Here is a 144,179-nt window from a genome sequence, read left to right on the forward strand (position 1 = left end):
CACACTCGTATTCGATACGAACTAGCGAATCGTCAATAAATTATTGAAGTGACACTCGCTCTGTATAAGAAAGTCGAGCATCCTCGACGCCTTATCGCAAATTTTGTCAATGCATATAAAATCTTCGTCTCTCTTTGAACGTCACTCCCAAGTCATTGACGGAAGTACTATATTATACTGTATAACATTTGTTATCACAAAGAATATAAATAAGCTGATTTCAATAGTATCAGTAGTTTGTTTTTATAATGCTTAATGTATCATCAGTTTAATTTCTGCAGTTCAATATATGATATAATATATAATAATATCATAGACTAAGACGCGAAGTACATTTTAAATTGATCTAAAACTGATTTAAAAAGAATTCATCGGAATCATTATATTTTTCGGCCATTGCTATACATATTATTACAACTAGTTAATTTATATCAAAATTATTTCCCGAAATAAATTTTTTAAATATACTTGTTAAGTCGAAAAACAATTAAGAAGCGCAGAAATATTCTTCCGACAACCTCCAAACAAATACTGACACACGATTGAAACACTGTCTAATGCGTGCGTCAGAGTGTGAGGCACCTTTCTCTAGCTCTCTCGCTCTGTTACACGCGCTTGTGCATCTCGCTCCTATACGTACAAGTGAATCCATACGAGAGAAGAGGATATACTTACCGTCCGATATACTCACCCATTTATCTCTTGTGAAATTCTCTGACAAAGCAATACCGCATGGTAAGTAAATGTTAAATATAATCATGTGGCGCCCTCATTCGGAATAAATGGCGCCTCCACTTAGACTGCCCCAGGCGACCGCCCATATAGCCCGCCCTTCGGCAGGACCTGTGTAGGAATATTTTTAAATTTTACCAAAATATTTATGTGTGGAATATTGTCTACTTTCAGAACCTATGGTTTACAGGGTGTTGTAGCTACGAGCTGCTAATGGGCCGGTAAATATGGGCCTATGCTCGATCATAAGAATCGGATGGGAACATCCAGAGTACCTTTACTTCTATTCTTGCAATGCTGAGGAACGCAAACGCTAGTATTTATATGGCACATAATATCAAATGGAAGTTTCACTACCGTTATAGCAAAGTTATATTTTTAATAATATGAATGTAATTTTACTAACTAGCCCAGTTAAAATGGTACAATTGATTTATAAATCCACTGGTCAATATCAGTGAAACCGTATTTATTCACTGCACGAAAGATCCGGTACCCGTACGTTTGAAACATTTATTGCTTCTATCGTTTGTAGGCTATAAATTGTTTATTAAATCAATTGACGTGGCGGTAAACTGTAAGCGATTAATTGCTAGTGGTAAATTGCTGACGGTAAATTGCTGGCGGTGAATTGCGGACGATAAATTTTCCTAGACTCGTTTTCTAAATGCTGATGAAACTTGTAATCCATATGAAATATAACAAGAATTTGGTTCCGAGTAGCGGTTTGGGGTGGCACATGGTCATCACAGAACCAATAAGGATTTCCTTAAAGACACTTCTACAACATCACCGCTGCATTTATAATCACTGCTACTTTTGCTACTGCTATATGTTTTCTTTTTCGTTTCTTGAGGCATATAGAAAAAATTCACTTATTGGTATCTGACTTTTGTTTAAAAGTATGAGTTTTGAAGTATGCCAGTGAATCTTTAGTATGCGATTTATTATTATGTTAAAATCCAAAACTTAGCAGCCGATAAGCACTTTTTAATTTTTACTTGACTTGATGTCCGTTGATTTTTCTTTGTGATCAAATGTTACCTCATATGGCATTAGTAGACAGGAACAGGAAATCTGATGGCGAATAACTAGGGTACTTATAAAATTAAAGCCTTTCTATCCATCCACGCTACCGATTTTAGTTTATGCAACCCTCGTTGACTACATGTCGCCTGTCCTCTACTTCTATTCATTTGTGCGGCCAACTACAGGTCATATATAATCAAATAAATTATTTATTATTATAAAACCAGTTAGATGCTTATAAAAATAAAACGGTTTGTTAGGTAATATAATATAATTTCAATTCATTGCTGCAATTTATTAAACAAAATACATTCTATTGTATTGGTAATGATCCTAGTATTATATCTAAAGAGCTTACATCAAACGAATCATACATACACTGACCGCAAAAATGACCAGTTTGTTAAAATATTTTACTTTATTTTATATTGGTGTTGCATTTGCTAAAGAAGTTAGTCATTTAATTTTTCGTTATTATATATTGCATTTTAAAATTATTTGTAAAATACTAAAATTTCAGAAATCATTTACTATTAAATTACAAAGATCAACTATCAAATGCAATGAAAATTATGTTATAAATTGCACTACAAACGTCGGCAAATTTAATAGAACTTCCCCATATATGTTAAATATTAGTCTAACAATTATTAAACCATGGGCTAATAATGTTTCGGTAAATATATAGATATATGTTTTATTAAATACTTAAAAAAATATGTTTAAACTATTTTAAATTTCAGTTTTCTCTTAAGTCATATCAGAAAATGGGAAATGAATATAAAGAAAGTATAATATCTTTAAAAAATAACATATGTGCGTTGCTCAATGATCGTTATACTTGGCTTTCAAATGGAATAAAGAAATATACTAATATACCAAAATCATGTCCATTTGTAAGAAATAGATTTATTTAATATAGTATTATAAATAATTTAAGAAAATCATATGTAATAAAGACAGGTGAACTTCATATTAAGAATGGAGGAACAGATGAGGAATTATTTCCACAGGATTACTTTCCTTATGGAGATTGGAGACTCATTATTACTGTCTACACAAACAAGGAGTCTAACATATTAAAGATTAATTTGGACATGAGATCTAAAGAAAAAATCATGACAGTAAAAAAGAAAAAAAATTAATAAAGTATTTTTATTATAAAAAAAAATTATAAATTTACTGTAATTCTCTTAATTCAATGCTATATTTAAATGTATTTGCTTTTTATTAAAATATAATTAAAATACTAAATTTTATATTTAAATACTTTATAATTATTACAATCATTTATATGTCTTGACCTAAGTGTCAGCTGCGTTTAATTGTGTTTATGTGTACGTAAAATATTCGTAGCCCCTTGTCTGCGTTCGAAGTATCCAGTCGTCTCCGAAGGAGGCTAGTATATTAACTCCAGACGTCTTAGCTAAACAAGATTTGCTGTGAAGAGGGAAGTGGCTGCTTTCTTGATCTTTTCTGCCTTGATGGGTATGCCCAATTTTAGGAACTCATGTCAATTGTCTTGATGTGTTGTCATAAGTGAGCTCCAAATGAAATTTGTAGAATTATACACTTGACAACCCTGATAAAAGTTTCGTGCTCGCTTACATTTCGCTACAATGTCAAATTTTTAATTAAAAATTTAGTTTCACTTGACTTAAAATTTAAATACGTTTATTATCTGTTTACCTAGTGCCCTGCTATCCTTACATTAATACTTGCGTTATGCATTTATATAGCTATAGTAATCGTCGCTTCGATGAATATTTCGCTCGAATGAGTGAAATATTCTTCGAAGCGATACTCCAGAATTGGAGTACCACAGGATCCATTCTTAGCCTCTGCTTTCTTTGCTCTTTTCAACGACATACATTCGACAATTTATTAAATGCTAATGACCTCAAAGTATTTTAGACTATTCGCACAAATTCAGATTCACTCTTTTTACAGAAGATCCGGAGTCTGTGGTTAATGGATAATTGCATCGCTAAGTGTAACGTTGTCACGTTTTTTGTAATTATCTGGGGGAATACTCTTACAATTAAAGCGGAAGTGTTTTAAGCAATACTACCGTTGATGACTTCAGAGTGACGCTCGAGTAGGTATGGAGATTTTGTATGTATGTACACCGCAAAAGCTTGCGATGAGAACGACTGTGTCAGTTACTTTCAGCTGCAAGCTTCAGTGTCCTAATCGCGATCGCATCTTATATTCTAAGCCGTTGCGACCAGAAAGTCAGGGCTTGAAAACGCTTCTCTTGCACAAGTCGTCCAGCATCTCAACGAGCTTGCAAAACATAAGGATGTTTTCAGCGCTAGCTGCGAGGAGCTGGAAAAAATTATATGGGATGGTGTTTATCTACCTAAGGTAAACAATGTGATTTTATAATGGCCATCATAACACATTTGGAAAATCGATCAAGTCATAATGGTCACATTTGTATTAAAAAAAACAAATATAGGTGTAACTATCAATAACTCTTACTTTATCTTATGTGAATTATTAACTGTCTCAATTATTTACTTTTTCTTAATTTAAAAATAAAAAAACTACAAAAAATAATATAACACAACCATTAATTTAAAAGAATAATAAATAATCGAGCATTTCAGAAAGCAATACACGAGGAGTGTAAAAAGAATGAGACATGGTGGTAATTTTCAGTATATTGGCTGTAATGGTACATTGGGGAAACCTGTCGAAGGTATGATAGTCAGATTTGTATTAAAATAAAATTATCTTAATCCTTGAAAAAAATATGACCGCTGGTCAAAAAAGGAACAATGACACAGTAACTTGCTCATAAAAAACTATTGGATTGTTTTATGGCGCTTTTAACGCGAAAAAAGTTATGATCCCACGGTTGTATTTTCTTTAATTTAAAATACAATTTACAGTTTAAATGTATTTTATTACGTATTTTTTTTTACCTTACAATAAGCCATAAGATAACAATAAAATTTTATACAATCGTTTGATTATTTTTATTTATTACATATTTTTTAGGTTTTTTTTTAACAAGAATGCTTTTTACTGTAAAAAACACATGTAATGATATCAAAAATACTTTTGATTTATTTATAAACGACAATACAAATTTCCACTTAGAAACTGGAAACGACTTTGTAAAAAATTTCGCATCCATCAACATATTTTCAATTTTAGCAGTAAATCCATTCTGTAATAATAAACACATCATGTTTAAATTAATCAATCTGTATTATTTTATTATTAAAAGAAATCTTACTGGTATAGGACATTTTTTTGGGTAGTTGGTGTATTGTTCGATTACACGATAGAAAAAATTGTCACCTTGAATAACCCAGCAAAGTGGTTTTTCATATTCGATAATACTTTTTTTGTATTGATTGTCCTTCCATTCATATGATTTCACTACAAACTAAAAAATTAAACATTTTCATACTTACACTATAACATATTTAATGGTAGAATATATAAAATATATACCATCACGCTCTCGTCCAATATTAGATTAAAAGTAGCTTGGAAATTAAACATATAAGGTGACGTTCTATTATACTTAATAACAGATGTTGAACAATTACTGGAATATTTTTCAAAACAATTTACCACGGATCTTTCAAATGTTAGCTCAATTTCCTAAAAAAATATTAACCGTTATTATATTATTTTGTTAATGAATTGTGCTTTTCACATACCATTCCGTTAACTTTGAATATTAAACTTAACATAAAAAACAACCACAGCTCCATATTTATGAATAAAATGTTTTGTAACCAGTATGTCACAATGATGTGTCAAAAGCTTGTGTAATATAAAAATAATGTATTCAATTCTTCTTATTTAAAATTATATATATATTTATTTATCCGGCAAATGAAAAACCCTCACATCACCAAAACTGTTTATATAAATTGAGTTCTTTTAAATAAACTCTTGCTTTGAAAAAAAAAAGCTAAAAATTGTAGTTAACATAAAATTATGTTAATAATATGCCAAATATATAAATTTTGTAATGTTTTTGTAAAAAAGTTATTTTATTATTTATACTTTCTATGTTTTTCACTCTTATTGGATAAAAGTGTTATTTTATTTACAATATTTGGATTGATGAGACTGTTAAATTAGTTTATTAAATAAAATTGCTTAAGAAGTCTAGCTCTAATGGTAAATTTTATTTTAATAAAATAAAAAATATGGACAACGATGGGTTATCATCAAACATGTCTAAAAACACATAAATATTTTTTTCAAAGTGATCATTATAATATAATCATGTTTAAATTTCACTAAGTAATTTATTTGAATGTAACATTACTAGAAAATAAATTCAAAATAAACCTCACATTTAATTTAGATGGCAATTAAACATATATCATCATTACATCAACTTTTTATTTGGAATTATAAATATAAGAAGCATTTTTGAATGTTATTTTAACCACTGTAAAATGACTTTCAGAGTTCAATACTTTTTGCTAACTTGTTTTACATTAATAATTGGAATTATCTGCAATGACAATAAAGTATGTTTTCTTAAGTGTTTTAAATATGTTTTATAAGTAATATTAAATAACAAACTGTTTTCAGAGAAGTTTTACAATTTTACTTTTAAGATCAGAAGTTACTTGTGTAAACAAATATATAACAAAATGCCATTCAAGCGTCGCAAAAGCTAACAGAACATCTCCGTACATGTTTAACATCACTGGAACGATTTTATTACCTTGGGATAAAAATTTAACTGTATGTATAGCATATTAGATCATAATTGTATTTTCTTATTTTTTGTAATGCATTTATTTAAGGTGTTTGTTAAATCTTATGAATGGATGGACAATCAATATAAAATTAGCTTTATGTCTACGAAGGATTTGGTGTGCGCGTTGGTGGGAGAAAATAGTTGGATATATCCAGCTATTTATGAGTACACAAACGTTCCAAATAAGTGTCCATTGGTATTAAGTAATAAAGTATTTATTTAATTTACTTATGTAATGATATACAATTATTTCAGACGGGAACGATGTATATAAGAAACGCCATTGCAAAATCAGAATATTTTCCTAAGCAATTTCCAATAGGAAAATGGATGTTTCAATTTTTATTTTTACTTGACGACATCAAAGAAATTGCTAAAGTATCTATTCATGTAAAAGTAAACCGAATATTACAATTAAAGAAAAATAAATTTTAAAAATTGAAATACAATAACTTAAAGGCACACATTCAATAAAACTTTAGTATTTGGTTTAACTTTTTTTTGGTAACTAACTTTTAGCGTAATTAATATAAATGAAGTTTGAATTTCAATAAAATGTTTTTTGTACAATTTATTTGACAAACCATAGCATAATAAACATTTTAATTCTATTTAAGTTTTTTAAAATCGTATATAACATTATTTACAGTGGGTCAGTTCTTCTCAAAAAAAATGTCCTTTATTTGTCTTTATTTTCCTTCCCTGAACAAATCCCACAGCATCCCTAAATAAAACTAATTGATTCTTTAGTGTCCTCATATGAATTTTTCAAAATCTGGTCTACTCATGAAAACCCATTTGTTAATAGATTTTGAATAAATGAAGAGCGTCAGCGCTCGAGAACGCTCCTCTTGCACGAGCGATCCAGCTTCTTAATGAGCTTGTCAAACACAATGATGTTTTCGTCGATAGCTATGAGGAGCTAGAAAATAAATATGCGATGTGTCTCATTTATTTTAGGGTGTACCATCACTATTTTTTTTAAAAATATTTTATGATATAATTATTGTTTGTATATTGGTCGTTATGACGCATTGGGGTAATCTGTTAAGTAATGATGGTAAGATTTGTAATAAAAAATAACAATAATAAAGTTCAATTAAATAATAGTAACAGTTTTTTTTTAATTATTGCTACTAGCAGCTTTGCCAAATCATGAATGGGATTGTTTTGAATGATATATAGAACCTTGAATAAAAATTTACACGTCCAGATTTTGAGCGCATGGTCAAAATATTATAACCAAAATATATAAATGGCTCAATAAATTTTACAATGACTTTTTGTAATCTAACAATTCTATTTTAAATGGTTGTAATTACTGAATCTTATTACCGTAATATATTGATAGATGTATCTATGAGTAACTAATGAAATAAAATACTGGAAATTTTATTATCAAGTCATTTAAAATGGCTTGAAAAAATAGAAAATGTATTGGGCATGACTTGGATGCCTTTGGACTGTAATGGTAAAACCATTTTGGGCATGACATACATGCCTTTGGACTTCTAAAGGTTAATGGAGATAAATTAGTACTCATAAAAACCTTATTATACTAAACTTAGTACTCCGAATTAATAAAGGGCTAGCCAGTAAAGTCTCAGTTAGTGAAATCCATGTTCCGGTCCATTAACATATAATCATGTTATTCATATGTGATTTGTTTTTCATTTTTGAAATTGAATAGATTACTAAAATTCATATTAAGTAAATTGAGTTTAAAACGCAGCTACACATTTTATATAGATAGCAATCAGTTGCGTATCATAATAACACAATTCTGCGGTATAGAAATAACGAACATTATCTAATGTAGTGTTGATCATGAAAGGCCCGATGGCTTTAAAGTTTTTATTATTTTTACTTGCTAGTTTTATGATGATAATTGGAATAATCAGTGATAACAATGAAGTAAATTTATATTATTAATAATACTTTATTATTTACTGGTTGAAATGCATATGTAAAAAACTGTTAATAGAGATATTTTTCCGTCCTACTCTTGAGATCAGAAGTGACTTGCGTTGATAAATATATGACAGCGTGTGAAACGAGCATTGGAAAGTTCAATAGAACATCTCCGTATATGTTTAACATCACTGGAACAATTTTAATAACATGGGACAAAAATGTAACTGTACGTACTGCATTTTTTTGTGTTAATGATTAGTTTTTATATATATTTTTTATTTTAGGTTTTATTAAAATCATATGAATGGATGGGTAATCAGTATAAAGCGAGCTTTATGTATTCAAAAGATTTAGTTTGTAATATGTTGGAAGAAAACAGCTGGACGTATGCAGCTATTCATCAATACACAAACATCTCAAAAGCTTGTCCATTGGTATTAAATAATGCAGTATAAAAAATATTTTTGCTTATAAAATGATTTTAATTTATTTTAGACCGGAGTCTTAAATATAAGTAATGCTATAGCAAAACCAGAATTCTTTCCAAAGCAATTTCCACCAGGAAAATGGATGTTTCAGTTTCTGTTTGTTGTTGATGACATCATAGAAATTGCTAAAATAAGTATTCATGTACAAGTTAACAGATTGTTGAAATTCAAGAAAATATAAATCTTATTGGATCAGTTTGTGTCAGGTTCTGTTATTGTAATACAGATGACGTATTTAAATAAATATTGCAAATTATTATTTTTACGATTAAGAATATAATATAACTTATTATAGATTTAATACAATGTACAAATAATTAATTGTATATTGTAAAAAAAAATATTTAGCTAAGTTACAAACCATTTCAATAAAAAGATTTTGAAGTTTAGTTTTAAACCAATTTTTACTATTGTTTTAAAATAAATATAATAATCCCAAATAAAGATTATGGATTTGATTAATAACGTTGTAATTTGCGGGTAAATTACCTTTACAATATTATACTTGAATATTTAATTTTCGAATAGTAAAACGCTAAGGTATATAAATATTAAAACAGTCTATATAAAAAAATTTAGATAATTTTACAAGTGCACATTCATGAGCGAATAAGATTGCAAAAACGCTGCCAAAATAATCCTATTACTTAAAAAGTTTTCTAGAGAAGCCATATGTCTTCAAATTACAACGTAAAACATACAAATTAAATAGGTTTTAGCGGCTTACAGAAACTTATTTTTATTAAAAATATGTACCCACAAAATTTTTATGATATAAAACCGTAAATCACAATGAAGCTTTGACTGCCAAAAACCACTTCAGCTTCTTTCTTTAGATCCAATTTAGTGCCAGCTAGGACCTCATTTAATAATGATTACTACTATCGACTCTAAGTAGTAGTTTACCCATAGCAACGGTGCCGAGAAGATCTACAAGAATCTCATAAATCCAGTTATATAAATAATAATATTAGGCTTTATTATGCTGAATTAATTTTAGTATTATACATAACCACATTAAAATCTTAACTTAAAATATTATTTTTGTATCACTGGTCATATTTTTAATAAAAATATGACCAGCATGATTGACAGTGGAATAAGATGGTTCTTGGGGCTATTTATTCTATCGTGTCTAAAATATTAGAATCAGTAATAATAATGTAATTATAAATTAAATTGATTATTACAGATTTGGTTTTCCTAGATTTTCCTTATCTCACGGGTGAATATCGGCATGAATTATTATAATAAAATCTAGTAAGGTCGTGCATATTCACATCTATTGGTAGTAAAAATGATTCTTAATTAATAAAATAAACATTACTGCTCCACAGACTTCGATTTTAGTCCGATTATGTTTACATCGTTTTAACGCTTTGAGTTAACGCCTGTCTTGTTGAAATGGAACATTTACAATAAATAAATAATTAATAATAAAAATGGCAACAAGTTACTAAGTAGTTGTTAATTGTGTAGAGGATTGGCCTAGCTCTTGTTATGTATCTTGTGATTAAAATTGCCACGAAAAATTTATAGTATTACTACAATTGTTGACAGTACAAAAATGAAAAATTTCACGAGTGTAAACGTCTGAATATTTTTGATATATTATAGTGAAATCGTAACGGTATTGATTTAAAATTCTGTGAATTTAATAAAAAAGATTTTTCGGGTATCGGTTAGATTTCGTGGATATGTATCTGGTTCATATTTTCGTAAATTCCACGAATGTTGTGTTCCGATCTGCTCTTTGTCTCTTTTTTGTGAATATTTATTTCTATTATCTTATTTTCCTGTCTTATATCTGTTTTGCAATGTCAATAAGCTTAAAAGATAAACTTTATATTACAAAATTATATTCTGTAGATTCATAGACTCTATTTGACTGTTTGAAAGTTACCGAAAATTACATAGTTTAAGGATTTCTGCCGGAGAATATATTTACATGCTTCACAAACGTAACTAACTATGTATCTAAGTTGTTTATGGTCACTAATTTCGGGTTCAGAATAGAAAATTAATACTCGGGTTATCTTAGAGCTTACGGCAAACGCAACATTTGTACCAAGTTTATACTTACGGTTGATCTTTCATAAAAGCTCCTCTATCTGGCCAAAGTAAATACCGATTAAAGATTTTGCGTAGGATTGTTTACGATAGATGTTAAATAAATTTAGCGATGCATTTTGCGCATCCTTACTCTATATTAAAGTAAGACAAACACGACAACATAATAAGATTTTATGCGAAGCTTTAAAATACGTATTTTACAGTTATTAGTTATATTGTAAGTTGCAACGTTGTCTTAAAAAAGATAAACGATACAGTTATTAGGTTTTAGCGTATATTGTTATGTTGCAGTTTTATTTGTGTCTAGGGAAGAATGTATAACATAAGTATAATAATGATTCATTATATAATAATATTTTTGACATATAGATAAGATAAAAAATAAATAATTGAAAATTTACACGCTGATTTCAGATATAACACTATTTAAAAAAAAACATCTGGATTTTATTGGTATATGATACATAGTAAATAATTAATTAATGTTGAGCTGAATTATAAATTATAATCATAAATTATTAAGGGGAAAAAAGTGAACAAATCTGACGCGTTATATTTTATATTTTTATATATATACAATCTTTTAAGTTTATGATTCTAATTTTAGTTATAATATTATTACTTTAATCTCTTTTCTCTTCCACGGATTTTCCAGTTCTCGTTGGCGTTAAAAACGGGTCAAGCGTTCGATTATTTATTTTCTTAGCCGTTTGAGACACATCACAAGTGATTTTAACGACCGGACATCAATCTTTCGAGCTTTTAGATAAAATTTTAGTTTTTGATACACGTGGGTGATAGTGACACACTGACAATTGTCAAACATGTCAATCAGCTAGTGTCACTTGTAAGAATATGAGCGTTTATAAATAAACAGGATATCAAGACTCATATTCATATTTTTGAACGGACAACGAGAATTATTGTACTTTTATTTTTGTACAGCACCAACGTGTATTTATAAGTGGTTGAAACCATTCACTTTAGAATCGTACTTGTAAAAATATTATCGGATAGCTAACCAAACTAACAACAATTGATAATACATTACTTAGATAAGCTATTTATTTTCATTGAATAAACAGTTGACCAACTGATAATTTACTACTCACTACAAAGTTAAAATATTTATTAAAATTGGCAAATTTATTTATTTTATTAAATATACAATATTTAGCAGTAATTGTTTTATTTTATATTTAAAAAAAATATCAGAGGAATAAGAATCTCAGGATACATTAGAGCTTATAAGAAATTGCGGACAGTATCTAAAATTAAAATTAAATTAAAATAACTGTTTAACAATAAATTTTCTGTTTTTCAAATTTAATACATTTATTGAAAAATATACATATTTTATACAGAATGTTATTTTTCATTTTACTGAAATGAAAATAAATATGTCATGTCTTATATTATATCTATATGCTACATGTATTTGATATAACAACCGGTGAAAGCCTTTCAGGTATCGTGCCCAGATGGCATTTTGATATATTTATTGTGGTATGTATGTTTATCTGTACCTATGTCACAAAAAATTGTGCGCTCTATTTTGTACTATTACTCAATAAATTTTAACAAAACTTTGTAGTGAGGTATACAGTTAAATTAAAAAGACAATGTTAAATAAACCTAAAATTATAATGTGAATACACGGCATATCTAAATTTGTTTTCAATAAACATTTTGTTAAAATTAAACTAATCGTTTTACAACTTTTTTTATTAAGTCAAGCAAAGTATTTCATTTTGGAAAGAATTCAAATATAATTTCTAAGATATCTCTACAAGAATAAATACGGATTGTATCCATATTTGTATTTTTGTGTTTTTTTCTAGGAGCGTTAGAAAACAATTCTTTGCATGCTCGGCGTAACGTCTACTCAATGAAGCAATTTTTTCGTGTATGCAAAACTTGCTTTGTTTTCACTTCGCCAGCTATCCTTATCATAAAAAATGCTGGGAATTTCTGGGTACTGTTAGATTTATCTGAGTGCATATGTATTTATTTTATATGAACGCGTTGCGCATATACAAAAATATAAAAATGTCGAACATGTTAAATTACATTTTTAAAATTTATCCCGAAATATCAGCCGGTGGGATTTTTTGCAAAGGTAGAGTGGACCAATATTTCGGCCCTCTTAGACTGAAAGGGATATTATTATTCTACTTTAATGTCCTACCCCGATAAAACTATGGGGGCCAATATAGATTTGTTATGGCCAAAACTGGTCGGCGCAGAAATAGCGGTGTTGTGACGGCTCCCTCTCTTCCGGCAAGCTTGTAAGGGTTCGGACGCGTGCCGTCGCGCGTCCGCCCCATTCTAACCATGTAAACACCGTAAACCGTTAAATAAATATTACTGCAGCGGCTCAATCTGTGTCTCATTGCCACCCGCCATCATCACCACCCCAAAACTGGTGACCCCGACGTGATCCTGAGCACACATATGGAGTCAGACGAAAAATGGCAGACACAGACGCCGCTGCAGTACAAAAAGCCGAGCCGCTGCAAACCCACTTGCTGCCACCCCGCCAGAGCTTCCCTGGATCCGGACTCGAGCTGGCGGACCACCAAGACGATGGGCCTGCGCCTCCGACCATGAGCCGCCATCGTCAGCCGCCGCCGCCGACCACGTGACCCAAGAAGCATCCGGCGCCGCCACGCGCCTCCAGCGGGAAGCCACCGAAGTGCTGTCGTAGACCAGGCTCGAGTGGACCACGCGTGGCCCGTCACGCACCCGTAGGGCTACGCCCCCGCGACTCCGAGCTCGAACCACATGTTCGGGGCCCGTCACGCGCGCGCCCTGTGTAGCTGCACCGACGCACCACAGGGCCCCGAAAGGTGCTCCCGGACATGCCCGTTCTTCTCGCGCCCCCTGGAGCCCTACGCGCCGCCCGGGTCTACGCGTGTTCCACTCGGCTTGGAGCGAAGCACGCCGCGCGTCACTGGAGGCCGCGCCGCCACACCATACGTCACGACTTTGCTACTTTTGCGCCGCCAGCATTTAATCAACAGCAGCGCCAAGGCCCCCATACCTCCCCCTGGTTATAGTTCGCAATTGTAAATTGCTAGGGCCGGAGCCGTATGGGGGCCAATATAGATTTGTTATGGCCAAAACTGGTCGGCGCAGAAATAGCGGTGTTGTGACGGCTCCCTCTCTTCCGGCAAGCTTGTAAGGGTTCGGACGCGTGCCGTCGCGCGTCCGCCCCATTCTAACCATGTAAACACCGTAAACCGTTAAATAAATATTACTGCAGCGGCTCAATCTGTGTCTCATTGCCACCCGCCATCATCACCACCCCAAAAAAACTATTTAGATTAAACCCTTACAACAAACGCTTTTGCTTTCAAGCATTATGGGCATCGTCGTTTTCGTAGTTCTAAGCCAAGGAGATTTTGTTTGGAACAAATAAGATGTATAGATTTTAAAAAAATATTAATAATATCTATATTTTATTTTGTAATACCGGTAGTACCGAATGTTAATTTTAGGTATTGCAATCCCTAGACAGAAAATCTGATAACAGTTAATTGTACAACATATATAATTTATCAAAACGTATACAAAGAAATGTCAGTATCGGACGGCAGTGTTAAATGATTTATCTTATGTTTGCAAATTGCCAAGCGAGTATCATTAGTAAGCGAGTTCGGAAGTGATTTGCATTGTGACCAAGCGTCACATATTTTTTAATGGTATTTGAAAGAAGCGTCGAAAAATAAAGATTAATTAAGATAAATTAAGAGCCAATCGTGTTGATGTTTAGCTGCAACGATAAATCTGAACTTTTTTTGGGATAGTTCATACAAAGCTTATGCGAGATAGTTTTCATCCTAAACTTTTTTTCTTTAATTTTTTTCACTATTGAGGTATAAAGAAGCTTTTATTTTGGATCTTAGATAATGAATCTGAGGTAGTCTATTTTACTATCATAAAGATATTTCGTTATTCTATCATAAATATATTTAATGATATCGTAAATATATTTCGGTTATTTTTCACATCTTAAACACTTGCAGTCTATTGATTAATTTATTTTTTAAAGATAATCTCCTACATCTAACTACTAACCAAATGTAGTACTTGACGAATTTAATTATTTAAATATTAATTGTCCATTTCGTTGGGGTTCATCTCGTCGTTTATCCAACTACTCTAATTTTAAGCTTAATGGACATAAGGTAAGCTTGACTATTACAATAAATTTTGTTGTATTAATGTATATATTAACAGTCCTCATGTACATATTTTTTATTAATCCAAGGATCTTTGAAGGTCGTGAACGGTCTTAGAAAATATTGCGGTGTCATCAGCATAACGAATGTTATCAGTTGTCTCCTCGGCCTTAATTTATTTTACGTACCCGAAATTCTTCTTTAAATATAGATTTGGAGTATATATAGAAAAGAGTAGGAGAAAGAACTCATCCATGTCAGACGCTTTGCTCTATTGGAATATTTTCTAATGGAGTAGATAATCAATATTATTTTTTTTACCTAGAATCACAACATAAAATTGATTACAATTTGTAAGAAAAATATTGAGATATAATTTATTTTAGATGCTTTAAAACATATCATTATATTCCGCGTACAAAGATATACATTATTTTAGGGTCGCACTGTATCATTATGGGTGAAATAGTAAGCGCTTTTCCCGTGTCCTTACTAACAGTTTATTTGTGGTCACCCTACTTTTACATCGGATGCTGAGTCGGGAGTTTGGCTCAGTACAAAACTTCAGTCACTCTGTTGCGCTTGAAGCGTCGCGATGTGCGCTCCGAGTTTTTTGACGCGCGAAAACGTAATCGTAGCACAGTCCAATTAACCCAGTCGGTTATTACGAAGAAGTTATGACTTTGACCTTTGCGAGTGATACATTCAAGTTCAATGTAGAAATTCTAAATTAGAAACTCCTCCCCATGATGATGATTATAATTCGAACGCATGTGAAGAAATGACATGTGCTTATGTCGTTTGTCACGTGTCTCGGCTATTTATTTTAAATTATCACGATGAATGGATTACAACTTGGCGAATGATCGTGACACAATAATAAAGTATTTTAATATAAAAAAACAAAAGATAAAATATTTTTAAATCGATGATCGCCTAAAAATTGTTTAGGATCAAAATTTTATAGGGACTCGATCACATCGACTGAATAAAATATGATGGAAGGTAAGTTTTTTATTTTTATTAACAGAGACGCCTTTAAGTTCTAGTTTATTTCTGTAATAAAATGGTCGATTGTTTATTTATATATATACACTCATATATGTATGTACATATATGTAAATATAATAAAGAAGTTCATATAAATGCGGAAGATGCATACCATTTTTAATTAAACTTCCAAATGAACAATTTTATGATAAATACCTTCGTAAGGAAATTATATTACGAAAAAGCTGAGCTAAATTATACAATAATTTTATTTTTGCTCTCAAATGACAACCATTTGTCTTTTTTGAGATAACGGTAATATAATGCAGAAACATTTTGTGTAATTATTATACGGTATTCTTAATTTATTTATGAAAAAATACGTAGAACGAGAAATCATGTCGCTTATTATTATTATATAAATGTAAAATGTATTACATATAAATTGTATTCAACCGAAGTTCAGTTCACGGTACTATAATACTAGGTCAGGGGTCGCAAACTTTGGAGACTGAAGAGTTAAATTGTATAAGTATCACAACGATCTTGAATTTCTTAAAGAGCCATAAATATATGTGTTTAAGTCATTGTTATCAAGTGATTTAAAGCAGTAGTTGGCAACATTTACTTTTACGACTTTTAATGAAGGTTATTTATTTCTACAATTTAATTTTAAAGAATTTTAAGATTGTATGGAATATTTTTTGAAAAAAAAATATATTTAATTTTAAAAGCAGTTTTTTTAAATCATATTTTTTTAAATGATCTTTGCTTCTTTTTAAATCTAATTGCATTCTTGATTTGATCTTATCAGATTTAAAAACTATAATACCATTTTATATGAAGTTTAAACTATGTTGCAAATAGGTTTGAAGATAAAAATAAAGTTTTATGAAATGTTTTTGATCGGTTCATAATTATTTTAGCATCAGTAATAATAGTATGCTATTAGATTTATTGTGAGTGATAAAAATATACAGTAAGAATGATACTGCTTATGTTTTAAATACTAAGATACTGTAAAATTCCTATAAATAATTATAGTCTATGCTAAAAAATATAGAATTGCAATAATATAATTTTAAATAAAAATCTTATGTCTTTAATTTTTCAGTGTCTTCCATTTCTTTAGAAATAAAAGGGAAAAAACATAGTAGTAGTTTTTAGAATTACTCTGGTTGTAAATCATTTAAAACTATTTGTTTAAATTCAACTTTTAACTGACAAACATTTCATGAAAGTTATTGAAAAAAAATCATCATTTTGTATTTTTTTCTGGAAGAAATAGTACTTATATATAAAAAGCGCTATTTTTAAATGCGAAGTGCATTTTTTAAATATTTGCTCTTGTACTGTTTTTTTATCCATTGATTTTCTGAAATATTTTAATAAAATTCAGTCTCAAATCTCAAAAAATATTTTTAAATTAATTCGATTAAGTATTTACGAAGAGGTCTCTTTTTAATATTTAATAAATGATTATTATATTTCGACCGAATATTGATATTTTAATATGCGTCCCTAGAAATAAAATGAAATGGCTTCGTAAAAATAAAAAATAAAATATTTATATACCAATATCACATTTACACCTTCGAATAGTATTGTAAAAAAGTGTAGGCAATGAAAAAATATATTACTTTTAAAGTTTAGATATTTATTTTCATTCAAGAATAAAAATCGACTTTGTTAAAGTTATTTACGATGTATAAATATAATACAAACACATATATATATATACAATATCTCAGACTATAAGTTATTGAAACAATAATGAGAAAACCATTTGATTAATTATTTTTAAATGATTTTTTTTCTTCATAAAACTTTTTTTAGGATTATTTCTGTAGCAATATGATTTATTATCAATTTATCCAACAATTTCAGTGTTATGGTTTAAACGATATATTGCAAACCTTAGCAAAAATAGGATTTTTTGTGCTTTAATAAACAATATGATTTCTTATCTTTGATAGTGATATACGTATATATTATATTTACGTATATTCCAAAACTTGAAACATTATGATGAAAATAACGTGAGAAAGTCTATATAAAAAAACGTCTATTGGCTTTTATTTATATACTCAATATATAAGTTATGGTCAGAATTTTAATTGCCCCAGTCTAATTGCTATAATATAAACTGATAATTGAATTAGTACTTAGACTACATACAATGATATTCAATATAAAACCTCATCTTTGTAGATGGATTATGATGAAATATGAGCTAAAAATATTTTATCTCAATTATAAATACCAGGGATAAGCTATGCAAATTCCATGACACTAGAGTTCACTGTGTGAGAGATTTTGCTGCTTAAGCAAGCAGCTTTTATGCACATAGACTGCCAATATCAATACCAGAGTTTTAAACAGAATTTGTTAAAAAGGATTTCTAAAAATATTTATAAATTCTATGTAATTTAAAAGGGATATTTTTATTATTATAGTATCGCACGTAGCGGAAGTATAAAATACATTATCCATTTATTTATCGGTTTGTTTAAGATATCGATTTATTAAAAAAATATTATTTGTAATTGAAATAATAAATACTATGCTCATTAAAAATGTATCAGATTATTTTTTTATGGATTGCGTAAAATCTGCCAACTCTCACCAAAGTAACAAAATATAAACTAGCTTTCGGCATCCATAGGATTTAAGTTTCTCATATGTAATAGGGCCTAATACTTATAGGATTTAAGGATGCGATGTAAGTTTCTCATATGTAATAATGGCCTAATATCCTTACGTAGATATTTATTGACAAAATTCTTGAAACGAAATTTTTAGATTCACATTTTACACTTTCTAAATTTGATGGCATCCCTTAGAGTTCTTAATCGAATATTCGAATAATTTGCCCGATTTTCAACTATATGAATATTCGTTAAATACTAATTTATACTATGTCAAATGCAATTTAAAAAATTAAATTTGCTTCATTGCTTTCCGAGGCACCGGTAATGCATTCTGTTGTTTCGACCAATGAAAAATAAGCATACAAATATAAAACAAGATGGCCGACAGACCCATGATCGGATTGCAAACTAACTACGTGTGTTATAACTATGAAAATTAAATATATACATAATGTGTTAAGGATAAGAAAAATACATGGATTAAACTAGATAAACAATCATAAAACAATCTTCGTAATAAAATCTTCAAATTTTGAATTCGTGGCGACGGGCTCCGATGCCGAAAAGTAAGATTTTCCTTTTATAAATTGATTGCAAATTAACTAGGTGTGTTATAACTATGAAAATTAAATATAAACCTAATGTGTTTAGGATAAGAAGAATCCATTGATTAAATCAGATAAACAATCATCAAACAATCTTCATAATGAAATATTCAAATTTTGAATTCGCGGCGACGGGCTCCGAGGCCAAAAAGTGAGTTTTTCCTTTTACAATACATAAAAATTATCGTTGTTTCTGATTAAATGCATATATTCGTTAGATTTTAAGAATTGCAAATATACCGGGTACATTTTAAACGTGAACGTGTAATATATACTTAGTATGTATGAGGATTGAAAGTTAATGTCGATCAAATCGGCGCTGTCGCAGTGGGAACGCTATGTATATCAGCCAAGGGACAGCTTATAAATGTGTAGTTTCTTGAATGCTATCTAATAAACGACATTTTGCAATGATTATAAATATGTGATTGCATACCTGGAATAATCGATAGCCAAAATATCTAAGAGTGGGTTATTTTTAATTCCGATTTGGCAAAATATGTATACGTCATGGTTTTTATTCAATTTTTGTTCTGTGCCATCATTCCTCTTTTGGAATAGCCAAATTCAAGTTATTCAGTTACATCAAACTTATGTAGTATGTTCTTTATAAAAAGACAATACTTGCTGATAGTGACTTCAACATAAGAAGATTCACTCTTTGTTTATATATACCAATTCTACGTTGTAGCCATATAGGTCATCAAATTGTTCCATCATTGTTTCTGAAAAATAATTAAAAAATAAGCCATTTTTTCAAGTAAACATAAAACACATTATTACTACTAATATAATCCATAAATTAAATTTAAACGACAACCGAAGAACAAAATTGACGTAAGGTACCGTAGAGGATTAAACACGTAGATTGCCATCACTTCTTAAACTTTAAAGTTGTACGTCGTATTTTAATTGTTTGCTATACGTAAATGTTATAAGATCTCTCATTGCTTCTAAAAATTAACTGTAAACGATACTATATAGTGGGTAAAATGTAACTTTTTGTTTACACTAATATGAGATTTTTCATTATTACTACCATTGTAATATGTTTAATCAACTTTGGCATGTATATCTTTAATTGCCAAATCACTGCTGTTTGTAGTTTAATATTAAATCCTAAAAAGTTGTTAGTAATTTTATTAGAAAAGCCGTGATATATTATTCACATAACCAAACACTTTCTGGCACACAAATAATTTAAACTTTTGTTTATATTGTTTATAATTACATGTGCTTCACCATTTTGAATCATCTTTAACTAACACTTTGTAAGAAAAATGCTATTATTATAACATATTTCACTGTTTATTTAATCGCACTAAGCTGTATCCCGGCGCGCGCTTGACAGATCACAAAAGTGTCATATGTGAGCAAATCAGACGGTGGGGAATCCCGGGTATTGGCGCGCTTAAAAACTAGCGACGCAATTGATTTTATGGATTCAAATTGTAAATATGTATAAAAATCATCAAATTCTAAAAAAAAATATTTTTTAAATATGTTTAGTTTATACGAGATTTAAAATATAATATAAATAATGTAGATTTGTATTAGATTCTCTATACAAAAAAAAATATGTACTTACATTTTGGCGAACGTTAATAATTTAAAGCTATAGTTCTTAGAGAATTTTTAAAATTTCGCTTGAAAAAACATTTTCAACAAAATGCAAAGTTTCAAAATAAGTACTATTCATTACCAACTAAGTACTAAACACATAATGTTGCAAAAACCCTTCTTACTGATGTCTTTAAAAGGAAACTACACAAAATTGTATAACACTAATTTAAATATTTTTTAAATTATAAAGTTTCAGAATAAAATTTCAATATTTATTCAAAATATTTTTTTCAACCTTAAAACTAATTTTTATTTTAATATGGATTTAAATAATTCTTACTAAAGAAAAGACGAATATATTAGGATACTTCTTTTATTTTTTATTTATTATTCGAATGATTGAGAATCCTAATCCCTGCTCATTGCATTATATATGTTTTAAACTGCTGTTATCGCATTATGACTGATTTGAAATTCATAAAGCATAATATGGTTTAACTGAGATTATTTTATCTCTACTGCTATTGTTGATTTCGGGTTGAAAGCATCGAAACAAAAAATATCCCGTTACTTTGTAGCATCATTTATACGACTACTGTTAACAAACACTGATAGAATAGTAAAATAATCGTTAATTCATAACAAGTTATAAATTTTTGCAATATAAGAAAAAAAGCGCACTTATGGGACAAACTGATTTTTAAACAAAATTATGTATAGATAATTAAAAAATATGTATCATTTCTCTTGACTAACTTTATGCGTTACACACGGATCTGTGTGTTTTTTTTTAATATTATATGTGATATTACTAAATATATCTATCATGATATTGACATTACTATAAATAGGAATCGTACCAAAAAAACAATAATTAATTATGAATATAATCAAGTTAAGGCAAATATTATTGTCGGTAAAGGTCAAATATAAATTGCATTACTATTTCTTTTAATTTTCTTTAATTAAGCCGTTGGCACTGCGTAGTGTAAAAGATAAAATTATCAAAATACATATTTATTTTTCATTATTATTTTACGGTTCTTTTTCAAATCCAATTTATTTAACCTTTTTTCATTTAATACGATAATAAAATTCATTGAACATCGAATATTAAAATATGTATGCGTATGTATATAATTTATTTAATTCTACCAACGTATATTTCAAAATGTCATTATTCACTAAAACCGCATGGCTTATTTTAGAGTGTAATATCTCTTAAATTTAATTATAAATGAATGACCACGAAACCGCACGTTCATTAAATGCTTAGGCTTTGAAAAGTTACAAGCTATAACAGAATAAAAGCGAACATGTTAAATGTATGTATATGTCAAAAATTAAAACAAATAAAAATATGAACATTTAATATCCTGTTTTTTGTTATGTTCCACGTCTTCTCCCTTTTGCAAGTAAATAACACGACAATCTTTATAATTAAGAAAATATTCGCACGTTATTTACTACGAGATATAAACTCGGGCGCAATATTACTTTTCGTGGTAAATCGTAAATAATGTATATTTTTACGTCTTTTGAACGCGTTCGTTATCAACCTGAACTTAACGTCTTTCACAAAACTTACAGTTTTGCTTCAAGGTTCAAAACATTAATTTATAAAACACGTTAATTTGAGTGAAAATTCGACAAAACATGTAGCACAAGGTAGAAATGTAATTTAATTTATTTGAGCGGAATTATAAATTTCAACTTGGCATAAAAGCTCTGCGAATGAAAGGAAATGCACTAAACGAGTTCTTACCGCGACAAAATGTAATAATCTTGCCGCTCTTAAATATGAAATTACGCTCGGGTTATTCTCTCACTCGTGCATATCTTTTATATAGATAATGTGACATATATCTTAAGCCGAGAGAGAAGAGATATAAGAGCTATTGATCCGTTCACGTACCACTGAACTGAAACTTCATGCACGAATTGGCTATGGAGCCTTCCTCAACACATTTGGAATCGAGCTTCTTGCGTCTTCGACGAACCATGAACTAACCTCAACTTTCTAAAATTGCCAAAGTAAAATTTTGATCCTACCCTTATTGGCTTAGATGTCAAAGGGAATGCTCGATCAGCCTTTCAAAGAAATGTATTACATACATCTCAACAAGACGAATGATCGATGGATGGCAGTGCTTTTATCGCATTGCTGTTCGTTTACTCGAATCATGGCAAAACAAAATCTAAGCGTATCATATTGTCGATTTTTATCTTTCCCCTTGTATTTCTGATTTCTTGAAAAAATGCATTTTTAGAATAATATTAGAGGCTGTATGCATATCTAACAATAGGAATAACAATATTGACCGTTGCACCAGAGGTGTTTCTTTTTTAGTATTTTGTGCGAGAATTGAGATCGTCACGTATTAGTATATGTTTCAATGCAGGTTTAAATCTAAACTCCGGAAGTCGAGCTGGATCAGGAGATACAAAGAGAGAAGCGGAGGCTTCTCTCTTTATATCCCATGAAGAGAGTAACGGAGGCTTCTATGATATTCGATTATCTGAGGTTGTGTCAGTTTTTTTTTTATTTGTAAGAACTAGGTATTTTAACATCGGTGGTATCGATACCGGTATTACCGGTGTTACTTTTAACATGAGCCGAAATATATAAACATACAAGAGATACATCTTTCGAAAATAATTAAAAAAATAGCGTTCTAATTAAAAAAATGTAATTAAATATATCGAAACAATAGTTACTGGGGTATTTGAATGTTTTGGTTTTGATTATCAATAAACATGGTAAATAATATTTATTATGTCAATATTAATAATACCGGTATTGACTGTTTTTCTCTTGGTAATACCAGTATTCAAAATTCCGGTATTATTGAAATCCCCAGTAAGAACTTAGTGAGTACCATCCTATAATCTCCTCTATAGTTGAGAGATTTCGTTTATTGCCTCTTTCGGTAGAACGGCCAGTTACAAAAGGGTGGCCGTTAAATTATTTTTTTCAAAACTGATCTAACATAGATAGTGTTGCCGGGAGATCATCAATACTAATCGTGAACGATATCGTCGATCGTGGCAGATTAGGTCGAGAACAGAGGTGGAGCACTTCGGTAGCGCATAACTGACTATGTAAAGCAACTTGTTGCTAATAGGCTGGGAACGGTTGGGAACATCTGTTATTTATTTAGATATTGAATATCTTATGCATTTAAGTAGATGTTTAAGTGTAAATGTCTGTAGAAGTGTCTGATTAAAAAATCGTTAGTTACCAGCGTTTCCTTATTTATACCTATGACTCCCTCCGTGGTTAAGAAATTTTGATTTTTTACCCTTTCGGTGGGATGGCTAATTACAAAGTTTATGTAATTTATTTTAAACAGATTTTCATTGGCCGCTAAAACAGATTAAGAATGGCTGTTTGGATGGCAATTCTGAATGCACATGTTATGTATTCTTTAGACATTTTCGATGGTTATTATTGTCGTATACTTAGATTTATTTTTCACGGTGGTGTTTTTTTATAAATAAAGAAAATCGTTTTTGTATATAATATACCGAAACTGTCTTTTTCACCGAAGCTTATGATTAGTACTATTCTCACGCCTTGATTTTTCTACCTTTTTTAGAGCTGCCGATTTATTCCGTTAATTAGCTAGTTCAATTTTTTTATTAAAAGGGTGGTTGAATTAATAAGCCCTACATATCTAAGCCATAGTATAAATAGTAAAATAAAAGGGTTCTCTTTTGTTGTCTAAAGCTTTTTGATTTTTGCCACGCAAAGGGAATATTGATGTGGATACGGTCAAAACATAACAGGATTTGGTACATCAACTGAGGATTACGCTTCAATACACAGATCAGCAGTTGTAATGGCTGAGATTCGTGGATGTGGCTTTGAATTGATACTTAATCCTTCTAATTCGCTGGATCAGACAGCAATCTATTTTCATTAGACTTTAATTTATTTCCGAAGCCCAAAAAACAAAGTGAGTGCAACGATTTTTGCTTAGCGAATTAGTTGTAGCAGCTGAAATATAATATTTTTTGGACTTATATTTTCAAACAGTGTTTTTAGTGTTAATAGAAAATCTTCGTCTCTTTTCGTACTACCTGCTCTAAATAGAGTTTTTAATTTAGCGAATTTAAAACAATAATTACATTTAAAAGTGCAGCGATTATAAACCATCAATATTTTTAACAAAAAAAAACATTTAATGATATCAACAATTTTTTTCTCAAATATTATCGATAAAATAATTTTTGCGAAGTAATAGTCGCATCAGAAAAATAAAGTGGTTCAAAATTACCTAAACCCACTTTTTTTTGGGTGGCAGCATTGTCTTACTCTATTTCAGACTACTAACCCCATGATCTACCACACTACTACAAGTAATCTGGATTTATCTGCATTGGACACCGACGTCCGACACTAAAACCTGATCTATATTTATAAATCAGCATATTACATTCGGGAAACAAAAATAAATACCAAACTGATTTATTTCTGGCTGATTATGTCCCATAACTAATTAGCTTCTTAATAAAACCTAAAACATTAAGTATGTATTTCAGAAGGTATATAATTTTTATAAAATATTTAAGTTCAAAAACACTTTATTTACACAAACGTATGTATTTCTATCAGTCGAATTCAACTTGATTAGAAGATTAAATAAAAGACGTGAAACTTGAGACACCAGATTTATTCTTGTATTGTGTATAATGTATTTTAATGGATGTCAAAAATAACAGGATATAAGTAGTATAATTATTAAATTATCTATTTCAAGTAGTATGAAAATTTTATGAACAAATTTTAAATAATATAAAATTTATGCTAATTTCTACGTCAAATCCATTACAAATGACAGAATAAATACAATCCAGCTGTCAGTTATGACTTTGGGGTATGATTGACATCGTTATTAAAATGTTTTAAAAATGTATCATTTGAAATAATCGAAAAACGAAATAATACATTTTTTGTATTGTCTGTATTAAAAATTTATTTAAAATAATAGTTGACAGGGGTCACATCTACATCCGATTTATTAATATTTAATATCACACTAGAGTAAATACACGTCACGCTAAACTTAGAGTAACTCACTACAAATACGTATGTACATATTTATATACTAAAATACATTACTGGCGCTACTCTGGAATGAGATTTTTTGTTGTGTAAAAATATGCATTTATTTTCGAAACGAATGTATAACCTATTAATATTTATTGCTTTTTAAAATAACTGAGTACAATCTCAATAGTAGGTATATGATACAATGTTTTAGTATAAATATTTAATATAAATATTTTTTACGATTAAATAAGATATGTAAACTAATAGGTTTTTTGTCATATTCACGTAAAGATAATTTGTGTTTTAGTGGTGTGGTTTACAATAATATTAAATAAATTAATAGCGAAATAAATGGACTATTATAACCAGCAAAAGAATTTTGCCCATTAAAAAATATTTGACCTAAATACAAAAAAGGACTAGTAATCGTTCTTTAAGCGATCGGATTTATGCAATACAATAAAAACTAAACATATAAATATTTTGATAGTATAGTATCAAACAAAACTATGCTTTTAGTTTTGCTTCCGATCATCAAAAATTGTTGATTTCCTTCCATTTCTTTGATGATATATAAACTGTAATGCTTATGCGAGCACATATGGTAGCAGCGCTACAGCAAACGCTAAAAAGTATGCTTTATTAAGTGACATAAAATTATATTATAACACGGATTACGGAGCATATTATCTGAGGGCACAGATTCTCGTCGATGTACCATCTATGTGTTGTTAATTGGCAAGGCGTACTGATAGGCATTAGACAAAATTAAATCACTAAGTAACGTTAATCTGCTTCTATTTATTTGATCATAGTGCATTGGCGTGGCGCTGTTATGCTCTGCACGTGTACTAAAATAAATACATATATAAATATGAAGGCCATAATGCTGTTTAATTTTTTTAAATTTATATTTTAGCATGGTTACAAATTTTTGGGGATGTGACACTTAAGGTCTGTTAATTGACGAGGCGCGCTAATAAGATCCTGCTTGGATTAGACTCCTGACTGATTTTTTAAGGAGGGTCTTTTTCTGTAGATGCAGCGTGGAGGCTGCAGTCTCGAAATGTTTCTCCCGGATTATACCTTAATGGTGAATGACCGAAAAAAGTCGAAAGCCTGCCGTCAGGTCTTAAATGGAGGCGGTCGGTCAAGGACGAAAGCTTGGTAATTGTCGCTCTGCTGCCCGCTTAACGTAAAGCCCGACCAGAAACAATAAGTGCACGGTCCTTTCTGCTCTGCTCTACTGTCTGGAGTGGATTGAAGCTTTTCAATATCACTTGCATCTGGCAAAAAAATTTATTTTTAGAAGTTCTCAGAAAAATATGACTAATCAAAATGAGCCAACGCTTTCTTTATTTCTTCGATTTTAATCGCATTTTTTTTTAAGCCAGTTTAAAAATGGTTATGAGAATTATTAAACCAATAAAAATCAGTTTCAAATTTGCTTGGCGAACAGTAACCACACTGCCATTGAACATTCAGAGCTTTTACTGGTATTTTTAAACTTATTTTTGACTTAGAATACATGAGTTAAGCTCTGAGTTTGATCCAGTGAATCTTATGAAATAAATAACTATTTCTATTTCGATCATAATATTTGGTCTAGTCCACCAGCTATTTTGAAGCGTCACGAGCTTTAACATAATTTTTACTATACGTCCGAATTTAAATTGTTAAACCTTAAAAGCAACTATAAGCCTTTGCAATTTGAACATAAAAATAAACGTGTGTACCAAGAACCAGTATCGCACATTATCATAAAAATCAAAGAGATAGAATTACGATGAAACCTAAATATATTTTGCCATATAAGAAAAGGTCAAAAAAATATGTACATGTTTCCCTTGCATGATTTTATTTTAACATGTAAGATTTAAAGTAAATAAATCTGATTCAAAAACACGACGTGGCGTCATAGTTAAGCTCGATAAAAAGTTTAAATATAAATTTATTTGCGCAATATAAGATAGATTTTTAAATATTTATGAAAAAAATTAATCTGTCTTCATAACGTGTTACAACAGTTTAGTTAAAATATAATTATTATAAAATATTACTAGGAAAAAAAAGTAAATGTTTATGCTTATAAAAATAATCATGATTTCCATTTTAAAATTCATTGTAGTTATTTTATATTGTGTATATAAAAAAGTTGCAAATTATAATTTTTGTTCATATTTAATATTAACAAATATTTTGTTCTATATAAAATGCATTATGGCAAGTAGTTCGTGACCTATTAGTGTGTAATCGTGGTGGAAGTTCTCAATGCGAATCGTAAACTATCGTCAACAGGTGTTTGGCTCACTTCCAAAAGCTTTTTGTTTTCATTCTGTCTTAACCGGTAACAACAAACTAGTACTGAAAGTATCTATAAGATACTTAAACGCCTCCTATGTAAGAGATGCTTTTAAGTATTATAGTTTTATCCATTATAAAAATAATAAAATAAATACTATTCTTTTCTTAATTTTAACAGTAAATATATACATGTATTGCCTATTTAAAATATATATATTATATATATATATATATAGTTTATGTAATATTTTTATTAAACCGCAAATCCCCGATTGCAGTAACTTTTGTGTATCCTTTATCCATATATACGTAACTTTGTACACAAACGTGCGACCTTCGCAACGAACAAACTTAGTAACATGCTACTCCCGTAGGGTATACGGGGTTATGTTCGTTAGGTGATGTATGTGTATAAAACACATTGAATTGTTGCTTTTAATTAATACATTGAACCATTAATTAACGGTTCAATTTAACCAAGGCGATAAATATCGTCTATTATTAATTGTTACGTAGACGTCGTCGACTGGCTTAATCCGGATTTAGCTGACTTTATTTTGTGTGATTGTTTCTTCGTAAATAATTAACTACGAGTATATACAAAGACAGATGATATTATCTAACAAATATCAAGTAATTATATTTTGTGTTTTATAAAGCAATTAACATAATAATCATTTAAATTATATAAATTAGTTTAATTAAAGATAACAATAAAATGTTTGATACGATATTTATTCAAGTTCCAATTACAAATATTAAAAGTAGATATTCTGAACTAAATCTAAATATTAATTAATATATAAATTTATATAATTAATAGTAATTCGCGGGTCGTAAGATATTCTAATATTATTAAAGCTTAAGTAAACTTCTAGTGACTTAATGTGGCGACCTGACTGTACCAAATTTTATGATCGAAGTAAAATAGCTGCTTTGGTAACAAGCTCAGGGTTGAATTCGTGTTTTGTTAGTTCTAGCTTTTTATAATTCATTATAAAATATTTGCGTAAATCATGGCAAAATGACTTGTGTTTTGGATATCATTGATCATATTTTTAAAATGCTCTGGTAAAATAGTTTATTACTTTTGCTAAAATAATATATAAAAAAATATTAGAATTTTGTGTGAATAAGATGTGTGATTGAATTGGCTTATACTCAAATATTTATTATAACAGAAAAATAAAAGTAAAAGATAATAATCGATCGCCTGTATATAAACGTAACTTAGAGATATTTTTTTGATTTTTTAATCAAGAGAGAATGCTTAGCATCGCAGGGGTTTTCAATTAAGATTATTTTAGAAGATTGCCAAAAGTTTTATAAAGAACGCGAATCCCTGATTATTAAAGTAAAACGCGTTTAGTGAAAATTGCTTTAGTCAGCTAATAACAAACTTCACACTCCAAAGGACACGACATGGTATTTTACAGTGTTGAAAGGTGAATGATTTTCACCAGCTCATCTCCACAATGAATCCAGATCGGTCTGCAAAGACAAGTTAAAAATAGTTTAGAACACTTTCAAGTCATCGGCTTGTAAGAAAAAAGTTTTTAATAGTCATGTATATGTTGTTTATGAATAATATAGACAACAATAATCCCACGTTGGAACCCAGCGTAACTATATACGGAATGCAATATTCCTTTAGCAGGTAGCCACCATCATCACTTAAAAATCTTCTGAATAACGAAATGAGGTTGTCAAGAAATCTGATTTTTGCAACAAAATTCCATTACATATCTTGTCAAAGGTTTTTTAAAAATCTGTACAAAAAACCTATTCACGTAAACTCGCATATTAATTAAGTCACCATCGTTGAGAATGATAAATGATTGGTGAGCGTAAGACGATATCATGTAGGATGAAAACCATGCTGTTGGTTCACTAAGATTTTAAACAGATATGAAGGAAAATATTTAATACAATTTAACTGGCGCATGAAGCACCGCAATTTTTAATATTTGCAATATCATTCTTTTTATAATTTAAAAATTTTTCACAGATAAGGAAATGACGACGCTTAGAAAATAAAATTAATATATTTTTTTTTTAAATATTAATATAAATAATTTGGTAAATTAAACACTTGATATTTAAATCACGTAACAGCAGTTATTTTATCACATGCTTGACATTGTTTAAATATACATTACGCCGTGCGTATATGGTTAAAATTAGTTGATGTAGCGTTTTCAGTGTCGCATTATGCAGTAATTTATATGCATTTGGCGTCGGAGTGGAAATATTTTTGATTGCATCCATTTGTACTGAGATGGTCCATTTAAAATAATCGTCATAAATAATTATCTTTGCGTGCTGCACATTTAGCAAAGATCATATTTTGTGATTTATAACAATGTATCGTATGAAATAATCTCGTTCATTTTTTGTTAGGTGTGTGATGTATCTATGTATATAAATCATTCTGGCGTGACTATGAATGATAAATTAGTTCACACACCCGTTGGAATGACGTGTCGTGAATGATATTCCGGAAAATTATTTCCTTATTACATTTAGTCTCTGAATAAAATAGTATGTATAATAAAATTGTGCTAGCCTGGGTATTTATTTTTATGTAATTCAAAGTTAGTTTATTAGAAATTATTATTATTGCGTAACAACTCGAGTTTATACAGTTTTCGTAGCCATTTCTGGGTCTGAAAAATCCAGTCGTCTCTGGAGCTTAATTTGAACTCTAAATTTCGGACTTTGTATGGAGCTGGACCAAGGTTGACGTGAAATGGGAAGCGGCGGATTTTAAGTCTTAGACGATGCTTGACGTTACTCTGCTTGGTGCGAGTTTCTTCTTGATGAAGTGCTGATGAAGAATAATTCCACATTGAAGTACTCAAATGGAAGTACTTAACGCATAAAAAACGATTGTTTTAGCTGCTGTGATTTATGTTTATAGTGGTCATTGCTTACGTTTGGTTTTTGGTGTTTTAATATGATGATTAATCGTCTATGTAATTACCAATTAGTCTGTACCGTTAAATTTTACCTTTGTAATGTGTATGAGTGATTCTTCTGGGTGGTCTATACAAATCAAAACCATTGCGGTTGCTTTTCGATGACCACAAAAAAATCACGAATATAAATAATGTTTTGTTTATCAAAACAATTCCTATTGTTTAGACACGTGTTTTGTGTATTACTATCAATAATGATACAAGCGGTTGTATATGTTTTAGTTAAGTGATTCATGTTTATACAGGTCATTGTATATGTCTGTCTCTTGTGTGTTCTTATAAGATAATTTCGCTTATAAAAACAATAACGTGAAGCGCTTTGTTTAAGTAACACTTGATAATGGAAAGGTATGTAGAATATCCTACAATAAATAATTTACCCTCTTGAGTTTTTATTAAATAAAAGTTACTGTGTCATGCTCGAAAGCAAAAAGAATAGGTTCTTTCTGTTATTTTGTAATAATGGTAAAATATGTGACATGCACGTATAACAAAAGTACTCTTTTACAACACGTCTTTAATGTCTTCATCTACCAGTAGATATATATTATTGTTTACTGGCAAACTATCTATTCATATAAAATAATAACACATTATCCAGGGTGTAGCCTCTTGGCGATTCTGTGGATGCCTTAAATAAAAACTCGTGTCAGGCGGATCATAAAGTATTTAAAAAGAGAGCGCCGGCTAAGGACAAAATAGTTAAAGAAATTTCGGCGCCAAAGTGCATGATCTCTCGGGTTTGTTCCACGACCAAATATCAATTATCCGGCTTGGCTCAAAATTTTTATAAATCCTGACACCTAGAAAAAGAAGAGGGTTGTCTAGAAGCACTTAGAAATGTGTGATTAATTCATTTTTTTGAGAGAAAGGTTGAAATAGCGTTGTCCATATGTCTTGTCTGGTAACCAAAAGGCCGCGGGTTCGAACTAGGAAGGGCATGAAAAATATTTTTTTGTATTTTCAAATTTACAATGTAATGTATAAAAAGGTCTTAGTGAAAATAAATTAAAAATGCCTTCAGAAACACGCTATAAATTATTGTACATTGCAATGTGCATTGGGTCTGAAAAGGTTAAGCTGCCACTAAATTTAATTTGTTTTTTTTTATATCTAAGACTTGGTATAAATGTTTATATACAAAGTTGTAAACAATTTAATTTTATATTTTTTTAATTGCGTTTTTATCTATATATAGAATTAAATCTTTTAAGGTTTTATATACAATGGATTTTATAAATCAGATTCTTGTGACAAATCCTTAGGTCGTGAATAATAGAAAGGATTATTATTTGCCTCGTTTATTAGCTACATTATATAAATCAGAATGATAGCAATTTATGGAGGATTATTATTATCATCGCATTGTCCGTTTGATCGTTCATATTAACGCATAATAGAGAGTTACACCGAGATAGCATTAGATATATCTTGAATGAAGTAGGATGCTCTTATAAATTGGCATTCATTGAATGCGCATTTGGTCATTGAATTGTTGAGCATCTATTTAAATCAAAGAGGTCAACACGTTACGTCTATAAGCAGAATAGAATTGACGTGTGTACAGTTCGTTTTCTTGGTTTATAATAAATTATAATAAATGCATGTATAATTTAACAACAAGTTAAACCTTGTATCTATCATATAGAATAGAATAATTTGATATTGTACTTGCCAAAGTTTTTATTGGATTTGTGGTTATTGCTTATATTTTTTTGTGAAAGCTTGTAATTTTAATCACCATTTGGTTGAGGAAATAAATTTTCGTCTAATGCGTTCAAAATTGAATGATATCAGTGTCAGTCAACGCGCTCGTTATTTTTATATTGCTAAAATGTGACAGGAATAACATAAACACAATGAAATTAATAAGGTTAAATTAATGTATAAGTAATTTTACACCGAGGGACTGAAACACGAGTCAACAGCTAAGATGTAAGCTTGCAAAATAAATTAAATACCGAGTAGGCGTCAAAATCGCACGAAAACAATAACAGAGCCATAGCTTGGAAAACTTTCTTATAATTTAAATATAATATAATGTATGTACCATTAGGTAATTTTAGATTATATTATTAGGTATAGTAAAATTAAAATAAATTTGAATTAAATGTTTATTATTTATTAAAGCTTGTGTTACTGTTATAAAAATTGATAATATAATGAAACTCACATAATACAAAAATTAATATTTAAATAAATATATATAATATGCAATTTTTCTAGAAGTACATATTTCTCTAAACACATAAATTTGTCTTTAATCAATTTCGTCGAAACGTTTTAAAAATATATTTATATATTTATGTAAGACTTGAATAAATCAATTTCTCGGTTCTATAGATGCTGCCAGCTTCAGATCGTTCATTAAACTCAATTAATAATATAATGGACAATCGGAAGCTATCTAGTTGAGTTCTCGAATCTTACCAACACGATAGATGAGTGCTATAATTTGGTGACGATTACCTGAAAGACCTTGTTTCGAATCCCACATCGATCCTAGTATTATTTTATTTTTTAGCGTAGCTGGGAGAATAGATTTACTGATCAATTATTATCAATATGGTTTCCTTATGTTTTCTTAATCTCTGGGATAAATATTGTGATGAAACATCTAAATCGAGCCTGGCTACATTAGATCATATATAATAGTATACATATGTATGTAATATATACATTTATATAAAAAAAATAGATTATTACTGAAAAAACTAATCTTGAAAGCTAGTAATATGGTCAAAGTGAACAGTGTGAAGCAAATTATGAAGCTCAAATTTAGATTTACTAACCGTCGGTCCCTCACTTACGTGAGGTACCGCAGCTAGCTAGTGTTTTTATTTAAAACTCTTTGCGATTTAAATTTTATATTGCTTCGTTTAAATTATTTTCAATATATTTTTAGTATGTAATTGTTAAGATTCAAACTATTATGTTGCTGTTATCAATATGGTAAAATTGAAATGAGATGTAAAGATATTTCTCCATATTTTTACTGATATTTACTAGTTAGATTAGCTTGATTACAATTTAAAAAAAATACTTTTAATAAAATACAAGATATTCTACAAAATAATACATAATTATACAAAAGATATAATTTTTGTAGTATTAAAAATAAATAAATTATACTTTTTTATGTATCAGTCATTGTCTTTTATATTAATAATATCGATAGTTTTACACCCAATTCAGGTTATCTTATCTTTGCTGGAAAAAGTTGAAAATAATCGTATAGTTACAATATTTTTTTTATAAACGAATCACGTACAAGTACCTTTAAGATTTTATGTATAAAAGAAAATTTATAACTGTCTAATAGCCAAGTCTGAACTTTTCCATCTCATATTAAACATGAGCTTTCACCGTGAGCGCGAGCTTTTAGCGTGTGCGGAAAGCATAAAAGTGATTTTTTTCTTGTTTATTTACACATGGCGAAATATAATGGAAAACCCTGGGTAGTAAACCAGAATAGTGTTTGTTTTGCATCCCGCTTAGGTTGTATGTACACGGTAAACTTCAAATTGTGAATTAAATCTGATCCGATTTTAAAAATAATACATGCCAACACACGTGTGTGTCTTACGGGAAAAGGGTAAAATAACGCGTAAGCCTTCGTATATACTGCGGTGTTAAGGCATGCTAACAAAGGTTTTGAATATCAACTTGAAACGTCTCGTATTCTTTTACAACAAGAGTATGTTCGTATAGATCGAATTTATACATGTGTGGAAACATAATATATTATTTATTTTGTGTCGCATAGAAGTAATAAAATATATTAGATGTAAGAGAGACTTTATATGGTATATTTATATGTTTGAGAATGTGAAATTGCATATATCTTATAATTTGTACCATTGTTGATAATAAATTCTGATAATATATTTTTATTTCTATGTATATATCAATTGTGGTTTGAACATCAACCGTAAAGCCATTTTATGTAGCCCGCCGGAGCACATAAAGATGGATTTAGAATTTAAAATATAAACTATTCGAACTAAAATAACGCATGCAACTGTAAATCAGATATAAATATTGCTTCAAAGTGATGTAAATTGTTTCGGAAAATGTTGAAGCAATGAGTATTGCGTATAAGTAGAATATCAGAACAACATTTGAAGACGAGATAAGATAATTTAAAAATGTAATAATGTAACAAGTTTAAGGATAATTATGGTTTAAAAAATAGTTTAAATTACTACCGTGTAAATGTTGACAGTTAAGGTAAAACAAAATCGATGAAGTTAAACGCGTTTAATATCTCATTAATTTTAAATATCTATTTAATTTTATTGACTTTGATTTAAGTTGGCAAAAAGATTAAAAAAGTAGCGCGAATAAAACATCACAAATGATAATAAAAATAGCATAAAAACTAAAAATTGTTATAATTGATATCTTATGCACGTACATCGATAAAAAATGTATTAGTTTTTATGGCTTCCTTGACTAGCTAGTCATTGTTACGTAAATATTTGATTTGTCTTATATTAGTCGTTGTATATTTTTTTCTGATTTTTCTGAATATTATTTATCGGCTTTCAATTTAATACCTATAAAGTTTTCTATTTTGTTAAATTTGTCTTCTATTATAAGTACATTAAATCGTGTTGAAATGTTTCTTTTATAAATAAATTTTCAATTTACAAAAATTTAGCGTTAAGCTTTGTTTTTTCTTTAGTGAAACTTTGACTACAACTCACGAGTCTCAAAACGTACTAGGTGTATAAATAAAATATGTAAATACTTATGTTTGCATATTTACTTAAGTATTTCTTATTTTTAACTTTGTTCTAAATTATATTATTTATATCATGTTTTTTAAAAATAATTTTCATATTCAATCACTGTTCTTTACCTAATAAATTCAAATAATATAATTATTTTATGTATTTTTTCAGTTGTTTATTTCACTTGTTTAATAAATAAATTCTCTTTTTTTCTCATAATTTTATATACGGTTTTATAAATCAGTGTCAAGATATATAATATTAAATACTTAACCTAAGTTGTAACCTTAAATTATTCTTATAAAATTAAGGAACACTTAGTTGACTGTTCGTGTAGAAGAATTGATTCAATGCGAAAAGAACATTTGGTAAAAACCTCTCTTTAATAATTTTTATTTGGTTTTGTACATTAAATACATAACTCAGATGTCGCTTATTATGACGAAAATTATTCTAATTTTTAGGGCATCGTATTGATTACATTATCATGTTTTTGGATGTCATTAATTTTATTTTCACATTAAGAAACATCGATGGTTTCAAGTAACCTGTAAATAAATAAGAAGCCATTTAATTCTTATTTAATAAATACATAGAAATATTTCGCGTATTTTTGGGTTGAGTAATTTATATATTCAAATATTATTACTATAATAAATATATATTTCTATATACATAAATAAATTATTTATTTAGAATTTTCCGTAAATACTTTTTTATTACATAAATCAATGGTAATGTAACTTGATAAGAATATTATAAATAATTGCATGTGAGTCATGACTTTTAACTATTGTATGGTGGAGCAGGATATTTGGCCTTTATATAATATATGAAAATCATGGAATTAAGTTTACTCCTGATACAACTGATTCAATAAACCATAATTAATAAAGCTGTTTCTTACAAATTACATGTTAATGAATAATCAAAGTTTTTGAATACCTTGCATTTTCCCAAGCATCATATTTTTGTAATCTAAGTCTTATCCTGTTCCGCGTGTATTTTTATCATCATCGTGTGTGACACGTGTATATTTAATTTTACTTCAGAATATATTTTATTAATGTTTACTCAACTTCATTAAAAATATTTTTGTCTGTAGTTGTTCCATGCAAACTATTCATTATAGCTAATTCTATAGCCACTTAAAACATTGCATTGACTCCTGTAATACACATTGGGATGAAAACCAGTAACTCACTTAATTACTAACTGCTTGCAGAAGCCTATAAAGATAAATATTTAACGTCACTATTTCACCCAACCCTTTGATTATACAAAATGTTCGCTATTTTGCTAAGTGCACTTGTTATAATTTAACATAGGGCGCCTTGAAAAAATCTGAACTTTTTTAAGGGCGTCGAGAGTCGTAAAAATTTGAACCGTATGTGTCCGAAAAAACATTTGCTAAACAATTGGCTATTGGTGTTACTCACAATGTGCTCAATCTTTATAGAAACTGTTCGAAATAAATATATTTTCTCGGCACATCTTTTCGGCTGCAAAAGTAAAAAATGACTAAATCAATTCACCGTCGGTTAATGGCTTTTCTTAATAAAGAAAAAAACCATTGAAAAATAAATAAAATATGCGCCTCCTAAAATCGGATTTTCCCTCTGATTGTTTTCACTTTATACATTTTTTATTAATATTTAAAATATTGAGGCATATGCTGGTATTTAATACCTGAAATACCTAAATTTAAATCCTGTTTTTCAATTTCTATCGTAATTTGGAGGTCAAAATTAGTGATTATTTTATAAATTAATTTCAATTGAACTTAACAAATTTTCCTTATCTCACGAATTAATTTTGTGATAGATAATTGTAAATAAAATCGAACTAGGTCTTACATTTAACTATTATATTATAAGCTGTTATAATAGTTTATTTGACTAATCTAGACTTGGAATTGAGTCTTAGGTCTCATTACATCAGTGGTGTCAAACTCACACACGAAGTGGGACCACCAAATTTATTTTAAGAGAGTCTGTGTGCCGCAGACCAAAGAACTCCCACCCCATCCCCTCAAAACTAAAGCGAGCATTAAAATGTATTTTATCTTTATATGAAAATCAAGTTTTATGAGTCTTTTTACAAAAATAAAGTAACAATACATTTATTTTACAGCAAGGTATTAAAATCCGAAAAATATGTGAAGAAAATTAATATTTTACTCGAAACTTATTTCGTCTTTGGCTTATTTATATACAGCCTTGTAAAAATTGAAAAATTGTAAAATTAATTTTATTTATCTGAACCCATTAATTAATAAATAGTTTTTTCATGCGATTACAAAATTTTTGAAACAATAAAATATCTTCTTATTTTTATTTTAAGTTATATTTTAAGATCTTCCTGATTAATCAACTGAAATTTGAAACACAATTATTTTAACATTTATCTATCTTCTCAACCCGCGGAATATGTTTATTATAAAGGAAAAACTCATGCTCTAAATAAAAATAAGAAAATCAAAATATACTGAAACATTAATTTATTTACCTTAAAACTATGACTTATTGGCTTTTATTTTAATTATAGTTTTCTATAGTAAAATGGTATAAATGGCGAATATTTATATACCAATGACCGAAAATGATGTACGAAATAAAATATACAAAAATATTATTTACTTTAAAAATAGTATTTTAGTAAAAGTAGTTGAGAAACCTGGTTGGTTGTGTTTATATCGTTATAACGCTTTTGACTAACGCTCGTCTTTTTTATATGACATTTATTTCAATATGATAATTTATTTAACAAACATATCATTATATTCAATACATGTTACTTGTACATATCCATATTATGTTTACAATTTGGTTTTTATTATAATAAAAAATAAAAATGTATAATAAAACGATACAGGTTACAATTTCATAAAAAAAGTATATTTGTTTTACAATTAAACCCTTTATGTCTGCTTTGTATAAATGGAATGTTTACAATAAAAACATAGTTAATATTAAAAATATCTTCTTAGTAATGTTAGCATATTTTAAAAATACATATATTTAATGATATTAAAAAACGAGACATTATTGGAAAAAATTGAAAGTATAGAAAAAATAGCTTATAATAAAATGTATAAGTACATTAATCTGAAATTTGTGACATACATTCTATGCAGTATTATTAAAATTATAATTTAGCTCACCAGATCACATGGAGTATTAATATAAAAAAATCTATTTTTGTCATTTGATACAAAAATAACCAAAGCCAACCGATTTTCGATCTAGTATCCCAAACCACAACGCAGCCATGAATCTTGTTTAATGAAGTGACTAGGGGACCGAGGTGCCCAAAACCGAAACACGACTGTGCCTGATTCAAGGGGAGAGCATCCTAAAACGTTAACTGACGCAGTTATTTGCCCATGAAATTCGGTTAGGCAAAGTTCACCTCTAATTGTGTTGCGTTCACCTGTACGATGTGTTATATGCGAGCGAGCTTTTTAATTAAGCTCGAGCCTATCGATCTGTACCTTCGTGGTTTAATTTTAACCCTAACTAATTTTTATTTGTATTTATTTTTACAGAAGAAGACGGAATGGAGTTGGAAGATTTGTACAGGAGGTATTGCGTACGGTTGAAACACGCACTGTTCGTGTCGGCACTTTACGTCGCTTTAGCCACGAGTACCTGTGTTCTAGTGGCACTTTTCATATTCAATAACAAAGTGAGTACAATTTGTTTATTAATAGCAAAATAAAATTTGCAAGCAATCAGATTTTTTTTGCCCGCGCGTATCCGGAATAAAAAAGCTCCCTGAGGCAATCAATCGCGAGCTTTCACCAATAAGCTTCTGCACAATTTATCATCTAACGAAACTCTTGCTCAACGCTTATATTAGATAGATTTACATATGTAAATCTCAGATCGTGCTAGCTTGAAAATTAATTTAAATAAACTGGATATTGATAGCATTGAAGTTTAACGTCTCACATGTGTTTTTGATCAACTTGTAAAATTAAATTATATTATATTATTTATATGAGAACTATCATTTTTATACTTGTCTTAAACAGATGCGTAAATATCCTTTATAGAATGTGGATATGTATGTTATAAAAGGGTTTGTGTATGAACGTATATAGTATATTTATATTGACCTAAAAGACAATAGCTTCCAGCGAAATTTGCAATAAAAGAGAGTCTTTCGCTTCATAAACAGATGCCATATATACTTATTCATTTTATAGATCCACGTGAATATTGAAGCTTGTTTAATTACTAGCTAGGCTATAAGTCGCTAAGTAGTAGTTTATTTAATAAACTCACATTATAGAATAATTGCAATGAACTAAGTATGATAAAAACTTGTTATGATGTTTGGTATATTTTATGCTGGAACTGAATAGCGTTTTTTGAAAATCAATATTTTTTTATCATTATTCATGCTATTCTACATCTTATGAAATTCATATCAGGAAATGGTGTTTGATTGAAATGTAAATTTGGAAGGGAAATGAGAAATTCGTTTTAAACGCAAATAAATATTGTACGTTCTATATATGTTCTATTCTTGTGAATACATGCGATAATAATTCATACTTATAGCAGATAACTTAGCAAGAAAGTTAAAGCTTTTTATAAATCCATTGAAGTGTTTTTAAATATATTGTGTACCTTTTTTAATAATAAATCTATTCCGCATATAAGCCAAAAAAAATATTAACAAAATCATGAAGTAAATGGAAAATGCTTAACATTGTTTCCGACTAATAAAGGGCTTATCTAAGCATCTATCGTCATATATAAATTGTAGATAAACTTTCTAGACGTTAAATTAGTAAAGTTTGCACACAAGCATAGTCAATAAGTTACTGTTATCGATCTTAATTATTTTGGATGCTCTAAAACTGCACATACCACTCACTGTTACGTAACAATCTCTCAATACAGTTATTCTATTAATAAAGCGTTCTTAATGGAGCTCAATTAACTTATTAAATAAAGGTCCGATGGCTGGTCAGTCTTTCAGAGCCTTTTAAATATACACACAAACGAGTTGTGTTTTTAGAAGAGGAAATTGATTCTTTGAAAGGTTGATCATATTAACGTACAAGGTGACTGTAATGAAAGTCCGTCAGGTTTTAATTGCATTTACTTTATTAAGTGTATATATATCGAATATAGTTTGCGGTAGTTAAATATTAAGCAGTTTCACATGCTAAAGGACACGACCGAGGAAAGCCCTTAATTGAAATAACACGATTTTATATCTGCCTCAAGGGTATCGATACGCCAATACCGACACATCTTAATCGGATTAAAGAGGTTCGACCGTCTAAGATCGAGCTTATAAAGCGTTATTTTAAATGTAAATATGTACATACGTAGTAGCTCAAATTAAACATTATTATTTATAAAAAAATATTTTAAATTCTTATTTCTTACATTTATGAGTTGCACCTTTGTTTACCACAATTTTCTGAATTTTTACTGGCCGCCTTAAGGCATATTAAATTAGCTTCTAGAATATTGTCTCTTTATGTCACTTTGGACTGGCAATCTGTTATTAACATTATTTTTCTTTTAAATTGTTTTTTTTCGCTGATTGTTGGTTAGGGATTTTCTGAGATATTTTTATTTTAATTTTTCCATATTTTGACGAGAAATATATTTTTATGTATTTACTTAAGTATCATTAACAACAAGATAAACATGTTCTTATTTTTTAATTGCGAGCCAGTCTATTTTTTTTTATTAAAATTACAAATATGACCATCATGGCGTCATTTTGGTTATTATATTATATAATAAGCATTTAATAAAATATATAAAAAACAGTTATGGCGCACACTTAAAATACTATGTACATGAGGATCATCCCATTTATTTTTTTTACAGTATTTATTATTATTTTTATTTTAATAGTTTATTTGGCTAATATAGCTAATTGTTTATACTAAACAAATTTAATCAAAAAATACATATAAAGATTTCTTTCTTAATGCACGAAGGTGTATATATATATATTTTATCAATCTCTTTATTTATAATGCCGCTTCTCTGAATAGGATTAAATTATTATTTATTGCTTTCCACATCTTATTTGGGTCTTTTATTGTAACATTGATCGACTTTTCATACCATTTTTTTTGCTATTCCTAATGCTTTGACTGCCATATTTTTACATTGTTGCTATGTTTTATATTTTTTTACTCTTTTGTCATTATTTGTGCTGAAAATATATTAGCTTTCATTTTATTTAACCTATTAATTTATCGTTGATACTTGCAATAATACAATATATTTTTAGTTTTTGTAATGAACAAAACTTCAATGAGAATTGTTAAAATAAATATGCTCTTTCATTGTAGTTTCATTTTACCTTTCACTTTTTAAATTAATTTTCAATTATTGATTATGTTTATGTAAAAGTCTGGAAAATCCTATTTATATAATATTGTTGCTTACGATGTTTCTAGAGTTTGTGTTTAATTTAAGCAATTATTAAAATTTTCAACAGTGGAAATAATACTGTTTATATTTTTTATGTTCGAACGATTACAAAGGTTTATGTACATTGCTTAAAAAATAAAACAATAAACAGCGAAGATTTAAAAATATATACTGCAAATAATAAAGACAAAAAATCAAGATTATAAGTAGTATAAATTGTTAACTACCGACATGAAAGACCTAGGTTCGAATCTCATATGTATCTCAAAAGGACAAATTAGTAATAATTATGTAATTATAATTTCGATCGATTATTACAGACCAGGTTTACCTATATTACTTATAAAAAATAATTAATATCAAACTTAATAAGTATGTAAAATTCTTTAGTAATGAGTTACTTTAGCTTATGAATATTGTATTATGTGAATTTAACAATATAAATAAACTATTTTTTATATTCTACAAATTCGTATTGTAAGGTATAATATAAAGTACTATCATGACACAATCTTATACTGAATATTTTATGTTTTTGTATGTAAGAACAACAATAGCAAAATATCTTAAAATTTTTAATATTAATTTGTTATAAATAAAATATTAAATTAAAAAAATAACATGAAATAAAATACGTAAAACATAATTAAATAAAAAAAATAAGAAAATACGAATAAATATATTTGTTTAAATGTCATATAATTATGCTTCTAAAGAATCATCACATATAAGATTTTCTCAGATTTTCTAAGACTTACGGATGAATATCGTAAGACTACAGGACAATTTTTTTGTCATACCAACTAATGACAGCGTTATTTATAATAAGTTTCATGTGTCATAATTAGTGCTCAAATTAATTATTTATGTTGATTTGTACAATTAATCATACAGGGTCACTTTCTTTCCGGTAAAGTAATTGTTTTATATATGTTTTTAAAGTAGATCAACATACTAATAAAAAATACTATTTTAATAGATGGTAGCTATATTAGTTAGAAATTTTAATTGCATTGAAAATTTTGAGTGGTTGAATGGCCGTGCTTGTGCTAACGTAATATATAGTGAGGTTGTAGTGCCCAGTAAGGTTCATCAGTAAACTTAACAGCGTTAAATCCACTTAACATTCCCTTTGACCTGGCTTAGCAGGATTTAATACAACCCGGGTAATTAACTTTGTCCATTTGCCATAGTTTTAATTCATCTACGGCACCCGCTCTGTTATTAAATTAAACATTCGCAAAGTTTAAACAATACATTACAAGTATCGTGTGTGAATATTACATAACCGGCGATTTAACTGCTTATCTTTAATATTTTGGACACAATAATATATAGTCTTTTTGCAAGTTGAACAATACAATTATGTTGTATTTATGTACATATTTTTTTCGTTTATATCAATGTGTTAATATATTTTAAGAATTCATAAAAAAATATTGTGTACGTCTGGAATTGTAATATGTGGAAAGAATTTCGTATGAATTCCCAACTTTATTGCCATAGAAATATAAAAAGCGTTTGAAAAAACACAGTTATTTATTTTTCTTTGGAATTTTGTATATATGTATATATATATTAAATATAAAACATTATGAAATGTGTAAAAAAATATTAGATGCTATATTGTATATTATTAAAAAAAAGGATTTACGCGGTGAATATAAAATTACCCTTAAAAATTAATATTATTACTTTTGTCATTTCGTCACTTTTTCACATGTCTCATAGCAGCAGATATTTTTAACCATAGTAATAATATAATATTATGTGCGAATACACTCTCGCGTTTTATACATATAGCTATGCTTATTTATGTACATACGTTTTTATGTACATATACAACAGAATATATGTTCTGTACTACAAATATCGTAAAAATATTCGTTTTTCGTATGTAAACACGAAGAATATTAATTAACCTACTTTTATTTGATATTAAAAATTAAATGATAAACATTTATAATGGGTGGCTTAAAAAAATTCAGTGATACTTTCAAAAAAGCTGAAGCACACGTATTTCAGTTATAATTTATATCACTAAAAATATATATTATTTATAAGAAATTCATAATGATAGTACAATTATAGCCTAAAATAATTCTATATAGTAAAATGTATATTTATAACAAATAGAAGCAGAAGTAACAAGCCAATTAGTTTTAATTAATTTATGGTTAAAAAGTTAAAAGTTAGTTTTCACCCGAGAACGACTATGATTATGATTGACCCTCGGTATCAAAAGACTTTGATGACTCATTAGGTGACTTCCCAGTTTCATTAATAAGTCATCTCTTATCTCGTTCGCTAGCCATTCATAGTGTGCCATATATTATATATTAAAAATAATTATTTAATAATGCTTCTTAGCTGTTGTAACTGGTATTTGTATTTATCCTTCTCTTTAGAATTTAAATTTTCCTTCAACTATAAAATAATTTTAAACAAAAAACATACGTATTTTTTTAATGGTTAATAATAGATTTTTAAACAATATTTTTTTTCTAGGAGCCATTCACCTTAGCTACTCCAGCAACCGTTTTGATCACAGTCACCGGAATAGTGGCAGCCATGCTGTGTCTAGCAAAAATGCCAGCGTGGTTTGACAGCGACGTAGCAGGCCTAATGACAGCTTTGACAGCAGCTTTCGCTTTGGCCGGAGCTGCCCTAATGCTCGCCGACAGACATGCGCCTTTGCCACTGTTTTCCCTAATTCTGGTAAATATCAAAATTATTTATAGCGATAACATATTCTAATTTATTCACGGATTCACGGCCGCCACTTCGAAACTTACCTTGTCGATTCGTTTTCGAATATCAATAAATATTAATGAGTGTATATTTTTCAACTTCTCCTCCTCCGCTTAAACCTGAATAAATTTTATTTTTCTCTGTGTATACACATATATATTTTTTTATTGGGTAAATATAAAATAAATAACCCGACACGATTATGAATTTCGAGAGACTCGGTACATTAGCAAAGTGCGCGGGCTTTTGATCAAATTTTCACGAAACGAAAGCAGCGAAGCTAAAAATTTAACTGTGTATTATTAAAAAAAACATTTGAATAATGCCTGTTACGTTAAGTGTGTTTATTCGCTTACTGAGAGAATATATTTTACATTTGTAACGCTGTTATTTTTAACATTGACGTTAATGATATTATTATTGAACCAGCAATAAATGCTTATGTTATTGTACCAGAAATCTGATAAATAGTTAAAAGATTTTTTTTTTATTTTAAAATTGTTTTGTAATTTTAATTGTATTTTTTAATAGGTATTATTACTGACTTATGATATATATATATATATATATATGGAATTTAGTTTAGTTTTGTTTTCATATGAGTATGTATATAATTATTTAGTAAGTCCGAAATAAATGTGTTTTTGTTAATAAAACAAAAAAAATACTTTTAAAGGTTTACTTTTATTTTAATGTTTCAAATCATAATTTTCTTTTGAAGATATAACATTCTCTCTACTCTTAGTCGTTTTTTAAATTTCATTAGCATACAATGTTAGAGGCTTTGATGAGGACTATTGGACTATTTTCATGTTTTCTGCATTCTTATTTTGTTTTAATATAAGAAGTAATGCATCAATTATAATAAATGGTAATAAAAAAGTTGGAGAAAGATCTGCAAATAAGGTAGATAAAATAAAACCTTCCAGTCAAGTTTTTTTATTTCAATACACAAAATATAAGTATGACGTTTATTATAGTAAGCCTAGGCTTTGAGGTAGATTTTGCTACTTGACCATTGGATAACCACCGTCTTCTACGACGATTGTTGTCGTACTCTTTCTCATCTCTGGTTATAAAATTATCGAGAAAAAAATACCATCTTATAGATCCAGAAGCTTTTGGGATATGCGGATAGGCCTTGACTTATTTTTTTTTTGCTCAAATCGTGTGGCCTCAAGCCTCCCTAATTTTCTTATTGCGTCTATGCACTGCTGTTTAGTTTTTCAGACAGCTTATAAAGTTTGAGTAGGATTTTCTTTCATTTTTACAGTCAGGACATCATCGTCTATCTTTGCAGGTCTCTCACAACCGAACTTTTTCTTGTTGGCTGTTCATTTCATTTACTTTAACAATCATACTTACAACTTTGTAACAATTACTTGGTGGCTATTCGTTGATCTACATTAACAATAAAAAAAATTATTTAAAAAAAAATCTTACAAAAAACATACGTTTTTTTTGTATATATATATTTCTGCTCGATTTAAGTGCTATAATTTTTAATTTATTGTTTAATAAAAAGCTTGATAAAAACATTAAGAAACATGCTTAAAAAATAATTGTAAATATTTTCACATATCAAATAAATAATATATTAAAGCATTTTTGTAAATCAAACTTTGAAAAAATTCGATTTTTTATAATATTAAATGAATATTCACTGAATCTTTTATATTTTAATACAAAATATCTTAGTTTTTGTACTTGAAAAAATATTTAATTAAAGCCCAAAACTAAGCTAAAAATATATAGAAGTTTGTACTATACATCACATTTTATTTTAGTTTATGATTTAGGTTATTAAATTACACTTTCCTTATAAATAGAGATTTAATAAAAACAAATAAAATTTTATATTATTATAAAAGTATAGACTAATAAATAATTAACGAATTGATTATTGCACAGCATTTATTTTGTTACCATTTTTACAGAATTCTTCCCTTTTTCCATTTAAAAATAATTCATTAAGCTATAAATGTAATAAATATATACAACATAACATTTTACTATAGTTAATAATTTAAATTCAATGGAAATATTTAATAAATAATATTAAAAAAAAAATCGAATCTTTATCTTAAAATCGAACCTTTATTGGAAAAATACTTGATAATAAAAAATTAATGATGCAAACGAAATTAAAATTTACCTTTCTATATAAATTGAGTTGATTTTTTTATTAATTTATGGTGATTACTATTGTATTACATTTTATATAGAGAAATATAAAGTAGAAGCATTAAAATATACACTTAACAATAATTACTAAATCATTTATAAGACAATAAAATCTAAGCATTATTGGATAAATACAAATCCTGCAAATTCAGTTATTGTTTGACTTTCTGTATAAATTGGGTTTATTTTTTTATTAAAAAATATCATTAACATGCTACTACATATTCTATAGACACAAATAAAATTAAAACATTAAAATATATACTTCTTTTTTAACACAGAATTTATTTTGAAAACTATTTTAATTATATTAAGCCATACACTGAGCTTAAAATGCAATAAATATTCACTAGATGTGAATCTCATTTTACTTTAGTTAATAATTGGAATAGTAAAAAAATGACAGTATGTCTACACTCTACAATCTCACCAGATTTAATTAGAGTGTTGTCTTGCCGGACGAGTCCTTTCTACCCGAGAATTGATGACAATTCTCTAAGTTGAGCTCTGTTTATTTTAGAGCAACGGCGCTTATTCGCCGCTGTCCTGAACTTTTTATAGCGATGTTAAATTTTATAAATAAAGCTTTGATATGAGCTTACCCGTCACCACTCTGGTCCGTCACGATAGCTGACTCCTAAGAGTTTTCCCCCATTTGCAACCCGGGGACCCATGTAATCGTATAGAGCTCTACGTACTACAAGAATATAGTAATACAAGAATATAGACATGTACATTCATAACAATAAATACTACTACACATATTTTTTTGTATCTGCTGACAGTTTAAAAATCGCTAGTTGATTTTATGTCATATAAAATTCATTATATTTATACATTACTATCTTATAAGTAATGAAGAGCTTAATATTTTTTGCAAATTTTTGTATTTTTAATTGTTATTTATGTAGATGTCACTAACCAGTCACTGAGTTTAAGGATTGCCTAATAATCAGTGCTTCAATTGCCCATCCTAATATAAAATATGTTTATTAAAATTTACTATATTTAAAAAATAAAACATTATTGGAAAGATACTAACGATGCGAATTAAATTACCTTTTAATTTTTACATATAAATTGGGTTATATTCTTTTTTTTAGTAACATCTTGTCGTAAGTTGAATTGTTATTATGATTATAATAATAAATCTTCTCTAGACACAACTAAAACATCAACATAGCAACATACGATAAAACATAATTACTGGATCGTTTATCTTTTATAAGACAGCGTTATAACATAGTTGACTAATAACGTAAAATACGTAATAAAATGCTTTATATAAAAGCTAACTACAATATTATATTTGTTTTAATTTAATATAAATAGTAGGGATGCGCTGAATTTATTAAACATCCAGTCTAAACTATTCTTTGAACTTATAAAACACAAATGAATTAGTAATTTAAATTTTTTATTTCATATTAACTTTAAAATGTTTATTTTTGTGGCAAAAAATGCTTAATTGTGTTAGTGGTACTGTATAATAAAAATTACTTAAAAATGCATGTTTGATATATTTATTGTTAAATCGCGCGTGATGTTTTGATTTAGGTGTTTTGGTTTTGAATAAAAAAGGAACGTTAAATCATATAGTAAATATTACACGCAGTCATGTAAATTGCTGCCACGTCATAGTTTACGTTAAATTTTAAATTGTATCGCAATGTGTGCTCGTAATCTCTATTAATGACCTGCAAAGTGTAAATGTTTACCGCAAATCCGAAATAAACTCGCAGGTTTGTTGTTGTAACCGTTTTGTGAATTATCACTTCCGAAAGCAGTCAGTCAGTTTATACAAATTAATTAACCGCAATCGTTAAATTTCACACTGTGGCACGAAATAGTATATGTAATAAATATTGATGTGTCATGACTGTGAATGGCCTCTATGACAGCCTCGTACAATGGTGATGCGCTCTAATAAATTTTCATTACTCGATCAACACAGTACGTACTGCTTTCCCTGGTAGCTGATTGACTCGCTAAACCAGAAGGGATTCTAAATAGGTCTATGTAATTTATGACCTTAAACACAATGAACGGTTTTCGTATCGTACACAGAAAATATATGACGCGACTTAATAATTAAAGTAATTAACAATCGAGCGTTATTGTTCGAACGACAATGACGCGAGTCTTATATTATATTTTTGTTTATGGATGAAATCAGAATTAAACAGGTTTTTATATGTAGCTAATGCATGTTTAACGTACAGGAATAATTCAATAAAAAATAAATGTTTTTGCTTCTTGATATTCAAATTGACTATCTCTGCGTACATAAAGCAGAATTAATTTTACAATTCAATTTTATAAATATGTATACAGGGATTGCCAGAGAAACGGACGTTTAATAAAACAAGGTTTTAATTAAATAATTTATTGCTCTGCCATTAATGTTTTTAATCAAACGATATAGAAGAAGAAAAGTGACAATTATCTATTCCGAATATTCTACGGTATACAATACCCCTAATTTATTTTTTTCATAACGCCAAAAAAATCTTACATTATATTTTTTAATTATGTATTTAGCATTTTATTGTATGATTGTTTAATATATGCAAAACATGTTAATTCATAAATGACGATCGGAGATTGAGATGAATTGAAATTGAACAAATAGACAGTTGGTGTCGTATTAATATTAATAACAGATTTTTATTTATTTATTAAATAAAATTAAATTTAGTGTATTACAAAATCTCGATAAAAAATATAATACAAATCATGCGCATAAGTGAAGTAATGAATATATAAAATATTATTTAGGACACCCAAACAACAAACATATTAATGGTGTTGCTATTAATTTAGCAGAAACCTTCAACAAATATGTTATGATGATACAACTGATATAAAATCTGATTAATATTTATATATTTCAGGTATATGCTCTTACAGCTGATAAAGACAATGAGGAAATGGAAAAATTCTATCGATAAATTAAATATTATTGAAATATACTAAAAAACACGACAATAATATGATTATAGGTGATTTCAATGCAAAAGTCGGAAATAAAGAAACTCCGGATATAACAGGACGCTTCAGACTAGATGGTCTAAATGAAAGAGAAGAGCGCCCAATTCAATTTTGCCAAGAAGAAGATTTGGTCATCTCAAATACCTTATTCGAATTGCCAAAAAGAAATCTATATACATACATGAACGTCATCGTTAAATTGCAAGACTAATTTAATACTTACCCAATTTGGTTTTATGATAATTATTAAAAAAATGAAAAACAGTATTAAATCAACAAAAATCTTTTTCGGTGCAGCTTGTTGAAGCTTGTTGCCAATATAAAAATATGGCTTAAAAGTATACGAAAATCATCAATTAAAACAAAACTAAACTTACAATATTTAAAGGACGAAAAAATACTAATTTAATTTGTATATTATTAAATCGAAATTAAAATTTTTAGCCAAATTGCAATCATCAACAAAAAGGGAAAGAATTAAAAATACATTCTAAATGGGAAAATGTGAGAAGGACAATGATTCAATTAAGAAAGAAGTTCCTAGAGAATCAGAAGCCAGTTAAAAAGCAACAATGAATGATGGAAGAAATAATAAAACTAATGAATAATTATAGAAAATTAAAAAATAGAATACAATAATATTTATTGTCTTAAAAAACTTAAAAGTGAAAGAAGATTGAATAATTAAAAAATGCAAAGAAATAAATACGATGAATATAATTGATATTAAAAATTTTAAAATATGTTGGAACTAATTGAAGCAGTAATAAGCCTTGAAGAAAATCAAACTAAAAATCTTCCAATACAGAGAGGTATCAGACAAGGATGTGTTCTTTCTCCTACTATTTTAAATTTATTGTTTGAAACCATATTTAAAAATACACTTGAGTGATACAAAGTAATGAAAATGAACTGGGAGACAATTAACAATATTCGTTATGCTGATGACAAGGAAATATTTACTGATCTTCAAAGATTCTTAAAAAATGTTAAGAAGAAATAAAAAAGGCTCTTTGAAAATGGATAAATGTCTGAAAAAAGCAGCTTCAGACCAAAATTAAATTCGTTAAGTGTTATTTTTAGTCGGTCTATTATACGGATACTTAGATTATCATAATCTTATAGATACATTGTGACATATATTTATGGTAAGTTGTAATAAAATAGTTTATAATAAATCAAAAAGATTTAAATTACTACTTACTTAGTAGTAATTAATTGTGTTTACCAGACTGTATCGTATTAAAGCCTGTAATTAAAAATAAATAAATATATTTGTGTTTATGTTTGGTCGTATAGGTGGTATGAGTATGTTAGTGTCTATCCTATCCGCGCGCGCTAGTTGACCGTTGATCTCCTTTCTTGGTCTTAACAATCATACTTTTAACTTGGTCTTAACATCATTTACGGAACATTTAAAAGCTGTTAAATTATTTCATATATTACTACAGCCTTTTTATAGTCTAATGTTTTGCTTTAATTTGTCTTAAATACTCTTGTCGTGTTTTTCAAATTCATGGTAGCGAGTATCTATATTGAAAAATAGTATTTATTTAATTATTATATAATATCTTTGATTTAAGTTTCTGTTGTAACATTTTACGATAGAAAATAATATAATATATGACAGAAATTTCGCGTATATATGACAAAAGAAAACCACATTAAAGTTTAACAGCGGAGTAACGCTCGAGCGAGCTTTTGCTAATTAAAATCTGTTTGATATAGTATTAGCGAATTAAGCCGTTTAATTTGGTCGAATAATTATTTATATAATCCATCTGCGTAATATTGGTATTTTATTTGTATTTATAGGCAGTGCACACTATGCTGCCAGTGTCGAGAAGTGTCGCTCTGATTGTAGCAGCAATATTTTCCGCCGCACATTTGATAATTGCTTTCGCCGTTGGATTCAACAGAAACGAACCACTATTTTATCAGCAGGTAAATATTACATTATAATATTATATACATATTTCATAAGAAGAGTGTAAAGTTTGTTATGCAAACGCCCGTTAAATGCAGTTGCATTGCGAATATTTTTCACTTTAATCTAAGTTCAACGCGAGGCGAGAGCTTTTGAGCTTTAAGCGTTTAATCTGGCACCGTAACTAAGTTTGAAAATTATAATTTTGAATACAAATTAAGTGACTTTTTAGAATATTTTTTAATTATTGTATTAAAAACTAAGGCAATTTTAAATTTAAATAACAAAGCAATATTTTTAAACAGCTGATAATTTATAAACTGCATTATATTATTCGAAAATTCACAAAAAAATAAAAATTTTCAATAATCATATTATTATTTTCTAGTCTTAAGTAATAGATAGAATGCCTCGTTTGTGTTTAATTAAATTAGCTCAGGATGTCTTGGACTCATAATTTATTATTATAGAATTATCGAAGTTTCGTCGCGATTAATATCGGCAAATTGTTCAACTTTTGCGTCATCCTCTCGAGTGTGGATAATTGAACGATTTTAATTAAAAAGTTCACGATTGCGGTGAAAAATATTTCGCAATTTCAAAACATACTTCGAATATAACTCTATAGTGTATTAAAAATCGCTGTTTACTTAGGTGCGATATATTTTTCTCTCTCCTATTCTTTCGATTGATTAAAGTGGACCTTTCATCGACAGCTATGCGCCGAGCTTATTCTTCTGAGCTGCGCTTCTGGGGTCGGGGTCTATTATCGCTCTTTGACGGAAGCTGCCCACCGGAAGACCTTTGCTGGCACTCGAACTTGTATCGAGTCTAGGGTGAAGCTCGAGTGCGAGAGGGAACAACAGGAGCAATTGTTGCTGAGCGTCATACCGGCTTATATAGCAGCTGAGGTGAGCTTTTATCGATATACATAATATATAATCGGCCGGCTGTGTTTATTTATGCATTTAATTATAACAAGCTGCTTATTGTAACCACGAAGGTAAACATTGTTACTCATCTAAACATATTGATGATCCAGCTGATGCCAATAACATATAGTTTATAAAATAGATACTTGTGAAAATTTGTTATTTTTAATAATTTTTCATTATATATTAAATTTTAAATTAAACATAATTTTTTACACGCTTTTCTGACGGGAAGTCAAAGCTAATTAACAACATTTATCTACAAAAGATGATTATAAACTCGAATGGTTTAAATACATCTGTTTTATGCGACTGCTCTGGCGAATCGCAGATTAGGACGTTTGCGAGCCAATTGCATTGCTTTTTAGACACATGTACAAAATGTGTTAACACTTTAAAATAAAACCGTTTAGATAGTAGAAAGAATGGAAAAAAACTATTATTATGTCCAAAGTAGAATTTAGTCTAGCACACGTCCTTTCGAAACAAAGAGTAGTTTTTAGCAAAGGTAATAAAACTTAATCTTAACAAAAAATTTTAAAATATAGTTAGTTTTAGAAATTTTATTGGATCAAGTTGGATTTAATTAATTCGTTTAAGTTAAGTTTTATGATATAATTTCATTAAATTTTAAAACATAGTTGTAGGGTGACACATTACCTGTTAATTAAGGTTAAAATGTTCCGAACTTACGTGTACCAGATTTTCCGCACATTGAATTAATTTAACTGAATTTAAAATTATAAATAAACTCTTTGATCTTTTTTAAAAAATATACATTCACAGTAACATAAACACTAAGTTTGTTTGTAAGACCAAATCAGATGTATGAACCAACTATTTTTCCTTTGGAATCGATATCTCCTTTTTTCAACCGCCTAATACATATCAACCGATAATTTCTAGCTAAAATATAACTCGCTAAAAATACATATTCACTGAATCATATATAATACTACTAGGTTTTGATGTGCGGTGTAAAATAAGAATAAAACGTAATTAAAGTATTTAATTGCATACGTAATAATTTTAATGTTACTTTTTATGAATATATTTATATAAAAAATAATGCTTATATGTTAAAAAAAACACTCAATTTGAGAGGCGTTATAATGACGTAGCATGTATTCTCCGTGGCGCAGCTCAAAGACTGCAGTCTTTGGAATTTCTGATGGATACCCATCTGCGAAGTTAAGGCCTTCTAAACAGACAAGGGAGAAACCTGCCACATTGTGATATCTACATGCGTTCTTGGTCACTATACCTCTTTTCTTTTAGATGTCCAACCAGATAAATGCAAGCCCTAGTGGTGGTCCTGATTTTTAAATTTTAACTTATAAAATGCTATATTTATTAGAGCGGTATCTACTAAAAATTAAGGGTGATTTTTTAACATATATATTTATTTCGTAAAATATTGTTAACATTGTTAATAAAAATAAATGGTACATTTTTCTAAATGTAAATAATTATTAAGTATTAAATTAAAGTTTATGAATTTGATCCTTTGAAATATATGAATAGATGTGTGTATAAATTAGAGAATAAACTTATTTTAATTTGCAAGTTAGCACATTTTATAGAAGCACTTTGACAGAATTGACTGTGTAATTGAAAAAATAAAACATAAATAAAAAAGGCAACGAACCCCAAGTAATTAGGGACTTACAAATGTTGATTGAAATCTGCTTTGTATTTTTATTTTATTCGGACAAATTTATTATTTGAATATTCAGGACTTGACGAGAAGTTTGATAATTCAATTAAATTTTAATGTAAAATTGCTTCTACATCTGGATTCGTATATCTTCAATGCACTGTTAAATCAATTTAAAAACTATATCTGATTAATAAAAATCCGTTTCTTAATTCATAGATATTTTATTTGTTTATAAATATACATTATTTAAAAACTATTCAATTTCAAATGAATTAAATTTATATTTCGTCAATGTAATTGAAGTTAAGCAACGCCTCGCTGCTAACGTCACCTTAGAAATTTATCTAATTTTCCAGTCAGACAGTTTGTTGTTGCTAGTTTTCAAACATTACGGACAAGTAAGGTTTCTCAAGGGAATCCCTCTCGCCGCTAGAGCTTCCATCTGCATAAATAAGGAAAAGCTCCAGCGTTACCGAATCGTATATACGTAGATATACCGCAAAGAATTTTTATTTATCTCACATATGTATTTTTTTATACAAATATTTGAAGAACGCGTGTAAGTTACTCGGGTAGTTTAAATGCTAAAATACACACGCATATTTATTCATAAGTTATTTATTTCATAGTATCATACATTAATTATTTACATTCACCGGACAGGGTATTACTTTCACATGAATAAGAAACTTATTACCGGCCGGCATTTTCACCCACAAATCGGGAGCGAGCAATATGGTAGTTTTCGTATAGTCCTTATTACCTATGGGCATATTTATCTTGCATTTTTGATGGGCATTATTAAAAATTATTTTAGCCTCATAACTCGACATTTCTCTGCTAACGTTCGGTTCGAACGTGAGATATTTCTGGATCGTGTAAAAGTTCATTTTGCAGTCACGAAGGACGATTCTGATAAAAAATACCGTATTGTATTTTATCAAGCAAAGGTTAAATGTGTAAGCTGCGTTACGCATTTTAGTCAAAAGCAATCCAAAGTTATTCATTGTCAAGTTTGCGTATTCTGTTTCAAACGCTTTCATATTGTGGGCGTATTCTATGTGATGCTTCAAACAGTTGAACGTCACAATTTCACTGCACTTTTTGGTTACAGGACAAAGTGTGTTTCTATATGGACATGCAACTTCGTGTGAAAATCTGACAGAGCCATCAACAGTTTTGTCGCAACCCATTCTGTATACAAAAAAAAAACAAATATAAAAATATTTATGATTAATAATAGCGCTTAATAAATACACACCTGTAGTTTCTGCATGGTAAAACTAAGGTATTAACAAATTCGGTAAATGCTTCAGCATATGTTTTCCTGATGGGAGTTCGACAAAAAGGACACGTATATATTATATGTCGGCACAATCCACACCAAAATTCATCACATCTTGGGCATTTAGTGATTTTTGTGTTCTGTAAAATTAAAATTAGAATAATTTATGATTGCCATAGATTTGTTTTATTACAGTAGCGCGTGTATTATCATAGAACAAAAATATTATGTGTATTTAAAAATACATAAAACTCGTGCTAAAAAATGTAGTATAAATTTTATGAGTCATTATACATTAAAGTGTCTTTTGAGTCCGATTTAAAAATATTAGAGGTAATTTCAGCTACAAAAAATATATATTTTTTATTTCTACTTTTTGACAGGTTTTACCAATGCAGCAATATGGCTAATATGATTAGTTTAAGTATAGCTGTGAAAAGTTACTTAAATTACTATTTGTCGATATATTATAACTAGTTTTTAAACCAGTTCATCAATACAGGTGGTTAATCTAATAGTTTAAAAATTAATTTGGGACCAAATAATTTAGATAACATCCTTTAATTTATTTATATGACATCAATATTATAATATAATATTTAAAAAATAAACTTGTTGAGATAGACCCTTAAATTTATTGTTAAATTAATTTATCATCTAGGCCATTTATTTTTAAATAATATTAATAAAAACTTATATTTATACAAAAATATATTTTAGAATAGTCCAATTTAACCGAAATTTAAACTATGAAATAATAAATTGATATATGGTGTAAGTAAAAATTATCTAATTTCACTAAATAGAAATTAAAATGAAATATTTAATATTTTTCTTCTCATTAATTTATGACATAAACAAAATTTGAGGACACAATAATTGCAATAGTTTTAACCCTTGAATGCATAATTTTTCCAAATTCAAAAATAAAAATATTTTTTTACTAAAATTGTGCTGAAAATGACGGCAAAAATAATTAAAAAAATATGTAGCCTTATTTATGGATTATATTTATAAAAAAATGCTTGTTGTAAAAATGCAACATCATGCAGATCGCGAACTAAATATATTAAAATTAAAATCATGCAAAAATATTTACAAGTAGAAAACTCTTAAAGAAATTTTTCTTATTATTAAAACATAAGCCCACACCACATTTTTTTGTGAAATTCCATTGCATTTCAGCATTTTGCATATGTTTCTCTTGGTCAATATCAGCCAACTGCATATTTTGTTTATTTTATGCAACTATTACAATAAATAGAAATCAAAAATTAATAAACAATATTAGACTAACCTTTTTGGAGTGTATAAATTAATTTTATTTCGTTTTATATCCACTAGCGCCAATGAAAACAAATTTTTAAATTCCCAAAAATGTGACACATCTGCACCCAACGATTTTATTTTAAAATGGCATTATCACGCGTACAGCGAAATCTATCGGAATAATTTGAAAACACAATGGCTCGGCGTTTGTTACACATATGTAACACTATGCAATAGTGTTTCTTTATTGAACGTTATAAGCGCTTAAATACATTGTTGCAGATTTGCAACACCATGCATTTAAGAGTTTATGATATCTAAACATCTCAGTTAATCGTTAGTCAATCTAATCTGCTTTCTTCTTTCAAAATAGCGGCTATTTCAAAGTTAAAAAATCAATACTTTATTAAAAAAAATTTAATTCAATTTAGGATAATATATTTTTTTAATAGTCTATAAAAAAATGTAAATGCTTTTAAAAAAAATTAGATGGTAAAAATGTTTATTAATACTGTAGATATTAAAATATTATTTAGCTATTAAAATATAAATAAAATTTACCTTATTATTGCTTTTTGATTTGTTTGTATTAGATTGTTTAGATCGATTAATAATTTTAATTGCGTGATAAACAATAATTTAATAAATAATGCGTAGTATATTATATATTCTACGTATTTAAATATACTCTATAGTTTGACCTTTACATTATAATATGATTACGAAGATTTAAAGTAGAATTACTGAACTTTAATATTATAATTACTTAGAATTTTTTTACATTTATAATATTTTTATACGTATATTTATGCATTGATTATTATTAAAAAAAATTAACAATGTATTTTGTGTGAATACTTAACTTTTATATATGATATTGTATTATAAAATATTGAAAGAAGAAAGTCATCTTCAAGTATTAAGTTAATAATGGAATGCTTTTAATTTGATTATGCATATTGCATTCTGTATCGTTTTAGTAAAAATATTTTAAGCGCTAATAATATTTATAGCAATAATAAAATTATACGATATGTATCATGGAAGGTAGTCGCTTCGAAAAATTTCGATATTGATGAGATTACATACTTTAGTCCTCGGGCTAAAAGATACACATACAGTTTCATATTTTGACGAAGGGTTTTACCTTATATCGATCGATTTATTCTGTATGTATGAAAAAATCGTTGTTTTCATCAGCTTTTCACAACAACATTTTTTTTGTATTTATGTGTATTCGACTACGTGAAGCGTAAAATTAAATTTTAATCAGATGTTTTTCGTTGTATCGATGCCACTGAAAGATTTACTATGGAAAACTACGCCCTATTTTCTTCTCGCCTCTCCGCAACACGTAAGGAATTTCCCGGCCCGTTTGACAACGAAAATTTTTATCTTCCTGAAAGCTATATTAGCTTGACTTTTTCGTTGAGAAGGGAATTTTTGAAACAGTAGCGAAACTGCGATAAATTTTTAAGATTACTTCGTAACCAGTTTCTTCGTGACAAATTAAAAATATAATTTATATATTATTAGAGCAAAAGAGAAACACAAATTTAATATAAAATATTCGCGTTGAGAAATTTCACTTAAACAAAAAATAGGACTCGGTTTAAGTCGTAAAATTTTCATAACAGGCGTCTCCCGTGTAATAACTTGATTCTTCTTACCTGTAATGGATTTATACATATTTTACACTCTGAAAACACAGCACTCAGGTCCAAACAGCTATTGCAATAGTGGCCAGGGTTCTTCAAAATTATTTCTGAAATAAATACGTATTAAATCTTATAATGAATCACAATTAAACAGATTTATTAGTGAAATTTTTCATTAATATAACAAACACGCTTAATAACATTACCTTTGAAAGTTAACGAAGAATGGCTGGGATCTTGACATTTTATCAAAAATTGCTGGCGAATATTATCTTTATTTTTCTATAATATAATAAAATAACATTAGCAATTTAATGTTTATTTATTAAAAAAATAATAATTACACTGTAGACTTACACATCGATTAGCAAAAAGTAGTCTCGTGATAGAGAACGCCATTTTTACAACTGCTTTCGATGCAGTGTCAATAATAAATGAATTAATTATTGTATTATGATATTATTTATCATGTTTATTATGTTAATAGGATATCGTCATTAAACGAGATAACGTTCGGTGTCACATCATGCTCTTGAATTATCTACCTAAACATAAACGAATATAATTATTTACACATTTTCGTGAAAGTGTGTACGTGCACACTATGAACAACGAAGGTAAATGTTGCTATAAAGAACGAAACAAAAATATAAGGTTAATGTAAGTAGCACGTAGCTCTTGGCGCATGTTAACCTATATTCTGTGGCATAACAGGTTATTGGGGCAGTTAAGGTGTAAACACGGAAAAAGCTCACTGGGTAACAAAATGAGATCAAGATTAAATGTTCAGTATAAAAAGTGAATGTAGGGATACGCTTTCCAATAAACCCTTGCTTGAAACTGGTCGTAAACAACGAAACAGGCAATGCAAAGAGTGTCTTCTTGTTGAATTTTAAATTAGGCAGTAATTTACAAACAAATTGCTGAGGAACAAATACAATATGCATGGAAAAAAATACATAATGTATTGTACCTTGCTATTTGAGAAATATACAAAATAACCAAAACATGGAATATAGAATAAAGGAATAATTCGGAACACGTTTATGTTATATAGTTTGTTTTACGCAACATTTATACATATTGATAATAATACAGATTTTATCAGCTAGTGAGTAAATATGTACCAATATGCATATGTGATTCAGGTGTCAGTTAGAATATGGAAGAGTCCATATTAAAGAAAAAGCCAGGAATAGATAAATAAAAGTATTTTCCTGACTTTCAGATCAGATGGTTTGTTTTGTTAAACAATGTTTGCTGTAATTTATTATTATTTTATTTGTTGTAAAATAATTGAGAAATGTTTTCCGTGGAGTTTGCTCTGAATTCCAGACGTCGAACTAGACCAGTAAACGCGAAGAGAGAAGCGGCAGCTTCTGCGATCTTTGCTAGCCTAAATAAAAAAAATGTTATATCTAATAATCTAGTAATAAAAATTCGTAGTAAAATAAACTTATATAAGCTAGAAAAATAGTAGGGTGATTTTTGACATTCGTTCAAACTTGACGTGCATTTTTTTTTTTGTTTAGACCTTTAATTTGCTGGAATAAATATACACACATGATTCAGAATTTGTTATAAGTCGTCCAATACGTCTTAAGTCATTTATTCACGATGCTGCTTTTAAACATATTTCCATACCCAAAATTTCAGATAAAGTTGCTTCGCGTGGTATGAGATACATGCCATATATCTTAAGCAATCTTCTTAGTGGTTAGGCGATTACTAAGCATAATGTCTATAATATGTTTCTATTTTACCATGTGGTTTATGTGCTAGACTGCCAATAATGACAAGAATATATTTGCCTGTTTTTAACTATTTTTAATTCGAATATTTTATTATGTATCCGTAAAGAATTTATGTATATATAAAGTGAATTTTTTTAATAAGTAAGCTATTGTTTATCTTCTTATCTTATATGTTAATCAAAACAGACATAGTTGCAACAATGGTGATAAACAAGTCAGTATTACAATTATTATAAATATTATATAAGTAAATTTTCGATTACCACTATTTATTTGATTAACGTTCCGTAAAGCTTTGCTTTCGACGTGAAAATAACAAAATATGGATAACCATTTAATTACATAAAAACCGTCAGTATTATACATAATTTATGGCCAAATAATAATCATTATTGGTATGTGAAATTGTCATTAACAGTGTTTTTTTTGACGAACGGTCAGATAAGCTTTATTCCCGGCTATAAACTTTCACAGCGACAATTACAAAATATAAATGACCATTTTGTTTAAAAATTAAAAGGTCAGTTTTAAAGTTAAAATATGGTTATTTAATAAATATAAATAAGCCATTCACAGTATTTTTTAATTAACATTTTTGTCCTTTTACCAGTCATAGCGACAATCACAAAAGTAATTTATGTATCATTTATATATATGTATATTAAATATATAACTTTTTAATTGACAAGGATAAAAATCATCAAATTCGATTAAATTATATTAATAAATCATTTATTATATCGTTGCGTCATTAGAATTTTATTATTTTTTTTACCCTGTGTCACAAATTAGCCGCCACTTGCCACATCATATTTCATGCTTTTCTTATAATATATATTTACCGATTTTATTTATTTTTTTTGATGTGGTAAATATAATAAATATGATAAATTATTAAAATTAAATGATATTATAGATTATTATGTATTTACAAAAAAATAACATTTTCATGCTGATATTGTTATTGTTGGATAAAATAACATATTTATATACACCCTAAACTTTAATAATAATTATGCAAATTACATATATTATTTCACATAAAACAACAATTATATATTTGCATGAAAAGGTGCGGCTCAGTGACCTCATCCACGCCTAAAATTAGTCGTGTGGGATATTTAATAAAAATAAATTACCTATCCTTGGGGAATCAATAAACGCGTCTTATATTAGTGCGGCATTTATTTATTTATTTTATTCAATAATATACATACGTTTGTTACTAAATATTTATCTTTATATTGTTTGTTTGCACAGGCATTCAGCGCCGTTGAATTTGTAAACAAACCCGATTACAATCCCAAAGAATATTGTTTTCCTAGTTAATCTTCTTATATTGCAATAAAGTAGAATGGTTTACTTGACCAATAAGCTGTTTTATTATTGAATTGCCCAATTCGTACAACGTTCTTGAATACACATATTTTAATTAAACTGTCGCAACAATTGCTCATATCGCCGAAGGCAATATATAGACTTTTTAATTACGATTCTCGGTTTTATTCGCCTGAGGCTCAGCGTTCCGGAACAATGCGATCTCACAATCAGGACGACTTAAGTTCTTATCGCTTCATCGGACTTTGTACATCTAATTAAATAACACTTAACCCTTTATCAGACCCAACTCGGACCCCACACAAAGACCGAAAAGGAAATAGGTCTACGCGACTGATTTGCCGCGGTTAACCCTTCGAGGATGTGCCTCTAGGGCAGGACGCGATATGCTAATATATACTGATTGATATGAATTTACATAATTTAAAGTCGAATTTATTATTCGCGAGATAAACTTTATAGGAACTCGAAGTTTTTACAAGATTTGAATGAAGTTTTTAATCTCGAAAGTTAACGCAGCTTTATTTATTAATAATTTAATTCAACAAATCCGTCGCGGTGGATATAAAAATATCTAGAAATCGCCCACAATATTAGTAATATTATACAAAACTTAAATATACATTTCAGGTTAGGTTTTTATTAATACATCTCTCGCGAGATACTGCCAGTGATTCTTAGACATCTAAGTTAATAAAATCACGCTGACAAGTTAGAATTTGCAATGGAATATTTTAAGATACATAGATATACGCAATCTGTTGAATCGCGTGTGGAAATGTTCTTCAGAATATAAACATTGCAGTTGAAATATCTGTAAACTTCTCTTGTCGAGGTTCAAAGTGAGATGTCAAAATAGAAATGTATTAATTACAATTTGATTGTTTATAAACGTTCGTCTGACGCCGACGAAATCCAGGTAAACGTTAGCGTAAATCCGCAATTTAAATCGTTTATCTAAGCTCGTTTCTTAAGATTTTCAATCTTACGAATGTATTGCTAAATAATTATTCGTAGGATTGGCTCGCTTGTTATTATATGAGCAAAATTTTAATTAATTTTTAGCATAAACAACAGATGCCTTTTTTCTTTAATTATCCATTATGTATTTATACAAAATGATTAAGAAACGAATTGATTTTGCGTTGAAATGCTTTTAATAAAATAAATTATATCTAAGGTCTAAAATATACATAGAAATTCATTATATATTAAAAAAAAAAATACAAAATAAAGCGTTACTTGGCCTAAAAAGTATTTTACTCTAACTTTAATATCAAAATTCTTACTATAGATTTATGAATAGTAATTTTTTAAATATCGCTACATATTTTTTGGTGTATGTTTGATTTTTTTTATATTAAACGGTATTTTTCGATACTTTAAAGTAGAGCTATTTTCACATTATTTTAAGCTCTTGAACTGACAACCTAATTAATAGTGTATTGCAAACTTAAAGTTGTGTTTGAGCTTTAAATTAAATTTTAAACTTTCAAGTAGTAATGATGTTATTAATGAAATCGTTATATAATAAAAATAATATTTCTTTTCAAAATCAATATTATTATGTATTTAAGTTTTCTATATATATATATTGTATATAATTATGTATACATTTTTTTCACTGAGATTAATTTTCTTTTGCACGGTGATATAATAATTAAATATACATGTAAAATTTTGTGCTTAAAAATAATCATAAGATAATTTTAGTAAAATACAAAAAAAGTTTATTTTTCGATACTTAAAGGCAGAGCTTTTTGTACATTTTTTAAAGCTTTTGAATTAACAACCAACTATTAGTGTATTTTAAACCAACTTAAACTGTGTTTGAATTTAAGATTAAATTCTAAACTTTAAAGTAGTAATTTTATTTTCATAAAATCGCTACACAATTAAAATATTTTTTTTTTAATCAATATTAAGGTTTAAGTTATCTATTCTTGTTTTATCTTTTTCGCACGGTGATATAATAACTTTTGTGTTATATTATACTATTATGATTTATACATTTATTTAATGCTTCCTATTTTTTTAAGTGAAAAAAATAATGACTTACTGTACGTAATATATATTAGTAAAAATCTATAACTAAAAACCTTTATAAAGTTTATTTAACAAGTAAATATTAAAATACACTTTAGAACAACTATTTTTTTTATCGAAAACATAACATTTTGGGTCATATTTATTGGTCTCAATGTTTTTAAAAGCATTTGAAAAAAAGTTGGGTTTACTTGTGTCATTATTACATATTATTAATACATATTTCTAGTAACTCGGGAATTTCTGTCTTAAAAAATCCTAGTTATTTATAGAAAATAATTAATCTAAGTACTTAATGTTCAAATCTGGCTAATTTATTCTATTAACAAAGATCTTAAACGCTTTATACAAGTGATACTATTTATATGGTGTGTATGTTACAGTGCATGTGTATTTTTCAGTGAAGATCTATTTTCACTAGTAAAAAAATAATTTTTCTAAATATGACAGTTAAAATACTTAGATTTATTTTATTTATTTTTTATTACTAATCTGAATATCATGACTTGGTAGGTTTTCTTAATGCGTCATGCTAGATAGTATACAAATAATAATTATATAATACAACATTAAAAATAAAAAGATTTATGGCGCGCGTCGATAAACTAACTATTGTTTTAGAACTTTTATTAGGTAAAGTTTGATTTAGTTAATTCGGTGAGAGTAGGGTTAAATTTAATTGGAAGCGGGTGGGAACGCCCAAAAAAAAAAAAAAGCAAATGGACGTTTCGCAACTGTCAAATTGCATTTTAATAATATTTTAGAGCAGCAAATAATTCGAATTTAATTTTCACTAGTATAAATATTTATCTACTAGTGAAAACGTGTTTGCATATTATTTTATTAAAATGCCAGTAAAAATGTTATTGTATTTTCACCACATAATCAATAATTAGCTTTACATTGTAAATCAACTATCTCCATTCAAAATTTTTCAGGCGTTTTTTCAACATCTAATTCGAAAGTGACGATAATATTATATATCAAAATATGTATTATTTTCTTGTAACATTTTAAACCGAGAATTAAATTCTCAGCTAAGCTTTTGTATTTCTTCCGCTTATTTATTTTTCCCACGGGGCTCGTGTTACTCATCACTGGACTATACTGTCTCAACCCACTGCGATCATAATATTTTTCGACTCACATTCTATTAAACCCACTTTAATCGCCAGTAATGAGTTATTTAAAGTGGAAAAAAATAGTTAATATATTTTTTTAATTTATTTGATGCGGCACCTGAATATAAAGCTTTTTAAGCATTTTAGGCTTTTATAAATGTCTTAAACAGTAGTGGTTGTAATTTTTAGTTGCCGATTAATATTAAGCGTTGTAAAATGTCTTGTACATCTGTTAAATGCTTGTATTGGCCAGCGCAATAACCAAATTTTTTAACTTAAATCCCTAAAACCATATACATATAGCAAATTTAAAAATATTTTTAAAACATATTTTGTGTTCTTATATTTTCGGCTGTTCAAAAACAATACATAACAAAAATATGCTTTATTTTGTAACGTGTTTGAAATTTTATAAAACGGTAATAAAAGTCAGTCAGCATGTGCTCTATAAAGATAGGTTTTAAACATCAATTTAAACAAAAAAAATTTTCTTTGTTAAAATTGAACACCACCGTGAAAAAACTTTTTGCAAATTATTTTAAAGTACCCGCCATAAATCAGAAACAGTAAAAATATCCATCACAAACGTTTTGAGAAACAATAAATAACTTTTTTTCTAATTGCCATTGTGTTAGAATTAGTATATACCTAGTAGAATTGTAATAGTATGCTATGAATAAAAAAGATGTTTGAATGCTATTGTCGGGTTTTTCCAGTTCACAATAGGGAGAATAAATCGGCAGGTCTTAAACGGTTTAAAACCTTTTAGACAAATTTACATGCGTAAGAGTCTAAATTTTATGCTAATAAATCACTAGTGAAAAATTCAGTTGTATTTGATAAATAAAGACGAGCATTAAAAGTCTAAGACAAAAATGTCTTTTTTTATTAAAACGGAACACCACCGCGAGAAACGTTTTTAGATTAAATAAAAAACGTCCCATAAACAAAAAAAATGTTTCGAGAAAGGATAACACGTGCATATAGAAATGCCATGCAAACAGCAATTTGTTAAAAAAATTACCCAATGATTACAAATTTTGTAATTGGCCATACCACCGAAAGAGGTGATAAATAAAATCTTTTATAAAGTGTATAATGAATTTAAATACAATTATAATAATTTCCTCAGTCACACTTAAACACCCTGTAGGCTTCGCATCGGCTGTGGCCGAGTTCTCAGTTATGATATTCTCAGTATTGATAGTCTCTCGGAATATTTATGTTGGAGACTATAAACAATAAAATCTCCAATTTAGACTCCATAAGTTTATACGAACTGAAGCCGATCCAACTCCAGACAATCGACCACCGCTTCTCTCTTCGCATCTTCTGGTCTAATAATAGAATCCAGTGTTAAGCCTACAGATGCACTCATAGAAAGCTTCTCGTATAAAACATATACAGACTGTAAATTAAATCTAAAGTTGTTGTACAAAAATTAAATAGCAACAAGCACCCCTGTATGTTGATGGTTTTTTTTTAATATTTGTTATTATAAGATATGTTAATGTATATAGTGAACATATATGTATGTGTATTTAAGGCCTCTCTCATAATATACGATTTACTCTTCAAAATCAATAAAAATATACTGTATTTCATAAATAAAACATTTTTTTATAATAACCCACTCCTGCTAGTAAAATTGGGCAAATTTAATGTCACCTGTCGAGTATGACTATGACGAAAATCCGCCCTCTAATAAGTCAGATGTGAATGTAATCGAAGAAGCTTTTGTAGGAATGTCAATTGAAGTTATCTGATCTTGACAGGGTAATTCATAAGAATATAATATGAAAATTTGGGAAGTAAATATTTTATTCCTCGACCGGTAGGGGTTATTATTACTATCTCGTTTGACTTTGCTTTGCAAATAAAGTCACTCCTGATTTGGTTTTTATTGCTTATGATTGTAAAAACAAACTTGTATATTTTAACGCGTCTAAATTTATTTTATTTTTCAGGTTAAAAGATCCATTATGCTGAAGATGGCAGACGCGTGCCAGGAGCTCTCTTCGAAGCAGACTCGCTTTCACGAAATGTATGTCCAACGTCATAACAACGTTAGTATACTGTATGCCGATATTGTCAACTTTACACCTCTATCCGAGCAACTCAGCGCTTCAGACTTGGTTAAGACTCTCAACGAACTCTTCGGAAGATTTGATCAAATTGCGCAGGTAAATTACATTCATTATAATCTGATGAGGGTGTTATATTATAACTTGCTTGCAAGTGCATTTTTTATGATTAGAACAGATCTCAGAGAGTACTTAAAAGACTCCTATAAATACTCCATAAAAAATACATAAATTAAATCTGAAGATTGTCGGAAAGGCAAATTTCACGCTTAAGCAATTTTTGATCATCGTTATACTTAAAGAGCACTTATTTTCAAATTAATTTTCATAAGCGATAAAAAACTTCATTAAAAATAATTGGTGATTATCACTTTTTAAAATGATAGATATTACGTTAGGCATATTATCGTCTTAATATTGGCGAATATCACGCTTTGTGATTTGTAAATTAAATCATCGATGAATACGATAAATTCTATACCATAACATCTCACGCGTATGAAGGTATTAATCCTGTTATGTAATTCAGGCAGACGAATTATATAATATATTAATATAAATACATTCAAACACAATTCCATTGTAGTATTGATGAGTTTCGTTTTGATAATTATTCGAATTTCAATATTGACATTTCTCTCTACATTATTATATACTGAATATATGCACACATAAAATACATTTAGTGTATTAACTAAAAACCATTATAATGTTATAATAACACCATAGTTAAAATGGCAAAAAATTATGTTTGCATGAGAGATAAAGGACGCTCTAAAAAATTCCAGCCAGCGACTTAAGCTTATTAAATACTACATGCAAATGAGACGCTAAAATTTACATATTAATACTTGAACATTTACTGAGCTAAAACGTAAAACGTTTTTCATTCTCTGAAGTTAAACTGTGCAATATCGATTATGAATTCATTACCACTTTATCTGGAATTTGCGAACGGAAATCTTCCAAATTCCTACAAATTTAATTTTTCGACGTGTTAGTATATGAATAAAATATTTGCGTCTTACTTGATAATATTTCGACAGCTCAATCTTGTAAATATTGAACGATGCTGCAGCGTTTGTAAATATAGACGTTGCATAAGTATTATAAATAAATGTATTCGTCTCGATGGAGATCATTAAAATATATTGACTCGACGTTAAACTCTTTATACGCTCTATTACTTAACTTTATTTATGTGTTTGAGTTGATATATGATATTATACTCTTTCGGTGATAATAAAAACATGTCAGTAAATAAATTTACAGATCTCTCGTTTTAGTTTTCAACTCATCTTCAAACTTTATTATTCATAACGAACACTCTTCTGAGCGAGGTATTTCAGGATTCTTTTATTTATTCCACTCTGTGCTTGACTTCTCCCGATTGCTTTTTAACAAACTAGGATTTCTTAGAAACTTGAAAATGCCTTAGATATATTTTTGCTTGTGAATTAAAATGAATACCCATCTCTATATTTAATTACAAAGCGAACATAAATAGAACGCATATGAAGTTAAATTAGATTATTTATGCAACACTGGTTTTTGAGTCTTGTTTATGCAAAGAAATAACATATTATTTTTTTTTTAATAATTATATTTACTCCATATCTATTTATAAAAAAAAATTAATAAAATGGCAGTAAAAAAATTAAGCAATTAACATATTCATAATATAAAAAATATTAACGATGTATTTTGTCACGCTTTGCAATATTTTTATAATAATATTAACGTAACAAAAAAGCTGCATTACTTTTTCTGTTAAAATATAATACAGTTCCTAAAGGATCGTCGGTTAAATTATATTTACATATATCGAGCAAAATTCATGTTTACGGAGCATATTATTCGGGGGCGCAAATCCTTAACTACTGTCGATCTGATATCGCAGTCATTAGAAAGGCGAGGTGCAATGACTTCTGGCTAAAACTTTGATGAGGATCTCACTCCGTGAAGTTAACTTGAAAGGCTGTAGTTTTGTATGAAAACGCTGTTGGAGGCCCTCTTCTAAAATGCCTTAAATAAGGACTAGTCAAAGTCGATGGCAATTCGCTGCTATTTCTGGTGTATAACGAAGGTTTCTTGGACTCATTTATCTATTTTTTTTTATAAAGATCTTATCAGCTCTAAAAAAATGCCTTGTTTTAATTTAGGTACTCACATTTGATTGACACATTGTTGTCTAGCTTTTATTGTATATATACTCTTGTGTTTTTTTTATTCATATATACATGGCCTAAAGATGTTATATCCTGCATATATATTAAAATAAATAAATTCATCTTTGTACAATGAAGCAATCATGCACATTTTTTTAGCTAGAAATAGATTTTAAGTTATTTTTTAAACAATAGAGTTGATTAAAGTAATAAAAATAATAACATTCAGTAGAATGAAAACTAACATAGCTTCTTTTGCTATATGCATTTTTCACCAGGTATTCTGTAAAAAAGTTACAGTTATTGATATTTTAAACTCAACTGCGTTTAATTATTTGCTTAATGAACATATACTAATGCTAATATAAATATAGTATGCTGTGAAAGCACAAATGTCTCTGTGGATTAGACCCGTTCGCCTAAAATTCCTATTACACATTCCATTGGCGTCTGCTGCATACATATATAAATATAATATTCTACATACCTATATCTTACCTTGATATTCGTCCACCGTACCTAGGGATCACATTATGACCTGGTGATGTATTATAAGCAACACGCAAGGGCTTATCACGTAGTTGCAGGTTGCAGCACGTATCGAGTTTCGCACTCTGAACGTAAACTGAGTTAATTGCTTCAAATTGAATTATAAAATAATAGTGCTAGGAAAATTGGCACAATTGTTGCACTAACAATCAAATTAAATCGGATTACGAATACAGCGCAGTGTTTTTAATTTGCTTAGTTGGAGTTTTAGCGTTATTTAAAAGCGAGCATTTCATAATTTGATTTTGTTATAAAATGTATGTAACTAGAAGTGCTTTCCTGCACTCATCTTTCCCAAATTATTTACATACATATATCATCTATATAAAATTTAAATATGACTGCCTTTAAAAGATCTTTTGGTAGTTTAAATGCTACTGAAATGATCTGCAGATTACTAGGTAAAATTAAATAAAATGTATAATAAATAAAAAGCATTATGAAAAGAGTTGTATGTAAAGATAAGCTCTATGATGCAGATATTGATCAATAGGTAATATTTTGAAGTGTAACTTTGCTTGAGCAAAGCTAAAAACATAATTCATAGTGAAAAAAAAAAATTGTGCTTAAAACATAATTTTTATCTCCCTTGATGTATCTTTGTAAAAAAATTTTTTTTACTATAAATTCAATTGGAACGAAATGTATGAACATCTAGTTTTAAGAAAAAGAGCCTAATATATATATTAGCAAAATAAAGAGCAATAAATATATTTAATAATGAAAATAGTTTAAGCAATCGTGAAGTCATATGTAAAGTAAAAAAAATGGCAAAATTCTATTTCTCGTGTCAAAAAATTTAGTTTAAATAAACAGCAATATCTAACATAATTGGTAGAGAAGATGAGAAAATTCTTATGATTCCAGATTTAAATCAAAAGTAATAAGGTTTTATTTTAAGCTTATAAAAAATAAAATATTTGTATGTGTTCTATTGAAATTAAAATAATTCAATCATTTACAATTTTCATAATCATCGATTCAGTTGACCTATTTGATTCTCGCGTTTATTTTCAGGTATGGTTTGTATAAAAGCAATGGATCATTAATCGACCGTAATTAGAGTGGGTAAAAGCTCGCTTCACTGAGTTACAGACTTGTTACACACGTACACACATACATAAAAGTCTGGAAAGCAATAAATTAGTATGCGACAAGCGCGCTTTTCGAACGTCGTAATTGTTGAGTGAAGTTTGGCTAATTGAACAGTATTCGAGTAAAAGTTTTGAATGAGAAATTAACGTAAACGTTGGCTGACCTATTCATTACATGCACATAGGTTATATTATATTCTACATGTTTTAAAGCACGAGTATATCTATTCATTGCCGCATAAAAAAAACGAGATTTAATCTTGGTAGTCCCAAGACTGCACTCTTGTTTCTTCTTTGTCACCTTGCATTTGCATAATGTAGTTCAACGTGTACGGTTCACTTTGCGAAAGCCCTTTCAGACGTTATAGTAGACGTTGAATTAAACAGGACAAAGACCCTTTATCTAATCAATATATTCGTTTCAATACTTATTCAGGATAATCAATGTATGCGGATCAAAATTTTGGGAGACTGCTATTACTGCGTATCTGGACTGCCTGTTTCGAGACCTAATCATGCTTACAACTGCGTCAAAATGGGATTGCAGATGATAGAAGCAATAAGGTATGCTGTATTTACGACTATATCCTATTAAAAATAAAATATTAACCTCTACTTTATTTTTATTAACTCTAACGTAATTATAATGTGGATCCAAAATATTATTAATTTAGATCTTCTAAATATGTAATATCCAATTACCGTATCAATTTATTATACAGTATAAATTTGACAAGTTTATTAAAATATTTATGAAGATAAATAATAATATATTAACTAGGCATGAATTATTATTACCTAGAATATATTATTTTATTATCAAACATTTCGATAAGTAATTAAAAGTAACAGTTTATTTAATTATAAATAATCTAATTATTTAATATAAATGAATATTCTTATCAAATTTATTAATTTATTACTATAATATATTAAAGATATATAATACTACATTTTATACCCTGAATTTTATATTAGAAAAAAATCAATCGGTAAGTAAATACTATGTGAAAATATGTGCTTAACCAATACATATAAATAAGGATTTGGCAAACCCTTACTACAAGATACATTTTATCCATTTTTTGCAAGGATTACGTATGTGTTCCACGAACGGACCGAAATCAAATTTCATTCCTCATTTTCAGGAAAAAGGAAACGTCACTATTTGAGTGACGAGACAGAATTTTTCAGAGTGAAACTTAGATGAAAGGTCTAAACGAATTTCAGTCGAAATCCGCATCGTCTTATTACTGAGACAATATTATCTATTAAATTGTTTTTGCTGATATATCCTTAATAAGTTAAAAAATACAATTAATTGTAAATGAGTATTTCATTTGCTCATTAGCAATTCTTGTGCTCATATTGTATGAATACGTGCTCAGTAAATTTTCAATGCACGAATTGGAAATAAATTTTCAATGGAAGTTGATTAGGGCAGTTTATATCTATGTTCTTAATTGCATATATTTTATATATTTTTTGAAGTTTCCTTCTTGAAAACAAACCTCGTTAGAATTAATTATGATACTTTAACTTCAAATTATAATAAAATATGTGTTTTGTGTTGTGGTAAATTAATTTTGTGAATCTGCGTGAAATGAGTAAAATTTTGAACCACAGCTGACTTTTCATTTAAAAAATGCGAGGCGAATTGTTCTAGAAAGTGGTAATAAAGAAAATACAGCACAAGAAATTACGCGTAAAATTCTTAATAAGAAACAGAGAAAATGAAGCAATTCATGACAGAAAATATTTTGAGTAGGATGTCAAAGAATTTGATTAAAATAATCGGCATTAGGAGAAAGCTACTTTATTAATTTTAGTTTCGGAAATACATTTTTTCTACGTTTTAATTTAATTTTTATATAAAAAATAGGGTAAAGTTCCTTATACTTAAAAATAATACTAAAAATCATTTGTACTTAATTTATAGGATGTATCATATTATATATTTAAATGAGTGTTTGCATTAATTTGAAATATAAAAAATATTTTTTTATAGTGAATCAATTCTCAAAATATAAAAGTTAAATTTATAGTAACTTTTAAAACGGTCAGAAGTATTACTAATGTATTTTATTTAGTAAAACTGTATAACAAATTGTTAAAATTTAAAAGGTCTTCAAAAAAGGTTTATGTTGTTTATATTGTTTATGTTAGCCAAATATTTCAAAAAATGTAAAATAAATATATATTTTATTTTATATTAAATTTCAATCTCTTTATATTTTATAACGGAATTTCTTAAAAAAATTGTCAGATCAGGCTAGCTAACAAAAATAGAATAATAATTAAAACATGTTTCTTTTATTTTTCTGATTTAATAAAATAAAAAATAAAATATTTGTGAGAAAATAAAGAGGTTAGGAATATTAATATGTATATAAATATTATAAAAACTATTTTTTAATAATTTTAAGATTTGTGTTATGTTCCACTTTGAATAATATTAGTTATAGATACACTTATCATTACTTGATAAGTATATCGAACGTATATCCGTATCGTGTGCTTTATAGCTAATAGTAGGGACGTAAATTTAAACTTCATATCTCTTTCTCAATTATGAATAACGATGAAACGGATAGCTCTCGATCTGACGGTGTTTACGCTAATAGAGTATATGTAGGTTTTTTATATATACATATATATTTTTCTATATTTAATAATATAACTTTTCTAGTATTAAAATTATTTTTAATTTAATGCATTATTTTTACCATAAATAACGAATTCTCTGATTTTTGATGTAAATTATGTTCTGATTTTTGATATTTATTTTACTTTTACACTGTTTTTTTTTATAATCTAGAGCTCAAAATCTATTATACTTAAATTGAATTGTATGGTACAAAAAAACATTTAAAGATAATTAAAAAGTATTTTGTGAATTTTAATAAAAGCAAGCTGCTAAATGAAAAACAATTACAAAAATATATAATCTTTAAAACGAGGTTATATTTTTGTTGTATTTAATTCTTAAAGTATTTCGATTTTTTGATCATGTCTTTGAAATCATAATAATCTGTATATTAACATTAATAAATTCAGCATTGTTAACCGTTCTAGTTATGTATTTTTAGTACACATAATCTTTATAGAATCTATTCCTTATTTGCTTTATATTAGTTAACTTATTATGTTACCAAATAATACTTATTTAATTTTAATTTATTAAAATGTATGTATGTGTACATAACATTTAACATAAATTTGTTAATTTCGATATTAATTTTATAACGTGCGTTGTTCCATGTACACATTCGCCATTCATCCATTCCAAAGTTTAATATTAAACACGAAACGTCTTTGGTGTGTGATATTCTTGACGCTCAAATTTCTAAAAACCAACAGGGAGCTTTTTAATTAAGGCGAAATTTAATATGTTAAGTTCGCAACACAAACGTAATGTTAAAAGTGATGTTTGAAGGAAAAATTTGACTTCTAGGTTCGTTCGCGAGGCGACTGGCTTCAATGTGGACATGAGGATTGGTATTCATACTGGAAACGTGCTTTGTGGTGTGTTAGGATTAAGAAAGTGGCAGTTTGATGTTTGGAGCGACGACGTCACCCTAGCCAATCACATGGAGTCTGGCGGAGTAGCAGGGTATGTTTTTTTTTATATTATTTTTATTTCCCGTTTATACCGTTCGCCGCCTTTTTCGCATGCAATTCCGTTGAAATATTATTGGAAAGCATGGATGGAGATAGGGGACATTTTTGCGTTCCTCTCTCATAAAGAGCGTCTGGACGCTTTTGTATTCCATGCGGTCCGGTCGCATAACCTTCAGAAAGCACCTTCTTTTTATTTTATTGCTGTATAATACACACACCTCTCGTTCTATATTTTATATTTTTTACTTCTGATAATAACATAATAAACCATTTGGCTAATATATTATTTTAGAATGGATATTCGGAGAGAATTTTATTTTTCCAATAACAATTTTTTAGCAATATTATACAAAATAATGTGGATAAATAACACTACACACACACATACATATATACATGCATTCATAGACATACATTTAAGTACATTTATTTTCACTTACAAAATAAAAATAAACGTGTCTGCACATCTCTTTTGGGTGTGTATCTGCATTTTCTGTATATATTTTGTACTATAATTTTTTTTTTAAATTTAGCAGATGCAGTAATATTTTTATTATAAGGTATATGGTTTATGTTACATGTTAAAATAAGTTAGTGACCGGCGGATGAGGCACCGCCGGTCGTCAAACTCCCGTGGCGGTCCGCCAAAAAATGCACTGCCGCTGTCACGTCAATTTTATCAAAGTATCGCATAGTTTTACAGATAATAAATAAATAAATAGGCCTACACATAACATTACCGCATTTAAAGTGATATTTAGAAACATTCTTCGGTAATAATTTACAGTTTTTTTACTTGAATACTATATTTATATAAAAAACAATTTGGTATATCAATAGATTTTAATGTAAATTAACATGCTCGGTAATTTTTTTTTTTTTAAGTAATATTTTCTAGATTTATCTGGTTCTCTAATATCTTATTTTCGTTAGGAATAAAAACATTTCGTCATCTCATTTACTTTATTATATGACAGGTTCGCGAATATGATATACAAAGTTATTTTTAGACATTTTTAGTGTTGCTCTTAGTGACAAAGGAGTCGTCAAATTTTAATGAGACGCGTATTTTTATGAATACTTGATATTTTGACGATATGAGATTTTCATAGTATATGTATCAAGTGGCAAAGAGCTAAGTGGCGGTGTGAAGTTATTTTTACGCAAAAGTAAACAATTTATAATTTAAGGTATTCGGTATGAATTAAAAAAAATAAGTTGAAGAATATGCCATATGGGAGTAATATTTTAAATGAGGAAACAATTTGTAATATAAATTATAAAAAGCTTATTAATATATGAAAGTACATGTATCTAATAATATTTAATATTATATATGATTTTTTTAACAATTACTTTATAATATATTGTATTTCATTTTTTTTTAACTAGAACACAATTTATTTTATTTTATTTGTTATTAATTAAGATACATACTTACACACTAAAACATGATTATACATCCTAATACAGTTGTTACACAACAAAAAAATTATTAATTAGGAGTCACACAAAATTATAAAAAATAATTATATTCGAATGCTTAAAGCTAGAGATAATTTAATATTAGCATTGCTTAAAAAAACAGCAGGTACTTGTAAAAATAAAGTAATAGCGTCACAAAAAATATACAATATTTTCATTTAAAAATATCTAGAAGAATTTTCAGAACATGCATTGTTTTGATAAATGGCATTGCATATAAAAACGGATAAAATAAAAACACCCGCACAAATATTTTATGCTTTTGCAGAAAGCTCGCTTCTCGGTGCAACTTTGAAATGCATTCGCAAACTTTATTTTTATATTATATATTCCAAGTGGAAAACTTCCAAAGTTGTGCGCAGAGACAATTTAGAATTTCATTTGTGTCGTACATAGTCGCTTCATTCGCGCGAGGTTATTATAAAATATATAATTCACCATAAACATCGTGTATACTCTCGACTATACAGTATGAATAAGTTATTTTTCGATTTATAGGAGAGTCCACATCACCAAAGCTACGCTTCTGCAATTAGGCGACAGATTCTCGGTGGAGCCTGGAGACGGAGCCTCTCGCGAAGGATATTTGGCCGATCATAAAGTAGACACCTATTTAATCATACCGCCGAAGGTACGTGTTATTAATATTCAATACCATTCTAAAATGTTTAACTTACCCTACATTTAACAGATGAAGCGTTCACAGTTTCGATGGAGAATCAGTATATATATATTATATATATAGACCTAAACACATTTTTATTTCAATCCTCGAATTTTTTTTTGTAGTACATTTTCCGTAAATGGATTACCAAAATAATCAAAAAATCACACGGTCCACGTAACCACCAGCTTAGGACATATCACGTTTTGATACAAAAACATTTCAGTTAATAATTTTATTCATACTGAACAGAGAATACATTTTCCTCATAAAATTTGTAGCAAGATAGTGTTACCTCGTTATAATAAATTTTATTAAATGAAGTGGAAAAATTATAATAATTTTTATTTCTCTTTAAATGTTATTATTTACTAAATGAATATAAACTTCTCTTACCACATCTAAGCATATCAAATACTGTTTAACGCAATGCGTTTATAATTTAAAAATTTGCGTTTTCAGGATCGTATGTGCCTTTTTAATTATGTTCTAAAACACTTCAAACACTTGCTTTGTATATGGGTATGACCAGTTAGCTGCTGTACTGGTCTTCTCCAAAACTTTTTGTGGATCCTCGACAAGTCAAGGGCAGAGCCCCGGCGTCGAATCCATGGATAAACTGTAACTGCAAGGCCATGGCTCATATACGATAGCATCGCCGGCGTCTAGTGAACAGAACACGTATCTCGGAATTAAAACTTCTAATATATATATACGACACAGAAATAATCACAACGGTTTCACTAATAATTTCGAATTCTAGCACTTCGCGCTCTTTAATAGTAGGACGCTTGTATTTATTATACCATATATTTCAATTAAAGTAGATATTTAAGCACGTTATATGAGTGCTTATAATTGCAATTTTATATTTGTCAGTTGAAAAAGCTAACATAGCTATAAAATTAATACAATTGAATTAAAAAGGTTTATTTATATGTATATATAAATAAAAATTTCAATTGAGCTACCATTTAATTTAAGAATTAAACCACCCACGGCAGGATTAATAACGGGCAAAAAAATATTTTATTTAAATTTACAGGTGTGAGAATCTGAATATTAGGCTATTAAATCATAAACTCAGTTGAAATGTGATATATTAAGATGGTTTTAAAAAATACATGACTTGATCATAAAATTATACAAAAAACATTTATTTGCTGTTTTGTATGTTTTTTAACTCTCTTAATATTTTTAAGCACCCCTAAATATTTTGTAAGCACTAAGAGTTATTTTAGAAAGCGTAGATATAATAGCGCAGGTTTTCTCTGTATGTAGGCAGGCTCTCTGGGGCCTTGTGTCTGCAGGTTAGCTTTAGGAGCTCCGGTGCCGATAGGCTTAGTGTGTCTTTTGTGGTTAGATTATTATGTGGGTAGGAAACCAGATGGGGCGGAGCCCTGGCGACGGACTAAAATTAACGGATATGTGCTTCATCAAACTATTAAGTTGATGTGTTTGTCAAGTGATTTAGGCGATTTCCAAACTGTTTTATTTTTTTTAAATATTTAACTAAATAACAAATGGCGAAGAAATTTATAACAATTGTTTATTTCGTGCAAAATATTTTTCAATCAAATAAATATTAATAATGCACACACGTAGACCACTCAAAGTAGACCCGAAAAATATATTACAATATTTGATTTCACATGTTGACGTCTGCATAATTTCAAAACGGCAGAATGATTCACATTTCGGAAATTGAACTCGGGTCGGAAAGCGAAATTATTGGAAACCATCGTCGATAGAGAGAGCCCGGTCTCTCGCGTTTCCGGCAATGTGTTAAGGCGATTTACGTGGCTCGTTAGAAGGTATCAAAAATGTGTCTCAAAGGTCGCACGCGCTTCTAAAATTGTACGACCTTTACAACAAATGGCGCGGGCTTACTACGGATTGATTACAAACGTTTTAAACATTGATCGGCCATGTGTGTGAACATTGCTGCTTAACACATTACGTTCACACGGTGCTGTGACGTTCTTCTCTCGTATTAAAAACACTCAATGACGCATTAGGTAATATTTTCATTTTAGCGAAATGACCAGCATTAAAAAAATTGGCTCATTTATTAGATAAGGCATGCTAAAATTACATTTATAAATTCATGTATATCGCATACCACTAGTTTTTATAAGTGACCTATATTATGAAATAAAATTACCATTTTTTTGTCAGGCTCTGCCTGTAGCTGTGCGAGTCTTTATTGTTGCTTTCCAGAGCTTGTCTGTGATCTGAAGTGTCACACATTTTATATTGATCGTTAGAGACGTCTCTGGATTATCGCAAATTAAGATCATTATGAACCAATTGCGTCACTTCTTGATCCTACCTTCAAAATGTGTTTACGCCTTAAGATAAAATATGATCTAACGATGCGTAAACAATACTAATATACGCAGGGTCAAATGCATTGCTTGTCGGAACAGATTGTGTATTAGGTAGTGTAACCAATATTTTAAATTGTCGACGCTCTTATTTTGAAGTAAAGAGCCATTTCTTCATTGAATAGTGTTTGCTCCCTACTTTCGACACATGTTGATGTAGTTTTGCGAGATCTTTATTTCGTTGTTCAAGTGGTTTTTATGGTGACGTTTAAATTGTAAATACTGGCAAAAATTGTTGAAATCCCCTTACTATAATAGCTCACTGTAAAGTAAAACTATTAGGATAAGTTCAAGATAATCTAAGCTATTTATATATTTTTTAAATATTAAGCCTTAATTCATTTTACGATGTCGATTCAGTGTGAGCTACTCTAAATTCAAATTTAGGGCTGAACTCTCATTAGAATATCGTCCTTTATGTCGATTAAATGTAAGCTGCTCTGAATGTAAGTTTAGAGCTGAACTATCATTGCTTTATATTTTATGATAATACTCAGGAAGAGGATCAATGACTCTTTGTCCATTTATTTGTATATTAAAGCAAAATTATAATTCCTTTTTTTAATGATTTAAATACCCAAGATTATTGTTATTTAACTGGTGGGTTACATAAATATAGCAACAATAAAATTTGTAGCTCGTAAAAAATCGTGTTTTTTAGTCCATTTTTGATTTTAAGGTTACGGTCATTTATTAAATGACTTTAAACACGCGCACATTATTTTGGTATTTGTGACGTTTACTATAAATCTGGATTAATTGTTAATTTTGATAAGATGAAAACGCAAAATTTCTTTTAGTTAGGCCGCTAAAACGCCGTATTTTTTTAAACACCTGCATAGAAGAAAAAAATGTTATTTTCCTAATAATTTTCGCGTAAATAATTCGCAACGCTACGATTTATAAAAATAATTTAATCTTATTTCTAGATATTTCATTTTTTTTGTAAAATTGCTTTGATAAATAATACGAAAAAATAAAACATGTCTGTGTTTAAATATGGTTATACTAATACATATGACATATTTAATTTATCAAAAGTCACGTTTTGGACTAGATTATCAATGTTTAATAATTATTGTTATTGTAGTGACGTTGTATTTAATCTTTTATAGCACGTGTGTATTTTTTAGTATTTCTAATAATAAAATAACACAAAAATTTTGTTGTATAATTACTATGTAATTGCTGATTTATTTGTTAAATTTCTCTACATACAAACATAAAAAGGCAGTTCGTATAAAGTTATTTAGTTAGTAATTCATATTAAATGTGCAAATTTTATAAACAACAATGTTCTTGTAGTGCAAGCAGGGATCATGGCGCGACGAGGGAAGCGGTCGCTTCCTCGGTCGATGTTTTGCCGTTGCTCTACTAGTTGCGAGTTTTGGGAGTATCTAATGGAATTTATTGATTGATGTTTTTGTCGGATGTGAATTATGAATTGTATGCGCTTATATACGCACGTTTAGATGAAAAATGTTTTTTACTCGGCTCTCTTGAGCCGTGGAGATTTTATAGTATTTTTGTTTTTTGCGCTTTTAACGCTTTTAACGCGTTTTTTTTCTACGCAGATTCTAAACAGATTTATACAAAATTTTAAAATGATGGCTTTCAGTATAATACACATGTTTATTTTAGTGTTTCAATTTATTTACATATATAAAGTAAACATATAGACAATGATAGATTCAAAGTTTTACTTGAAAACATTTATAATTCAATGTGAATACATAATCATTCAGAATATAATTCAGCCTTGTATTGTAATATAAATATAATCGCCCCATATTATAATATACTGTTTCCTGTTAACAAGGTTGCGGTTAATATTTTTTTTTATAAAGATTGTTACATTCGAAATTAAATTGTTTACTTAGCTTATTTTTTTATGAATCATACACGACAAAAAGATTGCAAAATTATTCAAGTTTAAAATTTAAGGTAAAATTTAACTGTTTGGATGAAATGAATTAATATCTTAGAACGTAAAGCTGCGGAATCGTAAAATGTTTATTATCTTGGAAATATTCTCGTCAAACCGAAATATTTTAATTTCGCAAATCTTGATTAATTAAACCATAAACGTCCGTTGCAATGGGAAAAATAATTTTAAAAGGAAACGGGATATTTTTTTAGATAAAACGATTTTTTAACGAGCAATAGTGAGTTTACGCATCGTCGCGCCAGTTTTGATTAACGTTAATTGTTTGAACTTTGAACCGAGATAAAAATTAACACAAAAATAAGTCCGAGTAAATGGAATGAGATACTTTACAAAAGAGAGTGTCGAATCAGACTTTTCCATTAGGTTTTACTTTTGCTTCATTATTGAAGTGTGGAAATATATTAGGTCTGACTCGGATCATTACCATAAAACGCCAGAAATCAAACAACGCTCTATTAAAACGTCCTCGTCAAACCGCTGGTGTCCTTTACGCTTTTGATATATGAATATTCAATTTTGGTTATTCAATTTGCATGCGATTTTAGTATATATTGCATCGTACTAATTGCGTTTGAGATATTCAGAAATATTACAATAATTGATGTTTTAAATATTTAATATAAAATTTATACTAATCAGATTTTAACAATACTTATTTTATGCGACATTGGAATTTAACCAAAGGTATGATTACTTTAACTGATCAGATTTAAGTTGAATATTTGTTTTTTATCTTCTTATCAGTTTTAAATATGGTTTACTTTGAAAATTAAATGCTTTTCTCTTAACACCTAAAATTGATTTATCTTTATTATTTTTTTGTTATCTATAGATTTTATTTAGTATTAAAGGGACTACAGCATAAAATTATATTCATACTTATTTATATATTATGTTTAACAACACAAATAAATCCCGATCAAAGGTCTAAAATTAATATCAAATATCTACTCATCGTCGATAAATATTTTTCCCCTTACACGTGTGTCGAATGTTTACTGATCGGAATTTCGAATAAAAAAAACGCTCAAACGCGTAGTCTTCTTTAGGATCTGCTTCAATCAAAACGTTCGTAAAAAGGTAGAAATAAATGAAAAAACATTTGACAAGAAAAACGTTACAGTGTTGTTTATTTTTATATTGCTTACACCTATCCTGTAAAATTCTGTTTGAAGTGATTCGTGTAAAATCCACAAAATACATTGAAAATTAGCTATTTTCAAAAGTAGTCACAATAACTGGCATCATAATAATCTTATGTCTGAAAATAAATTATTCATTGCTTCCCACGCGACTTATATTAATACGCTAAAGTTTATTTCGAACTGTTTCTTGGAGCTTTCAGCGTGTATCATAATGCAAAAGTATAATATTATCATCAAAGAGCTCATGTGTATAGCCGTAATTTTAAAACCGACCCTTTAACTGTTACTTTAACATACCCTAAGGTATTTAAAGCATTCGCAATGAGTGCTAACACTTATTTCTCTCCATCCACAATGAAGTTTGCAAAAAAATATTCGCCGAAGAATTTAATGCTCGCCGCCTCGGGCATTGTACACTGAAATAAGAGGAAGTAATTAAAAATGGAGCTTACACAAATCCTTTTTTTCCGTATCCCTAATTTACACGAAGATCCTTAAAAGCCAAAGAGCGTGAATAAAGAAGTCTGAACGCGCAAAATAAATAAGTCAGTAACAATTGTTTGCTTTTTTAAGTCGCGGCCTAAAATGTTCACAATACCATCATTGTATACGAACGTATTATATAAATATAATATCCATTAGTGCGTAAGCAAAATAGATACATTAATAAAAAGTGTGTTATAAGATATAATTTACATTTTGAGGTAAACACTATTGTTTATTATTTGCGAATGAAAATGTACAGAGAGCAAATCTGTAGAATATGGCATTATAATCCATCGCGTAAAATAGAAAGTAAACAAGGCTTCGAAAGTATATCTTCTTAAATTAAAATATATATAAAAAAAGCTGTTTTTACAAGAAGGTTTTGTAGTGAATTAAATCTAAGAAAATTATTTTTTTAGGATCACTATTAAATATTATTATGTGGCAAGATATTTCGAATTTTGCCACTTTGCCACAAAAATGAACTTTATAGATCATAAAAATACCATTATGGCTCTTCAATAATGTGAACATAACATAAAAGTGATATAACAGTCATAAATGTTGGATATATTAGAATTATAAGATTTTCTTATAATTCTATAAACTCTTTGAAAAAAAAATATCAAAGAAACGCATTAAAATTATAAAGGAAAAAGATATATTATGAGCTCAATATAAAAATAGAATAAAAATATATGGCACATGCAATAATTTAACCGCTTGTAAAATATATTTTTGGACCTTCATATATAAATATTATAAAAGATTTACCTTGAATTTTCGTTGACTATCAGAATTTACGTTTTAATTACCGTATTATCTTTATCTTCTATTTTTTAATACATATGTAAAAATAATTATCGTCAAATATGGCCATAATAAAATTTAAATAAACATATATAAAAATATAAATAGGTCGCTACAGTATTTCAATAAATAACATGCATTTTTTAGCCCAATTCGCTTAGAATCCATGTCAAAAGCAATAAAATCGTGCAGTCGCAGTAGAAACGTTCGGTTATCTAGCGTTTATATTAAGACTTTCTATAGCAATAATACAGCTTACAATAAGTGAGAATCAAATTAAGCACATCTAAACAGAATTTTTACCAATAAGAGGGCGCAAAAACAATCATCCCTTCTCAGATGTCAAAAATCCACGTCAAAAGCAATAAAATCGTGCCGTCGCCTCGTGAACGCTCGTGTGCGTCGCAATTTTTTGTAAAGTTCCTTTCACATTTTTGTATTGGTTTTTAAGGCGCAAAAATTGTATTTTGGTCAATTTAATAACGCTATCGCGATTAATTGATATCTAGTTATTTAATTATTATGAAAATCCGCACAAAATAAACGCCATAACAGATCCAATCTTCATGTATGTTAAATTCGTTTTAAAAATTATTGGCTATTGTATAGATATACAATAAATTCGATAATGTATTTAAAATGTTCTATCATTTTTTATGAAATAATTTAATCACAGCTGATCTCAATTTTTATTATTTGAAAAAGCTGAAATGACGTCTCTAATAAAAAAGTATGCAAAATAATAAATTAAGCATTTTCGTTTTAATGCATTCATTCATTTTTAAAAAAGTTTAACGATTATAAAAGTAATGATTAATTAAAATAATTATCACTAAATAATAATTATTTTATAATAATATTTATAAGCAATTAATTGTGTTTGTACAAAATTAGTTTAATAAATTAATATCGCTATAAACCTATAAAAAAATAAGACTGTTTTTTTTTAGATTTTCTTTGAGGGATAACCCGATAATTCAATATTTCTATTTCATTTATATTATATATATATAGTATTTAATTAAATGAGATAAAATTTCCTGACCAAATCCAAGGGGGGTAAATGCCCCCACATTCCCCTTAAATGACGTCCTTGAACTAAGGGTTGAAATACATATGCCTAATAATTATTATCTAAGAAGCTAAAAATATAATGTCTTTCAAAAGTGGGCGGATTGAACTCACTTTTGAAAAGATTACAAAGATCGGTAACAGTTTTAGACGTCACTGCATATTTATTTTAATATAAATTTTCAAATAAATGTTTTTAGTAGCAGTTATTATAATTCTAGTTAAATTATATAAATTTAACTTCATTAGAAATACATCCATTTTGGCACGTTTCTGGCGCTAAAACTGACATGGGTGAATGTTTTATGTGTTTTTTAATTGTGTTTTTATGCCTCATTGATCAAAATTAAGTTTAGAATAGCATAGTCCGTAAGGCCTGGACTGATAACCCAAAGCCATAGGTTCGGGTCCCCGCAGCAGAATTTTTTTTATAAAAATGTTAGGATTAAAAACCGGCCCCAACTGCAAAGTGACATATATTATTTAATATATAGATATTACCGATTTTCAGACTTTCAGTCCGGTGTTTTTAATACTTACTTATATTGTTTGCGTTTAATTGACTTACCTAGTTAGTACATATTTTCCCCATTATATAACGTATTAGACTTACGCATATCAAGCAACAAAAATAAATGAATATAATATTTTTCATTAATAATGAGCGCTTTTACACATCTCTATGGCAAAAGTCCGCTCTGGTAGTTTTTGCGTTTAGATAATGGTAATAATAGGCATTATTATATTATATTTTTTTAAAACTGTTTAATTAAAATAAAATAGCTTTGGCACGCCCCTGACGCCAAAATGATTTAGAGGTTTTGTTTTTATAATTCACCTTTAAACGATTTTTTCCCAGATCATGTACTTAACTTTTAATATTGTTTAAAATAGTATACGTATCTATACGGAGAAAGTATGTTCTGTTTATTTTTCTATTCGTAAATAGCGTGACAATTACTATTGTTTTATCTCGACCGCTGTTTTTAATTATAAAATTACGGTTTATTTCGAAAAATGTAGCCGAAGAAAAAAAATAATCTCTTTTGGCACGCCCATGACGCAATATCCGTTCTTAAATGGGCGTTGTCTATAGATTTTTTTTATTATTTGTCTTGCCCGATATTTATCCAATCTATTACTCAAAAATTAAAATAACGTTTCTCATTAATAAAAGTTCTTTTATGTGTCACTGTAACCAAAATTTGCATTGGTGTTTTTCGCGTATATCTTGACCGTTGTTTAGTACTATAGACTTTTACTTTATTGCTACAAATTTAGCCATAGAAAAAATCAACATTATTTGGCACGCCCCTGGTGGAAAAAGTGTTCTTAATCGAATTTGTTTTATAAGAATATTTGTATACTCAGAAATTGACCATAAAAAATCATATTGTTTGTTAATAATAATAAGTTATTTTATGCGCTTCTGTGACCACATTGACCTGGGTTTTAGAGTCGATGGATTTTGTCGCCGACTTCGAAGGGCAGAAGAGATATGTGACCGTAAAACAACGCGGAAGAAACGCGTGAAGAATTATATCAAATAGTAGGTGCCGAATCTTGATGTTTTAGAAACACGATTTATCACCCTTTTGTGGCTCGGGGTGACTTTCATACATCTCTACAAATCAAGAAACGAGAAAGTTTTAAGCGACAAATTGAAAATGAATCGAAGGGGAGCAACGAGATTAGCCCGACAGCTCTTCAATTAAAATTCAGGAATTAAGTGTATATGAAAACAATTTTCACGATGATTTTATATTTGCGCCTTAAATATTAATTTTACTATATTTTTTATGAGATAAAAATGTAAACTTGTAATTAACTTATTAATAAATATTCACAGATATACGGATGTGGGACTGAAAATGGAAAATTGTCTGTTACTTCACAGTTTCTGAGCGAAAGGAAAGCCAGCATAATCAGCAGCGTTATGAGTCCAGATTTCTGCATTCCCAAATCTTCGAGTATCATACCCCCTCAAACTTCAAGTGCCGAAGGGGAGAAAAGACAAAACTCCGACGCCGGTTCCGTCAGTGATCAATCTCTGAAGAGCGCTTTGGAAAATAATAATCTTCCCCCGATCCAGGCGGGAATTGTCCAAGCTGCTGTGGCTCCGATCGCCAACGAAGTAGTCAAGAGCGGTAGTGTCAAGTGCAAGAGTAGAAGTGGATCCATCATACCCATCAGTCCCAATATGGGCGTCGGTGAGTAATTTTTAATAAACGTCTAAAAATACCCGTATATGCAATCAAAAACTAATCGCGCACGTTGGTTTTGAAGAGTGGCTATTTGAAAGGTCTGCTAGATATATTATGGAGTTGTTTGATTAGTATTTGCGTCAAACGCTTATATTATAAAAAGTTATCGTATTAGTCAAAAATAAACATGATTTATAAGCATCGTAAAAACGCTCTAGGATTTAATTTTAATTCGTTGGATGTGTAGAAAAAGTACATTATAAAATAATATGACATATTACGAATTGTTGTAACTCATGTGTGTAATTGACGTTAATACGAAAGGCAATCAATCTTGTGACATCTTGAATCCTAGTGCGTTAACTTTGTTTTTCATAAATAAGTTAGTTATAATCCTATTGCGAAGTTTGATTGAAGTCGGTTGTGTAGATATATGGCAAAGTATATTTCGGCCATAAAGTTCTGTGACACTCGAAAGCCAAACAAACTTATTGATGGCTTAATCTCCAACCTAGTAAATGATCATCACCATTAAAAAGTATTTATTATAATTATATAAATAAATAATAGTTATTTTAGTATATAATTAAAATTTATTTGGTGATTTCTTTAATAATATAACATTACTTATCTTATTTTTCAGACTAAATTTCAACTTAACTTAGACTGTATTCAAAATAAATTTAGTTAATATAATCTTAAAATGTACTTGTGGCAGTAGCTTGGTTTTTAAATACTTTACCCTGCAAAAAATTGGAAAAATATTTAAACAATTTGTCAGTATTGCGTATTAGGCAATAAAATCGTGCGATGTGTGGATGAGAGACCTTTTCTATTGATCGATGTGAAGATCAGTTGTAATGGTTTCCCCAAGATTGTAGCAAGAATAATTTGAAGCTTCATGTTTGCTTATTAATTGTGCAGACTTCCTTCTGTTGTCGTAAATGTTTGAACTGATTCATTTCCAGCGTCTAACTTTAGCGCAAACTCTTGAAATGCTGTTCGTGTTTCTGATTCAACTAGTCTCTTCAGTTGATCGTTATCAACCGAAGATAGACGCCCACAACATTTTACATCTTCACGGCTCTAGTTCTCGACACCGTTTCTTAAACAGTACTAATACCTAAAGCTTTATTTAGTTTGCGAACTCTTTTGATATCTTACTTTCAGTTTTATACGCATATTGATAATTATTCTTGGGGGCGGTAAGCCATAATGGCTAATTGGCCATAAGTAATTAATTTTCTTTGCTCCTTTGCTGTGTTTTTTACATGGAGAATACAATACCGGTAATAACATTATTATTATTATTTTAAATAATTAATAATAAAAAAAACTAAAATTTAATCTGAGAACCGTGCGCATGTTTTACTATGTTTATTGATTAGTAAAACCAAAGCATTCAAATACTCTGACTATTATTGTTTTGATATATTTAATATTTTAATTATATCATTATCCCATTTAATCTATACAATGCTTACATCCAGCACGGGTTTTGTGTTATGTATTTTAAATTGTTTTTTTATTACATACTATTAATTTACAACAAATTGACGTGTTTAGCATATTTAAACGTTGTTTAGTTGGCTTATCTGATAGCTAGTTATTCAGTCAAAGACAAACTAAGTTTATGCTGTAAAATATTGTTGAATGTTAATACGCTCTTGCGAATTTTGCAAAAAAAATCTTTTTAAAAATTTGTCCATTACAATGCATAGTGATGTTTTTTTTTATATATTTCGAGAATGTTAAAGATGACTTGAGAATTCTAAAACAAATGTTTTTTAGTTAAAATATTTTTTCAAATAATTTAACTTGAATTTTTAAAACAAGTAGTGATTGAAATCTGCTTAATTTACACCTGCATTCAAAGCAGGTAGAAAGAAAAGAGACAGGGATTTCTAAATAACACACTGAAAACATTGCTTGACAAAATAAGTTTTATGACGATAAGCAAACATTTCTTTCTGACTTTCTCGAACATTTGCAGTCGACAAAACATACAGAATGCCAGAATCAATGATTCAAAAATAATTATTTTTTAAAGTCTTTGGCAATGATTCAATGCAAAAAGGCAATTTTTAATACATTTTATACAAATCATGCGTCATTTTTTGCGAAGTACAAGTAAAAATATGTAATGAAAAGTTACTTTATTTGATACGTATTTAAATTTTAGTCAAAATTATTATATAATAAAATCTCATATAATATTTTTAGCGTATGTTTAAATATACATACATATATATCTACGTATGTTTAACTATAAAACAATTTTTTCTTTCTCCTTATTATAACAGACTCCCTGTTCACAAACTGTAACAATATCACCACCCCCCTTCTGTTATATAATTTATGAAAGTCTTAACCCTCTATTGCGAAAAGAAAAGCACGAACAAATATAATTCACAATGCTGGTAAATGCAATGTAATACATATGGGAAGATCGTTTTTATAACTGTGCGTGTTTTGTAATACATTCTTAGAGCAACTAGAGTGTAGATATACAGAAGGTAGTTTAAATTACACTGAAATCTACTTAGCAGTATTTCTATCATAATCTACCTAATACCACTCTGACCTACAAACTTCTTTATCACAACTGACCCATGTTCCAAAACATTGACCTAGACCTTGCATTAATTACCGACATGTGTTTTCTAGTCTATTATCAGGCTTCAATATTTTTTTAGGTAAACGCACCTAATAATCAAATCAATATTTGTTTATTATAATATATAAATACATACATATTAAGTGTAGCAATAATTGCAATAATATATATATTGTATTATTTAATAATAAATAATCTTAAAAATGCATTGAGATTAGTTTAATTAATGTTCAAGAGATGTCTCTGTTTTTATTTAATAAACGTATTAAATTTCTTAATTTTGAAAATAGCAAATATACATAATGATTAAAATATGTTAATTGATTATTATTTACATATTGTTAATGTTAAAAAAATTATAACTAGTCATACAAATAAATATTTAGGATTTTTTATAAGATTTACTTAAGTTTCAAACCTTTTAAAATTCAATTAATCTGGGTTCATAACCATATAATTATTTTAAATAAAAATTTCATAAACGACACGTTATATTTTATACCGAATATATCAATTATTAGTTGCATTTTTATAATTAATCTACAAAAATAAAAAATATAAATAAATATTGTATATTAAATTAACATTTCTTGGACTATGTTTATGTATAAATAATAAATATATAAATAGGATAATTTCAAGACTCATTAACTTCATTTTTTAGCAACACCTGGCTCAATTCCAAGTAGATCTCGGCCTTCAAGCAAGATGACTAAATACGTTGAATGTTGGGGTGCTGATAAGCCATTTGCCAACATCACAGATTCGACGTTAGCCAAAAATATTGGAATCACTGTAATTATAACATAAATAATATTTTTCAATTAAGACTTAAATACTATAACAATATAATTTCAGAGTATCGCAATGATCGAATCAAACCTGATGCCGAACAATAACTCATGCTGGGACTGCAGGTATGTGTTCTTTAATTATTGATTTTATTCAATATTAATTTATTTTTATATCATTCTAGGTTTCATTCCGAAGACTTGAATCCCATTGCGTTATGGTTCAACCAGAATACGCATGAACGTCAATACAGAAGTCAAGCCGATTTCCAGTTCCGCAATTATATTGGATGTGCGGCAGCCATATTTTTTGCTTTGTCCGTAATTCAGTTACTAACTGTGCCGAGGTAATGGTAAATCATATTTTTCTAAAATAGATGGAAGTGTAATTATTTTGGTTATGAAAACAGGGGCGTCGTCATGTACGGATCGTTCGGACCCACTTTGTTAATGTTGGGTATATTTCTCTATCTGTGTTGGTTAGACGGGGGCCAAACGCATCAGCATAGCGATGATATAAATTTAGACACTGAAGCACCACATGTATCCAACAATGATTACGGCGATAACTGCACAAAACCTGGACAAGTAATCATAAATTAAAATTAATCAAAAACTTAGTAAGAAACTAATGATGATACAATTTTAGATTGTTTCCGCTAGTCGATGTATAAGAACAGCAATTTTTTTGATATCTGTTATTCTTATATCTACATGTGCAGTTATAAATCTGGTATATTACATATAATATTTGTAATATAAATAATAATTTATGTAATAATAAATATAATATATTTTTAGGTATCGTTTGAAGATGATTCGCCAACGTCGATTGATTCAAACTCAACTTTAGAATATGAAAAACCTGACGTAAAACCACTTCAATATGAAAAATCACTGATTGAATCCGTACCGGTTAGGATTGATATTATCAACTGATATACTTTCATTATACTGTCACTGTTTCTGTTTTTCAATCTATCTTTGTTAACTATATATAAAATTAATTAAATTTTTTTAGTAGATGGAACACAGCTGAGAGCAATTGCTTATCAATTTAAAGTCATAGGTTCAAATCTCACCCGAATTTATATTTTTTTGTATTTTCTATTGTCTTTAAAAACTACATTCAAAGTTTACAATAAAAAAATGTAAAAATAAAAAAGTTCAAATTAATACAGTTACACTATAATAATATATATATGCCATATATTATAACCAAAATAATCTATCAACTTCCAGAGCTATCTATATAGTTCAGCTTTGACATTGACGGCAATCTCCGTATTTCTGCAAGTCGGTTTTCTTCTCAAACTGTTCTTGATGGTCGCTTCGTTAGTATTTCACGTCACTCTGTTCAGTACTTTGGATGTGTTCAAACAATATCATGACATACACAGCTACGAAGATAAGTAAGATTATTTTTTATTCTTAATTTTAACCGAACGCATTAATAATTTTGATCATATAGTTTCAGTCTTCTGCCATTTGGAGTTAAAGCTTGCCTACTATTGGCAATATTGGTTGTCATTCTGCATATTTTGGATCGTCAAATAGAATTCACTTCTAGAACAGACTTTTTGTGGAAGACAAAATTAAAGATTGAGCAAGAAGAAGTCGAAACGATGAGAGGAATAAATAAAGTAAGATTATTTTCATATATATTAACTTTAAAGCAATAACATCTCAAATGATATATTTATCAAAAATATTGTATTAAATCTGATATATATTATATATATGTATATAGATATCACAGTGATTAGGCAGCATTTAACAAAAGTATTTTATTAGCCCATTTTCGCCGAATACGTCTGTCGTACATTTCTTTACCTGTACTTACTTCATACAGACGTCTTTCTAAAAAGGTACATATTTAAGAACACCGATTATTTTGACTGATCAATACATAGCTTTAATATAAATATATTTGATATATTAGACCCTTATTGTTTTTAGTATAAAATTGTCAAAGTATGTAGATTTTTAACTATAGAAAAGAAAAATATTTAACTATAATATATTAATTAATTATTTTATCATGAGGTTTATATATTTTATGTTTTCACATCGAAATGGATAATAGGTTTTCTAAGAAAGTATTTTCATTATTAGCATATTTTGAATCGTAAAGTTTTTATGAATAATAATTAAGTAGATTCTGATAACTGATAAGTTTTACCATAATAACATATCAATTTTACCAATAATTTTTTTTTAATAATTGTATAAAAATAAAAAGAAGTAATGACAATAATAGCGATTGTATATACATGTCTTGAGTTGCGAGGTAATATATTTTTCACTTACTAAAAGAGATTTAATTTCATGAGCTCTTTTAAATGAACACACGTGCATTGCTTAAAAACAGCTAGAATACCTGCAAGTTAAAAACATATTTACTGCACTTTTTAAGGGGAGTTGAATATTTATAATAAGGGTAGCCAAACTTCAAGCTCATATATGCCACATACAAGAATCTCAAAGACTAAAGAGCCGCAATAATATTTTTCGTGGGAATTAAATTATGAAAATGTATTATTTATTATTTTTTTAATTAAATAGTGAATTAATTAGTAAATTGATGAGTTTGGACTTAGATAAGAAAACCAAATTGATGATTTTGAACTAACTTTTGTCTCTGTAAAACCCGGTCTAATTTTTCTGAGCAACAGTTCTTCGAAAACTTTTGATAATGAGGGCAGGAGACTTATTGGCCTATATGATTTTAGGTCTTATGAATCCTTTGCCGGTTTTGGTATCATTATAACCTTCTTAGTTTTTCATTAAGCTGGATAGTATTGAAGTTTCAAAGAGAATTTCAAGATAAATATGATAATTTTGATGGCACTATCTGGAAGTTCGTTTAATATTTACTTGTAATTAGATCATCTTCAGGTGCTTCTTTTGGATTAAGGTTAGGTAAACGCAGGAAATGGTGTAAAAACCTTTACTAAATGTTCAGCTAAAGCTGCAACTTTTTTTTATTGTTTCTTGGCCATTTTCCATTTTCTAGTTTTATTAGAGTTATATGAATTTGCTGCTGTTTTATTAAATTTTGTTGCCTTCCAAAGAGAGTAGTTTGCGACTTCGTTCACGGTTAAGTTTTTTAGATAATCCTGTATTGCTTGATTTTTTATGTCATTTAGTGTCTGCTCAAATTCTTTTGCGATTCTATTGAATTTGTTTTTAATAACATTGTCTCTTGACTGCGTCCAGATTCTTCTCAGCTTCCTTTTTTCTGCAAGTTTTTTCTTATGAATAGTAGAATATTGCCTTTGGCATTTTACTCTTTACGTTGCAGGGTGGCACCGCGAGCTGCGTTTTGTATAGTGCCTATGACGTAAGAGACAGCTCTCGATCTATTTCTTCTTCCGTTTTTATTGATATAAGTCTGATCCTGTCCTCTACAAAACATCTGAATTTGTTCCAATTCGTTTTTGCGCTTGCAAGGATCACTGGTTTAGACGTTGACAAAATTTGTGTCCTCAGGGTCACTATTACTGACGAGTGATCTGATGACATGTTTAGGGAGGATTTATCTTTAAAGTTATTGCCAGATATACCATTCGTTACACAAAAGGAGATAAGATCTGGGTTTTTTCTTGTGTTTGGGCCAATATGTCAGTTCTTCCCTTGAGAGCTCCTGGAGGTTATTGTTATTCGTCACTTTGACAAGCTCCCTACCATGTTGAGTAATCAGTCTGGAGTCCCACTGTGTGTACTTAGCATTGTAGTCCTCTGCAGCAATGAATCTTATTACCAATAGTGTGCTGAAAGTCTTTTCTTTTGATTTTGTGCTTTGTAGGACAGTATACTGCACTTATTTTAGTGGTTTTATGCATTTTAGCAACTTCTACGGTTGTGGCTTGTATTTGTTTGTATCGATATTCACACAATTAGTGGTGCTTGATTGATTTTTATATTATTACTGCGGTTTCTCTGTGAGCAGTATCGTCCGAATGTTTTGTGTCATGTGTAGCGTAGTCGGGCATTTTAAAAACAATTTATTTGTAATATGAGTTTAACTTACATATAAGCATAATGTATATTTTAATATTTTTTATAAAAGTTTTTACTTCTTGGCTATGTTGTGTAGCAGACATTTATTTAAGCTCAGATATGACCAGTGTTAAAAGATTTAGCATTGAGTCTATCTGAAGTTATTATTTCACTAATGAAAGTCTATATACATTTTTACCAGTAGATATATATTTTTACTGCCGAAAATATAATTTAACTAATAGACGCTAATATGCTGCTCTAAAATGTCTCTGAAACTTAATTTGCAAGTTGCGAAACATCCATTTGCTGTTCATACCCAAACCTAACCTAATGAAAGTTCTAAAACCAAGCATAGTTTTAGAACTTTCGTTAGGTTAAGTCCAAAATACAAACATAGCCAACTCATCTCTTAGGGTAAAATAGAAAATGTACAGATCTCGCTTATTGCTCCATATTGCTCCATACAGATTTATGATATTAGGGCATTGGTATTAGCAAAGTATATTCAAACCGAATTTTGGTCAATAGGAGGGTGCAAAAACAATTATCACTACACAGTGAGAATGCTCGGTAACGAGCGTTCCCACTGCGACAGCGCCAACACGATTTTATTATTTTTGACGTGAATTTTTGGCTTCTGAGAAGAGATAATTGTTTTATGCGCTCTCCTATTGATCAAAATTCGGTTTAGACGTGCTTCATTTGATACTACTTATTTTGAGCCGTAATATTGTCACTAGATAACCGAGCGTTTCCATTACAACGGCACGATTTTATTGCTTTTGGCGTGGAATCTAAATAGGGACGCTCTTGAATTTGCCTAGCAAAATGCATGTAATTTAATGAAATATTATGAATCTTAAAGAAATGAAAATATTAAAAAATATCACTGACTGGCTAACTTTTGCCCCTCCCTGAAAAAAGTTAAAATGACACCTCTGTTATTTATGTTATTATATCTTAAAATATATTATAAGATTAGAATAACATGAATTTTATTAATATCTGAATATCATAAGTCTGTATATATTATATTTTAATATATTTGTTTTAGATATTATTGGAGAATATTTTACCGGCTCATGTAGCTGAACATTTTTTACTGGCTAAAACTAGTCAGGTAAGTCTAAATATAGATTACATAGGGCTAATTCTTTATTTTGACAATTATTAATACAATTTCAGACCGAATTATATCATGAAAGATACTCATGTATAGCTGTAATGTTTGCGTCTATACCCAACTATAAAGAATTTTATGATGAAACTGATGTTAACAAGCAAGGATTGGAATGTTTGAGACTATTGAATGAAATCATATGTGATTTTGATAAGGTAGTATTATGAATAACATCAGATAAAGTAATAAAAATATTAAACCATCTCCTCAACAGTTACTTTTGAAGCCGAAGTATAGCTGCATTGAAAAAATTAAAACTATCGGAAGTACTTATATGCTGGCTTCGGGCTTACGGCCTGGAAAGGAAGACCAATCTGGGGTAAATATTGCTTTGTGCTAATCTAAATTGTGAAGTAATAATCATTAATTTATTATGTTTATGTATTCACCGCTTGTAGGATGAAGCACAGGTAGTTATATAATAAGATAATTTACTTATGTATTACAATAAAGTTATGTTAAATGTATATTTTTAATATGAAATAACTATTATATTGTTATGTTTTAGGATGCTGCACGGAAACAAGAACATATGATAACCATCTTGGTAGATTTTGGAATAGCGTTGATGATGATACTAGATCAGATTAACCGAGACAGTTTTCAAAGGTTTAAATTGAGAATAGGACTCAATCATGGACCAGTGATAGCCGGCGTTGTTGGAGCTCAAAAGCCACAATATGATATCTGGGGCAATACGGTCAACGTCGCTTCCAGAATGGACTCGTGTGGAGCAATGGGCCGTATACAAGTTACCGAAGATACCGCAAAGTATTTATTTTGGGTTTTATTAACTATATAGTTTATATAAGTTTATGTAACACTTTCATATTATAGGATACTAATGGGTGCTGGTTATGCATGTGAATGTAGAGGTCCGACCTATGTGAAAGGAAAAGGCACTCTGAAAACATATTTTGTGAAGACTCAGTTTGATGATAAGTAGATGAAGATGGTAAATTATAAAATTTAAAATAAATATTAAAATATAACCAAAGATATTCTACTATAATTGCTCAAAATATATTATTTTCATGATACACTCTTACTTTTTTTTTCTAGTCAATCATGATTTCAATTTTATTTAGGTTTATCGTATGAATTATATAACTAATAATGCATATTTTTAATTATGTATACAATACCATGTATATTTATTATATATAAGCTTTTAATATGTTTAATAAAAAACTGATTATGTTATAGTTGTTGAATGAAGTGTAATGTGGATTAAAATTACCTAAAAACGTAAAGTGTTCAAATATGTACACGTAGATAATGAATGTCTATTTTTAAAGCAACAGTATCAACTATTAAGAATATTGTCATATCTATAATACATAACCTACATTCTATAAAAAAATCCTATTTCTATAATACATTTATAAACAACTGCTAAAAAAACTTTTGTATATATTTTCCAAATGTGCAAATGTATATTTTTAATAATAATCTACTTGTTAGTATTTTAAGAGTATATATATACCTATTTTATTTATTATCCATGGCTCTAATTTAATTAACCCCTCATAATATTGAATGTAATCGAAATGCAAGTTGTACTTATGTCACTTAGATTAACACAATAATATAAAGGATGAGATAATTATCTGTGATTTATTTACACCAAGTGTAAAAAGTGTTATGAAGAAAGAAATCAATTTAAAGGTGTTGGCCATTATTAGAATATTTTTTGTCAGTCTTATAAATAAATATATGGACAATATTGATTGTGAAATAGTTTAAAATATAATATGTAAATGGCCTATGTTAATTAATTATGGTGTATTACATTAATACACATTTAATTTTAGAAACATTACATATTTATGTAGAAATATAATCCATACACATATGTATATTATATTTATTCGACTTTTAGAAATGGCTGGAGTGAATTAATAAATGTTATCTATAAATGTTAATTAAAATATAATACATATATAATATTAGCAAGAATTTTATTTTTAGATGAATTAAATAGTTACCCATATTCTTTATTTATAAGATAAATGTTTTACTTGCAAATAAATAGTTTCTACGGTACACAAGAGATGTCTCTTAAATAAATTCTCATTTAAACTACCCCTCGAGAAGATGTTGAGGGTTTACGCGTGTGACTTTGATCCGCGTGGGAAGGGCGTCTTACCATGGATCGAAGGACCAGCGAAACACTTACTTAGTATGTTAAATACATATGCATGACATAACAGCTTTACGCAAATGTATACAGCACAGACGAAAAAAACAAAAAATAAATATAAAAAAATTCTTTTAGAATCTCTGAATTAAGAATATTTCTGACCAGCATTTAAAGTAGTGCTTTCTTCAGTACACACGTCGATGCGACTTGATGTTATCATATCTCAGCATACTTTATATGAGTTTTGTGGGAAACAAAAATAGTATATGTATCTAAAAAACATTGTTCAAGTATTTTCTAATCAAATTTATGTTTAGACTTTCTAATTTGTTGTTTTGTATATTATTACGTTTGTATATTACAGAAGCTAATGAGAGTTTCCGGTTTGGATTTAATAATATTTTTTGAGGGAATGTCTCAAATTAATCATTACAGGCCTTTCTGACACAAACCCTTAAGAAAAATCGCCATATTAGTTGATACTTCACATACGTCAAACATCAAAATCCAGAACTTATTTAACCATTTGCTACCATGAAGCACTAAGGGTTGTACTTGCACGATGTATTGTAGTATTGTCAAAACATAAGGTATATTTTTGTTTAATAAATAGTTATTATTATCTGTGATATTTTTGTGTTAATAGGGATGCAACCACAATGGCTTAGTTTACTCACGCTATATTAGAGAAGGCGTAAATAAGAGTGGTGGAGTTTGACAATACCACTTAATTGTTTTCAATAATTATTTTTCTCATTCGTCCAAGCTTCTATAAGATATTATAATAAAAGTTTAGAGAGTCAATTCGACAAACTTTTAATGAAACTCTTGGAGAAAATGCGTATGCCATTTAGGTCGTCATTGATTTTTAATTTTCAATAAATAAATAAATATACATAAGTAATTTGTATATATATGTATATTATTTCCGGCAGTAAAAATCATTCAATTCAATAGTAATAACATTCACAATACAAAGTATGAACTACGTCGAAATTAATTCATCAACTAGTCTGGGTGTTTGATCTGCGGCGTTGCGATGATGCAAATGGATGATAGTCGTGAAAAGGCCAAGAAGTGGAAATAATGGGTCTGCATTTACGGATAAAGAGGTGTTACATCAACCGGTCGCAATTACGATCTTTTATGTTATTTACATCTTTTGCCGTTTCGCAATACCGTTTCGCTTCACAATAACGTCGATTGCTCTCTAAAGTATTCCACTTTGTGTGTCCACCGATGAACATCTCCCGTTGCTAATCTCGATGATCAATCAATGCGTATCTGTTGAAAGTGGCAGACACCGAGAGGTCTTCTTCGTCTGACCTCATGTGTGACGTATCAACCGAAGACGCTGACACAATTACTATGAATAGTCTCGAACGCAGGTGAATTATTGCTGATGATGTTTACGACATGACTGAATATGAGGTTGAATACTATTCTAATAAAACGTAATAATTAATTATTGCTATTTCAATACAACAACCAGCTACTGCTCTCTCTATTAATACCTAATTATTGATATGTAACACTAGAAATAAGAAGCATTATGGTTAAGAAGTTCTGAGTTCCGGCCCTAGCTTATCTAGCGGTTTATTGCGTGTACGAAAATTACATGTTTTATGTTTTCGTTTGCGCTAATCTTTTATTAAATAAATTAAGTTGATATCACTGTCTGTAATGCGTTTGTAGATTGTAAGTCATATCGAAAGTGTTGTTTGTGTTTGATAATCAAGATTATGTTTAAAAGTATGCTTAGTAACGGCGGAATCACTTTAAGGGAGATTGTTATAAAAGTTTATATCTCGTAAAGAAACGAGTAGTAGTCAAATATATTTTAAAATAGTTTGCAACAAAAACTCAGATTTACAAAGTAAAGTATTATTGTCGATTATTAGATATATCTTTAAGCCGACCAGTTCCAATAAATAACCAGATTAAACAATTATGAGGACAGCACTTTGCTATATTTTTTAATTGGCAAGCGCTGTTATGTTATACAGCATAGCACTTAGTTTTCTAGCCTTCACACCTGTTCCGACATCACACCCAATCAGTAATTGGCATTGGTAGCAGAAGTGAGCGAGCACTAAATCTCCCTCAGGAAGGGCCATATGTGAAAATTTAGCTTACTCTTTAAATTAGGTTGTAAGGATAAATAAACAAATCATTTTCATAGCTAATTATAGCATTCATAGTTATTCTAGAATTATTACTGACTTAAAACAATTTGTTAAGAGCAGAATCGAATCTTTATTAGTAATTTTATATGATTATAAAATAGTTTTTTAGTTTAAGATTTAATAACGTTTTCATAAAACCCAAAATGTTAAAAAATATAAATAGTTTAAATTAGAAGATAATTAATAAAAAGTCTTCTTTTAAGATCTTATGTGTCATCATTGCAAATTTAATTTATTAAAAAGTTTTTGATCATTAAAATTAACATAATTCCAATGGTCATCCTTACAGCACTAAATATCGTCGACACTCATAAACCTAAATCATTTATTATGGCTATAACCACTTCTGCACTGAAATCGCATAAATTAAATAATATTAGTTGGTATCGTTTTAGTTATCGATGCCCTTTAACGACATATTCTATTATTACTTACGCAACTATTATTTTTTGAAACTCTTCTATAAGGTAGATAATATTTGTAATTTTTACCTACCTGAATCAATTACTTTAAAATAAATTATGAAAATAAGCAACAATTAAAAAAATAGGTAGATTTCTGTATATAAGTGTATAAAAAAGTTTTTATTCTTTAATAAAACATTTTAAACTTTTTCATTTTTTTCTCTAGAATTTATTACAAGCAAAACTAATTTTAATTTAATTTTATATTCTATTCAAAAAATATTTTTTAATTAGAATTAATACGTTTCTCATTTCTCTAAGATTTTTGACTTTTTAAAAAAATAGCACATATGTCAAATTAAGTTTTATTGTCATTTTATAACAGCATATAATTTAAATCTTTTAAAATTGGTCTACTTTGTAAAAATCCATTTTTTAGACTTGCCATACTGTCAATTGAGCGTTCCCACCGATGCGATTTTATTGCTTTTGACGTGAATTTTTGCCTTCTGAGATGTGATAATTGTTATTGCACTCTCCTATGAATCTAATATTTATTTTATATGTTACATGACGATATCAGTTAAACTACCTTAGTTATATGCCATATAAATAACATATTTTAATTCTTAATATTGACTGTGATTTTAAATTTACAGTTCAAAGCATGTTTTATTTCCTTGCTATTTTTTTTCATTTTCTTATTATAGTTATTTTTTTGTTTTATTTTTTAAATAGCTGATAATTTAAAATATAGCAAATTAGAATGGCTAAAGATCTTTTATAAATTATTCCGATATTAATAAAATTACGGGATTTATCGTGTACTCAAAAACCTATATAACTAAGTAAAAAATATGTTAGTACACAGTTATTATCATAATTTTTTTTATGTATCTTAATATATAATATAAAATCAGCTAGCAATTATTTAACGTAAGGATATAGGTGTCTTTACAAATAATAAAATTCAAATAAAATTAACGAAAGAAATTCATTTATTAATTTAGATGAAACATAAATTTAAGTGCATTTTTATTAGGAACAAAATGTATAGTTTCTTTTGATATATTTAACCTAAATGTTTATTTTAAAAATATAGTTACTACAACATCGTTTACTCAAACAAATATTATAAAATAATTTGTATAAATTCAAAATTATACAATTTACGTTGTTTTCAATAAATCAAAAAAGGGATACTATCAATTGAGAAAGTCTACAGCTGCATAATATCAACTCGAAAATAAAGGAAATTTATTTTAATTATTTTTGTATGCGTCTATTATTTTTCGGTTTTTAGATGTTATGATCATTAATTTTATAAATACCATAAAGATGATGTAAAATTTTGCAAAACAAAAAAGGTCACAATCCAGGGAAAATTTACAACTACCTGCGCTGTTAAATTGTGTTTTGCGAATTTGTGTAATAATCATCTACATATCATTATTTTTAAATATTTCATTACAAATATTATACAAATAATAAGGCATATATTTAATAAAGATCAGTTAAAAACCTCTGATGCGTTATTCGAATATTCGGATTGTAGTGAAACAGAGAAGCGAAGAGATGACTTCGTGATGGCGACGAGACTTCTGCCGAAGTTCTTGTTATTCACAACAAATCTTAGTATGAAACACACTTTAGATAGCCGTTGATTACAGTGATCTTCGAACCATAATTCTCACTTAGTACAAAGCCTACGCGTTAACACCAGGATAAATTGGTTCGGGCGAATCAGGGGAGTTAAATCTATATAATTTAATGTGAGTCATTTCGTGTTTTTTTTTCTTAATTAATCTGGTTCGATAGCACTTCTATATAAACGTAAAAGGCAAACTTTTTATAGCAAGTTAATTCAACCATTACAAAAATATTTTGTATGTGATGTAATATTTATAAGTTAATAATAATAATAATAATATAAAAATATGGCTCAAACCGTGATGTATGCCGATATTATCGCTTAATTTTTAATGCTCATTTTATGTTGTATTAAATAGCAATTTAAAAATCTGAGCAAATAATGTAGATTATTTTTTAGCCATAAAGAGCCTCTGGCTGTATATGGTATGGATGTGAAAATATTATTTTAACGTTGCTTGATAATCTCTGAAACGAAGAGCGCATATTGTAGACCGTGGGATATTTCACACTTTGGTACAATAATTCGGCCGATTAGCGGTCCAGATATCGTATAATCAGACCAAATATATGCATAGGTATACATCGTAAAATATACACATGTTTTTGTGTGAGATATTGAATCTCGAATCGAAAATATAGGATTTATAAAAAAATGTTCTCATTTTTTTACACTAGTGTTTTAGATTTCTGTTTAAATCAAAAAAACATTTGGAATTTTATTGCGTTATCTAATTAATATCTGGTAAATGCAAATTAAGTTTATGTTTATTTTGTAGTAATCGTGGGATTTATTTCAAGCGATTGTGATAAGGAAGTAGACGTACTTAATCTAAAGAGTGGAATTATAAACGCGATTTACCAGTTCAGCTAAAATGGTTTGGAATATCAATATACTAATTGAAATTATGTATTCGTTTTCTTATCTTTATTTTCTGAATCAATTTATTTATTATTTTAAGTATTTATTTTAGCATCAATAATTTTAATGCAATAATAAACCGTCTATACTCTATTCGCGTTAACACAGTCAGTTCTAGAGCTATGTACTTCATCATTATTCATAATTTAGAAGGAGATGGCAAGTTTGCGTTTACGCTACTATTAGATTTAAAGCAAACAATACGGATTTACGTTCGATGTATTCATCATTACTCGTGTTTATATTTTGAACAAATTTATAGAAATTAAAATTGTAATCACTATAAATTTTTTTTTTTTGTTATTTAATAATTAAATAATAATTCTAAATATACAAACGTTAACTTTGCAAATTATATTTTAGTATTTTAATATACTTTTTGTGCAATACTTGAGATCGTCACGTACATATATATATGTAAAGTTTACAGAGTCGCTAAGTTGGGTCATCCTGTTCTTGGTTAAAGTTCGCAAGAACTAATTTAGACAGATCTTGAAGTTCTGATTCTTTAAGCTCCGTAGTTGATGTTCAGATAGAGGAGTCCAAAAATGTCTCTGTAATTTTCATGCACTTCTGTATGGCCTCTTCTATATGAGATTTTATTTTCCGCCCCTTTCGGTGGGACGGCCAATTACAAAAGAGTGGCCGTTTCGTAGTATTTTTTGGAACAGGTTGCCGTTGACCACTAGAACAGATTACGAACGGCCATTTTGGATAGCAATCTCGAATACACATGTTATTATTTTTAAAGGTAATTCGTAATAAATACTTTTAATCATTTCGATTTACGGATTTTACCTAATCCGCAAAAAGGTTTTCTCACGATGGTGTCCTATTTCAATAAGGAAGCCCCTTTTTTGTCTTAGACGTTTGAGACATGTATTTGTATATCGCACGCTGAAACCTTGGCTCATAGTTTAATAGCATAAATTTAAATTCTCACGCCTGTAAATTTGACTAAAAGCTTTTTGACCGTTCTTAAGCCTGCCAATTTAAATATTTTATTGCCTATTTTTTCATTTATTGTAATTTTTACTAAATAGCTAATCATCTAATATTTTTAAAATCTTATAACTTTTATTTATAATTAAACTTTATTGTACTTTTTTAAATTATAATTTAAGTATCTTATATTGGTTTTTGAACTTGATTTTTAAATTCACAATACATTGTATTAAGTACTCATATTTTTATTTTGTAAAACTTATATTTAATTTATATCATAAAAATTATATTGTTAATTTAAAAATCCTATTATAAAATTTCAGTCACATATATAAAATATTTAATTATTATTAGTAAAAAATGGATAATCATTGTTTTTCCTAATCTCTTAAAGTTCTTGATATAAATATCCAGTGCTGTTGATATTTAATTAAATACTAACTTGGTCCTCTTAAAAAGGATAAAAAAGTATATTTCTCTATTGTCAATTAGTATTTCATTTTTAATACCTACTACAATGCAATTACGATTATTGGGACTTTTCCTTGCAGCATACAAATTTAAATTTTTTCCCTCACTCTGACCGTTATTCAACGTTATGCTTTCGTGATTTATCGTACCATTACACATTGTGATATTGTTGAACAAACACGTCCGAGGTAATTGCCTTTGTTTCACAATCCAATGAACACACGCAGATAAATCAGATCGGCCAGCGCAAAGTGATTCTTGGCTTTGAACGATAATTTTCTCGTTCGCCCAGCACTGTGGAGGATGAGACAATATTTGTCTGCGGAACGAGGTGAACTATAACTCATCTACTTTATTGGTCGCAGTAAAATCTATCAATGGACACACAATGAGGAGCTTAAATCATCTACGGCACTTTAAAAATATCATTAGCGGAGAACCTTTGGTTGGGTTCGCCATCTACGGCTTATGCCTCGGGTTCGACTGCCGAATTTTAATAATCTGAAACGTGGAATTGTATATGGGAGGACAAAGCCTACACTGGATACTTTATGTCGGCCGTTGTGTGATTTACTGCGGTTCAGATCTGATTGAAAAATGTATTGATGTTTAAAATTAGTCTGCCAGAATCTATTAATGGGATAGTAGACGAAGAGTTTGGTCGAATGATATATTGTATATTGTACGAGATAGGTGAAAAAGCTGTAGGACGTAAGATGTTAGGAAAGGCGAATGACTATGGTGATTTTTATAGGTTCTGCGAGAAAGCACTCATTGTGAGACAAGATGAGTTCATCCTTGAAATTCATGTATCTCATTTGAAAACAAACTCTTTCTTGATTATTTTTATGTCAGTACTACAAAATTATTTTTAATAAATAGAATATTTTTTCAATACACTAACATTAATGTAGGTTTTTTAAAGTCATTTAAATGTACTATTTGATTAAAATCATACAATCATACCTAAAATCATACAATTTAAATGACGTAGATACTTACGTACAAATTGTAAAAACGAATGTTTGCTTAAAATATGATAAAAGTAATACAAATATTAGATAATAAATGCCTATAAATACGGCAAGCTAAAAATCAAACTATTTCTTGTATCTATTGCATGGCAAGATGTTTTTTCAAAGACATATTTTGTATGGGTTTTTTATTTTCGTTGCAATCTACCCACCTTTATCTTTGGCAAAGAGTAAGTATTTTAAATGTATATATCATTTATTATTTATATTTTTATTAATTTTGTGTATTTTTTTAGAACTTGTATTTTGTAAGTTTAATTATTTAGAAAAATTAAAATTAAGCGATGTCAATACACATCTTTGCTCTCACTTAATATATAACTACGTAGATGTGGATACAAATGGTTCAATTTTGATAGATTCCAAAGTACAAGGTATTTAGTCGTTTTTATTAAAAAAAAAAATTTAATTTATCTATGAATAAAATACTTTAAATTTTGTATATCAGAAGACTTTAATACATTGAATGCCCTGAAAGATAATAATAAAGATTTAAAGACATTGCTTTGTGTTGGTAAAAGTAATTCTTCATTAACATTATATAGGGTAAAGTTGGAAATATAGTATATTTAAGCAATGAACTAATAATATATTTAATATTTTTACTACTTTATGTTAATTTTTCAGATCTCGCGAAGCAAGGAGTCAAGAAAGAGTTTCGCTAAAAATATTGTAGATGTTGCTATTCAGAATAGTTTTGACGGCGTATTTTTGTTTTGGTTGGATAAATTTCGAGTCTCACCCTCACAAGAAGGATTACCTATACTCCTGTTGGAAGAACTCCGCAATGAAACAGAAAAAAATAATTTAATTCTGTCTTCCAATGTATTCCTTGTTACCGACATATTTGTATCTTTTGACATTCCAAAACTTGTCAGGTGACTATTAATTTTACATTATTATTTATTAAAAAATTATCTTTACTTTATTTTTTCAGTCTGGTGGATTTCGTAATTTTATTTTATATTCCTGATAATCCAAAATTTATAACAACGCCTAAATTACGATTAGTTAATATATATCAAAGTATTACTAAATTAATTTTAAAGGGTGCCCCTGTAGAAAAAATCGTGTCATTTATCATTGACTTCCGTGTACTAAAATATATACTTAGAAGCAGTTCCGAACATCACTTGGGTGCTTCTACAAACGGATTTAATATAGATATCGCTTACTCTAATGTAAGCAGTTTTTTTATGTAATTATATTTTAAAATATTAAATAAAATTATATGTTTATTTACAGTTGTGCCCTGAAAAGCTAACTAATTTTGAAATGAAATGGGACCAATATGAATCTATAACTTATTTGTTCAATGAACTTGAGTGGTTATCATATGAAAACAAGAAATCAATTGAAATAAAGTTAGAAATAATATTGTTGTTCAATCTTGCAGGAGTTGTAGTCTCACTTGAAGACGACGATTACGATGATAAATGCGATCAAGGAAAGTTTCCATTAATTAACCACATGAATAATATTTTGCAGAAATTCGATGATAAATATACTAAAAATACAATTAGTAACGAAATGATGCCGGAATCTGACACAATGTGCAAATTCAGTGGATATTTAAAAGATTCGAGTGACGACCACAAATATTATTATTGTATTGAAAATGACAACGGCAAAGCATATATAGCTCATGAATTTGACTGTCCTAGCGGATGGCTGATGGACAAGAGACTTCTTGTATGCAATTATATGTATATATATGGCAAACATGATTAGTCGTAATTTATAGTATTATTTTAAAACTTATTATAAATAAATAACAAATAATGTGTTATATTGTTTATTAAATATTATGATTTTTTGCATCCCGTGTAGTTTGTGTTATACATTTTAGCAAGTATATTTTTATTAACATAAATAACTTACAGACTTATTTATTTTATATTTTATTAATTTATTTAGCTTATATAGCTAATTCATATCCTTACATTTATATATTATTAATGGATCAGCTGTCAGATTTTCACTATCGTGAGGTACCGCAGCTAGCGAGTGTGTAATACGGGACCGCTAATTTTATTTTGCTTCGTTCTGATAATGTATTTTTAATATTTTATTGTCAATATTAGATATTAAAACTATTCTCGAGATATTAATAATATGGTGAATAATAAATAAGATAAAAGGCATTTTTACATAATTATTTTTTTTTTGCTCGACTATAAGGAGCGGGTGGGAACATATGGAGGACCTTTACTCCAGGTCTTGCAATAGCTGTAATTAGGTGTTGCACATATAGGAAATTCTTGCAGAGTCTGATTATGTATATTCCCTTGAAAAAGTGCGATGCGACTCTAAAGAAGCATATTCCAACAAACGTTGTATTAATTTTGTTAAAAATTTGTGATTAATAAATATAATTGGCTTCAAATTCTATCACCTTTTTTTAAAACTCAGGGTTGCTATTCGCCACATTATTTTCATCGCATATCTCTTCGAGATGATCTTCGCGCAGATTTCTGTATATCTCATTATGACCCTTTATCCAATAAGATCGTCGAGGTTAACAGCGCCCCAAGAACACCGATCGTTGCTGCTTGATGATTTATCGTTTCTATTCGGACATAAATAATACAGTTTAATAACGCTCTTTCTTAGTACAAATAAGGTGTGAGATTTAGCGTAATAGATTGTGGATCGCGTTGATTATATTGTTATTAGGAGCATTTGTGGCACGGCACCGGCCTAGATGGTGATCTCGACCGTGAGATACCATCGGCAAAGGTGGAGACACTACCCAATAAGGATAGACCGGTGGGCGAATGGACCAACGTAAATTATGGACGCGTTATAATTTCCTAGCTCTCGTTCTATAAAGAGTGACTCGTCCAACTTTAATGGAGGTTATCGGTGGATATCATCTGCGTTGAACTGATATTAAATTCATATTTGTAGTTCTACATCAATTCATGTGAAAGTATATCAAAATACTTAGTAAATAATCGGATAGGCTATGACTAATATAACTATATTCTGTGGCTTCATACAATATCAACTAACTATTGAAAATCATTGTTTTCCTACGATTTTTAAATATTATTAATAACTTAAAACAAAAACTAATTTATAAATAATGTTTGCCTTGTTGTTAAGAGGTTAAGACCAAATGCTAAGCATGAAGTTTAATGCCACAAAGGAGGTTATCGCCTCTGAATGAGTATGTGGTCAGAATCGGCGCTAATAAATCTCTAAAAAGCCGATTATTTGTCTTAAACTATGAAGTTCTATTTATTATTTTTTAATAGAAAAATTGTAAAACATTTATTATGCTTAAAAATAATTTTTATATCAAAATCATAATTACCATCTCAAAACACATCAATATTACGTTTTATTTTTGTAAAATAAACATGTTGTATTAAAAGATAAGCTTTTGAGTTATTTTGTTGCATCAAATCAAGGCGTAAAAACAAGCGCGTGGTCGGAAATGACAAACAATTTTTCTGACTGTCTAGTTAATGCTTAAATGCTTCTCTTGATACTACACATATTATATGTATATGTTTTATTATTATTATCAAAAAAAAATATAATAAATAAAGACTATTTTTTAAAATATGTTAGTTGGCTGATATACATATTAATGAATCATATAATCTAAAAAGTTTTGTTTATCAAAAACTCTTTTCTCTGAAAATCTTGTAGCGTGCTAGTAAAAAAATATCGTCACGAAGAAACGCCCACAATATAAAAAAAATTGATTAATACAACACTGGGTTGCAGTTGATAATTGTTCATATTAATAATAACGTAAAAGTTTAATTTTAATACTGGCGATGCCTTTTTATTGATGGTGATTATTCTCAAAATAGTTTTAGTTTCGAAATACTTCTTCCATTTGTCAGACGTTAGTGATATTAATGGATTTGAGCCACGCCCCAGTCAGTGGATATTAAATCATCACTTATGAAGGATTAAGCACTTTGCAAAAAAATTGAACCCACGGGCTTTACGCCAGGGCTTTGCCCTTGACACATCTAAAAAAAATCTGCTTAAAAGATAATTAATTAAATATATTCTCAAGCTTAGCTAGTCTGTATTTTACCTCAAAAAGTGTTGCTCACAGTATTAATTTTGCAGTAAATAAATTGTTAATGTAAAGTTAGTAATTAAATATTATAAAAATATTTATATTAGTTTTTTGTTTTTATTGATTTTGTATATGTTATATTGCTAACATTATATGAACATACATGCGAATGTTTTTTATCGTGTTCTACTATAAATCTCATGAATGTAAATGATTATTTTCATGAAAAAAAGTTTTCTGTTGTTCTTATATCGGCAATATATTCTTTACTTAGATTTATACTTAAGCAATAATTTGGCTATTAAAAGATTTAAAGATTTAAGGTCTTAAAAGGTGACTCACCTAAATAAATAATTAATAATATAACTTGTTTGCAAACGTTGCAAACGTCTTAATAGCTTTCAAATTTATTTTAATAACCGAGATTTCATAAAGCGGTATATATTTTAATACTTTAAATTGAATTTTTTTATCTATAACATCAATAAAAATTGTATTAAAAAGCAAGATATATTTATTAACAAATAACTAGCATAAATTATAATTGTTATTAATTGGTATTATTCATTAAATTTATTCTTGTCCATAGTTAATCACTTCGCGGACAATATACTCATTCACTTATAATGGTTATAATGGATATAAAAACGAAACCTATTTAGCTTTATGGTAATAATGTTATTACATTTATTTTACAATATTTTTAAATGCATCCAAAGAAGCATTAGTGACAGACAGTTGCAAAAAAGTGCATCAAGCAAATAGGCGAGTTACATTAAGGATGCGTTTTGCGCTGCAAATGCATTAAGGCAATGTTTTTTGCTCTGCTGTGGAGCAAATTACATTACGATATTGATAAAAGCGTCGAAGTCACTCAGGTTGACTAGCATTCCATATAATTTAAGCCAGAAGAGGTCTGATTATAAACGAAGTGCACTCCGATTACGATTTAACTTGTAATGTAGATTAGATTATGGTATATGTAAAGACTATCTATAATACATACTTATATATTCATGATAATAAAGTTTTACTCACTCATACTAACAAATATGAAACAACTTTTTTTACAATGGTATACATGTATATGTATGAATTAATAATAATTTGCATTTGGTTATTAATTAATTTGTAATCTTCTTCCAAGACTCGACCTATTCATGCAAACGTATTATTAATCACTGACAGACTCATCTCTACCTCTTATTTTATTCTAAGGCTCTAGACATTAATAGAGCATTAGCAATTAGCGATGTGTATCAGATCATTTGCAGAAGCTGTTTTTTGCCAATCAGTAGTATGCAGATGGCGCTCAGCGAGCTACTATATTAGTTGGGAATAAAAAAAAAGCGATGAAAGATTGCTCGATTGATTTTAGATGAAATTTATGATTAAAGTAAATGAAAAGTATGTACATATATGTATATGTTTTTAAACAAAAATTTATTTCTATTATAAGGGGTACATCAATTAAATAAATTAATTAATTTTTTAAAAAGAGACTGCTTTATGTAGTATCTTGATATGTATTTACTATGTAGTGTTAACTCCTAGAGCAACTCTATAGCCATACTCATAATTTAAGTTTAGTTTTATATTCACTTTAGGTAGAAATTGTATGTAAGAATCAATAAAAAATTCTTAAGACATTGCTGGATATTTTTAAAGGATATATATTGTAGCCTAGAATCAAAATTTTATGTTTTTTTATATATTTTTTTTATGTCAGGGAAATTAAAGGATATTAACGATACTTTGCTAGCAATATTTATTAAATTAGAAGAGCATTTAAATATTGGTTCAAAATATAAGCCTAAGAAATATAAATTTTGATGGTCTAGGTTTGTACTTTATCGTCTGTGTAAGTTCCACTGATACAAGTTAAGAAATAATTCATTGTATATTGTATTTCATCACCGTTCTTTATATGCAATATGTTATCAGATATTTGAAGGTAAGATAAACAAAACACCTGCCTACCTTCCCTTTAATTATATTTGATCGGTATTGGAATCCCAGTCATATTTTATATTATTTAGCTGCAAACTTTAGTCAGAGCTTGAGAACGGTCGGAATAGCGGAGTCCGTAAGGTCTAGATTGGTAATCTAGAGGCCGCGGGTTCGATTCACGGTAGCAGATTATTTTGCACTTTTATTAAAAACGGAGCCTTCATGCAAAGTGACATCAAATAGTTATTATTAACAATTACGTGCCGAGCTATAAAAAATGAGCAAATCTAGATAAATTTAATTATTTATATGAATTTTTTCAAAAATAAAGCAGCAAAAACTGTTAATTAAAAAACGTTACATATATCAAAACCCAAAAGAAATCATAATTTTTACACTTTTTTTAACATTATATATACAATTAAATACATTCACTATTAGTCAAAACTGTTAGCATCATCAAACGGCTGTGTCGCTTGAACCAGTATTTTTTTTTTATTTGTCATGACTAAACAGCTTTCCTCAGCCATTTTTAAGATATCGTTTAAAATGATAATGTAAAATTCGCGAGAAAATTCTTGGGCAGACCCATGAAATGTGTTAATGCTTCAAAATAGAAACGGCGCAGATAGCCACTTCGGAGATCGGTAACCAAATGTAGAATAACAATAGTATTATGCGCAGAGTAGAAAGTGTAATCTAGCTATCGCGCGTCCTTTCGAAACAAGGAGTAGTTTTATAGGTGGTACTTATAGGCGATAACCGATAACAATTATTAATGTATTTGTTTAGTCACAAGATCACTTTTATATTTTCGTGTGAAATACTGTGTGTGGCTTTACTTAGAGATGAGTAAATTCCTTTTTTTGTTTCTTTAAAATCATCGTTAGAACGATCTTTAAATTCTAATTAATTGTGCAGGTGGTTGAAACCCTTACAGCATAAATCTAGAAATTAAATTGCCATACCATATATGTATGTAAAATATTTTAATTTTAAAATCGACTAATTTATATGCGAATCTGTGACGAAAGTCACATTGTTCAAGCACCGATTACATATAAATGTTATGTGGGCAATTTTGAAAATTGCGATCATTCATGAAATATATTATTAATTCTGCGTACAGCAAGTGTCTTTCCAATTCAGTGCAGAAGACGACAAAAATTAATATGACCCCAAAAAGCTCAAGATGGTGTAAAAATGCAAATATTTGACGGTGATACGTTACCAGGTGGGCTTCAATTAAGTTCAATGACGGAGCCCGAATATTATGGATCATAAAACCAGAACATAATTAAATCGTTATTAAGTTAAAACCAAAGCTGGCCAAATCAACAGCCTAATTGTATACGTTTGTAATAATAAATGTGTTAAAAAATACAACCGAGATGCGGTTAGTCAGCTACGCTTTAAACCGCCATAAAATTTCAGTTAATAATATAAAACATTGCGTTAAAACGCGTGTTATTAACGTTAATAATCTACATTTATTAAATTTACAGACGCGAACGTACACATTATGTGACATTTAATAACATACATACCGTACACCTTTATAGTTGAATAATAATACTTTTTCTTCATATTGGTCAATATAAAAATATCATATTTCGATATAAAAAATCAATGATGTAATAAATTGATCAAAGTATTTTTTACAACTGGAATGATAAAATGAAACGTTATATCTTTGTCAAAATGTTTTCAAGCGAAACTGTATTTATTTGGCGTTTTTAAAAACTGGTTTTGATTTATTGACAAAAATATTTCAAGAATACTAAAAAGCTCTCCAAAGTAATATATTATATGTATATGAAAATGTGTACTAATTGTGGTAAATATTTATAAATTTAGAATAAAAAGAAATCAGTTTAACATATTTAAGCTGAATATTTTTTGAGACTTTAAAGCGTTTATTAAAAAGCTTAAAAAATTGTATGCCTTTAAAGCACGATCTGATTTTAATTTAAGCCTTTAATGGTATCAAATTATTTAAAATATTATTTTGCATCGTGAATTTTTTAAAATATTTAAAACTGTACAAGCTCCTTTGAAATATTATTTGTGTTTGTATGATTTTTTAATATTAAAAAAATAAACGATGCGAAATAATACTTTACAAGATAAAATAAGAATATTTGGAAATAAGTTTTAAACATAAAAACCCGTTTGAATTATTTACTAAACATGATTTAAAGAATTTAAAATTATTTAATACATACCATTAAAAAAATTTTTTGAGATAATAAAAGAATATATTTAATTTAAAAAATCAATGTTTTTAATTAAATTCATTTTTTACAAACATTTTTGAGATGAACGTAAAGTAATAATAGAGGGCGGGCGATTTTCCAACGTTTTGTTTTGTTCAACGAATGAATACTACGAATTTCAGTCATAGTAGACACCGATAAACATTCCTTTTTGAATTTTGTGGTGGCATTAAAACGCCGATAAACATTCCATTTTGGATTTCGTAATCATCACTCGAATATATTGAGAAAAAAATGACTACCTGTATTGCTCAAGTATACAAATGGTTATTCTTGTGTCTCATTACTTATACATAGATGTTGATTGTGTTTTATAAATAACAATAAATAAATATATGAATCAATTTGTAGTGACTAACATATAATATGTCCACAGGTCAATAAATAAACAAACTTTCACAATTTTACAAATTAGGGAGCTACAATATCCAAGTGTATATAACTAAATTTAGGCTCAATAATTACACCCTCATTTATCATCATTATTAAAATAAAATTTATTCAATAATAACGTTTAAAAAGAATTACATTTATACTTTATCATTATATTATCAAGTACACGGTTTACTTATCATACATTCACAAATAAATATATTATACAAGAAATGGTAATACCGCACTAACTATAATGTTTCGTTTATCATTTTAGCTCTCAAAATGACAATGTATATTTTTTTCCAATTTTATTTTAAAATTATACAACATATCTTTCTTTATTTATACTTTTACAATCTTATGAGTTTTTCGCATACTATATATTTTCACGTCTTTATTTTATTTATTAATTTGATCTTAATTAATTTTTTTCAATATAATTAAATATCATAAATATATTATATTATATTTCGTAAATAAAATAAACAAATATTGATAAGCCGATAAATTGTCAAACTCAGTAAAAGTTAAAATATATTTGCATAGTTAGTGTATGACATATTTGATTTTTTATAATAGATAACAACAATTATCGTATTTATACATATAAAAAAAAATATATAAAAAAAACTGATAACCAGTAAATAGTGTTTGCATTATATATAAATAGCATCAGAAATTTTAAAAAAGATAATTGTGTTATTTATGATAGTCCTGGTCTAAAGCTAAATTGGCAATCTGAAAGGTAATCTTAAAGGCTTTATTGAAAATGTTATAGTTTATGCTTATTGAATTTTAATCTGCTAGAAATAAGATCAACTCGGTTACAATATCTGTGCAATGTAGTTCAATGCTAACACTTTTATAATAAAATTAAGCTCTAAAACAGCGATTTCATTATTTATTTTGAGCTTATTTTTAATATTTTCAAATAAATATATAAATTCAATTAGGAGAAAGTAATATGATTAATGACTTTCGTGTAAAACAATGTCTTATGTGCACCAAAGTTTTGGTTAGAGATAGTATAAAACCATGTAAATTAAAAACAGCACATTAGTAAACTAGTTTAAGAAAAAAATAGTTTCTCTCCTATCAAATGTATTGCTCATCGTACCAATTATTTTTATTAAATAAACACGCAATAAAAAAATTGTCTTGCCTGCAGCTATTAGTTTAGATAAAATAATATTTTTCTAATCATTTGCAAAAGTTTCTCAACTGCCCTCTTCAAAATTCGCAATATAACAAGATAAAACAACTAAATTAGCTAAAGATGCTTTATTAATTGCATATGTTCCATATGTCTTAAAAAATAAAATGCAAGAACATGAAAAATGTATTTCACTTTGTAACTTAATTTCTAGAAAAGCAACGTCTAATTATGTTTTTAATATATTTGACTTATTTTTATGAGAACGATATAAAGTGAAATAACTGCATAGGATTCATATGCAATATCAGTATTAAGGATTGCAATACTCTTGTCTTATAAAATGTCTTATTTTACTTATTAAACATAAAAATTGATTGAAAAAATCAGAAGGAAGCAAAAATAATATTTAAAACCAAAAAAGTTGGGGGTCCGGTATACGCACACTTTCTAGCTTCGGTACCTCACGACAGTGAAGAACCGACAGCTAGTTTAAAAAAAATTGAATGACGTAGATACTTACGTACAACATGTAAATAGCGCAAGTTTGCTTAAATATATGATAAAACTAATACAAACATGAGATAATAAATGCATATAAATACAGAAAGCTGAAAATGAATTTTATTCTGGTATTAATCGCATGACAAGATGTCATTTCAAAGACATATTTTATATGGGTTATTATTTGTCGTTGCAAATTATACTTCTTCATTCTTTGCTAAAAGTAAGTATTATAAATAAATATATTAATTATTGTTTATGTTTTTACTAATCTTTTGTATATTAAACATTTTAGAACTTATATTTTGTGATTTCACTTATTTTAAAAATTTAAAAGCAGGCGATATCAATACACATCTTTGCTCCTACTTATTATATAGACACGTGGATGTTGATGCAAAAGGGTCAATTTTGATAGGTACCAAAGTGAAAGGTATTTAGTCGCTTTTATTTTAAAATATATTTAAACGTGTGTGTCTAAAATATATTATAAATTTTGAATATCAGAAGACTTTAATACTTTGAATGCACTAAGAGATAGTAATAAAGATTTAAAGACATTGCTTAGTGTTGGTGGATATTCTTCTTCATCAACATTTTATAAGGTAAAGTTAAGAAAGGTGTATATTTAGATTATGAATTATTATTGTATTTAATTTTATTTTAAATTTTTAATACTCTTTGGTATTTTTTAAGATCTCGCAAAACAATGAATCAAGAAAGAATTTTGCTAAAAATATAGTAGACGTTGCTATTAAAAATCGTTTTGATGGCGTTGATTTATTATGGCTAAATAATATTAAAGCATATATTAATTTTCCCACCATAAAAAGAGAATTTCCCATATTGCTATTAAAAGAACTGCGCCGCGAAACAATTAAAAATAATTTAACATTGTCGTCATATGTACTCACTGTCAACAACATATTTGTATCTTTTGATATTCCAGAAGTTGTCAGGTGACTATTGATTTTACGATATTATTTAATAAAAAAATAATCCTTATTTTTTTTTTTAGACTAGTGGATTTTATTTTTTTATTTATACATCATGGTATTGAAAAACATAATACTGCGCCAAGATTTCGATTAGTAAATATATATCAAAGTATAACTAAATTAATTTTAATGGGAACTCCTGCAGAAAAAATAGTGACAATTATCACTGATTTCCGTGTTCACAAATACATACTTAAAAACCGTTTCGAACATCGCTTGGGTGCTTCTACAAACGGAATATTGGAAAATATCGATTACTCAAAAGTAAACAGTTTTTGTATGTTATGTTAATATTCGAAAATAATAATAATTATTATATATTTATTTACAGTTGTGTCCTGAAAATATCACTACTTTTGAAAAGAAATGGGACCAAGATGAATCTATAACTTATTCATTTAATGAACTTGAGTGGTTATCATATGAAAACAAGAAATCAATTGAAATAAAGTTAGAAATTGTATTGTTGTTAAATATTGCGGGAGTTATAGTGGAGCTTGAACACGACGATTATGATAATAAATGTAATCAAGGAAAGTTTCCATTAATTACCCACGTGAATAATATTATGCATAAATTCGATGATAAATATTCCTTTATACATAGTAAAAATAAAATTAATAACGAAATGATGCCGGAATCAGACCAAATGTGCAAATCCAGTGGATATATAAAAAATTCGATTGACGATCACAAATATTATTATTGTATGGAAAATGCTAATGGAACATATCTAGCTCAACAAATTGACTGTCCTAACGGATGGTTGATGGACAACAGACTTCTTGTATGCAATCATATGTATATATATGGCAAACATGATTAGTCTTAATTTATATTATTATTTTATAATGTATTTATTGTTTATTTAATATTATGATCTTTTTGCATGCTATGTAGTTTGTGTTATTATTTATTGCTATTTTTTAATAACGGAAAAAACATATAAGTACGATAAGAATAGACTTAAATATCACTACATTAATATTAGACTTGCTGTCGGTCGTTCACTATCGTGAAGTACCGCAGCTAGTGAATGTGTAAATACCAGACCCTTATCTTTTTGGATTTAAAATTTTATTTTTGCTTCGTTCTGATTATTTAAAACATATTTTAATGTTGATAATAAATACTTAAACTATTTTCTTGCCTTTCTCTGTATGGTATATTGTAAATTAGATAGAAGGCATACATATGTATTCTGTATTTTATTTATTTATTTGTTATAACTTGTAAAGAATACGGTCTAGATACAAATATTCCAATTACGAACCATGAATTCGGTGTATCGTGAGGTAGAAACACACAAATGGTATTATTAGTATCTGGTATGTATTTAATTAATTAATTATTATTTATTAACAGAATACGTCAAATCAGGAGACAATTCATAACAAGTAAACTAGTTATTAGATAATTAAATATTTTTAAAAATGATTAGTTTAAAAATTAAAGAGTGACCCGTTATTAAAATAAGGGTAAATTTCTGTTATTTAATTTATTCTAAAATTTGTTCATATGTTTTATTTGTTTATATAAAATTATATTTTTTAAGTAAGCTCGTTGCTGAGAGTTATTCACAGGGTGCTTACTGTTCTGACTAACACTTGCTCGCTGCCGTTCGTTCGCACCTAACCTGTTAAATGTAGCAAACATTTGCTACATAAATACGCTTTAAAATTTATATAAGTTAGCTGTAAGCAAGCATCAGCAGGTGAGCGTTGGTCAGAACAGTGATGTATATAAATAAATAAAATATATAAGAAAATGCATAAATATTTTAATAAAATAAGTTTGCCCTCCGATAGCAAAAAAGTGCCAGAATATAAATTTGCTATCAAATAAAATAATCAGTAATTAAAACAAAATGAGCAGAATTCAATTTAAATTGATCGAATATTTGATATATAATGAATGATTAATACAGTAAATATTTGGTTTTTAAATAATTGACAGGTGCGAAACGTCCATTTGCTGTTAAAACCCAAACCTAACCTAAGCAACACTGTACGTAAAACTACATAATATTGTGTATTTAATGAATTAACTAATTTCGTTGAATTAAAATATTGAAACAATAGCTTTTAATTCATTAAAAAAAAGATTTATATATTTAAAACCATATTTTCTCACTAAAATTGTGTTATTGTTAAGTTATTGATATTACTTGAATTCATAGCTGATTGGTGTAGATACTTAAGTACAAATTGTATACAACGTAAGTTTGCTTAAAAATATGATTAAACTAATACAAATATGAGATAAAAGGTACCTATAAATACAGAAAGCGAAAAAAAAATTATTCTAGTATAAGTCAAATGACAAGATGTCTTTTCAAAGACATATTTTATATGGGTTAATTTTTGTTGTTACAATCTACACTCGTTCATCCACGACGAAAAGTAAGTATTGTAAATAAATATATTATATAAAATTTATATTTTCACTATTTTTTTGTATATTTAACGTTTTAGATTTTGTGATTTCTATTATTTTGGAGACTTGAAAGCAAGTGATATCAATACACATCTTTGTTCTCACTTAATATATAAATACGTATTTGTGCACACAAATGCTTCAATTTTGAGATTTTCCAAAATGCTAGGTATTTAGTCGATCTTATTTAAAAATATATTTAAATATGTACTTATTTATAAAATATTATAATTTTTTTATATCAGAAGATTTTAATACACTGAATGCACAGAAAGATGAGAATAAAGATTTAAAGAAATTGCTTACTGTTACTGATTTATATACTTCAGGTGCATTAAATACGGTAATGGTATAAAAAGAGTAATTAAACAATGAATTATTAATATCTATTATTTTATTTCAAATTTTAACTACTTTTTAATACTTTTTAAGATATCACAAAGCAATGAGTTAAGAAGGAACTTTGCTAAGAATATAGTAGATTTTTGTTTTAAGAATCGTTTTGACGGCGTTAATTTATTGTGGGTTGATACTTTTATAGACTATGGTAGTTTATCTAACGTACATAAAAATTTTGTCATATTGCTGTATAAAGAACCTCGCCGTGAAACAGATAAAAATAATTTAATATTTTCATCCAGTTTACTTCTTAGTAACAATATATTTTTGTCTTTTGACATTTCAGAAGTTTCCAGGTGACTATTGATTTTACAATATTACAAATAATCTTTATTATTTTTTTCAGAATAGTAGATTTTATTTTTTTAATATTAACTTCTACAACAAAAGAACATGTAACTTTGCCTAAATTTAGTTTAGTAAATATATATCAAGGTATTACTAAATTCATTTTAATGGGTGCCCCCGCAGAAAAAATTGTGGCATATATCACTGACTTTAATATTCACAAATACATACTTAAAAGCAGTAATGAACATCACTTCGGTGCTTCCACAAAAGGATTATCAGAAAATACCGCTTATTCGAATGTACACAGTTTTTCATGATATGTTTGAATTTTAAGATATTAAATGAAATTATATATTTATTTACAGTGGTGCCCTGAAGAGCTAACTACTTTTAAAAGGATATGGGACATAGATGAAGCTATATCTTATTCTTTCAATGAACCTTGAATGGTTATCATATGAAGACAAGAAATCAATTGAAATTAAATTAGAAATTGTATTGTTGTTAAATCTTGCGGGAGTTGTAGTCACGCTTGATAACGATGATTACGATAATAAATGTGATCAAGGAGGGTTTTCATTAATTAACCACATGAATAATATTTTGCAGAGATTCGATGATAAGTATACTAAAAATACAATTAGTAACGAAATGATGCCGGAATCGGACCAAATGTGCAAATCCAGTGGATATATAAAAAATTCGAGTGACGACCACAAATATTATTATTGTATGGAAGATGACAACGGAACATACTTATCTCATCAATTTGACTTTCCTAACGAATGGATAATGGACAAGAGACTTCTTGTATGCAATTATATGTATATATACAGCAAACATGATTAGTCGTAATTAATATTATCTGTCGGTAACTCATTATCGTGAGGTATCGCAGCTAGTGAGTGTGTAAATACCGGCATGACCTTGGAAAGTATTCAATTGTACCTTCGCGTTCTACATACAATTAAATAGAATCGTTGCGAGTTATTCATGGTGTTTACACTGTTCTAACCAACGCTCGCTCGCTGCCGCTCACTCCCAACTAACCTGTGTGCAAGCGAGATATTGTACAAGACATTTCAAAAATAAATAATTTGTTGCCTATTTATATGTATAAATGTCATTTAATATTTTATTTCCGATCGTCCTGATTATTTCTATATTTTTTTTAAATTTAATTTTAATATTTATTTGTTAAGCTTTGATATTCAAACCATTGTGTACCTGTGTGCTATATTTAATAATATAAGTTAAATAAAAAGGTTCACTATTGTTGCTATTTACTTTAATTTTAAAATATTGAAATAAAACGGCTGCATAAGCCGTTATTTAAAACTAAATTCCAATTTCTTCTCTACTGTTATTTTGCACGTGCGCGTTCGATACATATGCGGTTGATCCAAGCGCATTTTTGACGGTTCCCGCGTTACTGTGTGAATTAGCGCACGTCGGGAACGACTAGCTTAAATTTATTTAACTAATGAAAAATTAAGTTATATATGTGAACAAAGTAATTTTTTTAAAAATAGGTTTGTTTCTCAGCTAAATAATAATAAAATGAAACATTTTATGTCATTTAAAAAAAGGTTACCAACATAGCTTAAAAATAGCAAAAAATGAGTGGATTTATTTGCAACCTAAATAAATAAAATTTATAAGTAGTATTTTTACACGTCGTATCAAAATAATACTGATTAATTATCGAAATAACACTGAAAAATATTTTATGATAGAAATATATTAAATTTTATACTTTCAAGCATAAGCTAATCATAAAATCAAGTTATTGTAATAAAAACTTTTAAAAAGATACACTATAATTAATTTTATAGTAAAAAAATGTTTTTCTGTTTTTGTTCTAAAAACTTTTCATTTATACATTTTTATCAAGCAAAGAATTTTACAAATTCACAAATTAAAAATAATAAAAAAATATTAATTAAAAATCTATATTAATATTCTATTTTTTATATTATTCTTTTAAAATTCACAATAAATACCAAAAATATTTTAATTTAATCTAATTTTATTGTAAGATTTTACGATTTTAAAACAGTATTTTAGTATTTTAATTTTTAATAGTTCTTTTTAAGTATTTCACAGTTTTTATCAATAAAACTATAACTATAACTTCTCATATGCTGGGATGATATGACGGCGTGGGAAATTTTGCCATGGTTATTCCAAAAAAAGTATTATTGACAATCTAGAGTCAAACCTTATGAGAAAAATATAAATAAGTATTTCATTTCGGCTTAGCAATTTCATTTAATATTTTTAGGTATACATACTAATTGAAAACTATTAATAAAAGTAATACAAAGGTAAAGTTACTCTAATAATAAATAATATTTATTCGAAATATAAAAAAAAAACAATATTAATTGTGAACAAAAATTAACAGATTTCTTTTGATTATCCTCCATAAAATATCAGTATTACTTTTTGGTAAGAAGGTTACATTATTTTGCTTGTTGCTATAATCTTAATGATTTACAGTTAACTATTAGAAACAATGAGAAATATGGTTACACATATGTATGGTGAACAATAAAAATATGACGTATTGCCACAATTGAACGTCGCCAAATTTTATGCTTTATACTTTAAGGTAACTTTAATTGTATTATTTTTTTCAGTTGTCATTTTTAAATGGCATTAATGGATTATAGGTAGAAATATTTTGTTTAAAGGTAAATTATTTTATTATATATAATTCCTAATGTTAATATTATTTTTTCAATAGCAATGAAAGGACGACATGGCGTCTAATTAAAATTATCCTAATGATGCTAAAATAATAAAATATTATTAATAAATACCACTCTTAATAAGTGCGTATATATAATATATACATATTTGTATATGAAAAAAGGCATTTATTATTTCGTAATGCACTTTTGCTCGTTAATTTAAAAAATCATAATCATTATCTCAAATATACGAATTTCTTTGCGAATACACTCACTTTTTAATTCATAATTTACGTTCATTATATTTTTTATATCAAAATAATACACGTAATGTCATCTCGGAAAAGGTGTCCATCGACGTCGCTTAATCACCGCATAAAATTTCATTGAAGATTAATTTTATGAAGAAAGTAATATTTATTATATGCAGTATATACAAGATAATTTCTGTAAGCTCTGAACGAGCTTTCGCCGACTAAATCATCACTCGAAAAAATATTACAAGCAATCACTCCCGGGAGATTTTGGAGAACCGCCGTGCGATTTTATTAAATCCGCACCGTGTTTACGTTTAAATACGATGATTTGCGTCAAAATGTGTTACGGTGTAAAAAATATTTTTCGGGGGTAATTGATTGAAATTGCCCCGAAATTATGCGAAAGCTCACGGAGAAGTGTCTCAGCTCAAAACCGAAGGGGTTTTTGTTTTATATTATAGAGATGGGTCACGTAACCGGTCGTTTGGCGACCGACCAAATTGGTTGGCGGCGCGAAAAGCGATTTTATTTTGCTCTCGGTTAACACTTGGGTCACGTCTTCTTGTCTTGAGGAGAAAAATGAATTTTCAATAAAGTTTAATTAGGACCTCGCGCGCAGCAGATTCCTGGGCGTGTTGCCCTTTACGCCCCCGTTTTCGGTTCGATTTCAATAAAGTACGATCCTTGACGACGATAAGGCCTTTTCAATTAAAATACACTGCGGTAATTCTGAGTAATAATAAAAACGCTGTAAAAATTAACGTTGTTTAATTAAATAAATATAAATTTGATACGGGATAAAAACAAGTTTGTGTATTATTTTTTGGAAGAAATTCGATCACATTGTGAAAAATACTTTGCAACCGTATATAAATAAAAAGGATGCGTATGCATAAGCAAGATCTATAAAAAGTTTTTCTACTTATTTATACTATGTCTAGTTATAGCAGATCAATTTTCATTTAAAATGATTTAAAAATTGATTTTTTCATGCTACTTTATATGTATTACAATTATTTTTTCACGAGATAATAGCGGTAAAAATATTATGAAAATTAGTTTTTTTAATGCTGGTTTATATGCAGCAGATTCTCTGTAAATAATTTTTGTAAGTGAGTTTGCTAGAATAGGCAAAATATTATAAAAATTGCAATGTTGCACTATTTTTTATTAAGCATTATTCCCATTTTTTTACTTCATACAAAGTATATATGGGGAATTGAACTCTATACTATTGTATTACGACTATTTGAAGTTTTTATGAAACAAATTCTTGTCGATAAACAGATAAACAAGCGGCCATTTTTAGGACAAACTCGAGTGCACGAGTTATCTTTTGTTAGGACGACGGATGTTTGAATTCTTTCTGACTTTTAGCGTGTACTATGACTTAAGCTGTATAAAGGTTTTCATGGTGGTGTCCCATACTTTATGTCAAGAAGAGAGAACTTGAATAAAAATGGAAATTACTGCGTTTACTAGATTGAGACATTAATTCTCTAACCGTACCTAAGCCTTTAGCTAAAAATGCGCGAGATTCGTTGTTATGTTTTCGGCATTCTTCTGTACGGAACACAGAATACAGAATATATAAAACGGCCGTTGCGTACAAATACGCATTTAAAAATTATTGCAGAGCCAATTTGATTGGGCGTCGAAAGTTTGAACAAAAACTTGACAGGACCGAATTTGTATCCATTATACATATACATTTTTGTAAGAGAAAATACTTTAAATAAGAGTTTTGCCATTATTATAAATATTTAAAAATAAAAATAAACCTATTTAGCTTACATAATATGTAATATTGAATTCCGAAAACATTATATAATTATGTATTATTAAAGAATTATTCATACGCGCTCATTTCCGATGCAACATCGTTTTTCGTTTGAGAACATTAATTAGGTTTATTTGATTTAAATAAACTAGAAGTAAATTTGTAGTTAGAAGTCTTGGCCTTTATTATATTTTATGACTTGTAAATTTTGAGCTATTCAATAATATATCTTTAACGTGTTTGAGTTGAGAAAATAATTAAAAGGTCACATCGTTATCAGTATGGCTGTCGATAGTTCCGCGCAAAACAACCGGACCTCTCGCCCGACACAATATTAAAACTCATACAGAATTGCTTTTGTGTGTCGCCCGAACATATGTAACCGGTCAATATTGAATCCGATATCCGGTTATCGATACTTTTACTTGAGCAAGACACATTGTTACCGAAATAACAATAAATATCGGCCAACAAGCCGTTCGTTTGTACGTACACGACAGGTGATTTAATGTCGTCGCACAAAATATCAAAAATGGTAGTCGATACTCGGTACGCGAGTTTAAGTAGTGCATTAAGATGCCAAAATGATATTTTGTGCATGGCGAAATGGCGAATTCCAAAGAGGATTTAGTGGTGACTTTACAACAGCTTTTCCGATTCAACGGTGAAAGGTTGAACGCCATCTCATCTCGCGGACAATGCTGGTTTCTGCGTATCCTGTTCGATGCGTGATATCGAAAATAAATTAATAATTGATCATGCAAAAATAAATTAAATAAATCACATTAATTTTGTTTTATTTATTTTCATTTTATTGTATTTTTGTTTTACTATTGAGATCATCGAGTGAATTTTCCCATGGGTTTGATTGTAGGATCCAGACGTATCTAAAGCGAGTTCAACATTAGATTGGATTGGATGGGAATGCAAAGAGAGAAGCGGCGGTTTCTGCGATTTTAGTTATTTATCTCTCGAGAAATTTTATTAAGAATTTTTCACTATATAAGATTAAATTTGTACGAATATTTTTAAAATGTTTACAACCACTGCCAAGCATATTAGGCATGAACCAAGTAAAGGATGGTTCATAATATGCATACATCTTGTAAGGTTTAAATAGGGGTCTGGGAGTAACAATAAATTGTTTAAAAAATTTAACACTCAAACTCCTTATTTTTGCTGAAATAATAAAATAGGTCTCTTAGATAAGAAACCTTTTCGAAGGTGTTCCTGTTCTTACCAGTTGTTTGAAAATATGCATACTTTTTCGGAAAATCTGAATTTGAATAACCAAAAATTTTTTCAATTTTTTATTACTCTCAGCTTTTAGAACCCGCTTCGATAAAAAGAACTTATGAAGAATGCAAGACTAAGCCATTTCAAAGGTGTTCATGACAGATGTTTGAAAATATGCATACTTTCTTGGAAGATCGAAAGTATTTAAATGACAGAAAATGATTTTCTATTACTCTAACCGGCCGGCGGATTTATCTTTGCTTTGATGATCTAAGAACCCGCTCCGATAAAAATAAATTACGTAGAATGCAAAAAGGTTTAGAGCAATTTTCAGTTTTGATAATCCAAAAAGTTGTTTTATATTGTTTTTGTAAAGTAACAACAGTTATTATTAAAAATTGTTTTACGAAGAGGCCTTAAAATTTCTGTTCAAGCAATTGGAAATTAGAAATTATGAGCTAAGCTTATTTCAACGGGCAATTAAAGAGAAATTATATAATCAAAAAAACCAGACATTGATGTCAATAATTAAATATTTGTGTCAAAAAAATATTGACTTCTTCAGTTATTTTTCAAAAGCAAAAAATATGTAAAATGGGGAAGGTTATTATTAGCAGATTATTTAATCGCTCGACTGATTCTAAGGACTATTGTGACTCCATTAAATCATTAAAATCCTGTAAAGAAATTATTGCCGCAACTATAAGAGAAATTAATTTCTTTTAGCTTTAAATAGATTAGTGTAAGAAAACCAATATATTACGGATAAATGAAGAAAAAATTAAAAATATTGAATTGGACAGGCAAGAGAAGAAATAATTTATAGTGCTTATTCGAAGCCTTGTTGTCGATAAGAACAACATCAACACTAAACGATAAGACTATATATATATAATATATATATTATTCACCCATGTTCTATATGACTGTTTATATTGCTCTATTGTTGATGGCTACATTTGGTATAGAAAACGATTTTTTATTGCAATTAATAATTATTTTACATAAATTAAAATATATATTTAGGGACATTTACTGTCAAGAATTTGACCAAGCAAGCATTCCATTGAGAAAAATAAGATGTGACGTTTTTTTTATCAAAATAACTTTAGGTCTTATACGGCTAAAGCAGGTTAAATGGAAAGTAATGACACAATTTATCATATTCTTCTGATTTGTCATCATCAGATGATCAGCATTTTCGCAGTCATCAAATTCATAAGAAACGAATAAATTGGATGATTTCCAAAGAAAGTTTGTTTTATTATTCAGCTCAAAATTAAAAGAGCTATTGTATATTACTAAAGAAATTAAAAAACTGCATTATTTATTAGATGATGATCTAATACTTGCATTAAAAGTGTTTTATTAATTTATTACTTTACACCTTTTGTACTTATGTCATTACCAAATATTTAGACATAATAAAAATCGTAAGCTAATATTAAAAATATCATAAAAATGTTTATTATATAATTCTAAAACCCAAAACGGACCAAGTTAAACGCTTTCGATAAACTCGACATTTTAAATTGCCCGTTTACGTTACTAATTGTGTTGCAAACAATAAATGTTTATTTTTTTCGTCAACATCGACTTTACAAAATGTTACGAGCGGTGCTCGAGCATTTACAACGCCTTTATACGGTTACATAGGGAAATATTATATGAAATTAAGTCATGATTTCGACTGCCCAATTTTAACACGATGTTTATGAAGTTGTAAATATGAAACGCGGTTAATTTATCGAAAACTTGATATGTTACCCCGTGGTCATGATGACTGGACAGTGTGGGCGTAATTGTCATTGTCGTCGTTAGCATCAGATGCGCAGGCTTTATAGAGGATAATATATTATAGCAATAATTTTAAGGAATTGTTAAAAAACCACTGACAAATATAGACAAATTTCCGTACTATTAATTTTTAAATAAAAAAATAAAATAGTAATATAAACATGAAAAAATAAGGAGAAAATACAAAAATTTTTTACAAAAGTATAAAATGCATAAAGCATTTAATTAACTAGAATCTGGAGCTACAAAAAATAATTTTAGTTTTTAAAGCAAAACTTAAAATATGGATCTACAAAAAATAATTGATGTTTCAAAAGCAAGTTTATTCATTTTATATGTGCGGTCTTGTCTTGTATTGCATAATATTTTTTTGTATGATTATGGCAATGTTCTTTAATTGGTGGGTTTTAGAAATCTACTCTTAAGTTTTTCAGGCTAGTATAAAATTGCGCGTTTTATGCTATTTATACCATTGTTACTCCACGCCTAGCAACCATATAATATTATCGGTAGAATTAGCTGTTAACTCGCTTAAAATCTGAGTTAAAATTAAATTGTATTTTGCAATTAAGAAACAAATATATAAACGTTACAGTTTTAATTTAAAACGTTTCTTTCAAACGACAAGTCATATTAATTGTGACACCAATATCACATTAACACACTGTTGTAAATTTAAATTTTACGTCTAACCGTTATTCAAAAATTTTAGAATAAATTTGAAAATGAATTATTGTCATATACAGCAGGCGCTTAAATTGATATTTATATAAAATTATAAAATGTAATAATTTACAGCCCTGTCTCGCTCCTTCCTGATTATCGCGACACTGTTTTCAGGGGTCAGCAAAAGTCATAATCGATGAGGTCTCTGTCTGAAAAGCCGCGTTACATGACCGGGTCGCGATCTTTCATTCAAAATTTGCTCACGAACGAACATCCTGTACGTAATGAAATTATTATTATCATTGTGGTAAGGAGCGCGACGACAGCGCCCCGCTGTTTTTGCATATTGAAAATATTATATAATTTTAACGACGACCGTATGCACATATAAAAAGAATTAATTGGACCCACAACAATAAACATTGTAAATTCGCATGTTAACGACGGACTCTCGCAGTGCGGGCGCTTCTGTTTTAACCGTGCAAAAACGGTTTTAACTGTCCGATTTAACGGCGAATGTTTCAATATGAAAAGCGCCAAATATTAAACAAGAACGACCGAATAAATTTATAGGTTTACTTGCTGCTTTTGGTGCAATTTAATAAGAAAAATATAGTAAATTTACATATATAAATTTATATAGTATATACGTCTCAACCAATAAATTTAATAAGCTTGCTCATAATAAATATACTCACTTATGAAACATGTAACATTGATATATTTCGACTGGTATGAAATGAAATTATATGAAAAATCTGTCAGGTACTAATGAAATTATATGCTGCTTCAAACTGTCATTTGATAAAAAAAACGTAAGTGATGGTCTTTAACTGACAGTTGTGAACGTGTCTTGGTAAATACTGTATGCTACCAACGATTTTATTTTAAATAAATAGTTAAAGGACGACACAAGAACGTACGTGTACAAAATCACTATTGTAATAAATACATACATCTTAACTGGTATTAGACTAGTGAAGTTTTATTAATACTAGTGAAAATATTAATTGACTAAAAAATACACATTCACTCTAACGGTTACGAAACATAGAATTATCATTTAAGCCCAAACCTAATGATAAGTTTTTGGTTCTAAAACCTACTACAGACAATTTGCGTTAACACAGTCAGTTCGAGGCATATCACGTATTTCACGAAATTATTTCATTGATCCGCTTTCGCCGAGTTCCAACTATTTGTTATTTGAACCTTAATTAGATAAAGTTCTGTTTGCTTTAAGGTCAGAACAGAGGACACAGGTGCAAGTCACGACAGCAGATTCAGTTTTTTTATTTAAAAAAATGAGTATATATAAATTTTTTTGGTCACTACTATTTAAGTATGTGAAAATTATCGTAGAAATCCCAAAACATCATGATTTGTATGGTACATTTACTTTAAAAGCTATATACAGACACGGTATCTAGGGTGTGTGGCATTTTACAGAAGAAAAATCTTTAGAAGGCATAAATGTAAATTTAAAGGCCTTCTGTTAATTATTAGCACTGTGAATACTAAATTAAATACTAATTTTACTAAATATTGCTATACGTTGCTTAAATTAAATAATTTATTTTTTAATTAATACAGTCAACATTAAATTAAATTTACTATAATACATAACCTTGTTTTTAAGTACTTTAAATATCGATTGCAATAAATTAAAATTCATTCTCTAAAATATTGTAAACAATATTATTTCGTTTGCGATTGTCAAAATTAACTGCTTTCGCGAGCTCGCTACCCGTCTGTCATGTGTTAGTAATTTAATAGAAACCTTGAGCTGCTACCTCTTTTTATCTAGAGTTACTTTTTTGTTGAGGTGCCATCATCTTTGAAGATGTCTTGCAAGATTTACGATGTAAATCAATCAACGTTTTTACAAGAGCCCGTCGGACAGTTAACGTGCTTCTCTACACCATCTAAAGCAAAACCCTTGAATAATATTTATTCCAAAAGTCATGATTTGCGACTATGTTAAAATATGAAAACATCCTCTTAGATAACACAGAATTAAACCGGTCCTGAGACCGACCGAAGCGCGAAAATCTTCTTGAACTTTAACCCGAATTTCTTTTTCCATTTTGCGATTAGTTATGGCTATATTTTTGTCCTCGATTCTGATTAAACTTTTTAATTTGAATAAATGATAATTTTTCCATAACTTATTATTGAAATCGTTAAACTAATACATAAAAATATTTCATACATGACTGATAATTATTGAAAATGTCACGAATGTTTTTGTGATGTTAAGAAGCAGTAAATCACTATTATTAATTGATTACTTCCTTGATGATTTATGTAACCTTCAGTTTAAATGTTAACTGTTATTTGAGAAAGAGTATTTCTATTACGATCATTCGCATTTGGTAATTATTCATCGATTTATTATGCACTAGTTTTACTGAATGATATATACGTTCTTTTACATATATAGAAAACGCCGATTCGTTAAATATTAATTGCGTTTTTTATCAAACGTGAGAGTAATTAACAGATGACACGATGAGGCAAAGAAAAATAGCACTAAGGCTATCTATCAATTATTACGCCAAGGCGATAACGCTGCAATAAATCACTTTTTAATATGACACGTTGGAATGATCAATTTGTAAGACCGTCTTTTTTTCACAAATTATTCTTAAAGTCAAGATATTCGACGGACGTCTATTAAATGCAGAAGAAAGTTTCTCGGGTCGTAGTTTGGGCGCAAAAAATAAAGGTCACTCCGATACAGTCCAATTAATCGGCTCGGAAAGAACGGGTTCGATTATGTTGAGCTATTGAAGATGGTATACTTTGGTAATGTGCCTCGTTTCTCATTTGCTGGTGGCGAATTGATAGCAATCACCATTTGTCAAAAGCCCATTGAACGATTCAGAATCGAAATTACAGGTATGGATCGGAATAGAAGCTGTATACGGTTCATTATCGAGTTACGAAATAACTGAATGAATTCGTTTCAACTTAATGAAATCATGTTTAGTAATTTTAATGAAATGAAATTAGTTACGTATATCAAAAATACAATGCTACTACTTTCATTTAATTTATTTATTGAGATAAGTACATAAATTATGCACAAAAATATTATTAAAAATAAAAGTACTAATAAAAATTGAAATTTTGCCCTTTTTATTTAATATTTCTTCTGTGGTACAGAAATATTTTGTTAAATTAAAGTGACTTTATATAAAATTTTAAGAACAAAAAATGAAAAGACCTAATTTTTAAGAATAAACTATCAAATAAAAAATATCACTCGTCATTAATATTTAGCACATTAACTGCGCCGAACCATTAGAGAATAAATGATGTTCGTTTATATACCGCCTACTAAAAAATTGTCTATTTATACCAATATTTATGCAATACTTTCTCAAATGGGTACAAAGAAATCAATAGATAATTTTATAAACTATTAAAAAGCCAGTCTCATTTTTAAAGAAAATCAGGACTTAATTTAAAGCTAGTGAATAAAAATATACATATTTCTAATGCTTAGTGTCTTTATTTTTTATATAATGCATATGTATATAATGTTCCCTTAGCTTTGTCTGCGTTTGTATAATTTAGTCGCTTCCGAAGATCACATTGAATTATGATTTTTGACGTGACGTGAAGAGGGAAGCGGCGTACCATTACTTGGTACAAGTTCCATTAAACTCTTATGTACTATGTCGGGGAGTTTGGGTTAAAGCTCTCGATGCATTATTGACGGAGTGAATTCAAAATAGAGATAAAATATATAAATTAAATTTTTTACTGATTTTTATTGTATTTGAATAAAATATGAAGATGATTTTATCTTATTTTTCAGTAAAATTTGAGCCAATGCGTCACAATGGCTATTATATAAACAATAATTAAACATTAAAAAAACACAGTTACAGTATACACCAAAAATAAACTACCACCATCGCACATAAATATGTGCGATATCGCTTAAACCATCATAGTGAAGTAAAATGGCTCGTGTAAGAGAAGCGTTCTCAAGCGCAGACATTCTAACAGCAACGGGAAAGAATAAGGGGCGCGATCGCGATTCTCTAAGGTACTCTTTAGCTTGGATAATCGATACCGCTAGTAATTTAAAAAAATGCTTCATTGCACAAACGCTACGCTAAGAATGAATAATGATAAAATAAAAAGGTGATTTTTTAACGCAACAAACGTTTACTAAAACTAGATAAGATGGTAAGATTATGGTCTAGGAACTGAAAAACATATTAGATATGAGCTCGTTTTTAATAGGAAAAAAAAAAAATAATCAAAAATATGACAACCTTGCACTTGTCATTTTGCATTCAATCTGTTTGTCAATGAAATATTTTTTTGTAAAGTTAAGTCACCGAGCAGCTGTTAATGAATGCTTTTTACTAATAACAGATTGCTCTATGTGTCACGATAGTAAAAAAATATATATTATGAAGAAAAAAACATAACATATTATATTAATTGGATCAGAACCTTGTAGCTGATATTAAATAGATCGATGTACATAGCCAGTGTAATGAGGAGCTGGATGGCGATAGCCATAGGAAAATCGGCTAATGTACACGTCCTGCCTCTAGCGGACATCAAAAGAGGATGCGATCATGGATCTCGAAGACGTTCAAAAACCAAAAACTGCTTTTTTTTAAGAAAATACATATTTTTTTGCTAGAATTTAGCGTGCCATATCCCAACGGTCTTCAAAGAAATCTCTACGATTTAAAAATTGATTATAAGCAAATATTTTATTAAAACTGTATTTTAAAAATATTTGTTTTATTTTTTAAATTAAAGGGGAGTATTTGGTTATTATGCAATTTTTAGAGTATTTGGTAAAAGCGTATTCAATATTGTTTTATCGGTCAGTACAATCATTTTATGAAAAGCTTTGTACTTTCAGGTAGTCACTGTGGATTACCAGTTATCTGTAATCATCGTTCGACAAGATAACTTGGAACATAAAATTATTTTGCAGATAAAGAATAACTTTATTTGATTATTGCATTACTAACAATTTATGATTGTCTGTGTATTTAAGGAATATGCTATTTAATTAAAAAATTATTAGGAATATTTTAAAAAAAAAAAAACACTAATAATAAATACAATAAAATTTATCGCTTTACTCACAACAAAACCGAGCATATTGGAAGATTTTTGTAGAAGTTGTTCATGTGTGAAGAAAACTTCACGTTTACGTGTAGAGAGATTTTTTGTAGTGGAATTTGTAAGCCAAAAAATTTTCACCAATATTGTAGAAATAATCTGAAAATGATACAGTGGAGAACTTTTTGATATAAAGGGCAGACAGTTGACATATTCAAATAATTACCAAACCATCTTAAATGTACTAATAATGAAATTTATTATAATAGTATTCATAAAAAATACAATATTAGTAATAAAACCAGAATTAAACCAATCAATGGCTATTAGATTTATACTAAACTTAATTTAAAAAAATAATATTAAAACCTTGGTATTGTATAGTAATTTCAATCATATCTTAAAATTATCAAAATTTGTTACAAAAAATATGGTCTTTCAAGTTTTACCATAACACTCAAGTAAGAGTAAAATATTTTTATAACTTTATACTACACTGTCGTGTAATACATGCAATAAATAATAAAAAAAATACACAAGAAAGGCGTTCAAAACTCGAACAAAACAATAAACTTTATCTGAAATCATATCATGTTATCCTTACACGTTGACTTTTATATCATTCTGAAGCTCTTAAGACTGAAATCCTTACACGTATTTTTTTACACAAGAGAAAAGGATTGTTAATAATAAAACTGCTACATTTTTACCGTCGTAGCATCGTAAAATAAAGTGTTACTTATGAGATTGTAAAAAAATGCATAAAAAGCGCCATACCTTGCGTTGTTATTATTTTAATAATACCATACACACAGCGTATGTCCATTCGAGATCTCATTACGGTTCAATTCGGAATCGTAACTTGTAACTCGGTAGCTTAATGTGCGGAATGCGTGGCTCGTGTCGTCTCGATCGCCACTTAAGCCACGATTAAGGCAGCTTCCTTATACGGTTATTATGTTAATCTAACATTTAAATAATTATCTGATTGGTTTGCAGAACCGTTTAAGATCACTCCCTAATCTTTTCCAACTTATCTTTTGAGCAAGTTGATCCTTTACAAGAATACATTAAGTTAAATTATTATATGAAAATTGTAGATAACGACAGTATGAGATAAAGTAGACTACAATGAGTCACCAATTTTAAATACACTCTATCTGGCAGTTGGTTGAAAAGCTTATCAGAAAGTTTTTGAATATTCCCATTCTAACTAACTGTATTTGTTATTCAGATGGCACATTAATTTATATGTATACATGTTAATGCGAAACTATAGATTCATTTCTCAGCAAATAACATCATAAGTGAGTCGATTGTATTATAGTAATAGCCAACTATAAATACAACGTTACAATTATTTTAGAGATTTTCAGTTAAAAAGCGCTATTTAATAAAAATACAATTTAGCTTAGTGTCAGTAGTGCTTGAATTATAAGTATTTTGAAAGCTTTTGTTCTGTATATCAATCATTGATAAGCTCACTAAAGAAGATATTTAAAGATTCTTAATGGAAATAAATAAAAATAGCAGAGAAAATTTTTTTACATCTTGGGCTATTTAATTAAAATATGTTACAGGTGATTTTTTATTAAATACATGAATTATAACTAAAAGACACGGGTTTGAATTCCTTATGAATTTTGTTGTTTTCCAATTTTTGCCATATGTGGAAGAACAGAATTAGTGATTATTATATAAAAATAATTCCGAGAGACTTTTTTAGATTTTCTTAACCTGAAAGATTATTATCATAATATATAATTAGTATCTAGGTAGCTCGTGCAAATATAGTATGACAAAAGGCAAAATAATGTTTATGGAATATTCTTAAAATTTTCCTATTCGACAATATAATAGAAAAATGTAACGGAGCAATATTTGATCATTGAGGAATTCTCAAAGTGGCAATGTATTCAGACAATAATTTATGTAGCCCATATTTCATACATTAACGATGGCACTCATATCGTCGTTATTATATGAAATATGATTCAAAATCAGGGTAAGTGAATTTCACCTGGGGCTTTTATTACCGAAGCATATTATTTATTGCAGTCAAAATACTGTATTTTTACGTAATGGTAATAGTAAAAAATTATATAATATTAAATTATATAAAATACCTACATGATATATAAAAATAAAATAAAACATTTTCAATTGTGTAGTATCTCTATAATATAAAGCAAATATAGCAAAGTTGCTTAATGATAATAATTTCACGAAAGAATGAAAATAGCTTTGAGGAAAGCTTTTATCACGACAAACAATTCAATATATAGCAGAGGCTGTTATGTATTTTGTTACATAAAAATATCTATAAATATATTGCTGAAAAAGCACCTATACATGTATTTATTACTAAAAAAAATGAAAATAAATTTAGAAGTATCATAAAACTTACGTCTTTATTTAACGCTGCTTTTTTACTAAATTATGAGCTTAAGCAATAAAAAATACAAAAATCAGTTACTTAAAATCAATTATTATTGCTTTTCTTACTATTTGTCTTAGCTATTTGAAAAGCTTTTTCTCTATTGTCCCAAACAAATAATTGAGGCTAATTTTATTTTGATAAATATTTAAAGAAAAAAATATATGCTTATAAATAATTCTCCCTATAGCCTTTTAAAACGCTTAGAAAAATCCGAAAAAATAAAACTGTAGTGGGTTTCTTAAATGGAATAAAGAATCACCTTTGTGTATTAAGAAAAAACTTATTTATTTTTAATTTATTTTTTATGTATGTTTTGTTAAAATTTGTTTAGCGTATATTAGCTGAATAAATTATTAAAATTGTACCTAGACCATCATTTTTTTTGTTAAAGTATTAAGCAAATAATCAGGTTGTTCATAAAATACTTGTGTGAAAAACTTTTGAATAGTGTTACTATATTTTTTTAAGTTCATGAATAGCAATAATAAAACGTGTTGTAGCACCTGATTAAGTATTAAAATTAAAAGTTAAATACTATTTTAACTATCTGTAAATATTGCTTTAATTAAACCAATTAGAAAGCTATTTTTGCTTAGATCATACAATACACTTGGCATTATTTAAATCCGTTTTTACTTTTATTGAAAACACATAATCATATACTAAAGTTTATTAGAGTATGAATATGTGTTTTAGTGTCAAGGTTAAACAATAAAAATACAATTATAGATTTTTACAATATTGTAAAAATAGCTTAATGAAAAAAAAATGCACTAAAAGTTGAACAGAATAAGTTCTAGCTGTTTTTAAGTGGCAAAATAATATTAATTACTATTAAAAAACGTTTTAATAGAAAGGCCTTAACTCGACTAAATATATATTATATGCTAAATTTTGTAAAGACGCTTATATACGTGACAACAAAGCTAACACAATCAATAACCATTAGCAAGTAGTGAGACACCGGACTGGTAAATACAGTATGTGAATTAATAAAATATATTTTAATTATTCTTTCCATTTTTGTAAAGAAGTGTTACATATTTTATATTATTGGTTAAAGAAAGCTCTGGCGAATTGCAAATAAATATGTTTGTTGGGAAGTTGCATCGCTTATTGAAAACACCTATAAAATGTATTTACGCTTTACCATAGTAACGGTTGAGATGGGCACTACGGCGATCCGAAACTAAAGGGTGGAAGAACAATATTAACATGCGCAAGGTAGAACGAATTGTTTAGAGCGCGTCCTTTCCAAACAACGCTTAGTTTTATATTGTTTTTTAACAGAACTTATGAGTGATATTAAGTGGTCTTTTACAGTGTTGTGAAAAATATTGTGTGAAGCTATACTTTTTAAATGTCGTTTGTTAGAAATGCTCGTTAAAATGACCTCTAAATCTTAACGAATTATACAATGATTAGTAATTCCTTTTTCTAATTTATTTTAGGTAATTAAAATTAAGATATTTTAGAAATGTATATTCATTTACAATACTGGTCTATAATTATTGATTATCACTTATAAAATAATAAATATAATACTTATCGTATAAGGCATGAGTGTTTCGAAAAGCCGAATTTTAAACGGTCGCACACGAGTGCAATTAATGAATGAGTCCTGTCGACCATATCGGCGCCCCTTTAAAGGTAACAGACGTCGGCCTAATTGAAAAAAATCACCAGATCGCAGGTAAATATATAGCCTGATTAAAAGAAGCGCCTTCTCGTCGGACCGTTTGTCATGAGCAGACGTTAATGAGAGCGATTAAAAAATCAGAACACGCGTTATCCGAGATTATCTGGCGCGATATCAGATGCTGGGCGAGATGTACCCGAACTCATAACAATTAGTGTCAGCCGACAAATGAGCTTTAATGTTATTTATGCGAGCGTCGTAATTTCTCATAAGGCCATGTAGTGCGCATAAAAAATAATAGATACAATTTATGTACGATATTAACAATTGATTTTTTATTATATATAATATCTTTAAATTATAGGGATTTACTATTTATCGTTATATTAGAAATTTCTTTATGACGACATAGATACAATTACTAATTTTTGTGATAAATAAATCATATTAGCTTAAAAATAAACTATACAAAATTTTTAGACTGTTTAGGATTACAATAAATAATATTTTATGTTACACTCATTGAACGGAAATAAATTTTAGGGACAAAACTGTTTGGCTAGGTAAACATAAAACCAATCCAATCAAGAGAAATCAAAACATTCACGGTTGATAGTACATCAATTAACAAAGCTTTTCAACCCGAAATTCTGTATATTATTCCAAAATTAAAAATTAAAAACGTAAGTAATCAAAGTACTTCAAAAACATGGCATCTATTAAGTTACGAACATTTTTACCGAGAATTTGTTATTTTGATATTTCCTCACCATTTGGAAAAAAACAATGATCCACAGATTAGGAAACTAGAAGAAAACAGCTACAATTCGGATAAATTATCGGCGTATTAGCTTAATGCCGTTATTAGTAAAATATTTAAGAAATAATATTTTGCGCTTAAAAGAATCTCTGAGGAATAAAATCATGAACGAATAATTACGTTTTTTTTAATTCGTACTATTTCGTGTCAATTGAAAATGGTTGAAATGGTTGCAAACTAGTTATTTATAATTTAATAATATGTATGTTTGAATACTTCTATAAATTTTTGTACAAACGGTTTATAAAAAAAAATCTATTTATAATATAATATAATTTGCACTCACCAAATTTTTCGGCGTCCATTTTCTGCATACAACTGTCACAAACACATTTATTTTTATAATTACACTTATGCACTACTACACTATATCCTTATTTTTATTATATACACTTTTTGATCTATACTTATATTATAATTTCACAACCTTTGCAGATGTGCAGAAAAAACACGAAATTTTTTTCTCACATATTACATTTATTTACACTTTTTTATCTATATTATTATTTATGTACACTTTTTTATCTATACTATTATTTTTTTTTATTCAAAATTAAGAGGGATTTCACTACCTTTGCACATACGCAGAAAAAACACGACATTTTCATCTCACATATTTTTCCGCACTTTTTATTTTTATTGGCTGATGATTTTACAGCTTATCCGAAAGCCTTTTCGATGGATCCACAGCACGGGCATGGCAAGATATGGTAAAAACCAGTGGAATGTCTTCAGAATCAAAGGTTTCAATGAATTCTGCATCCATGCTTAAGCCTTACTCGAAAGAAAATCTTTGAATTGAATTTTGCTGTTATAATTCAAATTTTAACTGACACTGAACGAATAAAACAATGCACATTGAAATAAATAAAAAAACAACATTTTTTGTTTATTCTATTGTTTTTTAAAATATTACGTAACTAGGTAGTGATCGGCGAAAATAACACCTTTCATTTATTTATTACAGTCCATTATAAATTGAGTCTTATATATTGTTATGCCTGTCGTTCTGTGTTTTTTGTCGTGTCTATCATCTGGCTGTTATGAAAAGTAAATATCATTTTGAAATCTCTATTTTTATTTGTATGTCAAATTTGGATAAGCGTTGTATTTTTTTTGTCGTGTTATTTGTATATTTTTGAGGGATTCTGGCAAACCCCTATTTTCCCGGATTGTTTCACAAATTTCTGTTTTTCGCTATTATCAAAATTGTCAACATAAACACGGTGCCACTTGTTTGGATATGGATTAAGAACATTCATTACCGTATTTACTAATCTTTCTGCATTTCCGGTGTATAATTTGAAATTACAAACATAACCGGTATCTGATTCGCGAACCATTCTATTTAATATTTCATATTTGGCTGAGGACTGAATACCCGAAAAAAAAAATCTACCTAACCATGGAATCATTTCCTAATTTAGGGAAAGGTTTTGCTTTGGCTTGTAAATATTATTGAGTTTGCCTAAAAAGTAATCAAGAATTGGTTTCACTATTATTGTTGCATTATTACCAAAATACAAAAAGGTTGAAATTTGTCTAAATCTACTTCTTTTGGGGAAATTGAAAATTTATTTTTTAAATTAAAATCACAATCCCAAAATAACACTGAGGGAGGAGCAATTTTCGGGATACGGTTCGATAGATAGTTCAGAAAAGACTAAGTATACTGTATTCCTTCGATTTTAAAATGCCTTTTTTTATCTGTTTAGAATTCCCGAATCCGGAGTGCATCATATACCCTAATCTATGAATTCTCAAAAGGTATGTTGCAATTTATTTATGTAATAAATCATTAGGAAGCTACATATTAAATTTCAATAAAATATCTTAATCGGTTTACAAGTTATAGGGTATTAATTAAAAAATATAATTGTTCGCCAATATTCCGCGAAATCGCCCGGCCACCAAACAAAGTTAGACAAAATAGCCCCGGGCGGTAAGCTGTTAAGCTACAAAAAATTTTCTAAAATGGTTATTGAAATTATGGGAAAATTCTTGTGATTAGTAATTATTAACATATATTTTTAGTTGTTTTACACTAAAATAATTTTTGATTAGCTGTCAATAAAATCACACATTATTATGTATGCATGCACTACCTACACTCTCTGGAAGTTGGCCAAGGTTGGCCAAAGACGCAGAATATAGTGGGTTACTTCGGTCGAGTTCGGTTCTGCCCGCTCTAAAATCTCTCGGAAGTTGTCCGAGGTTACTGAGAACGGGAGGTAAAGTGGGGGTAATTCAGTCAACTTGGCCAGCTTCGAGCGCTTCCGAACATTGTCGGCAAAAGGACTAAAGTCGGAGCTGCTCTTTCGAGTGCGATCGCTGAGATACTTTCCCTTTCGCTCTTTCGCGTGCTAAGTGATGAAAGTGAGAGAGATAATGATATGTTATTTCGCAAACTAAGATATAACAAGTTACTCGGTTTAATTTCAGTATGCGCGTAGGCGTCCTATGGTTAACACGAATGTCGAGCGCTGCATCGTTGTTACGTGGTCAAGTTATAATATCACATGCTTATCGGGGACTTCAACAGACTCTTACTGACATCTTTTAATATTTTAAGGCCCCAAAAGGGATTAATTATATTTTTTATAGTATATTATTCTAATAGATATCGTTATTATATTTTTTTCCTATAAAATTAAATAATTAAAAAATAATCAGTGGTACGTGATTTTGTTCAAAAAAATCGTTACGAATATCCTAATGTCTTTTCTTAGATCGGTTTATATAAATGTCACACCATAACGAATTCTTATATAGAATCGATGGCGACAAATTCTAGGATAGTCACAGATGTGGTGTTCTTATTCTGAAATATAATTTTTATGCCTTATGGCATTTTGCAAAAGCCGACAAAGATTTTGCGTAAATTGAATATTTACGACCGAAAAGTTTTCACTGATATTGTATTGGTGAGTGCCCACACAAACTCTCATAATTATCAGTAGCGTAACTTTAATAATATGACAATTTAAAATTGCGATTATTTGGCACATTTTTCGATCGCGCGCAAATATACCGGCTGTACGTGACAGAACCCGCCATCCGGTCGTCATTTACGCCCACCGGCCGGACGGCATATGAAATTTGCGATAGTGTGGTCGCTTACTCGAAGTCGTAGGTCTCAGCCGACTTTAGTTGTAACGTCGGTTTGGACAACTTCCAGAGAGTGTTGTACAGGCATTACCGTTGAAAAATCTACGCAATAGTACATAAAATTGGTATAATTTAAATGCAAGTGTTCTTTATTTAAATAATATTCAAATATCGAGTCAATTTATAAAATTTAATAATCTTGTGATCTGTTGATAAAAATATTATTTATATTGGGTTTTTACATATTTAACCATAGAAAACTGCTGTAATCGTAAAATAATCAAAAGTAATCGGTAAATTGTTTTCACAGATCTTATTGTTTACGTTTTAAATTAATTAGATTAGCTTAAATTAAAACTCATAAGCTCTTAAGTAAGTTTAATTATATTTAGTATAGATACTATGTATCTAAAATATGTTTATTTAATAATTTATTTATTTAGCTAAATAGCTTATTTTAACATCAAACAAATTTTAACTAAATATACATATAATATATAACATTAACAGAAAATAAAAAATGACTGGATATTATAATTTATTTCTTAATGCACGTGTTTTTTTAATTCCATTTAGGAAACCCGTTACAGTTTTATTTTTGTGGATTGTCTTAAGAATATTAATATGGAAATTCACACTCTAGTAACATATCATCACTGTCTTTTTAGCTTTTGTCAAATTTTAGTTTTTTTTACAGAAATTTTAAAATAATATTGGTACTATAGTACTTTAGTAATAGTTAAACAAATATTTATTGTATTGTATTAAAATACTCTTTTTATATATTGAAATATTTGGATTAGAGTTTTTGATCTTGATCTTGATCTGAAATAATGAAATATTTTTTTTAACAATTCAAGTTGAATAAATATGCATAAAATAAATCTTTGTCTAATGCTAAATTACCACACAAACAAAAACTTTTGTTTGCGTTTAGTATTTTTTACCGTAAAAGTATTTCGAAAGGTAACACAAAATTGGTATAGTTAAATGTACAACCTTATATAAAAATATCTGATTTTAATTTGAATACGTGATAGAAATTTATTGTCGTACGCCATTATGTAAAACTGGTCCACGATCTGATCATCGGTGAAAGACCGTATCTGCATAAGCCCAATAAATTGACATTATTTACCTAATTTATATAAGAAAAGTATTCAACAGTTATATCCACCACGCCCCCAACGATCCATTTATAATTCCCACGCACTACCGAAATATACGGACCGGACTAAAAATATATATAATGTCGTCTTTTTTGTCACGCGGCTTAACGGTCTTTATGGAGGTTTCGTGCGATTCAATGGTCCTAAACGATCTCATTTAGACTCATTGATATGATGAAAACACCTTAAAATAGGTGATTTTCTTAGTCGGCCTCACAATACAGCAGCCGTGTGGAAACCCATGCAGTGGGCTGCTTTGAATGTCAAACTCTAAATTTGACTATTTGGGACATTGTTGGGCAACCGATCGTTTGTATTCAATATAATATATCTATACATATTTCTCGAGATTACGAGAGATGCTCTCTAATTTAGATTATTATCTCGCCTTGATTCATGCGACAAATAAATATAACAAAAAACGGCAAAACACTTCCATAATTGCAAAACGCGTTCGCAGTTGAAAAAATCGCAGCACTCTAATAAATCAACAAGGAATTAAATCGCTATAAATAATTCCGATTTCCACATGTGATCGGCCGCAAAGGGCACTGTCTCGTATGTGGCCTTATAAAAACAGGACCGTTTCAATGATTGCAACGTCCGACTATTTTATTACTTGATTATAATTTATGATACTTGGTGAGCCATTAAGATCACTTATTCTTTACCCTGTCATCAGAGGGAATGGAGATGCTGTGGGGTCCGATGCTTGATGAAGTCGTTACGGGTTGTAAAAAAAGAGAATTCGTTTAATGTTACTGACATTGTGGTGAGTGGTGGTATCACCGCGTCGCTATAAATATTACATATTTTATATTACTTTATAGAAATAGTATCTTACATATGAAAATATAAAGAGAGAACTCAGTTTTATTTTTTATCACCAATTCAAAAATTTCATATAACACTAGCAACAAATTAAATTTTATTGCCATTAAAAAAATCTTATTCAATTTTAATTAAGGCCACTAGAAACAAGTACGGTGCATTTTCTGGTTTGGGTATTTGGGAAGAAAAATATCATTACATTTCATTACATATTATACACATATAAACTAAAATTCGAAAAAATGGAGATTGCTCTGTTTGTTATTAGTGACCTCAATTCACACAATTTTAGTAGCTTATAATATACACTACCATGAAATGATATTAAAAGTCTGTTTTATTGTTTAATTGTTTTAATACATGCACTTTTGTAAAACAAACAAGATCGCCACACACATGCAAAATATCCTCCTAGCTGTATGGGGCGGCGCCCTTTGTTTAAATTTTACCACGAAACGTGTGGTTAAAGATTATTCTCGGACACTTACCGCGGATAAAGAACCGGGTTTAATTTTGACAACAGTCTGCATTTTCTGAGTTAATTGCGGTGCTCCGGTTAATTATTATGAGCGTCCTCGCGCAAAATTGAGTCATCAGGAGCGAATTCAGACTAATGTACCGAAATTGCGCATTTCTTTCATGGCCTGCCATAAATGACATTGATTGAGGGGTGGTGCGATGAAATATTGTTGTTTGCAACGTTATATGCATATCAATTATTCAGCAGTAATACAGATTTGTCGGTGTAACGGTGTGCCGAAAAA

General features: G+C 28.5%; 4 protein-coding genes and 1 long non-coding RNA gene across 8 annotated transcripts; 4 read left to right on the plus strand and 1 right to left on the minus strand.

The window, feature by feature from the left end:
• The first annotated feature begins 3,109 nt into the window (after positions 1-3,109).
• LOC148226782 (uncharacterized) lies at positions 3,110-7,114 on the plus strand. 3 transcript variants are annotated; one of them, XR_015812257.1, is made up of 7 exons: positions 3,110-3,249; positions 3,712-3,863; positions 3,924-4,128; positions 6,206-6,269; positions 6,334-6,489; positions 6,552-6,701; positions 6,761-7,114. It is a non-coding gene; the product is annotated as an uncharacterized LOC148226782 (long non-coding RNA). The 3 variants fall into 3 exon arrangements; XR_015812259.1 differs by having other exon boundaries at positions 3,712-3,859; XR_015812258.1 differs by lacking the exons at positions 6,206-6,269; positions 6,334-6,489; positions 6,552-6,701.
• An 8,616-nt stretch (positions 7,115-15,730) lies between these two features.
• On the plus strand, positions 15,731-97,640 carry Ac76E (adenylate cyclase type 2 Ac76E). 2 transcript variants are annotated; one of them, XM_088203875.1, is made up of 23 exons: positions 15,731-16,169; positions 39,595-39,734; positions 44,972-45,181; positions 52,205-52,333; positions 53,033-53,227; positions 67,347-67,562; positions 71,711-71,838; positions 74,729-74,887; positions 76,879-77,011; positions 86,741-87,101; positions 90,377-90,507; positions 90,571-90,629; positions 90,689-90,850; positions 90,914-91,091; positions 91,153-91,236; positions 91,305-91,418; positions 91,746-91,915; positions 91,975-92,146; positions 95,563-95,628; positions 95,694-95,843; positions 95,903-96,007; positions 96,197-96,459; positions 96,526-97,640. In XM_088203875.1, exons 1-23 carry the CDS (start codon positions 16,160-16,162, stop codon positions 96,632-96,634), a joined length of 3,444 nt encoding a protein of 1,147 aa, XP_088060001.1. In that variant the 5' UTR covers positions 15,731-16,159; the 3' UTR covers positions 96,635-97,640. The 2 variants fall into 2 exon arrangements, with proteins under 2 accessions (XP_088060001.1, XP_088060002.1); XM_088203876.1 differs by having other exon boundaries at positions 86,789-87,101.
• LOC148226784 (uncharacterized) lies at positions 55,409-59,605 on the minus strand. The gene is made up of 5 exons (XM_088203880.1): positions 59,478-59,605; positions 59,327-59,402; positions 59,133-59,227; positions 56,170-56,333; positions 55,409-56,102 (listed from the first exon to the last, which is right to left on the minus strand). Exons 1-5 carry the CDS (start codon positions 59,517-59,519, stop codon positions 55,547-55,549), a joined length of 933 nt encoding a protein of 310 aa, XP_088060006.1. The 5' UTR covers positions 59,520-59,605; the 3' UTR covers positions 55,409-55,546.
• A 7,897-nt stretch (positions 97,641-105,537) lies between the features above and the next one.
• LOC148226785 (acidic mammalian chitinase-like) lies at positions 105,538-107,290 on the plus strand. The gene is made up of 6 exons (XM_088204324.1): positions 105,538-105,613; positions 105,680-105,817; positions 105,892-105,989; positions 106,071-106,321; positions 106,381-106,624; positions 106,689-107,290. The coding sequence occupies exons 1-6, from the start codon at positions 105,538-105,540 to the stop codon at positions 107,172-107,174; spliced, it is 1,293 nt and encodes a 430-aa protein (XP_088060450.1). The 3' UTR covers positions 107,175-107,290.
• An 8,598-nt stretch (positions 107,291-115,888) lies between these two features.
• Positions 115,889-117,623, plus strand: LOC148226786 (acidic mammalian chitinase-like). The gene is made up of 6 exons (XM_088204406.1): positions 115,889-115,969; positions 116,042-116,179; positions 116,254-116,351; positions 116,443-116,705; positions 116,765-117,008; positions 117,076-117,623. The coding sequence occupies exons 1-6, from the start codon at positions 115,894-115,896 to the stop codon at positions 117,568-117,570; spliced, it is 1,314 nt and encodes a 437-aa protein (XP_088060532.1). The 5' UTR covers positions 115,889-115,893; the 3' UTR covers positions 117,571-117,623.
• Positions 117,624-144,179: the final 26,556 nt, after the last annotated feature.

This window comes from Plectrocnemia conspersa, unplaced genomic scaffold (assembly GCF_051122295.1).
Source record: "Plectrocnemia conspersa isolate PC_06_02 unplaced genomic scaffold, ASM5112229v1 ptg000014l, whole genome shotgun sequence".
NCBI lineage: Eukaryota > Metazoa > Arthropoda > Insecta > Trichoptera > Polycentropodidae > Plectrocnemia > Plectrocnemia conspersa.

What these genes read in the sequence shown, in the direction of transcription:
- LOC148226786 (XM_088204406.1), top strand. Translation starts at nt 115,894, where the DNA reads ATGTCATTTCAAAGACATATTTTATATGGGTTATTATTTGTCGTTGCA. An exon ending in CTTCATCAACATTTTATAAG is followed by an intron (nt 116,352 to 116,442) that starts GTAAAGTTAAGA and finishes GTATTTTTTAAG; the next exon opens with ATCTCGCAAAACAATGAATC. An exon ending in AAAATATCGATTACTCAAAA is followed by an intron (nt 117,009 to 117,075) that starts GTAAACAGTTTT and finishes ATTTATTTACAG; the next exon opens with TTGTGTCCTGAAAATATCAC.
- LOC148226784 (XM_088203880.1), bottom strand. Translation starts at nt 59,519, where the DNA reads ATGGCGTTCTCTATCACGAGACTACTTTTTGCTAATCGATGT. An exon ending in TTCTTCGTTAACTTTCAAAG is followed by an intron (nt 59,228 to 59,326) that starts GTAATGTTATTA and finishes TATTTATTTCAG; the next exon opens with AAATAATTTTGAAGAACCCT. An exon ending in TTACCATGCAGAAACTACAG is followed by an intron (nt 56,103 to 56,169) that starts GTGTGTATTTAT and finishes TTTTGTATACAG; the next exon opens with AATGGGTTGCGACAAAACTG.
- Ac76E (XM_088203875.1), top strand. An exon ending in GAGTCTGGCGGAGTAGCAGG is followed by an intron (nt 74,888 to 76,878) that starts GTATGTTTTTTT and finishes TTCGATTTATAG; the next exon opens with GAGAGTCCACATCACCAAAG. An exon ending in GTTACCGAAGATACCGCAAA is followed by an intron (nt 96,460 to 96,525) that starts GTATTTATTTTG and finishes TTCATATTATAG; the next exon opens with GATACTAATGGGTGCTGGTT.
- LOC148226785 (XM_088204324.1), top strand. Translation starts at nt 105,538, where the DNA reads ATGTTTTTTCAAAGACATATTTTGTATGGGTTTTTTATTTTCGTTGCA. An exon ending in ACCTTTATCTTTGGCAAAGA is followed by an intron (nt 105,614 to 105,679) that starts GTAAGTATTTTA and finishes GTATTTTTTTAG; the next exon opens with AACTTGTATTTTGTAAGTTT. An exon ending in GATAGATTCCAAAGTACAAG is followed by an intron (nt 105,818 to 105,891) that starts GTATTTAGTCGT and finishes TTTGTATATCAG; the next exon opens with AAGACTTTAATACATTGAAT.